Source organism: Ahaetulla prasina, chromosome 4 (assembly GCF_028640845.1).
Source record: "Ahaetulla prasina isolate Xishuangbanna chromosome 4, ASM2864084v1, whole genome shotgun sequence".
Taxonomy (NCBI): domain Eukaryota; kingdom Metazoa; phylum Chordata; class Lepidosauria; order Squamata; family Colubridae; genus Ahaetulla; species Ahaetulla prasina.
Window position 1 is genome coordinate 51587800 of NC_080542.1, and position 121896 is coordinate 51709695.

The 121896-nt window shown below is 36.9% G+C and overlaps 3 protein-coding genes across 11 annotated transcripts; 1 reads left to right on the plus strand and 2 right to left on the minus strand.

Moving 5' to 3' along the window:
* Positions 1-19500: 19500 nt before the first annotated feature.
* EIF2AK3 (eukaryotic translation initiation factor 2 alpha kinase 3) lies at positions 19501-82901 on the minus strand. 5 transcript variants are annotated; one of them, XR_009154928.1, is made up of 19 exons: positions 82339-82901; positions 76150-76279; positions 68544-68738; positions 67934-68064; positions 65795-66029; positions 65422-65584; positions 51145-51282; positions 50279-50401; positions 48169-48389; positions 47454-47527; positions 46098-46220; positions 45323-45472; positions 41266-42025; positions 36592-36759; positions 34757-34858; positions 34077-34139; positions 33110-33278; positions 23598-23708; positions 19501-19636 (listed from the first exon to the last, which is right to left on the minus strand). XR_009154928.1 is itself a non-coding variant. In XM_058181200.1 (18 exons), the coding sequence occupies exons 1-17, from the start codon at positions 82638-82640 to the stop codon at positions 33114-33116; spliced, it is 3243 nt and encodes a 1080-aa protein (XP_058037183.1). In that variant the 5' UTR covers positions 82641-82901; the 3' UTR covers positions 29608-29626; positions 33110-33113. The 5 variants fall into 5 exon arrangements, 4 of the variants coding, with proteins under 4 accessions (XP_058037183.1, XP_058037182.1, XP_058037185.1 ...); XM_058181200.1 differs by lacking the exons at positions 19501-19636; positions 23598-23708 and adding an exon at positions 29608-29626; XM_058181199.1 differs by lacking the exons at positions 19501-19636; positions 23598-23708 and having other exon boundaries at positions 32263-33278; positions 82339-82900.
* A 273-nt stretch (positions 82902-83174) lies between these two features.
* Positions 83175-102687, plus strand: RPIA (ribose 5-phosphate isomerase A). 3 transcript variants are annotated; one of them, XM_058181849.1, is made up of 11 exons: positions 83175-83298; positions 84161-84322; positions 84729-84882; positions 86196-86256; positions 89220-89275; positions 90082-90141; positions 93055-93119; positions 94182-94250; positions 97550-97691; positions 100210-100309; positions 101516-102687. In XM_058181849.1, exons 3-11 carry the CDS (start codon positions 84826-84828, stop codon positions 101611-101613), a joined length of 708 nt encoding a protein of 235 aa, XP_058037832.1. In that variant the 5' UTR covers positions 83175-83298; positions 84161-84322; positions 84729-84825; the 3' UTR covers positions 101614-102687. The 3 variants fall into 3 exon arrangements, with proteins under 3 accessions (XP_058037832.1, XP_058037833.1, XP_058037831.1); XM_058181850.1 differs by lacking the exons at positions 83175-83298; positions 84161-84322 and adding an exon at positions 84530-84635; XM_058181848.1 differs by lacking the exons at positions 83175-83298; positions 84161-84322 and having other exon boundaries at positions 84653-84882.
* A 2024-nt stretch (positions 102688-104711) lies between these two features.
* On the minus strand, positions 104712-117673 carry LOC131197593 (cytochrome c oxidase assembly protein COX18, mitochondrial). Of its 3 annotated transcripts, XM_058181846.1 has the most exons (7): positions 117202-117673; positions 116325-116425; positions 114689-114852; positions 113269-113390; positions 108545-108652; positions 108334-108406; positions 107347-107482 (listed from the first exon to the last, which is right to left on the minus strand). In XM_058181846.1, the coding sequence occupies exons 1-6, from the start codon at positions 117562-117564 to the stop codon at positions 108335-108337; spliced, it is 930 nt and encodes a 309-aa protein (XP_058037829.1). In that variant the 5' UTR covers positions 117565-117673; the 3' UTR covers positions 107347-107482; position 108334. The 3 variants fall into 3 exon arrangements, with proteins under 3 accessions (XP_058037827.1, XP_058037830.1, XP_058037829.1); XM_058181844.1 differs by lacking the exon at positions 108334-108406 and having other exon boundaries at positions 104712-107482; XM_058181847.1 differs by lacking the exons at positions 108334-108406; positions 116325-116425 and having other exon boundaries at positions 104712-107482; positions 117374-117673.
* Positions 117674-121896: the final 4223 nt, after the last annotated feature.

The window sequence follows — 121896 nt, forward strand, 5'->3', positions numbered from 1 at the left end:
TCCCTCAGGGCACCCCCCCACAACACAATACAACTCACAGTGAAGACCGAAAAATCCCTAACCCAATAAATCATATTAACAAAATACCCAGTCCTATTGCACCTGTGTGCACATGTTACACATTGTGCCGACCCTACAGTCCATCATATTACATAGTTATGATGTTATTTCTCATTCAGGAGTCTGACAGCCCACGGATAAAAACTGTTCTTCAGCTGTTTGTATGTCTGGCTATACTTCTATATCTCCTTCCCAATGGTAGGAGGGTAAAGAAGTGATGACCAGGGTGAGAGTCATCCCTGAGAATTTTCCTCACTTTTCTAAGGCAGCGAGCCCTAGTGATCTCATCTCATGGTAGCAGGGGACAGCCCACGATGTTTTGTGCTGTGCTCACCACCTTCTGTAATGTATGTCTATCTTTTAGAATAGAATAGAATAGAATTTTTTATTGGCCAAGTGTGATTGGACACACAAGGAATTTGTCTTGGTGCATATGCTCTCAGTGTACATAAAAGAAAAGATACGTTCATCAAGGTACAACATTTACAACACAATTGATGGTCAATATATCAATATAAATCATAAGGATTGCCAGCAACAAAGTTACAGTCATACAGTCATAAGTGGAAAGAGATTGGTGATGGGAATGATGAGAAGATTAATAGTAGTGCAGATTTAGGAAATAGTTTGACAGTGTTGAGGGAATTATTTGTTTAGCAGAGTGATGGCCTTCGGGAAAAAACTGTTCTTGTGTCTAGTTGTTCTGGTGTGATATCTGTGGCTGTCAGACCGGCATGCCATACCATGATGCAATAAGTGAGGACGCTTTCTATTGTGGACTGGTAAAAGGAGGTCATCAATTGTTGTTCCGGTTTCCGGCACTTCTATGCGCATGAAGACCAGCTGGCTGGCATGTATGTATGCTCCGGAACTCGGAAGAGGAACGGACGATGCCTAGCATGCCCAGAGAGATGGTTCTGCATGACACTTCCGGCACATGTGCCAAAAATTTGTCATCACAGGTCTAGGCCATCTAACCATTAAAGCCCAGCATCATTTATATTTTAAAAAATCAGATCCTGGACTGGTATATGCCCTCAGTTTATAGCTGGTCATGATGTGATCTACAGTTTGATGTGGGACCCCGTAGTTACACTGAAGGAAGGATACTATGCCCCATTTATACAAAGAGTCCTGGCAGATGCTGTGCAAGTGTCAATCCTATTCAGGATTGTCCATTGCTGACATTGTCGTTCAAAAGTCTGGCACCTTTTTTGGGGGTCATTTATATTATTATTATTATTATTATTATTTAAATTTTATAAAATACACAATGATACAATAAATACAATTAAAATACAGTTAAAAAACTTATTGAATTGGCCAATGTCTTCCTATGTCTTGGCGTTCAGCAACCCATTTGGCTTTCCATTGGTAATCAATGTTAAAGTTGTTGGGAGGATGTTATCCAAGTGCCAATGGGGGCTTCCTGGATTTGAGTATATAAAGTCACTACTATCTCATTCTTTTGGTATTTCATTTGAGAAGCTGCAAATGCTTCTGTTTTGTTTACTTTGTACTAGTTGACGAAAGCACTTAAGCCTCCAGCCACATAACACTAACATCCATTTCTTCTCCTCATCTATCCTTTTGGTCCCCCTTTGTGTTTTTTATATTAAGCTTTTCTAGAAATGACGGCCTAATATACAGATAATATTTCTTGCCTTAGAATTTTGGAATTTTCAGAATTTTTAAAAACTGAGCTCTCTTTATGTTTTTGCTCACATTTGTTGGCCAAAGTAGCTAACAAAATTAAAAACAAACATTTCAAGGTGCTCAGGGGATAAAAGAAGGGAAACAAAGGGAATTAAAGACCATAATTTAAAAGACAGTCTGACTTTTGTGTTTTATTTGAAAAACTTTTTAGGGTTAACAAGAGATCACGTCTCTAAACTTTTCTCAACCCAAAAGTTAACCGTTCTAGAATAGGTGTGTTTTTCTGAAAATTACAGCCAGGGACACTTGATACAAAGAAGCATTACTTCACAGAGCTATGTTTACTTTAGGCTGAGTGACAGGAAACCTTTTAAAAAGACTATCTTCCTTCTGTGACAGAATGATGGGAAAAGAGATTCTAATAATGGTAGTTTTGCACATTATACTTCATAAGGCATATATATTTGATTTAAGTATAAAGTTGCAAGCAATCATAAGTAGTACATTTAATGAAAGCCGCAAATGAAAGCATGATATACATGCTTATGCCTCTGATTAATATATTGGGCCACCTAGTGAAGTGATTTGACATTTATTGACATTTGATGAAAGAATCTGTTCTGTTTTGTAGGCATGTTTATTATTCAGCATGAATCCTCATGATGAAATGGGGATAAATAAATATATAATTTCTACATATTAGTATGAAATGAAAAGCTGCAAACATGATTCAGTTTAATTCATTAAAAAGCAATATGTTTGCCTACAATGTTCTTTCCATGGCATCGTTGTTTGATTGCCTTGTTGATCAACAATTCCTTTCCATTCCAAATTTATACATGGGAATGTGATTTTGCTTGGGCCAGTAGCCATTGGCCATCAGTATCTCATTACAAAGTACAGCTTAGCAATTGATACCATCAATAAAATACCAAGTTACAGAATGGCTTGGAGACAAATGTGGTATCTTATAACTTGGAATACTATCTATCTATATAACCCAGGAATGAGAGAAGGAAGGGGGTGGATGGATGGATGGACGGACAGATTGACTGACAAATCTTCCAGAGTTTCATTAGGATCAGAGTATAGGAGGAAGGAAGATATAAATCTAATTAAGGAACCTAATTTACATCCTGTTGGCCTCAAATCAGTATAAGGGGCATTCTATCTCTGAAATCCTTTTTCCTATCATAAGCAGTCTAAGAGTAGAAACATTAACTTAGATATCCTTACCAGATGCCATGTCTGTCCTTGGTTCAAGCATTTTTAAAGCACACTACAGTAAGTGTTCAGAGTCACTTATACAGTAAAACAAATGATATATAAATTTGATCAATAAATCAATATAATTTCTACATATTAGTATGAAATGAAAAGCTGCAAACATGATTCAGTTTAATTCATTAAAAAGCAATATGTTTGCCTACAATGTTCTTTCCATGGCATCGTTGTTTGATTGCCTTGTTGATCAACAATTCCTTTCCATTCCAAATTTATACATGGGAATGTGATTTTGCTTGGGCCAGTAGCCATTGGCCATCAGTATCTCATTACAAAGTACAGCTTAGCAATTGATACCATCAATAAAATACCAAGTTACAGAATGGCTTGGAGACAAATGTGGTATCTTATAACTTGGAATACTATCTATCTATATAACCCAGGAATGAGAGAAGGAAGGGGGTGGATGGATGGATGGACGGACAGATTGACTGACAAATCTTCCAGAGTTTCATTAGGATCAGAGTATAGGAGGAAGGAAGATATAAATCTAATTAAGGAACCTAATTTACATCCTGTTGGCCTCAAATCAGTATAAGGGGCATTCTATCTCTGAAATCCTTTTTCCTATCATAAGCAGTCTAAGAGTAGAAACATTAACTTAGATATCCTTACCAGATGCCATGTCTGTCCTTGGTTCAAGCATTTTTAAAGCACACTACAGTAAGTGTTCAGAGTCACTTATACAGTAAAACAAATGATATATAAATTTGATCAATAAATCAATATAATTTCTTTCCTATTATGACGATTAGCATTAGGAAAACACAATAATTCCTCACATTATGTTGATTTTTGTCAAGAATGTGACTAAGAAAAGGTACACTTCCCATACATAGAAATTGGAATAATAACTCAAGAACTGCACACAGACTTTCTAAAAACTGAAATATGAACTGCTAATATCAGGCTGAAGCCCAGAGACATGACATGTATTTTTCCAACGCTGCAATATCAGGATTTTTGTCCATAATAAAGGCATGGAAAATCCATTTATATTGTTCAGATCAAGTTCTACTAAGTATGTAGTTCAAAAGGACATTATTATCTGAAAACTTTAGCTTTTAGTACATAAAGTAATCACATTTATATAGTCCACTAGTTTCTTCCAGAACTATAGACAAAACATGTATAAGTTTTTACAATGCCATATATTTAAAAGGAAGCATTGTCCTTTTTACATCTCCAACAAAATATTGTCCTAGACAATCCTTTTCTGTGTAGATGTAATGGAGTCTAACAAATCATAGTTTAGTTAAAATTAAATTAATTAATTTAAGGTCTGCTGACACTGTTGATATTTTAGTTAAAACACTGTTCATTGCTTAGGCAATTAGGAATCTCTAATTCTTTATTCCACTCATTTCTTATTATCTGTATATCAGTCTGATTTTTTGATAATAAATATCTATAGAAATTAATAATGTGTGTTTTTTTTAGTTTTAAAGGATATAACAAGTTTCCAATATTTCAGAAGCTAAAAATGCTGCTGATCCAATGTTCTTTGTACATGTTGCCATTGAGTTACATCTAGTATATTATATTTGTCTTGTAACACAAAATATGGTAAACACCCTCATCATATATCACTTGATCTAAGGTAAAATATCCCTGCTTCCATCCAATATTTCCATATCATCATCTTTTTCCCAGTTTTAAAAGTTGGGCTTCCCTATAAAGTAAATTTAGCCTGGGAAAAGGATCACAGCTTTTGTTATTAGACATTATATCCCTTGATTTTCTAACTAATATAATTATTTCCAGAGATTTTAGAGTATAGTTAGATCCTGTACTATATCCATATTACAGATCCATGGTGCTTGCTTGGTTTAATTAATTAGTTAATTATCCAAATTGAAAAATTAACACCAATTGTTGACTACTAGAATTTAATATTTGACAATATGTAAACATGATATTATAGCTCCAGATTTGGTAAAGCAAATCCTTCCTCATTAATTGGTAATTGCATTTTCTATAAACATATTGTCAGTATAGAAGAACCCCATAGAAATATTCTAAAAAACAATTCATTTTCTGAAACTATTTGTCAGATATATAAACTGGAATTCCTCTCAGAATATAGGTTTTTGGATAATGTTCATTTTGAGATCATTCCTCTTTTCCCAAAGGGTAAAAAAGCTTATAGTGAGAAATCTCAATATATATTGCATTTATATTATATTTTGCTAATTATGAGTTGAGTTATGCCCTGTGGTATAAAGATACCTAGATGTTTAATGGAGTCAGTACAAATTGATATTTTTTAAATGGATAGGTAACCACATTTTCCTATTTGGAACAGTTAATAGACTAACCAGCTATTTTGTTAAACGCATCTATCATTTGCATCAGTGCTAGGATAGGTCCTCTCCATGATATTGATAAAATAAAAAGTACGGAAAGGGTATTTCAAGAAAAAAAAACATAATAAAAATAGTCCATAGAACAAAAGGCCAAGATTTAAATGAGAATGTGTGAATATTTTCAAACAAATCCACAGGATTTTTTTAATGTATTTTCTTTGGGGCCGTAAAAAAAATAGAACAGTATTTCTCAGCCTTAGCAACTTTGAAATTTGTGCTCTTCAGTTTCCAGCATGAAGTGAAGTCCATGCATCTGAATGTTGATATATTAGAGCTTAAAGTTGTTAAGGTCGAGAGTCCGCTATACAGTAACTGGTTGATGTATATCTATTACAGCAGTTTGATTATAAAATGGACAATCAAGTATAATCCATATTTATCATGCAAGGTATTCATATTATCAACATATTTGATATATGAATGCTACAGAGAATATATTCAGGGTAAGTTTCCACTAAGTCTAAACGAGGGGTGTCGCATCATCACAGCGATGGTCATATGATGTATTTTTTCCCTTTCTCTAAACCGGGCATGGTCATGGTCAGCATATGAGGCATCCAACCCAGGGAGTTTGACAGCCCTGGTCTAAACTGTAACATAATTACTTGGCTTGGGGTTTTATTTAATATAGTAGTTAAATGAGGACACAGTGGCACATAGACTTAATGACGCTGGAAATGGTGGCCAGAAATGATCTGCGTTCTGGCAGTTTGACCCCCAGCACTGTGAGACAGAGTAAGCTCCCATCACTCAGTCCCTAGCTCTTGCCTACCCAGCAGTTTGAAAGCATGCAATATTGTAGGTACATAAATGGGTACCAGTGGTGGGATTCAATTTTCTTTACTACCAGTTCTGTGGGCATGGCTTGGTGGGCGTGACTTGGTAGGCGTGGCAGGGGAAAGATACTGCAAAATCTCCATTTCCTCCTGATCAGCTGGGAGGCAGAGCATAGAAGGGGGTGGGGCCAGTCAGAAGTGGTATTTACCGGTTCTCTGAACTACTCAGAATTTCCACTACCGGTTCTCCGGAACTGGTAAGAACCTGCTGAATACCATCTCTGATGGGTACTGCTTTGGGGTGGGGGAGAAATCTAGCTGTCTTCATATGAAGCTGTCATAGATTTTCTCTTTGCAAATGATTCTGCTTATGTGTTGTCAGGAAGCAAATAGAGATATTCTATAGATTACGTACATTGTATGGTCTTATTGCTCAGAATAAGGGTATTGCTTACTTTTTTTTCCTGTTTTGAAATGTAAATTTACCTTTCTGATAACTGTTATATGGCAAAACACCTGTCAAAAACACGACAGTAAGATTTTTAAACCACTTTTAATAAATGTAATTGTATTCAATGAATGAAACTGAACTTTTAACTTTTTAATGATCACAGAAAAATCAAATAATTGTTTTCATTTTCTCCTGTGAAATAGAAACAGAAGTGTTATAACAAAAAAGAACAGAAATCTACATCTGTATCTCTGCAAAGACATAATCAGGGTATCTCTTCTTTTATGTACACTGAGAGCATATGCACCAAGACAAATTCTTTGTGTGTCCAATCACACTTGCCCAGTAAAAAATTCTATTCTATTCTATTTAAATGTAAAGGCTGAAATTAGTAACTTAATAAAATAAGAGAATAACAAAGTGTGAAGGAGGTCTTCTAATCTAACTCCCTGGTCAAGCAGGAGTCTCTTCATAAAGACCTTCCTACTAACTGAGGAAAATGAGACAGACAGAGAATAGGAAAATTGATCTTAAACAAATGTTTGTGCCTGAATGGAACACATTTTGCTCAGTATCACCACACACTTATTTCTGACAGCTTCTCTTTTGAAGACTGCTGTTTCAATACCCAGATCAAATCATAGTCTTAATTTTAACATGAGTTCAATTCATGGTTTTGTCTTCAGAATGATCTGGTGCTAAAACAAGGAATTAAAAAAAATCTGTTTTGTTAGCATTGGAATTTAGGCACTACTCTCAGGAAGAGAAGAAAAAGGAAATCGGCTTCCTTATTGGGTGTTTTTGGTTCAAGACTGGGGGTTGTTCTTAATTAATTGCATGAACACTTAAATCCCAAGCCTGAGGGTTTCCCCCATGAGTATTAGCTGGATTAAGGAGGAAGTAGATTGTAATCACTTCAGTGTCAGTAGAGTTTTATATTTAGGGAAGAAAGAAAAAATCAACTGTTGATTTGGCTTTCCTATACTATATGCTAGAAAGGATTTCACATTTAACTTATATTAGCATGGGTATGAGAGCTTGACTTTTGTATTTTGGTGATATATTAAATTTAATACTCCTATATCTATATGTATACCTATATAATCAATATATATTGATATATCTATATATTTTATTTGTAGATATATTGAAGGGAGGGTTGTGTTGAGATTTGTATCCTTTAATAGCATGTGAGTACGTAAATTGTGAAATCCCTGGAATTCTAGGAGGAGGAATTCATAAATAAATAAATTTTGAAATAAAATCTAGAGTGAGAAAATCATACATTATTCCTTAATGTAATGTTATTTTTCACTCAGAATCTTGGACTGCATTTTATAAGAAATGTTAAAAGTGATTATTTGAGTAGTATAATGATTTATCTCAAACTGCATTTATCCAGGAGCAGCTCAATTTCAACATTTTAAAACATACTGGACAACCTGTGTCCCATTAGATCATCATTTTCAGATATATTTCCATTCAGCTTCTTCATTGAATTTCCTTGTGGGAAGCTGGCAGGCAGCAGCTTTTGTCCACCCGCCCATTGCCTCCCTGGCACCTCTGTTGCTCACTGTCCCAAAAAAACAGTTATCTCCCGAAGAAGGAGTTCATAAATAAATGTCCACATCATTGCTTATGCTGGGTGAAATTCATGCTTGCCCAAGAAGAAGCTCTTATTACTAGCATGCTGATCAAAGGATTTGTCCTACAATTTTAAGAAAATAACAGGCATTGTGCAGTTTTCCCTCGAGGAGTGGAATTCAGACTTCAGAATTTGCAGAGGTTCCAATGTGTCATAAAGGTGAAAAGTTCTGCTTCCCTGGAGACAGTCCTGCTTCACTCTTGGGGCCTAATAAAACCTATTCAAACAGCACTGTAACGATGCCTGAACAGCCAGAGTCACAACCTCTGCTCAAAGGTATCCTAATAGCTTTTTATTTAGGGTGGCATAAATAAGTGGCTATGCAATGCATTATAATTCTGCTGGTTTCAGTTCCACATGATGTTGTGAGAGATCGACTTGTGTGAGGAATTCAAAAATTGCTTTCGTCTAACAATTTTACATTCCATTTTCGCTGTTTTAAGGGGTTATAGCTTGTCTAGTTAGGGAAATAGATCTATCACATCATCCTTGCAGATTGTAATCCTTAGTAATCTCCAAATATGTTCAACTCCTTTCCCCCCATTCATTGACATCAGTGATGATCCAGCTTCAGATCCACACCTATCACAGTGTTAGAGAAATCACATTTAAGTGAGATATTCAGTGTCTGGCAGCTTGAAAGCAGCACTGATCTTGTAGTGAGGGTGATATTCCACACATTGATGGCACCTACCTCCTGAGGTAAGAATTTCAGGTTTCTTAATAAGTAAATGTATTTAGAAATCTATTCAGAAACATCTTTTTTGCTTCTTTAAACCTTTCAAATTTAAAAAGTGACAGTTTGGGATTTTGCCAATTCTTGGGATGACAAGAACGGTGCTATGGGACGCACACCCAGCATCCTTTGCTTAAAGTGTGTTAAGCACTCCTACCCTCATAAATGAGACAAAAATTGCACAGTACTTTATGTAATTCTTTTGCTATATGTAGGGTTGGATACATTTCGACCTGAAAAATACTAAAGTTACAGAAGTAGATTTGGAGATGATGAGCTAACAAGAGCAAATTTATAAGAATGCCAAGCAATGGATGCTGGCTTTATTGAAAGAGAAATACTCATTTTTAATTAGGAACATAAATGTAACATGAACCAAGGAAACTATTAAAGAGGAAACTAAGCAAATTGAATTGGATGTTTTAGGAATAACTGGATGTGGGTGATTCTGAATTGGCTATGTTAAAAGATAATTACGAGATGTGATTATTCAGGATATGAAACCATAAAAAGGAATAGGGTGGCTAAAATTACACAGCAAGATATATGTTCAAAACCCAATAAATGACATACATACATACGTACATAATATACAGCTATATGTTTAAGTTGTTTGATTATGTATGTGTATGTGTGTGTGTGTGTGTGTGTATCTATATATCAGTGGTGGGTTGCCCCCGGTTCAGACCGGTTCGCAAGAACTGGTAGTAAAACCGGCGGGAGGCTCAACCCACTGATCCGGATGTCATCAGGAAGTTTCTGCGCATGTGCAGAAGATCACACACACACGCTCCCATTGTGAACCGGTAGTAAAGATAAGTAGAACCCACCCCTCACACACACACATACACACACAATCAAACAACTTAAACATATATTCTATAGCTGTATACTACCCAATGACAACACCAGATATTTAAATCATAGTGTACATTCTTCTCATTTCACGGACTGAATCTTCTTTGAATTAAGTTAATGTTCTGCTTTTATTTCTCTATTTTGTTTGTAAGTGATGCAAAGTAACATTTCATTGTTGACTTGTTTCTTTTTATAGAGGTTTATCTATCTGTCTGTGTGTCTATCTGCAATTTCAGATAGTGCTTTACATGACTGTTGGAAAGATTTTGCCTTAATACCTCTATCAATATTTAAAGTGTTATTTTTATAACAATGCCAATGTTCAAATATATCTCTTGTGCAAAGTTTATAAGATATTCTGGAACCATCTTGGATACAATCTGTTAATTTAGTTGACCTTTTTTTTGCCAGACAATCGATGCAAGATGACAGATATCCCACAGCGAATTTCCCTTTCCAGGGTGAGGCATGAATTTGTGTGAAATTTTTCCTTTCCTTTCCTTTCCTTTCCTTTCCTTTCCTTTCCTTTCCTTTCCTTTCCTTTCCTTTCCTTTCCTTTCCTTTCCTATCTCCTCTCCTCTCCTTTCTTCTCCTTTCCTCTCCTTTTGTTTTCCATTAATCTCCTACCCTACTCAAAGAATATTAAAGGTAAACTCTGTTTAAAATGCAGTAACTGCTCAGGTGGATTGAATGACTAGATGTTCTATTCAGCAGAAAGCTAGGAAGTTAGTTTAATTTAAAAAAAAAATCCCATCTCAAATTCAGTTCTACTATATTTCATCATCACAACATCCTTATTTGCATTGTATCCTATTGCTAGTTTGACAATGTCTCAGTTTTATATGTTATTCATTAGGATTTACTAAGAATCTGATATCTGATACCTGTGGTCTTTCGGGTGCACTTCAAGGTGTTGGTGACCACCTTTAAAGCGCTCCATGGCTTAGGGCCAGGGTACTTACGGGACCGCCTGCTGTTACCGAATACCTCCCACCGACCTGTACGCTCGCACAGAGAGGGACTCCTTAGGGTGCCGTCCGCCAAGCAATGTCGGCTGGCGGCCCCCAGGGGGAAGGCCTTCTCTGTGGGGCTCCCACCCTTTGGAACGAACTTCCCCCTGGTCTTCGACAATTGCCGGACCTTCGGACTTTCCGCCGAGAGTTGAAGACCTATTTGTTCGCGCAGGACTGGCATAGGATTTTAATAGGATTTTAATTAGTTTTAACGTTTTAATATTTTATAAATTGGGGTTTTATTTTTAATTGTTTTAATTCGGCCATTTGCATAATAAGTTTTTTAATCATGTTTTTATGTGTATTTTGCTGTTGTTTTTATTATGGCTGTAAACCACCCTGAGTCCTTCGGGAGAAGGGCGGTATAAAAATTTAATAAATAAAATAATAAATAATAAATAATATTTGATTTTGGTAAGTTCATAGCTAAAAAAGGACCTATTTTTGTTTATTTTATGCATCTCTCTCTCTCTCTCTCTCTCTCTCTCTCTCTCTCCCTCCCTCCCTCTCTTTAAAACTGTGGATTATGATGGTTTAAATCCAATATCTATAGGGCACTGTACCGAGGGGGGGGGACGTAGGTAACAAAAGACTGATCAAACTAAAAGTAATTAATAGAATGTATTAAAAGAAGAATAACTTGTTTCTAAAGAGTATTTGGGCAGAAGCAATTATAGCTTCCTTTGTTTTAATATTTAATAATACTAGATATTTTGGAATATTTTCTTATACTCTACCTCTACTTCAAATCATTACTGACCTTCATTCCATTAATCTGGTTTCTACATTGATCTTGCACTTAAATACTATAACACAGATAACTTGTTTAGGTTTAGATTGGTTTTTTTGTATATAATATACCACGTCCTACCACTTGCAAAGTCTGTAGAAAAACAATGTCATGTGTTAACAGAATTTCTCCATTCTTCTGTTTTATTAGGCAATCTAATTACACAAGCCTTAATACATTAAATATATTTTCCATATCTTTCCCACTTTAGCCACCAGTGAAAAAGAGCATGTACAAGACTTTGTATATGATGGACTATGAACCATATGATGAGTTCCAGAACCAGCTACCTATGATGGATCTCTCAAAAGTATGCAATTTTTTAATTAATTATTCCTTAATGTTCTTTGTGTCAGTTTTGGAAGCAATTTTCTTTTGCTTCTTAACTGCCACATATTTTAGCTGGGGAAGTTGGGAGGGGGTTGTTGTTGGAGCAGTGGAAAGTTAGTCATAACAACATTCCGTATTCAAGGACATCCTGCATCTGATGGAGACTACCTGAAGATTGTATCCAATTGCGTGTGAAGAATTGATGGGACAATGTGATGAACTTGTGGGTGTGGGGCAGGGCTGTGAACTGTCAACTGGGTGTGGAAAACATGGAAGCTTTCAGTTTCGGGTTTTCCCAGCTGTGCCAATATGACATCTCTAATAAATTGGAACTCTGAGGAACCTCAAGCCTCAGAGCTTTATTTTGTTGGAGGTGTTCCTTGGAACCCTGACACTTTGTCCTTAATTGATTTTTTGGAACTAACATTAATTATATAATTACCAATTATCTACATGGTTAGTGATGCTTGATTTTGGCTTTCAGATATCAAATATTATATCAATATAAATTTCTTATTTAAAAGTTGTCCAATTTTCTTCATTTCCCCTGCTTACCCTCAAAGATTTTGTCAATTTTAGAAAACTTTCATACATTTGGAAAAAAATAAACACATTTCCCAATGTGTTTCTGCTTGCAAATCTTCAGCTGATTGGGGTGAGCTTGCAAATCAGGTAATGAGGATGAGGGACAAAAGGAGAACATATGAAAGATGCATTATGACATTATGGTGCAAACTCCCCTCCTCTCTGTATTTGTGTCATAATATAATGTGAACCATTTTAGGGAGGGAACTTACATTATAGTATTACATACTTTCCATCATTTTGACAAAGCTCTGTTTGCTCCAGGTATGCCTGGCTCCATAGTACTATTAGTAACCAAATCCCTTATTTGAAGACATCTTCTTTCTTTCATTCTTTTTAATATCCAGATTTTACAGATATGCATTTTCTCTGGAAAAACCATTGTGTTAAAGATAATAAAAGATATTTTTCAGTGTGTTTGCCCATACTCCAGCTGACTATTATTTGCAATTTTTAATTGCCACTACACAAAATTTGGCTCAATTATATGCGTAGAAGAGTAGACAGAGCTGGAAGCTGAAGTTAAATGAATCATCAATTTAGAGCCCATGCATTGCCACAAGAGGTCCAAGTCCAGACCCCCTTGAATTCCATTGGTCCTTCAAGAACCAGTTTAGTGCTGACTGTTAGTTGACCAGATTCTTTTATATAAGCTTGAGCAACAAATTTTTCTGAACTGTAACTTATCCTATAAACCTGATCCTTTGCAATATGTGATGAATGATTTCATGTCGGATATGAGAAAATTCACAAACAAGCTTCCATTATGACTATAGGATGTGGTAGCAGGGAGGAAATATGCTGATCATAGTGATAAAAGAGCAGTATGTCTGTGGTAGTTTCAATGGCTCCTGTATATCAGGTGCAAGTTCTTTGATACATGGGGATTTTAGAAATCTCCCATTAAGGGGAGAACATCAAGCCTAGCTATGAAAAAGATTCTTTGTTGGGCAGGAGAATTTAGGGTTATTAGATATCTGCCTGATCTCCATGTATTATGTGATTTCTGATGTGCACTGAAATGTGGTTGAGCTCTTCTGGTGTTCCATATCTATACCCCATTAAAGAATAATGGGTCTTTTAGCTTAGGCATGATCATAATTCTATTTGTTCACGCTCTAAACAATAATACCGTGTACTCATCTGTTTTAGCAGTCCAATTTGGTCCTTCTAAGTTTACTTATTTTTGATACATAAAATTCAAGATACTTAAATTTCCTCTTTGATCTTTTCTGTTTCTGTTTCCTAAATTGGCCCACACGTCTTTTCTATTTCACATATCCTTGTAAAATAAGGAATTCCTGTTTCAGTATAGTGACAAGCTTTACTTGCAGTCAATGTTTATTTAGGAAAGTTTGGTGTCTATCTCATTGGAAAGTTTATCATTGGAAAGTCTATCTCATTGGAAAGTTCTCATCATTTTACCATTGCCTTCTTCTAAGTTTGATGTTAGAATTCCTCCTGCTAACTAGGTTTGTTTTCCTCCTGCCTATAGCACCTCACCAGGTCTTACTTGCTGTGAATATCTTTAGGTTTATCTGGCAAGAGCAACCAGCCTATTAGGAGCTCACATTCTGGCTGGCATTGCTCCCAGGGTTATTGGATCTCCTGAGCTTTCCCACCATTTCAAGATCATGATGTGGCAGGGAAGGGAAATGCGATAGAGGAAAGAAAAATGAAAGATATCATTACGTAATTAATGCCTCTTAAGTTTCCAGAATGCAGACATTAGAGCTGTTTAGTGCCATTTTGTGAGATGTTTACTATGCTGTGAACATTGGATTTTTTTCTCGATTTACATAAACATAATTTTTTCAATTATTAATTATGATATACTTTTTAAATGTCCTTTAAAACAAACATTTTAAAATAAACTAGAACTATATATCACATAATCTATAATTTAGAGGTATTACATTGCCTATTTGAAATATATCCAATGACTTTTAAATTATTTAATGAAAGAATTATATATTTAAAAAAATCACCTAGGCTTTCTTCTCTGTTGTCATCTTTTTAGTACAAATCTTTTTAATATAACTCTGATGAATTTAATTGATTTTGTCTCCATCTCTATAGCTGTGGAATATTGATGTTCTGTAATGGTTTTCTCCAACTATCCTTCACATATTAACAATAGCAATAGCACTTTGACTTATATATACTGTTTCATGGTGCTTTACAACCCTCTTTAAGCGGTTTACAGTGTCAGCATATTGCCCCCAACAATCTGGCTCCTCATTTTATCGACTTCAGAAGTATGGAAGGCTGAGTCAATCTTGAGCCAGTATATTTATATGTTGGATTGTTTATTGCTTTCATTAAATTTGTTATGACCATCCACTTTGTTAGGTTCTGGGCAGATTACAAAATCTAATCTATGCATAATCAGTTAGAAATATAAACAAAACAAGAAAGCTCAGAATAAAAATAATTACAATAATAAAAATGCAACAGCCCCTTAGGCCAATACACATTAACCTCAAGCCTGGAAACGAAGCAAGATTTTAAGGATCTTCCAGAACCCCAGGAAAAGGATACTATCGATATTTCTGAGGGGATATTTTTCCGATCATTGGGGGCTGCAATAAAGAAGGCACATTTCCTTGGTCCTCCAAAATTGCAACACTGAATAGCAGGGATTCGGAACTCACTCCACCACAATGCATCAGGTAGGCAGAAATCATTGGAGAGAGGAACTCTCATGTTAACATAGTTCAGTTAAGTTCAAAATTTATTTCCATCAAATGAGGACCCGGTTTGTTGGGGGCAATAAGTTGACTTTGTATATAATATACAAATGGATGAAAACTGTTGCTTAACATAGTGTAAGCCGCCCTGAGTCTTCGGAGAAGGGCGGGATATAAATGCAAATTAAAAAAAAAAATACAAGGAAAAAAACCCAAATAATGAACAAGCTGTTTAAAATTAAAAGAGGATAACCAAGTATAAAATATGTTAAAAAGATAAAACCTCTGAGTGGCTCAACAGACTAAAACAGTCTGTTATTAACACAGCTGCTTGCAATTACTGCAGGTTCAAGTCCCACCTGGCCCAAGGTTGACTCAGCCTTCCATCCTTTATAAGGTAGGTAAAATGAGGACCCAGGTTGTTGGGGGGCAATAAGTTGACTTTGTATATAATATACAAATGGATGAAGACTATTGCTTAACACAGTGTAAGCCGCCCTGAGTCTTCGGAGAAGGGCGGGATATAAATGCAAAAAACAAAAAACAAAAAAAACCCAGAATATTATTATCATCATATTGTTACCAGCATAAACTGTGTCTCTGTGTTTTTACCTTAAATGCTTTACAACAGTGATATAAAACTAGGCAAAAATAAAATAAAATATATACATAGGTTATAATTCAGTCTTATTCAAGGGTTAATTATGGTTTTATTATGTTGAGGAAAAAAGGGGTAAGTCAATTTGGATTTTATTTTGCTGGCAGCACAATAGAATTTCAATGTCCAGGGAGGTAGAATCCATTTGATCTGGGAGAAAAACTTGTATGTAAAAGGTTTCAGGATTATCTACAGAAATTGAGCAGATAAAGAGAGGAAAAATAAACCCTAGCATGTCTATAAAAAGATCAGTTCAATATTATATATCTGATAGTATAATTTGAAAGGTGGCAAATTAGGAAAGGCTGCCCTATCAGATTGTTACAAAAGCCACACTTCAATTTTTTAAGTGTTCCTTATTCCGCAGGTTAAAAACAAAAAACAAAATCTTCAACTGCGTCCATTGCTTTTGTAATTTGATTTTTCAGAAACTGCAACTGGAAACTCAGCTAAAAAAGAAGGAGTTTGAAAGGCTTGCTGAGAAGGAACCTATGAAATATGCTGAGGAACCCAGCAGTCAAGAGGTAGAACCACCTTATCCTGTAAAAATAGATGAGAGTTTGTCAAGCAGCCAAGAAGCTCCCCTAGCTTTCCAGCAAGTAGAGAGAGATCAAGAAAAGTATAGTCTTCCTTCAGAGCCAACTGCATTCCAGAAAAAGGAGGCAGAGTACATAGCTCCTCCGAGAGAAGCATTTGCCATGCCAGGTAAAAAAGGACCATCCTTCACCACAAGAGTAAAACTACTAGGGGTGGGATTCATATGTGGTTTGAGTCAATATTATGTGGTGTTATAAATACCAAATTAGATAATGTGGTTTTGATCTACTTAAATTCAAGTAAAGTTGAGAAGTTAAGTACTTCATTGATTGCTTAATTTAGCCTGCAGGCAGTGCAGGTAATCCTTGACTTACCAACCATTCATTTAGTTATGCTTCAAAGTTATTATGGCACTGAAAAAGTGACTTATGACTGTTTTTCACACTTATGACCATTGCAATATCCCCACAGGCATGTGATCAAAATTCAGACGCTTGGCAACTGGCATTTATTTATGACAATTGCAGTGTTCTGGAGTCATGTGATCACCTTTTGTGACCTTCTGACAAGCATAGCCAGGGGAAGGGGAGACAGATTCACTTAACCCTGTAACTTAAAAACAGTGGTATGAAAAATCATGAAATGGGGCAAAACTCACTAAACAACTGTCTTGCTCAGTTATGGTTGTAAGATGAGGACTACCTGTGTGCAAGTGAATATGTTAAACATTCATCCAGAGTTTTTGTACAAAATGTTAGAACGATAACCTTCCATGTGCCGTATTTTTTGGAGAATAAGATGCACCTTTTCCCCCCAAAAAAGTGGGTGAAAATCTGGATACGTCTTACACTCCCAATATAGCCCTGCCAGCCTCTCAAACGGAGGCTTCAGAGGCTGAAAAAGCCTCAGAAATGAAGCGAAGCTTCAGAAAAACAGCCTTCAAACAGAGCTTCAGAAAAAAAGCCTCTGAAACAAAGTTTTTTTCTGAAGCTCTGTTTTGGAGGCTTTCAGAGGCAGAAAAAAAAAGGCTCTGAAACTGAGGTTTCAGAGGCTGAAAAAAAGAGCAAGGCACAGAGCTGACAACCAACGAACCTGTTGCTAAAGTTCACCTCTGTGAACAGCTGATTGGCAGTATTCCGGGAGGCCGATCCATCTGCCAATCAGCTTTTTTCTTATTTTCCTCCCCAAAAACTAAGGTGCGTCTTATACTCTGAAAAATACAGTAATTGTTCATTTGGAATACTATTTTTCAGTGAACTGAAAAGCATTTTGTGAGACGACCATTACTTCTGGTGGCTGAGGCAACCTCTATTCCCTACAATGTAGGAATTAGGATTTTGCTGAAAGTTACTTATTCCTTTAAATATCTTTGGGCCTCTCGACTTTCAGTTCCTTCATCTTTTTGAAGGCTGGGTAACTTTCCTGAATTCTGCCTTCAAGAAAAGGGTTTTTGGAATATTCTCTATTTTTCTCGAATTTCATTTTTCTACAAAAGGTTTCTCTAATTGCTTTATCCATTAAATGAAGTATCTTTGGGAATATCTAATATATTGGCTTGATTGATTAGCTTCAGGATATTAATGTTTCTTATTAGTTTTCAGTCAAAGAATTTCAAAAAAAGATAGCCCTGTTATGCAATCTCTTAAATTCCATTAAATCTGAGCAATGTTTTTCCTAAACTTAAACTGGTTTAATTTAGCAACTAGTTTTCTAGCTTCAGAAAATCTTCAAGTTATTCCTTCTATGAAATATGTTAAAATACAAATCAACGCTGTATTGTAGAAAAAGCAAAACACTGTGTACGTAAAACCAAAATAATTATCACTAAGGATTTTCATGGGAAGAAATCCAAAAATGGAAGTCTTCATAAATACATAAGGCTGCAATAATGTATTTCTCCAAGTTATATTCATATCTTTAACTGGTACAACCTTTTTGTACTGTTAGCTTTTCCATAGAAATATAATTACTGCTTCTATTTTCACTAAAATGTATTCTATTGAATTTGTTATTTTTCTTAGTTAACTCTGATACCTGAATTTTCTCTCCGCATATGAATGTCATTCAGTACAATGAATGGCCTGGATCAAAGGTATTTCCAAGAATTAAGTACTACTCTGCTGAAGGCAGCTGGGAACTAAAGAAGCTCATGGACTCCAGGACTGGCTAAGTTGGCCTGGTTTTTTGTTCCTTATTCTCAAATGGCGGCATGTAGGTTGTTCCATCATCCTGCTCCAAAAAGCACAGAAAAAGTGATGAATTAAATGCAAGATATTAACAAGCAAGCAAAGGAGGGAACTCTCTAAAATTATGGGGGAAAGGGTGAAATGGAAAAGGCCATCTGCACTGTTTCTAAGGGATGCACACATTGTATTGTCTTAAGATGGAAACTAATGAAAAAGAAGACATCCTGCACATCAAAATCCACACCCACCCTTGTTTGTGAATAAATCTGCACACCACCTAAATCAATATCCAGGGATCCAATCTCAAATTGAAATTCACTGTTTGGAGACCATCACCTCAGCTCAGAATTAGCTATTCTGAAATTCACCCTATCCCTATAGCTTTCTTACAATAATTTATAAGTATTATATTTTAATAAGCTATTATACACAGTGTTCAAATATTATTATTAAAAATAATTAGTAAGCTATTCTCTGAATGTAGTTGGTTCCATAGTGTTCTTTTGGATATGATGGGAGGAAAATTACAATTTGGGATTTTCCTTTTTCTGGAAGCATAGGTACTCCTTGTATCAAGCAAGAATTGGGGCAGAACTGGATCAACTATCAACAATTTATGTTAGAAATGCATCGAGCTAATCAAACACAGCTTAAAGAAATTAAGAAATTACATTTGGGATCTTCTGTTTTTCAGGCAGGTTAGTTAAATTTGGTCAAATACATGTAATTGCTAAGATATCAATAATTATGAAAATATTCCAATAATTATGGTAATATCCATCTTTCCCAAAGAAACACAAAAACTCAATGACTGAAAACGTTAGTTTCATATCTGCTCTTTTAACAGATTTTGTCACCAGTACTGATGCAAGTACTTACCAAAGAGATTATAAACATTGGTCCCGTGTCCGTAGTGGCTTTTATCAAGCAAATCGGAATTTCTCCAACTTTATTTTCCATGATGGCTACTACAATGAGTGAGCATTTTTGTCTGGATTTTGATGGTAGGAAGAGGCTAAAGATAAAAGGGCAGTGCTTTGGATTAGAAACATTTACATTCCTGGCCACAGCATCTGTCTGATTCAAGGAATTCTCAACCCACATTTTTGATGTGAACCTGTTAAACAGTAACCAAAATTATCACTAAATACAGAGGTCACACCACACCTACGTTTCTTCTGAATGTATTACACCAAAAATCCTGTTTCTTTTTATTTATTGGATTTCTCTCTTTTTTGAAATACCATACGAGAGAGAAAAGAGCAATAATATCTTAAAATAGATGAAATAATAGGCCAAAGAATTATTATGTATGTTCACTACCTTAAATTACCTATAAAGCTATAAAAGTGACATTACATATTTATATCTAATAAGTAAATAAATGATACAGTCCTTCAACCATTATTAAAACTGCTCCTAGCCACCAAAAGACAACACAAATTATGCACATCAGTTCTAGCAGTAAATTGGATCTTTGACAGGTCTTCAGAGAAGGGAATTCACCCAAAACCACCAGCTGAAAAGAAGTATTAACAGTTCTTTGATGTGCCTGTATAGCTAGAAAAATAAGACTATATCCAAAAATTTATTTTTTTAATAATTCCAATTTGTCAACACCCATCCATATTCCTCCTTTCAGTAACCCCTGGACATCAGAATATATGGATAACTACAACATCTTCTTAAAGAAGTTAAACCGGAAAACTCAAAATCCGGTGTCAACTTTCTGCTCTACAGTCAGGCCCATATCCTCTCTTTCTCCTGAAATATCCGCACAGACTCCAATAGCGGTGAATACAGCACCTTAAAAAGGTGCACAGAATTCTTCTTGACAGCTGCAGTCATTATGGTATGAATTAAATTTAAACATATCATGTAAAATAATCCTTGTTCAAAATAATTATATCATACTCTTTGTGAAAGGGCTGATTTTTCAGCCGACTGTTACACCCTGGACTATGAGGTCCATAAATAAATTACAAAATAAGTGAAAATATTTGTTTCCTATATAGAACAGAACTTTTATTCTTTTCAAACAATTATATCAGAATCTGAACATGCTAAAATATCTCTCATATATTTCTGATTGCAGCTCCACAAGCAATGTAGGATACCTGCTACCAAAATTTTGGCATGGTTCAGGACAACCTGAAGAATGTTTGTAAACCAAAGGCAACTGTTTATATTTCAATTATTTATATATTTATTTTGTTGTTATAACTTGTTTTTGATAATATATTTATTTACAAGGAAAAAAAACACCAAAAAACCAAGGGCACTGATTTCTACTGTATATGGAAATTGACAGTGCTACTGTGCTGTAGACTTCCCTTAGGATCAGTAATCCACAGATAATTTTTCAGGTTATGCTTTTTAAATAAACAGACAAAACATAAATAAGCCACAGTGTGTTTATTTAGCATAAGAGAGCTGATCCCTTGTGGCTAGTTTTGTTTTAAATTGTGGTAATCGAGGTGTCTGTCATAAATATAAGCATAAGCGGCTACATCTTTGTACTTTCCTAACATTACACCTAAGCTGCAGGATGAGAGTTCCAGTTGGTTTGGGTTGTCCCAAAGGTGCTCTTCAAAAGGCAACTGGACTTTCCAAGCTTCTTCGGTTCTGACTGAATGGTGGGGAGTGGAAGGATTTATATACATAAATATTATATAAGGTAAAGGTAAAGGTTCCCCTCGCACATACGTGCTAGTCGTTGCCGACTCTAGGGGGCAGTGCTCATCCCCGTTTATTATCAATTCTTCCACTCCCACCATTCAGTCAGAACTGATGAAGCTTCTTGGATGAGAAGTGAAACGCCTTCAAAGAAAGTCTAGCTGTCTTTAGAAAAGCATCTTTGGGACCACCATGACCTATATGAGTGAGAGTCTTCATAGATAGTTTGTTCAGGAATCTAAGCTGCCACTTCCTATCCTTCAATAGGGAGATTCATTTCAGAATCTGAATAGTGAAGAATAGAAACTTCCCCTTTCTTTCTTTCTTTCTTTTTTTGATTAAACAGTCAAACAGCTCAGTTTTCTCTTTTATCCATAATTACCAGACTCAAATAGCTTTTGACTGGGTGGTGTCAGAAATCCTATGCTAGAATAACAAAGGATACTCTTAACTTTAATACATGCAAAAAAGAAAGGACTTTGATAATAAAGCAGCTGCAGCAAGACATTGGAGACTTAGATCTATGTGCCAAAGTTAGCATTCATTAACCAGCAGAGATAGAAAGTACGTTACTAAGCAAAGCAATCCTGCAAGTAACACAGACAATGCATCTGCCTTAATTTTCCATGTCAATCTTATTTTACCCATAGCATTTGGGAAAGGGTTATCTTTAACCGGGATTAACATACATACGTATCTCTCTGTCTGCCTGCCTGTGTAAAATATGCAATAAAATATTTTTCTTAGCATGTTGCTTTATCAATATCAATATAATAAATATATAAAAAATATATAATATACTATTTTTTCTTAGCATGTTGCTCTGATCAACAAAGCCTGTTGAATTGAGAGTGTAAATATCCCTGAGGCCTCATGGGTTATGTTGGGAAAAATAGAAAAGTTGTAAATTCAGTGCTTGTAATCAGAAAGTTTTCAAACATTCCTGAGGTCTACAAGAATAGAAGAAATAGATCAGAAGCGCACAATATTTCATAAAGCCCTTTTTCTTTTTAAGGAAAAAGAAAGGGAGTCCAATAGCAATGGAACAACACAGTCACTTGGGGTGAACAAAATACAAGTTGTACTATAAGTGTTCTATTCATATCTTCTGATCATGAAAATGATTTTGCAGAATTGAGTAAAATAATATGGCAGACACTTTGTTTGGATTTGTAAAAATGGTAGAATTTACACCATGTTGGTTTCCAACTGTCCTGGAAATATGTTGCTGTAAATGTTAAAGATGATTAGGCAGTTTTTTCTGGGATAGATGGCAATAATATTCTACTTTCAGAAGCAAAATCTCATTTTGAGATAGCCAAAAATTGAAAAAATAAGACCTCCTTGAAGCATGCCATGTAGTAGAGTTGATAATGCAATCTAAAGCAAGATTGTTTAATTTCACATTAATTCAATGTAAAAAAACAAAACAAACCCCACCCTCAGCAATTGAGGTAACTGTACAAAAGAGATGTTTGTGTGCTGGGATTTTTGGACCTCCAGCAGCATCTAGTGGTCATAGATGCTGTAGAACCAACTGGCATTTTCAAGCAATTTCTATGACAAATTAATGGAAAGCATATTGCAATAATTTACAATAATTGCATATTGCAATAATTTAAATACAATCTAATTTTTAAAATATTTTCTTAGAAAGTATTTGGAGCTGAGATCCCTGTGCCCATTTTCTTGTGAAAAAGAACAATCACATATTCCCTTATTAGTTCCAGAAATAAAAATATACAGATAGCTATGCATTTTACTATTACTATATTATTATTATTATTATTATTATTATTATTATTATTATTATTATTATTATTATTATTATTATTATTATTATTATTATTTTACTTTATTCATTAAACATGAAACTCAGTCACCTGAACATTCAAAAATGCATCACAAATACAATTGACTGGTGCTAATGGTTGATACGGATTGCTGCCAGCGTCCTAGGTATCAACCAAGTACCATCATCATCATCGTCATCATCATCATTTATTTATTTATTTCCAGCATAACTCAGTGTGGAGCTACTACTCTAGGCAGCTTACAATAATAAAAAGAAAAATGAAAAAAGTATAATTAGAAGAGAAATAAAATAATAAACGATGACAAACGATGACAAAGAGACATAATGAGAATAATACATCAGTATGATCAGCAAAAGATGGATGGATGGAGAGGTGGGGAGAGTTTGCCATTAATTTAGCGGTCCCATGTGGTCTTCAAGTTAATTGGTAGAGGGACGTCTTTAGGCTCCCATGGAAGAATAGGAGGTTGGGGGCAGATATTACCTTAAAAGGTGTGATGTTCAAAGGGCAGGTGCTGCAGCAGAAAAAGCTGTTCTTCTGAATCCTGAGAGTCAGAGTTCTTTCACTGAGAGGATCTGAAGTAGCCTCTCTCTGCTGGCACAAATAAGATGAGACATCTTATCAGGAAGAGATGCTAGGTATTAAGAACTTCAAAAGGTAATAACCAAAATCTGGGACTGCACTCGGAGGCAAACTAGTAGCCAGTGAAGTTTGCAGAGCAGAGGTGTAATAGGTGCCACCTTATCCCAAAAGTGCTTTTTCAGGAGGCAACTGGATTGTTCTTCTTTGAAGGCATTTCACTTCTCATCCAAGAAGTTCAGTTACTTCCTGATAAAGCACCTTTGGGACAACCATGATGCGGATGACTGACAATCTCCATAGAGAGGTGCCAGCTTAGGGGGTCCCAAAGATTGTTCTTGCTGCCACACTTTGCACCAGCTGAAATTTCCAAATTGACTTTAAGGATAGCCCCATGTAGAGTACATTGCAGTAATCCAGGTGAGAAATGAGCAGGGCCTATAGAGAATCATGATCCAGGAAAGGTCACAAACTGCATTTGTGCCAAACCTCTCCTGGTCATGCCTGCCACCTTATATCTGGTTCAATAGTAGTAACTGTGAGAGGGATCTTGGAGTCCTAATGGACAATTATTGGAATAAGAGCCAGCAGTGTGTGGAAGCAGCCAAAAAAGCCAATATAGTCCTAGGCTACATTAATACAGGGATAGAATCAAGATTATGTGAGGTGTTAATACCATTTTAAAAAGCCTTGGTACAACCATACTTGGAATGTTGCATCAGGTATTGGTTACCATGATATAAAAATGATGCTGAGACTACAGAAAGAATACAGAAAAGAGCAACAAAGACGGTTAGGGGCCTGGAGAATAAAACATACAAAGAATAGTTGTAGGAATTAGGTATGTCAAGTTTAATGAAAAGGACTAGGGGTGATATGACAATAGTGTTCCAATATCTAAGGGGCTGCCACAAAGAAGAGGGAGTTAAGCTATTCTCCAAAGCACCTGAGGGCAGGACAAACAGCAATGGATGGAAATTAATCAAGGAGAGGCAACCTAGATTTGGAGACCAGTTGGCATCGCGGTGGGAACGGCTGGAAAATAGCTTCCCCGAGCTCTGTGAAAAGTAGCCGGTATCTGCTTGCTGGGAGATTCTATGGGGTCAAAGCTGCCCTGGAGGAGTGGTGAAGGAAGAAGAGGAAACCACAATTTCCTCATTGATCCAAAGAAAGCTCTCCTAAATGGCGGCAGGGATAATGGCCATTTTGGCAAGTCACAAGCTGTGACAACAGAAAATAAAATTTGTGCTGGAGCAGTACATGGACAGAGTATTGAAACTGGGTGAGATAACTTCCAACTTTTATTCTAGAGATCTAACCCAAGTAAAAGAATTCTCCCCCCAAAATAAAAAATCTCCAAATGTTAAGAAAGTGGCAATTGGATACATGGAGAAAGATTAAAGACTCAGATGCAAAAGAAATATCTAATGGGAGCTTTAAAATATAGAAAGCCTGGAAAAGATTTAATAATATTTTGAAAAGTGATTATTGGGGAGAAACTGTTTTTCTTATTCTTATTTTTAACCTCTCCTGATCTGTTGACAATAAGCTGTTTGATTTTTGCACTCTGTTTAATGTTGGAATTTGGAGCAGGGGAACCACCTACTGGAGGAGGAAGATTACTGTAGCATGGGAAACCAGTGAAAGTTATAATTGTTTATTATAAATAAAGGAAAGGAGGGAAAGTAAATAACATCTGGAAAACCATTTGACCTGGATTCTATTTCAGTAGGCAATTTGGATGTTTGGAAATATCTAATCAGCTTCTTGAAGGTCTTTTAAGACAAACTGAATTGCAAATAACTAAAACACTATTGAAACTGTTCACTGGAAGGTGGATTTGAAAGATTTGAGGAAATTTGGTAGGCCAATTTGGATTTGATTACTATTGCTACTTGATAGAACATTCTATGAGGCAAAAGAAGGTGATAGAAGAAAAAAGAAGAAAAGATAAATAAGACTTTAAAATTTGGACAATTGGGAAGGTATAAACTAGAAAATTATAAAAACTGTAAATTATCAATTTATAGCCTTTAAGGACTATAAATTTAGGAGATTTGGAGGTATAATTCTGGGACTGATTAAATTTTAGTAATAATTGGCTTCTTTGGAGTTTTTAGATATTGGGACACTGGAATATTAGTGGTATATTGAGTAATTTTTAATATATTAAACTATTACAGAATTATTCAACAGAGACAATAAAGGTATATGAAGAAATGTTAGTGATGCTTAAAAGTATTTATGAAAATGTGACAAAGAATCATGTGAGTGTAGAAGATCTTCAACAAATGGGGGGAAAAGATGAAGATAATATTCAGAAAACAGATGAGAAATTAGAAGGAGTGGTGGAGACAAATCAACATAAGTTACAAGAAGACATAGTCACGAAGAGACAGTAACTATAAGTACTAAGAATCAAATAGATAATCCTTTAAGAGTTTACAATAGAACAGAGGGGGGGAAAAAATCTCCCCAAAACAATGAAAGGGTTATGGATGGGTATTCAAATGATGCAGCAGGAGACAAGGGGAAAGGCACAGGGAACATTTAGTTTGTATAAAAATGTTAGAAAAAGGTATTTCAATTCCAAGACAGAAATATAAAAGTTATCAAAAAGTCAATAAATGATGAAATTTTAAAAAGGCTAAGAGATGATAGGTAGTGATAAAATAGCATGCAATACGGTGACTGTATTAAAAACTAATAGAAAAATGTAGAAAGTACAAATTGGGAAAATAGTTTTATACATAGTGACATATAATAGAATTTATTATAACCACAAACATATTAAGGTTAGAAAGTGAGACTATGATAATGTATATTTAATTATATTATTATTATTAACAATGTGTAAAAAATATATTAAAACTTATAGATTTCAAGGACTATAAATTTAGGAGATTTGGAAGTATAGTTTTGGGATTGATCCAATTTTATTAACAATTGGCTTTGTTGGAGTTTTCAAATATCGGGATATTGGAACCTTAGAGGTATATTGAGTAATTTTTATATCAAATTATTACAGAATTATTCAACAGAGACAATAAAGGTATATGAAGAAATGTTAGTGATGCTTAAAAGTATTTATGAAAATGTGACAAAGAATCATGTGAGTGTAGAAGATCTTCAACAAATGGGGAGAAAAGATGAAGATAATATTCAGAAAACAGATGAGAAATTAGAAGGAGTGGTGGAGACAAATCAAAATAAGTTACAAGAAAACAAAAACACTGAAGAGACAGTAACAATAAGTACTAAGAATCAAATAGATAATCCTTTAAGGGTTTACAATAGAACTGAGAGAGAGAAAAAAGATCTCCCCCAAAAATGAAAGCGTTATGGATGGGTATTCAAATGATGCAGCAGAAAGAGACAGGGGGAAAGGCAGAGAGAACATTCAGTTTGTATAAAAATGTTAGAAAGATATATAAGATTCCAAGAGAGAAATATAAAAGAGTTATCAAAAAGTCAATAAATGATGAAATTTTAAAAAGGCTAAGAGATGATAGGTAGTGATAAAATAGCATGCAATACGGTGACTGTATTAAAAACTAATAGAAAAATGTAGAAAGTACAAATTGGGAAAATAGTTTTATACATAGTGACATATAATAGAATTTATTATAACCACAAACATATTAAGGTTAGAAAGTGAGACTATGATAATGTATATTTAATTATATTATTATTATTAACAATGTGTAAAAAATATATTAAAACTTATAGATTTCAAGGACTATAAATTCAGGGAATTTAGAGATATAATCCCAGGACTGATTAAATCTTATTAATAATTGGCCCTATTGGAGTTTCTAGAAAATTGAGATATTGAAATTATGGTGGAATTTTGAGTAATTTTTAAAATATTAAAATATTACTGATTCAGCAGGGAAAAACAAATACATTGTATGAAGAAATGGTATTGATGTTTAAATGTATTTATGGAGAAAGTGATAAAGAATCATAGAGAGAATGGTATTGTTTAAAGACAAAGATGTGAATGTTGAACCTCAACAAATGGGGGAAAAAGGATGAGTACAAATTGGGAAAATAGTATTAAACACACTGATATATAAAGGCATCTATTATAATTAAATGTGCATCTTAAGATTGGAAGCTAGAAGACAAGGATTATGTATATTTAATTGTATTATTATTGTAAGCATTGTGTAAAAAGTATATTGACCCAATCAATACATTGTCCACAAAATATGTATAGCTGTTAAAGGAAAATTACAAAAAAACATATATGTTTTACTAGATTAACTAATAAATTTATTTATTAGTTAATCTAATTTATTATTAGTATTAAATTAAATTAGCATTAAATTATTAACTAATAATGAAGAGCGCTGGCTCTTTGGCTTTGAAACTGAGATGAGCACCGCCCCCTAGAGTCGGTAACGACTAGCACGTATGTGTGAGGGGAACCTTTACCTATATTAAATATAAGACTGTCTTATATTTTTTTGAACCCCGAAATAAGCGCTTGGCCTTATTTTCAGGAAGGTCTTATTATTTTGGGGTGCATGGAGCAAGACAGGGCTCCTCTTGCCATCTTACCTGATTTCGAGCTCTGTCTCCCTAACCCTGACTAGAGAAAATGGCGGGACCGGCTGCACATGCATTTAAATATTTTTGGAGAGGGCTTATTTTTGCGCATGCGCTCAAAAGCCCGATTGGGCTTAATATCTGGGAAGGTCTTATTTTCAGGGAAACATGTATAGATATAGAGATCTATCTATCTATCTATCTATCTATCTATCTATCTATCTATCTATCTATCTATCTATCTATCTATCTATCTATCTATCTATCTATCTATCTATCTATCTATCTATCTATCTATCTATCTATCTATCTATCTATCTATCTATCTATCTATCTATCTATCTATCTATCTATCTATCTATCTATCTGGAGAGGCAACCTAGAACTAAGAAGAAATTTCCTGAGAGTTAGAAGTAACCAGTAGAATGACTTGCCTCAAAAAGTTGTGGGTGCTCCAGCACTGGAGATTTTTAAGAAGCGATTGCACAACCATTCATCTGAAATAGTATAGTTTCCTGCTTGAGCAGGGGTTGGAAGGAACTCCAAGTTTCCTATTCTGTTAGACCAAAAGAACCTATAGGTTGTGAACTATCTGAACAAAGTAGTACAACCCTGTCCAGAACTAAGGATGACAAACACTCAGTTCCTGAGGCTCCATGTACCCAAAGCCACTCAGTTTTGCCAGGCCATAGTTGAAGTCTGTTGTCTCTCATCCAGATTCCTATAGCTTCCAAACATCATGGAAGGGCAGAGACACCATCATTCGGGTTGCCATGTGTAGAGATGTAGAGGTGATTATAGCAATAGCATTTAAGACTTATATACCGCTTCACAAGCTTTACAGTTCTCTCTAAGCGGTTTAGAGTGTCAACGTTTTTCCCTCAACAATTTGGACCTTTACTGACTTTAGAAGGATGGAAGGCTGAATCAACCTTGAGCTGGTGAGAATCAAATTGTCAAACTGTTGGCAATAGGCAGTCACCAGAATTAGTCTGAAATACCGCATTCTAACTACTGCGCCACCATGGCTCTTTTCATCACCATATTGATGATATCTCATCCTATGGTGACAGAAGAGCTCACCCAGTGGCTTCATGTAGAGTACTGTGTACTGAGCCCTGTGGAATACTGCAAACAGGACGGAATTAAATTAAGGAAGTTATCCCAAGGAAGAGCCTCAAAACAATTCCTGCAATCTGGACAATTGTGGTTCAGTGTAAACAAAAGATAAAATGATGTCTCTTGGGACATCATTTTGGGAATGATTGGAAAAAAACCAACACATGTATATAAATGAAGTCTTGGCTAATAGAGACTAACCAGGAATTTTCTTGGATTGGATAAAAGGCTCAAGGAAAACAACCCATTGAAGAATTACTCTGAAAAACATAACCAGAAAACTGAGAATCTTATGAAATCAATAATAACAAAAATTGTAATTTTTATTCAAATCTTTGCTTCAAATACATTTACAAAACTGATGATACACAGTTCTGATATGTGTATCTCAAACAAGAATATTATGAAGTTGGGAAGATGGCAAATGTCAAAAAATTGGAACCTCTTGCTTTGGAAAAAATAAATAAAAGGCATGCACAAAATTATATAAAGTGTGGGGAAAGAAGATTTGTCCTAATATTCAGACCCCAGGTCATCCAATAAAACAGAATAAAAAACTATTTTAAGAGATTAAAGGAAAAGCTTCTCAACCCAGCACAAAGCTACACTTATACAAATATACAGCAGTTGCTAGTAGTAAGTTTTGCCCTATCATTTGACTGAATTTCAGAAGAGGGTTAATGTTATCAATGGCTTTAAGTCATAATGGGCGTATTTTATTGAAGTCAGGGATAATATGCTTTCAAATATCAAATATTTGGAAACAATGTTATGTTTACAGATGAATGACGATGACAGATACTAGTGTATCTTATTTTGGTATATTGGTAGGCCAATGATAATTTGAATGAATCTCTACAATCAATATCAAGATCACACTGTCTTGCGCTCTTAAATTAATGCTCCCATACCATACTGAATTACTTGGCAGTAGACTGCACAAACTTTCAGTCAGTGAGAGAGACCACAATCATGTCATTTTGATTTTTCAAAGCATAAGGAAGCATTCCTCAGAACAGGGATCAAAAACAAGCTTGGTTTTGGGAAAAAAAGCCACTAATGGTATAAAGCATTATTTCTCAACTGTGGCAACTTTAAAACATGTAGACTTCAAATTCCAGAAATTCTGGAAGTTAGTCTACATGTCCTAAAGTGGCTAATGTTGAAATACCAGTATAAAGGCTGCAATAGCTGTCTCAAGATGCTGAGGTTGGATATGTATTCTAGTTGGCTCGTTTTATGGGAGGGGCCTAACTTCCACATGGCATCCACATAAATGGTTAACAACTTTTCCTTCTTATATTAAGATAAGTTTAACTGGAATTTATTATTAATGGAATAACTTCAGTTGGTTCTGTCTAGATATATCATTTTTTTCAAAGTTATGACTTTCAGTATATCCACAACTGAGCTTTATTTTAATACCTTAATTTTACACTATTATTAGGTTGAGAATATAAGAACTTATAAAGTGAAGATAAAGCTGTTTATGGACAGGTATAATTTTCCATATTTACTTAGATATTTAAAAGGAATCTCTGATTTGACCCCTTTATCTTAAGTTGCCCATCAGAAATACTTCCTGGTTTAAATTAATAACCATTAAGAGCTAAAATGGTCTTGAAATTTATAATTTCTCCTATTATAGTCATTTTGTCATCTTCTATCTTGTGTTTTATTTACAAAGCTGCCAGCTTTTCCTCCACTTCTGATTGCATCTGTATGGAAAATTTCCCCTCAAATATTCAAGTATATTGTTCTACAGACAAGGCATACTGTGGTTCTGACAAAAAAAAAAATGGCAGCAAAAACCTACAGAAAATTCTTTGCTACCATTTTGTCATTTTCTGAATTTTTGCAGGTCAGAGAGAGTATCCCTATTTCAGACCTCCTAATTCTTTTACATCCTTGTTCAGAATGTTACTTTCTTAAGTTTGAACTCAGTAGATGTTGGCATTTTGGAGTAAAGGGGCAAAATAGGAAGGACTTAAGAGTTACATCCCAAGCCTTTGAGTATCCCCATATTAATTTGCAGAGGATAATCTTGAAAAAAGAGAATGTAAATACAACTTTCTTTTTAACACAAAAACAGGAAAATAGTTAACAACATACAAAGCCAAGCATTATATACCAATATATACATATAAAGCCTTTTGATTTTCCCTTGATCTACTTTCTTTTTCAAATCACACTGATGATTTGGTGGGAGCCATCTGATTTTGAGAAGTCAGGAAGATACTCTGGCACTGAATATGGATACAGTATAACTTGTTTTTATATAAACTACTGATCTGCATTTTAAGCAAACTCATATAGAAATAAACATTTAATAACTTTTCTTTCAACTTGGTAGAAATATTTCCTTCAAATTTAAAGATATGCAAAACATGATGGAATTCGAAGGAGAAATAAGTACCCATCCATTTCTTACATCACTTGATAAAAATAAACTAGCTCACTGGATAGCTTCTGTACCAAATCTCAGACCCTTGGAAAATATTTATAATTTATAATGGCAAAAATACAATTACTTATTTCCTGGGCATTAAGCCTGGAAAAGACAGTTTGCAAATATATTTGTACATGTATTATTTATTTATTGCATGTTTTTAAAATTTATTTTAAACAAGCACTTTTTGTTCTGGAGTTTCTCATCTGCTATGAAGGGCTTGAAAAAGAGTCCCAGAGAAGTGGGGAGGTGGGTGAAGGTGATGAATGCAATGGGGAACTGAGAGATTCCTATATATCTGGGAAGACAGGGTAGAAGAAGCAAGGATGCAGTAGGGGAGAGAGGTAGGAAAATTAGCAGGATGCTGGAAAGCTACCATATAAAAATGGGGATGAAATGATCAAATTAAGCTATTTTTATTCAATCTTGAAAGACAACACAGTTACATCCAAATGAAAGTAATTTTATTAAGTTAGACTTGAAAAAAGTCACAATAGTTTAATGCACTTAATAATTCTTAAGTGCATGCTGTACACTACCAACCCAAATGGATTGTTCTTCCAATTTTATAAATAAAAATTAACATATTTACATTGAAAAAGGCATTATTAAACAATAACATTTTAGTTGAGAAATGTGTAAGACTTGATTACTACAAAATTTTTATATCAAGATTATATTAGGCATATATTCCTGAAATTACAAAAAGAAAAAAAAATTACCTCATTTGGTTCTGGCACAATTCCAAAGTATTGAATGAAATACAAAACAGTGTTTGTTTTTAATCAGCATATTTTTCATTCAATCTAAATATTTTCTTCAATTAATTTCTCCGAAAAGAAGCCTATCACATTATTGCTCTAAACCTGGCAACTGACAGTAAAATAATTTTCACTTTGTAGGTTACCAGGACAAAACTGAATTTATTCTTCTAGGTCCTTTCAGATAATCTTCATTTTTTTAAATATAAAGGAATCAAGGCTTATATATTGGTATTAGAAGGCATTGTTTCTATAAAAATACAGGATTTAGTTTTATTTACATAATAAGCATCATTTGTACAAGATTCAAATGCAAAATAATGCTGTGTAATTAAATTAGCCCAGGTTTTGAAGTGAAAATCATTCACTTGAAAAAGACTGAAAGCATTCAGTTCTTAGTTTCATTTGGTAATAGTATTGTGCATGAATCAGATAACAAAAAATGAAGCTTAGAATATGAATATTGCAGGAATGTTTTAAATGGTCATTTAAACTCTTTTGCAAGGTTCCTGTAATTGTGCCAAATTATTTACTCAGCTATCTTGAATGCTTGACTCCAGATAAACTCATTGTCCGGGATCGTTGCCTGAGCACTGGTTTTACAAGGAATTCCAAATCTTCAAAGAGAGGATTTTCAATAATTTCTGCAGCCTCTGGTCTTTCTGTGGGACTTGGGGAGAGCATGTGCTTTACCATCTTATGCTAAAATATTAAAAACAATATTATTTCAGATGGTGAAACATTTTCATTTGATATCATTATCTAACTGCTGTTCCCTTATTACAAAGTAAATGCAAATACCCTTTCCCGGCAATGACAAAACAAATTTCTGCATAACAGCTATGAATAGATTTTGTCTCACTCTCACCCCAGTTTTATCTTGTACCTTAAAGTAAATACTCTCTGGCACTAAAATATATATTAAAATTAGAATATGCTAGCATTAGACAGTATACCTGCAAAGCACTATCTGTATCAGTTGAAATAGCAAGAAAACCAAAGAAGGACCGCCAACTGCAATATTTCAAGTATTTGTGTCTTAATAAATGATCAGTACAAAGACACAAGCACATATTGGAGAGGAAGTCACTGTGGCTTTATTCTAAAGTCTATATAGCTGGCTAATTGGCTTTAGATAGGAAAGTGTACAAAGATCATTTGTGCTGTTTAAACTAAGTTTAGAAACAAGTTCAAATTATAAACTTTTTGGAGGAACAGACTGAATTTCCCCTTCTCCAGAATGATAAAATGGGGATTTCAAATGAAGTCTCGCAATGACATCAAGGATGCATTCATTATCTCTTGGATCAAACAACCCAAATTTAATTTCCTCAGTTAATGATTTAAGTCATGAAGGAGAAGATCAAACATAGCAGATTAATAGTACAATTTACCAAGCAGGCTTATGATGTTTAATAACAAAATAAATTATTAGTTTGTCCTAATAAAATGCCAAAGCTAAAGCATACGTCTAAGCTGGAAATTTAAATTCTTATGTACCTCCTGTGTATATTCCTTAATGAACAGTGGTGGGAAAGTCAAGTTTCTTACTTCATATAAAATCTGTAAAAACATTTTAAAAGAAAAAGTTATTTGTGTTGAAATATATATTACTCATGTTTCAGCTCCAAGTCCTAAAGAGGACAATATTTTCTTTTTATGAAAGCAAATATACTGAAATTTCATAATCAGTGCGATTTACTTTCTTTCAGTTGTAACATCACATAATTATGTTAATGACACTTCCTTTGTAATTTAATTAATATCTGCTGCTTTTAAATTACAGAAACATTTTATTACGTTTTTATTCTTATGTAAGTGCCTATCCTAATACTGTTGAGTCCAATACATTATTTCCATTCACTCAGTAATTATATTTATACAAGCTTTTAGAAATCTTTATCTTGACATAAAAAAAACCTAAAAATCATACTTAAAAAACAATATAAAAATCATCCCCAATTTCTGATCAAGTATATATTTGACAAGGCATTCTTTTACAAATATATTCCTGAACTTTTTAAGCAAATAGTTTCTCCATAGGAATTATAGAATCATAGCTAATAATAATTATTCTTTGTTTATATGATTTTTGGCATCTAATGGTAAATTAATAATTTTCAGTTTCTTGCTAAAGTATAAATTTTCTTCCAAGAATGTTTTCAGAAGGGCATACCTACCCTGACTCTCTCCATCTGAGTGCTGAAAGGGTAAAGAAGCTCAAACAAGATCAATCCTAAGGAAAATATGTCGACTTTGTGTGAATAAGCATTTCCATAAATCTGTAAAATTTAAAGTAAGAAATAACCATCAAAAACTGAACCACCAGGTTGTATTTTTATTTCCCACTAATATTTCTGCCCAAAATCTTAATATTTAACCAAAGTAAGAGAGTAAGGTAAAGGTAAAGATTCCCCTCGCACATGCGTGCTAGTCGTTGCCAACTCTAAGGGGCAGTGCTCATCTCCGTTTCAAAGCCGAAGAGCCAGCGCTGTCCGAAGATGTCTCTGCGGTCATGTGGCCGGCATGACTCAACGCCAAAGGCGCACGGAACGCAGTTACCTTCCCACCAAAGGTGGTTTCTATTTTTTCTACTTGCATTTTTATGTGCTTTTACTGCTAGGTTGGCAGAAGCTGGGACTAGTAACGGGAGCTCACCCCATTACACGGCAGCACTAGGGATTCGAACCGCCAAACTGCCGACCTTTCGATCGACAAGCTCAGCTGTCTTAGTCCCTGAGCCACTGCGTCCCTTACTTAAGAGAGTACTTTGTATCAAATAAGGTCAAAGCAATTCATTTTAATAAATATTATTAACAGTTAAATAGTAAGATATTTGGAACATGGATATCAAAACTAAATATAATCTCATGAACAAGCTAACAATGTCCCAAATAAACAAGACTAGGCACTGTGTGCATTTGTAAAATAATACATTTAACTTATAATAGCAAATGTTCTAGAGAATTGTGGAATATTCATTTCACTTACTTATGTTCTCCTAAAATCCTTATTAATAAAACAATGATTTTTCTAGAATTTCAAAAATGTTTAGCTAACAGAAGTGTAAACAATATTAAGTTGCACAGAAACAACAGGGAACTGTTAACATATCTGGAAGAACTTCAAACTTGCTAGTTTTGACTAAAAATTCTTACCAGGGGAAGAAAAAACCCCAAAGACCAAAATTAAGAGAGCTGCATGCTTAACTGGTTATAAAATAGGGTAAGAAGTTGGCTGGTGAAGATGAAATTGAGTGTCTGGAAAGATTTAGCTGCCTGGCATGCTGAACAAGAACTCCCATACAGCAGCATTGATTTTTGTTATATTGCATGTTATACATTCAATGCCATCAAAAACACTTCTCAGTCTAAGTATCAAAATATTGATGTTATTTTTATAATGACTGGAGTAAAAATAAAACCCACCAAAACCAGGGGTGAAATGCTCCCAATTTGGACCGGATTGCGCAATCTGGTAGTGATTGTGGCTGCTGGTCCGGCGATCCGATGGTGAAGGCGGCTCACCCACCCAGGTGTCATTACTTCCTGGTTAAAACCAGGGTGTTTTTTACTTTCTTTGCATATGCAGGTTTTGCTCATGCGCAGGTCTGTGTGTGCATGTAACATGCACGCATGCGCTTCCGAACCAGTAAGGAAAGTAAGTAGATTTTACCCCTGACCAAAACTATAATAAGTGCCATTTAAATCCTAAATGGAGAAATAACATAATGCAAACACAAAGCTATTTAGCAATTAAAACTTATAATTCCTCTGAATAAGGTATTCCTTATACACTTTCTAGTAAGTCAGAAAATATTTTTCAATTAGAAAATATTATTTGTAGATGGGGCGACATTTAAAACAGGGAACTTTCTGACTCATATTACATATGTACTATTCAAAACAGGGAACTTTCTGACTCACATTTGATATGTACTCAATAATTATGCCAACATTTATTTTTTAGTTTATGAAATAGCATTATGAGAACCCTGTAAATTAGATAAGCATACCTGTTCTGGACTCATATAGAGTTTGGTCCCAACTTGCCCTGTGTGTCTGTCGTAAGCTGGAATTGGTGTTAAAACAGATTCTTCCTCCTCATCATGGTCCATTGCAGTTACTAGGCCAAAATCTCCAACTTTTACTACATTATCCATTGTAAAAAAAATGTTGGAAGGCTGTATAGAAACAAGTGAACACAAAGAAAATTACAATAAAGGCATTAACAATATACTCTATCGCATAAAATTGTATCATTACATTTTCCAATCTATCAGTTTTCACAATATTCATGGAAAAAATCTTTCTTTCCTTCCAAAGTATAAAACACACATGTACATTTGAAAACTAACCTGAGGAATCAATTTTATCATGTTGTAGAATGTTTCTCCAAAATAAAAAAGAGATATGCTGCCATCAAAGTAATAAACAGGCCACTTGCTAATAGCAGCAGTAAACAGCGTCTACATAAAACTATCCTTCTAGCCCTAATCTTCCTATGTGGTTGGTCTTTGTCTGAAATTGTAAAAAGTTTATTTCATCAATGAAGTACAGGTAGGTTTCAATTAGTGTCGTTAATGAATCTCATGAAGTGGATGAATTATATGAAATTGCACTATTCAAAGTCGTATTTCTATGGAAATATGATCAATAGAAATAGACAATGAAAATGTTTAGACATAAATTTTATATGCGTATTAATTAAATATTAAGTAAAGTATTAAGAGAATATAATTTAAATGTATGGTTATTGAAGTAATAAAGATATTATGTAAAGCAAAGTAAGAACAAAAAAAATCTACCATAGATTCAGATATTCCAAAATCACACTGAATGGTTAGGAATGTCTAAACCTCAAAAAGGAAAGTGTGCCTGCTAGCCTTAATTGTGCATGTGGTAAACTCATAACTGTATTTTGGGTTGCATTAAATGTGACTTTTCAATTTACAATTCATAGTATCACATTATTAGAACTCATATTAACTGTGATGTACAACATATAAATCACCAACAAAAATATATAAAGTAATTATTATGTAATTTAAAAAATACATATACTGTACATTATAATATCTTTCCACCTGTGTAAATTTATCCTTTTTGTTGAACTCCAGGCTTGACAGAGTCAAAGGTCTTGATAAAATTATGAATTCCATATTTCAGGAAAATAATTTAACTTCATATTTACATATTTATAATTATTTCTAAAACAGTATTAACGTATGACTTCAAACCAAATGAAACTATTTATGTTTTGACCAAACATGAATGAAAGAACTCTGAAATTTCTTACAAACACTAGCACATAGGAAAAAAATGATGGCTAGGGTTTTTCAAACATACCCTGAGAGGGGTCCAATAAAATAACATTTTTAGACTAACTTTGGTTCTTGAGTTACAAGAAAGATTTTTCTCCTATTACATAAAATCTAGATCACCAAATTTTCAGGAATGGATATTACAATTCTTTTGTTCCACAGTTCAGGCATGAAAATAATGTTAATCTTCAGTTTTGAATTTTATATAAAATTGAATTGTTGGTTTCACTTCAAGTGTTGTATCTTTTAAAGATTTTAATATTCCTGATAACTGAAAAGCTCCAAAAGCTTCTGGACGATAATCTTTTGTGGTACAGGTTTCAATTGTATATCTTATGAAGCAGAATCATACTTGAAATACAAAGTCTTTAAAACTTCCTTTAAAAATCAACTGATTTTTTTGGTCCACTTTTTCCCATAGAACATCCACCCTACCATCTACATATTTGGGTTATTCCACAATGTAAATTTCTCATGTGATTCTGGATCAAAATAAATGACTTACCTATTATTAACAACCAGATATGTGTAGCAGCATTCAGTTTGTGACCAGGTTTCAAAACTAGAAACAAGGATCCCTTAGATTCTAAGATTTATTTCTCTCTAAATGGGCCCAAAGAGGGCAATAAGGGCAATATTCAGAAAGGTTCCAATTACCAAAATTTTAGGGGTTAAAATAAAAGCCCAATATTAAAGTTTTAATTTTTGTCCTTTTCCCTAGATTCATCAGCTAGATCGTATCTGTTCCGAAGCTCATGAAAGCAGAATCAGGCCTTTTAGTCTATTTCCACATTTTGAAAAATGTATCACCTTTCAATCTGGATTTCCAAGGCAGTTCTTAGTGATGAGAACCTGCTATTACAAATGGGACAATAAGGAAAACAGAAAATCTGTGACCTAATTTCCAGGATGCAAGTCACTCCTGATTGCTTTGAAACTGTGTGAAATATCATCCTCTGAAAAAAAAATTGTCATCTTAACTGACAAAACATTAGAACCTAGGACGAAGAAGATGAAAAATAGCTTCAAAACACTAAAGGAAACTTGACACTAAATAAACTAAACTTATTTTAAATATGTCCTCAGTGACCTCAACTCTTAACTCTTCAACAAAATCTCAAATAGCATTGTTTAATGTAACTAAAATCACAATTCATTACTGACATTATTAAATGTACTGTGTACTCTTTGTACATGTTATGGTAGCCCCTGAAGTTAAAATATTTTAAGGAAAGATGATTGCCCATTTGTTGTACGGGACTGAGATCTGGGGGAGAGATGAGAAGGTTATTGCCCAATAAGAGGTAGTTCAAAACAACATCGTTAGAAAGATTGTGGGCTCCACATTCAGGGCACCTTCGTTATCTATTTTAGGATGGAGAAAGGCTACCTTCCATCACCATTAGAATACATCTTGCATTGTTAGGGCATTATAAGAAACTAGAAAGCATCTTGCCAAACTCTTTGTTTTCTGTGTTATATAGTTGGGATCCAATGGACCAAATGTCTGTCACCCATTTTATAAACAAATGTATTCCCATTTACCTTGGGGAGACTTCAGTTCTTGAAATAGATAAAATAACAAAAAAATGGCTTTTTGAGAGGGATGCCAGTGAGGTGCTATCACCCAAATGTTCATCTTGATATCATCATTATAAAACATAGAAACTTCTACAGGAACCTAGTTAACATAACCAGTGTTTTACTGGAAGGGCTTTAATGTATCTTTACCTGCAAACCATGTCTTTCAAAGATCTCAAAGGGAGATATTTCTTTTTGTAAACTCTCTGTCAAACAACATCTCTGTCCTTAAGGTGTTGGCCAAGCAAAGGACATTATCCATTACGTCCTCTGCTGCCTCGTGTTCAATGAGATTAGGCCCAAATTACTAATAGTGTGCTAACTCCAGGGCTCCAATCTTGAAAAATTGAATTATCTTCTTGAAAATATATTTTCAATTGTCAGTGACAAGTTACTACATTTTCTCTACTGTCATTTAAACTTAGAAGGGAATACCGTACTTAATTTGTTAGCTGTAGCTTGGGCTTTATTTTGCTGTAAGGTTTTTTTTTTAAAGTATCTAATACAGGTAGTCCTTGACTTACAATCACAACTGAGACCAGAATTTCCCTTGTTAAATGAGTCACATCAATTTTTATGACCTTTTTGTGTGATTACAATTAGTGCAGTTAAGTGAATCATGCCGTTTTTAAGAAAATCTGGTTTTCCCTATTAACTTTGCTTGCTAGAACTTGTCTAGGAAAGGTCATAAATCATGATGACATGATCCTAGGATGCCGCAACCATTGTAAATATTGGTAGTCTTCGACTTACAACAGTTCATTTATTGACCGTTCAGTTACAACAGCACTGAAAAAAAATGACTTATGACCATTTTTCACACTTACAACCACTGCAGCATCCCCATACTCACATGATCAAAATTCTGATGCTTGGCAACTGATTCACTTTTGTGACGTTGCATTGTTCTGGAGTCATGTGATCAGCTTTTGCAACCATCTGACAAGCAAAGTCAATGGGGAATCCAAATTCACTTAACAACCATATTACTAACTTAATGAATACACTGATTCATTTAACAACTGTGGCAAGAAAGGTCGTAAAATGGAGCAAACTCACTTAACAAATGTTTTACTTAGCAACATAAATTTTGGGCTCAATTGTGGTCGTAACACGAGGACTACCTGTATATGCTGCCGCCAAGAAACCACATTTTGATCACATGACTGTGGGAATACTGTTATCAGTTATAAGACACATTTTTCAGTGCCGTTCTAACTGTGAATGGTCAGAAAATAAATGGTTGTTATGTTGAGGGCTACCTGTACTCTTTTCATTACTTTATTTTACTTATTTTAAAGTTTTTCTACTTCACTATTATTTTATGGCACATTGTATGTTACAACCTATGGCTGCAATACTAAACTTATTTTTGGGGGATCATATTTCATCTGAATAATTTCTATTTTTATTTTGTGACAGTATTTATTCTTAAGTAATTTTTCCACAGTACATTTTGATACTGCATATAAAATTTATTTAATTTTAATGCTTTATTAAAATTGCTTTGATGGATCACCCAGAGTCATTGAGAGTTTGGCAGGATGCATATTTAATAAATTATTATTATATAATTTACTTTATGTTCACAAAACTGATGAAGATTACTAATAAATAATAAACTGTATAATGATAAATTGTATAGATTTTCCCTGACATCCTTCTTAACATACAACAATGAAGAAATAATTCTGTGGAATATGAAAATGCTTTTCAAATACATACATATAATTAAATAACTTGCTCTAAGGAGATAAATAATTATATTGTGTTCCCAATACGAACCTTGAGATCCCGATGCATTAATCCTTTACTGTGCAGGAACTGGACAGCTTCAGCTATTTGCAGGAATATCACAAGGCACTCGGTCCTTTCTCTCTCTTCTATTGTACATCTTCGGTTCATCCAATCTTTAAGATTTTCTTTCCTACAAAGTTGCATCTGGATATAAAGATACACTTTTGGAGTGGTAGGTAAAAGTTTTTGAACAGAGCTGTTAGAACAGTCCAAACTTAAAGTTGTTGGTCTTGGTGGAGAAATAGATAAAGAGCTTGTTGAAGATGAGTTTCTATTATTGGACTCTCTTGTGCTTGTTGCTTTATCTTCAAAATGGCTACCACGAAGCAAACTGGGAACATTGCCCCTTTTATTGGAAGAATTGTCACTCCCAGAGTCTTCAAAGACAATAGAAGAAGATGTTCGCTCCCTCAACCTTACTACTGATTTAGCAGGAAGATAAACTTCAAAGGAATGTACAGGTTCATTATCATCAACAGGACTGCCATCCGTATCGTAGCTATGACTGAAATTATCTTGTGCACTTGCCAATTGGATCAAATCTCTGTTCTTGATGGCAGAAAATGCCACAGGAGAAAACTTATTGTCTGATGAATCTGACTGGTCACAAGGTATTCCTATGGAAACCAGAGTCTTCTTTTCTACAGATGTAGCAATGACTTCAATGTTTTCCTCAGTAGAGAATGGCTTTTTAATTTTAAACGATGGCACCTCCATTGGACTGGGAGAACTGAGTGGCCAATCAATACTTTAAATATATTTAAAAAAAGCAAAAGAAAACATTAGAAACTTAAATTAAGTTTCTTACCATATGTTGCCCACAGAGCAAAAATACAAAGCTTTTCCCATGTCTATGAATTAGGGTATGCATGCTTCGAAAATGATTTGGAATGCTTTGGACCCTGCATGAGCCCAGAACTTCTCTGCTATTCATTCAAGCAGTCATGACGTTTTGTGTTCTTCCTTTACAACTCGAAAAAAGATGCTAATGCTTTAAAAATTGCTTAACAAGATGACTCCATAAAATACCAGGACCTTTTTAGACTTAAACAGAAATCTAAACAAGGGTATGGTTGTTTAATTAGCAGTACAGGATGAGTTATATTTGCATAAGGTTTGGTAATTTTTTTCCAAATTATTTTCAAATTGGGCATACCCTACTAAATAGTTTAAATTAAAATAATTAGATTCATCATCAAGTTACTTTTTACAACATTCAGAATATAAAGGCCCTTACAAAAGAATGTTCTGAACATTTTAACAGGAACATTTCAAGATTTTCTTTTAAGATAGTTATTTATTCTCAAATCTTCCTGCAGTCCTACTTACCTGAGCAGAAGGGAGCAGATGATGTGGATTCCTTTCTCCCTCTAAGGCTTCTAAGCATCTTTTTCATTAATGGGAATTTATTAATTTATTACGGTAAAGGTAAAGGTTCCCCTCGCACATACGTGCTAGTCGTTGCCGACTCTAGGGGGCGGTGCTCATCTCCATTTCAAAGCCGAAGAGCCAGCGCTGTCCAAAGACGTCCCTGTGGTCATGTGGCTGGCATGACTCAACGCCAAAGGCGCACAGAATGCTGTTATACCTTCCCACCAAGGTGGTCTCTATTTTTTCTACTTGCATTTTTACGTGCTTTCAAAACTTGCTAGGTTGGCAGAAGCTGGGACAAGTAATGGGAGCTCACGGCAGCTGGGACAAGTAATGGGAGCTCACGGCAGCACTAGGGATTCAAACTGCTGAGCTGCCGACCTTTCAATCAACAAGCTCAACATCCTAGCCCCTGAGCCACTGCGTAATTTATTACAGTAGGAAATGCTATTTAAAACTCTTAACAATCTCATAAATTTTTTAACTTATCATTTCTCAAACTAATTTGACATCTTGAAACTGCCAAATGAAAGAAAGAATATAGTATGGAACAATCCATTTCAGATGCTTCCAAGCAATATTCTTTCAGCCTCTACCCTGTTTCCCCCAAAATAATACATCTCCTGATAATAAGCCCAATTGGGTTTTTGAGCGCATGGCAATAAGGCCAAGTGCTTATTTCAGAGTTCAAAAAAAATATAAGACACGGTCTTATTTTTGGGGAAACACGGTACCTTATGAAAGTGTAAAGGGTTGATAATGCAAGTGTTGGAGTTTTTTAGTTTAAATAAATCTGTACAATTGTAGTTATTTCTTTCCACCTTTGGAGAGAGACATTCAACTGACCCCATATGACCCTAGAAAGGCCTAGAAATCACATGCTTAAGCAATATTATTAAGCAAAAATCAAGAAGGCAGGGCATAACCTCACACTGACAGGAGAGAACTTCAAAAGTAAAAGTGTTACTTCACAAAAAGAGTAGGGAAAGCTTGGAATCAATGTCCAGTAGAGGTAGTGGGTCAGTCATTAGTAACTGAGTTTAAACATGTTTGGGATAAACGCATGTCTATCATCTTATTTAAAAAAATAACAGTAACAATAATAAATAAAACAAAGAAAAGAAAAACAAACTCCTCATAGGGCAGACTTGATGGACCACTAGATGTTTTTTTTGTCAGAGTTTTCTATATTGTTATGTATAAATACAGTCTTACTTACTGTGAATCATTTTTAAAATAGGCAATACAGGTAGCCCTCAACTTATGACCATAATGGAGTTTGCCTGTGAGGTGCTGACAGACTGCCTTGCTCAATCACCATCTCAGTCTTCCTGACTGCTAAGTGACTGCATGGGTCGCTAAATGAACAGAGTGAAAGAGCTTCCTGATGAAAGAGGGTGGACAGCTTCCCTCTGTGTGCAGAACTGGTGTGCTGGGCCAAAGAAAGGAAGCTTGGATTCTGATGATCTGAGTTTCCTTTCTCTAGCAGTGTGCCATTTCCCCTCCACATCAGGAGGATAGGGTGACTGTGTGCTTTGTTGGAGAAAGGAAATGGCTTGCCACCTTCCCTGCTGATCTTCTGAGGAAGCCGGGAGAGTAGACTGCAAATCATGATCACATGATCGCGAAGGGACCTGTTTTATATGTATATATGAACAGTTGGCAAGAGCCCAGTTTGCAATCATGTGACTGTGGAGGCAGAATAAGCACTGGTTGTTCCTTCAGCACCATCATAATTTTGAACAGTTGCTGAACAAACTGTTGTTAAGTCAAGAAGCAAATCCTGATTTGAACTACACTGAAAAAATAGCATTAAAGAGAAAAGCAATGCTTAATGATGAGGAATTGATGAGAAGATGAAATTGATGAAAAAATGAGAAATTTGTCCCACTTAAATTCTTATAAATTACCACGCTTGCATCTCTGCACAAAAGACACATTCCTGACAAAATCTGCATTCTGTGAATTTTGGGTTAGTTTGCTGCTCTAAAACCTGTGCCAGAAATTTTATGCAACAGAATAGCATTTCTGAAAATGCATGTAATTTTTTAACACTTTTGAAAACATAGAAAGACTAAGCAAAAATGAGTGTATATTTAATCTCACTGCCAAACTATATTAGACCTATAAAGGCACAAATAGACAGACCATCTGAGTTCACTAATACATTGCGACATTGATCAGAAACCCAATTTTTAACACACAATCTCAGTTGATCAAGAGATTATAAAGTAGCTACTGGAATCTTCATACTAAGAAATAAAAACAGATTAATAATCTAAGACTCACGCTCATAACAATATTATCTACAATGCAGTTCTGTAGGAATCATGTTATACAGCACAACTATCAAGGAATTTACACTGTTTCTCTTTTAGTTTCTGACTTATTTGGTACATGTAAATCCTGACTTTTATCCCTTACTGAATTCATGAAGCAATAATGGAATAATAAAGTGAATTCCATCTAATCTCCAATCCAGGCATTACACCAGAACCACATTTCTCAGTTCTATTGAACTGGCTACATTATATTCTTCTGACTATCACTCTGTCTTGATTCCTCTACAGATACTACTCTGCAAAATTTTGATTTAACAAGATTTGTGAACACAACCATTATTTCCAGAGCACTTTAATGAATGTATATTTTTTCTAAAAACTACAGTAATTACCTCTCATCTTTCAACCACAGCTCATCCATTCTTTCTTGCCAGTTCTCAGGTGGTGTTTCTAACCAAGCATTGAAATATCGAACAATAGAAGGGTGTTCAAGTTTTGCTAATGCTTTAACTTCACGCATAACCTTTTCACGTGCCAGCTCCCTAAAATTTGAGGTAACACAACAACAACAACAAAGACCAGAGTTTTATACAGGGTAAATTGGTCAAATATTACTTTCTATAGTCAGGTGACAAAATAGATTTTAATTTCCTTGCATGCAAATTATACGTCCTACTCAGTAATTAATAGAAATAGTCTATTTTCTTATTCAACCCATTTTATTAGAAGAACTTCTTTTATGCATATGATTATAATTTCAGGACTAAACCCTTTTGTGTGAGAAGTTTGGAGAACTCAAGCTTCTTTTTCCAATAGTCCTCTCATTAGATGGATTAAGAAATAATTACTCCAATATAAAATGTTTCAAACCACAACAAAAATATTCTTGGCTATAGTTCACTTTGTAATTTTTTTTTTAAAAAATACACTTTAGGAACTCACATTTATAGAAGGCTCCAAGTGAATGTTCAGAAATTTACTGAAATTATTTATACTATAATTACTAAAACTAATAACACTGATTTCTTATAATATCTAATGTTTTTAAATTTTGAAAACTTTCCCAAGCCATTAAATAAAATGGTTCTAAAACAATGCCAACCAGTAGGTGAACCTTGGTGCCATCTAGAGTAGAATATGAAGACAACCAGAAAAGGATGTAATTACCTATTTGGAAGATGAATTCTTTTAATAGCATAGTTACAATCATCAACTTTGTTTCTGGCTTCAAATACTACTCCAAAACCTCCATGACCGAGACATTGAACTGGTTCAAAATCTGTCAGGTACCTGCAAGAAAACACAGAAGTAAATTGATTTTTCCTGTACTAACACACTACTATTTTAACATAGGCTTTTATTTGATGATCCACATATTTGAGTTGTTAGTTGTCTGGTCATTGTATGTCAACAGACATTCAGCATAATGACTTGCCAATAATTGGGTAACTGCTTAACTTCTACATTTGCTACTGAAGAAAGAAAGCCACTCCTTGATCAACATGGCAGATTAAAGAAGCCTGAATTGTATTGTTTCTAACACTTTCAGTTCAACAGTATATATATTTAAACTGGTCTACTAAGAGACCAATGATCTCTTAATGTATGCCTGACATAAAGTTTGTATTGTGGATTGACAGATGAGTCAGTATAGAGGCTTTGGCTACCAATAATAAGCATGAAAGCACAAGCCTTTTATAAAGCTGCTAATGTATTTTTTATTGTTGTTTTTTAGTAATCTTTATGAGTATTTTTAAAACTGTTCCATATTTTATTTGAAATTTCATCAATAAATGTAAGGAAATATAAAATCATTTGCACGTAAAACCCTGAAATATAATATTTCCAATATTAATTTAATACTTTCTTCCATTTGAAGTTACTTTTGAAGGGTAAGAAAATGCATCAAAGAAAACCATAGAATAACCAATATTAATAATACAGTATTGAAATAGCAGTTATTATTATTATTATTATTTATTATATTTGTATACCGCCCATCTCCCGAAGGACTCAGGGCGGTTCACAGACAAAAAACACAGAAAACATATAATAGATAAAAAACAGCTAAAGAATAGATAGTTAAATTCAATTGATGCTCTAACTTTTAAATACAAATTTAAAACCTCATTTAAACCCCTTTTTTAAAAAATCCCAATTTAAAACTACATTCAGGCTAGTCCTGCTCTTAGTTGTTTCTAAAGATTTTATAATCCCACACCAAATAATTTATCTGACATTAACAAGCATACCCAAACTTTTCACCTCTTCTCCTTGCAACAAAAGCTTATTTTATTACTCTTCTTAAAAAGCAGCAATTAAGAGACAACTTATTGAAAGGAGGTGAAGATACTATACATTCAAGAAAAATGAATTTGGAAATAATGCTAGTACAATTACTCTTCCAACATAAAACGTACCCACTACTTTTAACAGCAACTAAAGCAAATTAACTATCAATGTTTATTTTTCAAAGGCTATTGCAATGAATGCATTTTGTCAAAGAGTAATGACTACTTTTACCTTGACACATATCCAGAATTCTTAAGTTCATTTTTATTATTTGTCTGACACTGAGTTTCAGATTCCTTCCGCTGCTGATAAACAAAACAAATAAAAGTCAATGAAACTGAAATGTTAATTGGAAAAATTATCTAATTTCAGCTGTGTATTCTGGATTTCTAAAGGATGCAGGTAAATAAGATATCACAAAAAACATTACAGATTCTACCACCCACTCAATCTGAGTAGAGAGAATGGCTGCTGAAGATTTCCTCCCAAAGAAAGGAAGAAGTCTCAAAATGGGCATTTGCTGTGACAGTTCTCTTTATTAGAAAATTTGTCACGATATATTTCTATAGAATGTAAAAACTGGCTGTTTCAGAAGTATTCTCAGCTACTCTGATATGAATTTAAAAAGTGACAGTTGCAGAACTATTTAAGATAATTTTTTCAATGTCTGGCATTGGATGTGCAGTGATATCACATAGTATCCTTTTGGCCATATGGTGTGATTGTGTGAAAACATGGTATAAAAATATAGAACATGATTTAAAGATATTAATAATTTAGAAATCTTATTTATAATTCTAAATGTTACTTTTATTGCACTAAAAGATGAAGCAGACAATCATAGCTGATCTGAAATACCATTTAATTATTTTAATACTGATGATTAGATGCAAAGTTCTCCAAAAAGGAAATATGTGTACTTTCACTTCTAGAATCCTATACTTACCTTGTTATGAGCATCAGGATGGAAAAGTCTGCGCACAATGAAAGTTGTGGCCATAATACAGAATAAGATAGTACTAACAATTTCTTTCCACCAGTGCAGAAGTAAAACTGGATCTTTTTTTCGGATGATCTTTGAATTCATATTATCAGAAAATCTTACAGTTATCTGTGTACTTCGTTTATTCCTCTCTCGTGTGTAGTATGGTAAAAAATAGCCATTATCTATAATTAAAATAGTGAATATTATTAAATGTTTTCTAAAACCCACTTAAATCATGTTCTTTATTTGTCACACTGAGATATCCCAACATAGCCACACTCTGGGGTACCCCAACATAGTACTCAGGCTTGAATGTGGGATGTCCAAAACTGAACACAGAGCATAGACATTATTGGAGATATAGGAAAGATGAGATATTTTTTCGTCCAGGGTTGCTATAGCTAGTCCTGCATAATGACACTTACCATCCATTATGAACAAAATGGTTGAGCAGAAATGAAGAACAGTTGGGATGCCAATCAATTCCTTTCTAACTGTGGAATGCTGCTACAAAAATAAAACAACATCAACTATCAGGGCGAGGGGGGCGGGGCTTCTGACTCAGTGTTCTACTAACGACATGAGAATAGCAACAGTTCGGCAGTTCTAAATCTGAGACTACAAGCTTCATGATGGAATGAGCACCTGTAAATTTGTCCAAGTTCATGCCAATGTAAGTTCTAATGCATTGTACAAATGCAGAAAGGTACCATTTTGGTGGGAAAATACTGGGAACATGAAAGGGGCTCCTTTGGGTGTCCCATAGGCAACAGTAATCCTTTCAACTCAGATGCCTTGGTGGGTGCTTCTGACAGTGATATCAAATATCAGCATGAAGTCAGTTCATTCTCCCAGACCTCTAGAAGTATGCTAGAAATAAGTTCAAGAGAAACTTCAAGACATCTGTAGACCCTCATTTTCTCTAAATTGAAGAAAGGGCTTTCTGCCTCCTATCCACACTAACATTCCTCTATTTCAGCATATTTGTATCTTGTCTTCTCTATAAGGATCTTTGAAAAGATAACATAACCCACCTGGGAGAATGGATAATTTTACCTCAGCTTTGCATGGACTACATGGAAATACTTTTGTGGCAGTTAAAACGGGACAATATTTTACATGAAATATAACCTGACAATTTTTTCTCTCTCCTTTTTATTTAGCTATTTAGTTTTAGTGGGTTTAAATTGTACTGCTAATATCTGATTGTACATAAAGAAAAATACTTTTCTTACATTCACAAATCATCTTGTTAAAAAATAAACCAATTTCTTCAAAATTACCCTGCTTTAGGAATACTGTGTAAGGTTTTAAGACTACTTATTTTACCTATCTATCTTCCCTCTATGTCATGTAAAAAACAGAGTTTGAGAATCCAGCTGGGAAAGTGATAGCCAAATATAAATCCGCACTATTTATCAAGTATAATACTACAAAATCCATGTTGTGTGCCCCTCAGAGGGGTTCTCTTTGATAAAAAATTGCTGTTATAAACAACGAGTAGAAGGTGCAAATGTAGTAAACATCATTGCTATAAATCTGGATCTTTTGAAGATTACCTCAGAAAGGTTGTTTCTTGGAGAATTAAACTTTTTTTAAAAAAAAATCTTTACTATTTTTTTCTGTGCCTAATGATTTCTTCTTCTTGTTTCACATCCATCTAGGTTTTTTAATTCTTTTCTCTATTTCTCATTAAAACTATCCATTTTGCTTTACCTTTTTTTAGTGTAATTTTGAGAAGCATGTATGACCAAATATACATATATTGTATATCACTGTATTTTGTTTTGGTCTACTTTTCCTTTTTTTTTCTTTGCTAAAATCATGTCTTTCTTTTGGACATTATGCTAAAAGCAGTGTTCTTTTGGAACAAGTCTCCCTAGTCTAAGTTATTTAGTGAATAAAACATTATCATTAATTTATCTGGAAACATAATTTACCAAAAAGGACAACAATTCTACAGAAGTATCAATATTGTGATTTTTGTTTAAATTAGTGAAAGCCATAAGTCTTAATATAAATGCAATAATCTTTTGAAGCAAAAGTTGAAAATAAAGCACAATTCACATACCATATGGATACTGCAGAACTGACAGAGCACCATTACTATATTCTTCATGAGAAAACTTGTCATTGCTGAGACATTTATCAAATTCATCAGATCCTACCAGCACAGGTGTTCTTGATGGAGAGTCTAAAAAGAAAGCACATTTTTTATAATTACTCTTAGCACATTTTTAAGTTTTATCAATATTAATTCAATAATGATTAAGACTAAAATTACCTAATTTTTTATGTTCTTACCTTTTTTGCCCTTTTATAGGAATGGAAATTATCTTTTAGAAAACATTTTTATCTGTTATAAAGGACCACAAAGAGTTGGTAAAGGAAACCACACAAGTTCAGTTCATATTTTAATTATCCAAAGAATGTACACAGCTATGCCACAGTATCTGTTTTTAATGTGTTAATAAACCCATAATTCTATTTTAATATTAATATTAAATGAATTATTGGATTATTAATGGACTGTGATATGGAATTCTTATATTAGTGATGGCAATCTCATGTATAGGCTTCTAAATGCAAATTCCAACACATTTATCAGTGCAATATGTTCAGAAAAAAAATCGAACCATATACTTATTACTGAAAGAATATAAAAATTCCTTATTATAGTTTTTATCAACAGAAAACAGCATTGCTTTTTTCCCTGATAATACTATCGCACAGGGATGTCCAAATGTTATTTTTATAAACTATGAAATTAGTTATTTTCATAAACTATGAAATACTTAAATGTTTCAGTATATAATGTGTTATCTTAGAAAATATACAGAAAAGTTTCCAATAGCTAAAAGTCATTCATAATTTTTATCAAAAATTATACTCCATCCTTCATTTTTAAAAAAGTAATAAATCTAATAAATTACTTACGAATTAAAGGCTTCCACTTGATTGTAGGCAATTGCATAACGGCATTGTCATTTCTGGATTTCAAAGCTTTCGGGTTAGTAGGGAATTTTTCAGAAATTCTAACGGATGACTGAAGATACAGCTGACCTCTATACATTCCTGCATATAAAATCAGCAATAATAGTTTTACAGGACTGGTAAGCTTCATTCTTTAAATTTCAAAACAGACTTTGAATATTCCCCAGACAGAATTAAAAAAAAAAAATCCAGTAGTGAACTAATACCCTGTTTTCCCCAAAATAAGACATCTCCTGATAATAAGCCCAATCGGGCTTTTGAGCGCATAACAATAAGGCCAAGCACTAATTTCAGGGTTAAAAAAAATATAAGATAAGGGTCTTATTTTCGGGGAAATACGGTAATTGTATATTTTCAATAGCTGAGACCACCTCATTAAAAATTAATATACATACAGATGCTACCAAATGTATGTAGATGCTGCCCTTCCAGTTTCCTCCAAAGAATCCCAATTTGTTGCAAAATTGATAGATCATATTCATCACGACTAATTCCATAGGCCATGCAGCAGATATTTGGCTTTCAATGTATGACTTAATATAAAATGAAAATGGACATAATTATTGGTATTTCTAATCTAGTATTTCATTGCATATCCTTTTCAGGCAATAACTGCAATCAGGCACTTTCTGTAGTATGAATAAGCCTTCTATACTTCTCTACAGGCAAAACTCTACTTGAGCAAACTGTTCCAATGTCTTACGTTTCATGAGTTCCTTTTCCTAACTGAAAGCTTCAGCTTTTTCCATGTTCTATTTGATTCAGATCTGGACTCTTAGCAGGCTGAGTCAGAACAGTCCAAAGTTTGCTTTTCAATCACTCTTGGGTACTCTTAGATATATTGTATGTTTTAGATGATTATCCATGACTTGAGACAGATAGTTTTCTAACTTTGGCCATTATATTTCATTCCAGGAGGTCTTCATTATCTTATGACTTCCTTGGGTCCTGCACAGATTTAAGATACCCGGTGCCAAAGGCATTTAAGTAACCCCATAACATTATGAAACCTTCTTTAGTTTTCACAATAGATGCACTCTTTACTTTAAAAGCATGACTTTTTTTCCCTGTGAACATAGAACTGCTGTGACTTACCCAAAAGCTCTGATTTTGTTTCATTTGTCCAAAGGGTATTTTCCCAGTTATATTGTGGCTTGTCAACATGCATTTTAGCCAACTCTATTGTGGCTTCTTTTGTACCTATCTGAAAGAGTGTGGTCTCCCTGAGTCTTCTATCATAGAGGCAGCTTTCAGTCAGGCAACAATACATGGTCCAATGATATTGTTGTACCTTGATCTTGGAGATCACCTAGGATCTGTTTTGAAATTTTCCATGGTTCTTTCTCCACCATTCAAATTTCTGGGAAATCTGGGAGCAATATTCTTCTTGCAGCTATGTTCAGGGAGGTTGGTCCTAGACCCTTTCTTAATTATAAACTTGTTGAAAACATTAGCAGTGGTGGTAACAGAAACATGAAGCTCTTTATAGAGATTTTTATTTAACCATTACCATGCTTAGCTATTACCTTCTTTGTTTCTTCCGCAGAGAAAACTCCTTTGCTTTACTTTTTACATATTTACTGTACTGCATAAAAATGCTTGAGTATTTTTTTCCATTCAAATAGGAGAAATGACTGATTATGACACCTGTAGTATTAATTAAAGTAAATAGTCTGCTTGAGATCACTAAAATCCAATGTCTTTTAACTTCTAAGGGGTATCAATAATTATAATTATGCCATTTTCATTTGTTTTATTATTTATAAAAATATTTTAAGCCATACATCAAAAGCAAAGTGCCTGTTCTATGCACTATGGAATAAAGCATGGTAAATATCATTTACTTGTGTCAGTTTCAACCTATAATACTTCATGGAAAATTAGGAGTCTGGGAAATACGTGGCAGGACACCAATACTTTTGACCACATCTATGTATCTAAGATCTGTCTATATAGAAAATTCTAAAAATGTACAATATAAAATTCCACCTGCAAATAAGTTAAGATCTTCCATTTAAGCTTTCTACAAAAAGATAATCTCTACTCAGCATTTAATTATGCAAATAAGTATATAAAACATATTTAACTGGATGATCATATCATCCAGTTTCACACCAGCAACAATGAATCCAACTCAATCTGCTATCCAGGAAGTTGCATATAGAAGCTTCAGAAACTTTATATAGTTAGAGAAGCTACACAGACTATATAACTAGAGATGTCGTTTTAGCTTTAGACATTACATATTTTAGGACTGAAATTTGAATGACCAGCATGTCATATACCTGGCAAATTATTTGGGAATAAGGAATATGAAATGGCCAAGTATAAACTTTGCACATAGATGTTATCCATAATTCCGAGTGACTGCGGAAATAACTTCTGAGAGTGGCTTAATGGTGATTAAACTTAGACTGTGTTTACATAATCCAAGCACAGCTTGTTGGATTCCTTCCCAAGATGGCTGCCAAATGGTAAAGTTCTTTTCCCCCTTGCCAGCGATCTGCTGATTTTGCTACCAAAGCTGGTTCTCTAGCAGTGCTGCTCCCTGGATTTGAATGGGAGACTTAGGAATGACCCAAGATGGCTTTTGGAGGACAATGGACCCAGACATCGCTCATGCAAATATGTTAACCTCACTACTAACATGGGCTATCTCTTGCCCATATCCTCTCATCTTTCTGGGAGACCTAAATCTACCTTCTATAAACTGGATAACAAATGAATGTACAACTGAACCAATCCATACTACACTATTCAATGCAGTTACAAACCTAGGCCTTGAACAACTAGTAACTAACAATACTAGACTCATGAACTGCCTCGACCTCATCTTTTGTAATAACGCTAACTCAATTTATGGACTACAAGTAAAAGAACCCTTTTCCAACAGTGACCACTGCATGATAGATTTTTATCTAAATATACGCCCTCGCATAAATCGTCTCAACAATAGTACTCCAAACTACAATTTTAAAAAAGCTAACTATGACCTTATAAACAATGATCTCTCATTTCTTGACTGGCAAAATCTATTCTCAACCTGTATCACTACAGAAGACCACTATAAAGTATTCCTATTTGAAATCAATAAAATCATCAAACTATATGTACCACAAATCATCACCAAAATCAAAAGGAAAAGCAAATTTCCCATATCAATAAAAAAGCTGCAATCCAAAAAAAAATCCCTCTGGAAAAAAAACAAAAAGGGTTATGTAGCAAACTTCAAAAACCGCTACAAAAATATTTGCAACCAAATAAAAACAAAATGTAACACTTACCACACTAAACAAGAAGAGGACCTTCTACGCACCAATTCCAGTCGTGCTTTTTATAATTTTGTGAACAATAAACTTAAAGAAACAAGATCCATTCCACCACTAAAAGAACCTAATGGCAAAGAATGTACTGACGAAACAGTTAAAGCAAACCTCTTTAACACATTCTTCGGCTCAGTCTTTGTAAACAGTGATGGCTCATATCCAACATTCCTCAATCGTACCAAAAATGTTAACAACGACTTAACACATATAGATTCCACAGAAGATAACAACGACCTAACACATATAGACTTCACAGAAGATAATGTTGAAAAAACCATCATTATCTATTGGACCAGATGGACTATGTGCATACTTTCTAAAAAAACTTTCAATTAATATAGTTGAACCCCTAAGCATAATCTTTAATAAAGCCTTCAAAACTTGTTCCCTTCCAAAACTCTGGTCTCTAGCCACAGTCATCCCTATCTTCAAAAAAGGAGATCCAAGCCTTGTTGAAAATTACAGACCTATCTCTCTATGTCGTGTCTCATGCAAAGTAATGGAATCCATCATAAACCAATCCATTACACTCTATCTCGAAACAAACAACCTTCTCTCTAATAAACAATTTGGTTTCAGAAAAAAATTGTCTTGTAACCTACAACTTCTCCACTGCAAAAACATATGGACTACCAACCTTGATCAAGGAAAAGCAATAGATGCAATCTACATAGATTTCTGCAAAGCTTTTGATTCAATAGTACATGATAAACTACTCCTCAAACTAAAATCCTAAGGCATTTCGGGACCTCTTCACAATTGGATAAATGCCTTCCTGTCAAACAGACAACAAGTGGTCAAAATTGGCAACGCTATATCATGGGCTCTGCGCATGCGCGAGAATGGCGTTCTGCTGGAGGGAGTAGAGCTGGCGACGAACGATTTCTGCAGGATGGCAGCTTTCGGGTGATTTACTGAGCTGCTCTGATCCCCCGGCCTTAGACCACCCTCCTGGCGACTGCAGGAGAGGTTTTTCTGACCTCTCGGGTTTGCGGCCGCCGAGAGTGAGGGCCGTGGGGAGAGCGGCGGACAGATAATGGCGGCCATTTTCGGGGCGCAGAGGAGGCCTGCCGCTCGTCGTTGGTGTTTGGCTTCAGTTTCAGCCTCAGCCTGCCTTGTCCATCGGCGTTTTACTGCACGGTGAGACTTAGGCAGGCTGTGAGGCGAAGCTTTTATTTCCGTCGGCGTGAATCGAGACGAGGCCGCGGCGAGAGGTGAGGCCCGAGATGAGGCCTCGAGGTGAGGCCCGAGATGAGGCCTCGAGGTGAGGCCGCGGTTTATCCTCCTCTATCAATGGCGCTTCCATCTGGCGCTTGTCACCTACATCCTATTTTAATGGTCTGCCCCCCCACCTGACTTTTGGAGATCGAAGGGGCAAAGGATTATTCCTCTGCTTATAGCTGTCTGCCCTCCCCCTGATTTTCGAATGCTGAAGGGGTGAAGGATTATCCCCGGCCTACGGTTGCCTTCTCTGCTTGGTTTTTCCACCTTTATGGTCCGTGCTGGCCCCTTGCCATTTTGGGATCTATGGCCGTTTGGAGTCAGCAGCTGGCTGTGGACAGGCCTTGGCCTGGAGCAGCCTGCTTTCGGAGCAGTTGGCAGAGGGGCGATACGGCAGGCTTCAGAGGTGGATTTAATATGGGGGGGACGGTAATGCCACCCGTTTTGCCAATGGACTGCTGGACTGGTTTATGGACAGACTGGCTGTATTTCCTTGACTTATTCGATCTGTTACAGGGATTCTATCTATGGATTATTACCATGGACACTATCTGTCTATTTCCTTTTGGGTTTATCATCTCTGTTATCATGCTCCAGCCGTTATTATTTGTCATCATGTTCCAGTCATTATTCATTCCATCTGATAACTGGACATCCATTGGAGGTTCCATCATGTATGACTGTTCTGCCAACTTGGGACTTTATCATCCTAACGTCTTTCGCCGATTCTTATTTCTTCTATGCATTACTCTGTACGTGAACTCTTGCGCCTGCGAGGTACCCCCGCCTCGCAGGAATGGCCCACTTTGTTGCCAAGGGCCGGCCTCAATGATGGGTTTTGGGACCCACAGAGGTGGCATGCGTCGAAAAAGAGCCTTTGGGGGTTTTTAAATAGGGAATTTTTAAGGGGAGGGAGGGGAAACCCGTCGGGGGGGCGGCGAGGGTATGTCCAGTCCCAGCGCGCGCTCACGACAGTACTTTAGTTGGTCCAAAGACAGGGGGGAGGGGATTGTGCAGAGCAGAGAATGTCTTTCCATCTGTACGGTAAGTGGGAGAGGCAGATATGGCGGAGGCAGGGGGCCCTATTGTTCTTCGGGAGCACGTGTTCGATGTTTAAAAGCGATCACGTGCTCCAGCCCCCCAGTCCTTACTCATTCCCCGGATGGTCAAGACTCTCAGAGTTTGGGTCTTCGGCTGATGCTTTGCAATGCCCGGTCCATGGTCAACAAGGCTCCCCTGATTTGTGACCTTATTCAGAGGGAGTCCGCGGACTTTATGGGCATTACGGAGACCTGGTTGGGCACAGAAGGGGGTGTACCCCTGGTTGAACTGTGCTCTCCGGGTTTCCGGGCATTCCATCAGCCGAGGGCCCAAGGTAGGGGTGGGGGGGTGGCGGTTGTGATTAACGAAAGTTTGGAGCCGAGGGAGTCCACTGTTCCTCAGATAGCTGATTGTGAATCCCTCCTTGTGGAGTGGGGCCACCAGAATCAGATGGGGTTGTTGATCACGTACCTGGCTCCTTGCTGCGTGACTACAGCCCTACCTGAGCTACTAGAGGTGCTTGCTGGCATGGCGGTTGAGATTCCCAGACTTTTGGTCTTGGGGGATTTCAACTTGCCATCGGCCAGCTTGTCATCAACGGTGGTTCAGGAGTTCCAGGCCTCCATGACGGCCTTGGACCTGATTCAAGTAACTGATGGCCCGGAGACGACTTCCGGTATCCAGTGGCAACGGACGTCTGGAAGGTTTCTCCTGCCTCCAGCGCCCGAATCCGGCCGCCGCCGAGGCCCTCAGGGGCCAGGTGTTCCGAAAAGGACACCTGCCGTACGGACGGCTCGCCAGGGGTCTCCCAGCCGACATACAGGACTGTGGGGACCGATGCTGGCGCGTCCTAGGCTTGGCGGGTTCGAGGCCACAGGCCGCGCCATTATTTTGGTCGCCGCTTGCCGCTGTGCCCGTGACACCGGGCATTGGATTTATAACTGCAGCAGCCTGGTGGTGAACAGGGCACGGAGAAGAATTGAGGAGGAGAAGGAAGGAATATCGGTAAACGTGAGTGGAGTGCTCCGAGTGCGGGGGTTTTCTCTCCCCTGCGGTTGGAAGGAGCACGAGTTATTTTGGAGAGAGGAGAACTTAAAATAAGAAGATTACGGTTTTGTGGAGCTCTGGAGAGAAGAGGTGATGGAGAAATTTAGGAGGGAAGGTTTGAGGCCCCTCCTTCTGGGGAACAGTGGTGGCGCCCAGCTTCCGCCTTCACTATGAGAATTTTGATGACATCACTTCCTTCGGTTTCCTGGTTGACTAACTGTACTCTGGACTCGTTGCTCCTGTGAGTGCCCCTGGTGGATCCGGAGGAAATTACAAGGATACTGTGCTTGCCTGAGGATTTTGATTCTTTTTTCAAATGGCAAAAGGTCAGAGACCAACTGCTGGAGAGATGGAGAGAATTCTGGAAAAGTTATCCAATATGGACAAGAAACTGGATGATTTGCAAAGAGGCCAAACGGAAATAAGAGAAGAAATTGTGACTATCCAAAAGGATTTAAAGGATACTCAACAAGTCTCAGCAGAAAACAAGCAGAAAGTGGAAGGTCTGAGGGTGAAATGCGGCAGTCCAGAAAAGGGAGGAGACGACAGGCAATGCTGTGCTTGGACTACAGATGGATAAAATGTCTTATTTCCTTAGGTTTCAAAATTTGGAAGAAGTGGACCAAGAAGACTTGAGAGATGTTGTGACTAAATTGTTGGGAGAATTTCTTGGGAGAAGTGTTGATTTCATGAATTGGGATGTGGATCGAGTTTATAGAGTTAATTCGCAATATGCACGCACGCATGCAGTTCCCAGAGAGGTTCATGTCAAATTTGTGAGAAGAGAGACGAGATGAAATTTTAGAAAACATAGGAGTGGGGCACTGATTTACAGGGGCAGGGAGATAGCCATTCTGAGGCAGATTCCCAGACAGGTACGTGAAAAAGAAAGAAATATTATTTTTGTCAAGCAAATTGTACCAGAAGGAGTGGGCTTCAGATGGCTGATGCCAGAGGGATTGATGATTTTCCGGGAGGGCATTACGAAAAAATCAGTACAATTATGGAGGCTACGGCCTATGTGGAGGAACACAAAGCCTTCCTGGAATCAGATGACCCAGGAATTGAAGAAGGGAGGTTATAGATCATGGGGCTGAGCGGCTGCCGCTGTTGCGGCCCTGGAGTTGGGTCAGGCTGAACCCAGAGTTCTGAGATCCAAAACTAGGAAGTGATAAAGATATTTGGGATTGTGTTGGTTTTCCTTATTCTCTTTTGTACGATATTCTGTTTATTCTTGACTCTTCTTTATTACGTATTTAAAATTTGCAAACTTTGCTACTTCGTGTCACCTGCTTGCCTTATGGCTGTTGTATGTGTTAAAAAATTTGAGTAAAATTCTTATTTTAGATAAGAAAAATGAAAATTTACCATACCTGATATGTATTTGTATAAACCTTTTTTGACTAATAAAAACTTTTTGAACAAAAAAAAGTAACTGATGGCCCTACACACATTGGGGGAGGCGCGCTAGACCTGATTTTTATCTCTGGTCAGTGGGTTAATGATCTGGTTTTAGGAGATATAGTGAAGGTACCGGTGTCATGGTCAGATCATTTTCTTCTTTGCCTAGACTTTCAGACCGCCGCTCACCACTGCAGGGAGACGGAACCAATGCGTTGGTTCCGTCCCAGGCGCCTGATGGACCCGGAGAGGTTCCTGACGGAGCTTGGGCCGTTTCCTGAGGATCTTACCCATGGCACTACTGAAGAACTGGTTGCGGCCTGGGAACGAGCCGCGGCTGGGGCTTTGGACCGTGTCGTGCCTTTGCGGCCTCTGACCCGGCGTAGATCTCAATTGGCTCCCTGGTTCCCCGAGGAGCTGAGAGAGATGAAACGCCAGAGAAGATGCCTAGAGAGTACTTGGAGGTCTAGCCGTTCCGAGGCTGATCGGACACTAGTGAGGTCTTTTACTAAGACCTACCTAGCGGCAATGAGGGAGGCGAAATGTTCCTACGTTTCCACCCTCATTGCATCGGCAGATAACCGCCCAGCCGCCTTGTTTCGGGTGACCCGTTCCCCTCTTCATCAAGGGGGACGGAATGACCCCTTACAGGGACGAGCTGAGGAATTTAACGGTTATCTATACGATAAAATTGTTCAACTTCGGGATAGTTTGGACCAAGATTGCGATGATCCAACCGAGATGACAGAGTCGCGTCTTGTTGAGGTTATTTGGGATGAGTTTGATTCTGTGGCTCTCGAGGACGTGGACAGGTTGCTAGGGAGGTTACATGCAACTACATGTTTACTGGACCCGTGTCCTTCCTGGTTAGTGCTGGCTGCTCAGGAAGTGACACAAGGCTGGCTCCAGGGGATTATAAATGCTTCTTTGGTGGAGGGGTTTTTCTTCTCCTCAAGAAGCCTTCCCTGGACCCAGATATTTTGGGAAATTATCGTCCAGTCTCCAACCTTCGCTTTGTGGCGAAGGTTGTAGAGAGTGTGGTTGCATGGCAGCTCCCCCGGCACCTGGAGGAAGCTGTCTATCTAGACCCATTCCAGTCCAACTTCCGACCCGGTTATAGCACGGAGACGGCTTTGGTCGCGTTGGTGGATGACCTCTGGAGGGCCAGGGACAGGGGTTGTTCCTCTGCCTTGGTCCTATTAGATCTCTCAGTGGCTTTTGATACCATCGACCATGGTATCCTGCTGCGCCGGTTGGAGGGATTGGGAGTAGGGGGCACCGTTTATCAGTGGTTCTCCTCCTATCTCTCTGACCGGTCGCAGACGGTGTTGACAGGGGGGCAGAGGTCGTCCTCGAGGCGCCTCACTTGTGGGGTGCCTCAGGGGTCGATTCTCTCGCCTACCCTGTTCAACATCTATATGAAGCCGCTGGGCGAGGTCATCAGTGGTTTCGGGGTGAGTTATCATCTGTACGCTGATGATACTCAGCTGTACTTCTCCACCCCGGACCACCCCAATGAAGCGGTCAAAGTGTTGTCCCGGTGTTTGGAGGCTGTACGGGTCTGGATGGGGAGAAACAGACTCAAGCTCAATCCCTCCAAGACGGAGTGGCTGTGGATGCCGGCACCCCGGTACAGTCAGCTGCATCCGCAGCTGACTGTCAGGGGCGAGTTAGTAGCCCCAAAGGAGGTGGTTCGCAACTTGGGCGTCCTCCTGGATGGACGGCTGTCCTTTGATGAACATCTGGCGGCCGTCTCCAGGAGGGCCTTTTACCAAGTCCGCTTGGTCCGCCAGCTGCGTCCCTTCCTTGACCGGGATGCCTTATGCACGGTCACTCACGCTCTGGTTACGTCTAGGTTTGATTACTGCAATGCTCTTTACATGGGGCTGCCCTTGAGGTGCACCCGGAGGCTACAGTTAGTCCAGAATGCGGCTGCGCAAGTAGTAATGGGAGCCGCTCGTGGCTCCCACGTAACATCACTACTCCGTAGTCTGCACTGGCTTCCTGTGGTTTTTCGGGTGCGCTTCAATATTTTGGTTACCACCTTTAAAGCGCTCCATGGCTTAGGACCCGGGTACTTATGGGACCGCCTGCTGTTACCTTTTGCCTCCCAGCAACCCGTACGCTCTCACAGAGAGGGTCTCCTCAGGGTGCCGTCCGCCCAACAGTGTCGGCTGGTGGCCCCCAGGAGTAGGGCCTTCTCTGTGGGGGCAGCGACGCTCTGGAATGAATTTCCCCCTGGCCTACGTCAAGTGCCTGATCTTTGGACCTTCCGTCGTGAGCTCAAAACACACCTATTTATTCAAGCGGGACTGGCATAATAGTGTTGAATTTTAAATTTGGGGTTTTGCTAATATTTTAAAATTTTAAAATCTAAAAATTAAAATCTAATTTTTAATTTATCAGCCTTTATAATCTGCTATGTTTTAATTGTATATATTTTGTGTTTTATCGTTGGCTGTATACCACCCTGAGTCCTTCGGGAGAAGGGCGGTATAAAAATTTAATAAATAATAATAATAAAATAAAATCCTGTTCCTGTCAAAAGTGGCGTTCCCCAAGGTAGTGTTCTTGGACCAACACTCTTCATACTATACATAAATGATCTCTGTGACCTCATCTCAAGTTATTGTGTTCTCTTTGCTGACAATGTCAAACTATTTAATACCACTAGTAATACTTCTACCCTTTAAGAAGACGTCGACTTAATTTCCGATTGGTCTAAAACAGCTACCCTTCAAAAAGACCTTGACTTTCTGTCAGAATGGTCTAAAACTTGGCAACTCCAAATCTCAACCAGCAAATGCTCAGTCTTACATATTGGAAAAAAGAACCCTAACATCAAGTACAAACTTGACGGACATTACCTAACTGACGACCCCGACCCTGTCAAAGATCTTGGAGTTCTCATATCAAATGATCTTAATGCCAAAGCCCACTGCAACTACATAGCAAAAAAGGCCCTAAGAGTTGTAAACCTAATTTTACGCAGCTTCTTTTCTAAAAACTGTACACTACTAACTAGAGCATACAAAACATTTGCCAGACCTATTCTTGAATACAGCTCATCCGTCTGGAACCCATACCACATCTCTGACATAAATACAATAGAACGAGTCCAGAAATATTTTACTAGAAGAGTTCTTCACTCCTCCGAAAACAACAAAATACCTTATACCAACAGACTTGAAATCCTGGGATTAGAAAACTTACAACTCCGTCGACTTCGACATGACCTGTGTTTAACACACACAATCATCTATTGCAATATCCTTCCTGTGAAAGACTACTTCAGCTTCAATCGCAATATTATAAGAGCAAAAAATAGATTCAAGCTAAATGTCAACCGCTTTAAACTTGATTGCAGAAAATATGACTTCTGTAACAGAGTTGTTAATGCTTGGAACTCATTACCTGACTCCATAGTCTCTACTCAAAATCCCAAAATCTTCAACCAAAAACTGTCTACTATTGACCTCACCCCATTCCTAAGAAGACTATAAGGGGCGTGCATAAGAGCACAAAAGTGCCTACCGTTCCTGTCCTATTGTTCTCTTCATTATATCAAATTAATATAGTTGATGCATATTTTTAAATTATATATATATATATATATATGTCTTCGGTTGTTCGGGTTTTCTCCCGTGTAAAATTGGAAGTGTCTTGGCGACGTTTCGTGCTCCCAGAAGCACGAAGCTGAAGCCTGAAGATGACGAATGAGACTTCGTCGAAACGTCGCCAAGACACTTCCAATTTTACACGGGAGAAAACCCGAACAACCAAAGACCTATATACAAACACCCGTGAAAACCTCAGAAAACAAATATATATATATATATATATTCTTCAAGATATGTTGTTTTATCTATGAAAATTGTTTATGTATACTGTTGTGACAAAAAGAAATAAAAAAAAAAGATTGGAAGTGGAGTCTTGAAGATTCCAGTTCCCCATGGAGCAGTAGGAAAGTCACTGGTAATCTATCTTCTTAGCAGTTTGTTTTCTTAAGCATGCCTGGGTATTAACTTCACTTTTTGAACTCTCTGGTTTACTTTGCTTTTTATCTTTAAAGGCTGACTGGTCAGTTGATTACTGATTTATTTTAACCACCTGCTGGACTCTAGCTGTTTCACCTCCACCCCCACACACATTGAATAACTTTTCAGTTCTCTCTAAGGAAACAAAGCATGTTTTTGGATGGTGAAAGTGATTTCATTTAGTTTATATTAATATTGGACTCACCATTACAGGGTTTTGCATTTTATAAATTTGTAAAAAAAAATTTTTAATCTTAGATCAAAATATTCAGAAAATATCTACCCTGTTTTATTATTTATTATTTATTTATTATTTATTTCTTCACTTTGCTTCAGTATTCTTTGTTTTCTGGCTAAGGTACACAGATCAACAATGCAACAGATTATGAACAAATAAGGGGGGGCTGATATCTAAAAAAAACAATTGGTAATATGCAATTTTTAGTTGAAAGCTTTTTTTAGAAGTCTGATGAAATGATAATTGCTATGGAAAATATTAAGATACATGTAGCTCTGGATAAATTAAGACTCACAAAAAGGAATGTGATTTGGAAATTGTTCTTTCCTGTTGGAAAGAACAATGGACTATGCCGACCTAGAAGTAACTGAACTGAAATTCAAGGCTGCATTCTTTTAAAACAGCAGAAGCCTGATTAAATAGAGAAGTGATAAATTAGTTTTCCTTAGGAAGATTTAAGGAGATTTGGGAATGGATTTATCACACCTAAAAGAGTTTAGAGAGTTTAGAAACTAACCCTGGAATGATTTGGGACAGATAGGATGCTGTGGTAAATTTGCTACGAATTGATTACAATAACAGTTTGTTAAAACAGGGTTTTAAAACTTTAACCTTGTATTTTTTTTAAATTATTTTTTTCGTTATGTTAACTATTTTGCCATTAATATAGTATATAAATGATAGTATATAAATGACAGGTCAATAATTTACAAATAATTTAGTAGTTTAAAAAATTTGGAGGCTTGTTTAGCAGGGGGTGGAAAAAATATTGTAGTAATATATTAATCAATATACAACTAGGGGGTATAATATGTGTATAGATATTAGAGTTTTTAAATGCATTTTTTTCAATGTTTTGTTTTTTTCTTTTCTCCCCCGCCCCCCAAATTTTTGGAGCTTTGTATTTAACTTTCTTTGAATAAAATCAAGATAGAAAGAAACAGCATAACTTATTGACTAAATCACAACTGACTAGTTTCACACTACATACTACATACATACTAGTTTCACACTACATACACACTACATACTACATATAGCAACTAAACCAAATCCAAACAAATCACATTATGAATTAATGTGATATCTGAACCTAGATATATGTTTACTGTATAGTCAATAGTAAAACATTTATGGAAATACAGAACAGCAGAAAGCATAAAATAATAATTCAAACATAGAAATAACTATCTTTCCAAATCCAAGTAGTCAAATAGTCAAACTTAAGGGGAAAAGGTTAATTTTACCAAAGCAAAGTGCACAGTGGAAGCATAATCAGATTAGAGAATGAAGGATATACAATCAACAATCCCCAGTGTCTATACCTAGAGTTTTTTTATGATTAAACCTGGCACAGTTAATAGGAGAGTGCTTTTGAAAATATGTCAGAATACTTAAAGTAACATTAAACTAACTTTTAAATTTTAAACAGTTCAAACATTGTTTCTTTTGGAAGGCTCATATGATTGTTTTAGAGAGCATGCCTGAATTCATCATTGCTTTAAAAGTTTAAGGAGTAGGCCATAAAATGAAGACTGTTAAATTACATGTATTATACTTTGGCCAACAACTACAATCTATATTTATAATTTTAAAACTGCAGCCTGCTCCTTCAATGCAACCACATTGTAGGCAATGGAATTTATTTCTGGATAAATATGCAAAAATATATTTCAAAATATATCAATCTTGTCTCAACGCACAAAGTACTAGTCATATTGTATATATGAAGTAGCAACTGCTAATGCAAAATAGATTAAGAGCACAGTTCAGATTCTAATTACTTTTTTTCTCTTGAAAAAATCATAATTGATATAAACAAACAACAGAAAAATATAAACAAAATACAGAAGTCATCTATAGAGATTGGAACAAAAAATGATGCCAAATGTTTAAGGAGGCAATATACCTAAATAAACACTGGATTCAGTAGCTCCTCGAGCAGCTTCCACAAGATCTTCTTCATCCTCTAAGAAATTATTATTAGAGGTATAGCTTGTGTCATCAAAGAGACTGATTGGAATTACTTTGCCATCTTTCACCAACCAAGCAGAAGCAACTGGAGTGCAAAACTGAAAGTAAAATAAATCATTATTTAAAAAATACATCCAATAAATGTGACACTCAGTTTTTAATGCATAAGTTTGTACAAATACAAGGAACACTTTATACATAAGATAATTGTTTAAAAAAGTTTAAATTCCATAATATTAAAAGGAAAAATGTTTTGGTAACATTATGATATTTCTAAACAGCATTAACATATTTCCCATCTTTAGTACCTGATATTCCCATTCCAGATGTCCTTCCTTCTTATTAAATGCCATAACCTTCCAGTCAGCTACTGAAACCTTTAGCACTGTATCCTTCATTGTAGCTTCCTGTTCTTCTACTTCCGAAATAATTTTAGAATCTTCTTTGTTAATATTTGATTTCATATTCCCTTCAAGAAATCCTACCCTTGTTTCAGTCTCCGGGAGATAACGTAGTTCAAAATGACCAACGCTAAAATTCCACCTTTAAAAAAAGGGTAAGACTGTGATTCCATATCAGTTCTATCTTTATAAATGTCATACTGTTTCTGAAATAATCTATCCTAACATTCAGAAACGTAGTAAAACTAGTTTGGTATAATTAATCTCCAATGTACTAATATTAACTAAGAACTGAATTAAGGGAGGAAATCTATAAATCTGATAAAAGAGAAAAGTGCCAACTTCTGTCTTATCTCCGCATGATTTTTTTTGCAGGAGCAAGCAATTACTTATTAAATTATGTCAACTGTTAATTATAAAACAAGAAAATTATATCTTGATATATAAATTAATATTCCCTTCTTACATTTTATCTTTACAGTAATTTCCAACTTTTTGTCCTTTTGTATTTACATAAGACAATCTAGATACATTTTAAATAAACATTTTATTAAATGCTGTTGTTGTGGTGGAAATCAAAAGAAAATTGAGGGGAAAGTGATTATGCTTTCTGCTAAATAATCTTCTCTAGCCTTAGAAACAGGGGTGTCAAATTCAATTTCATTGACAGCTGCATCAGGGTTAAGTTTGATCTGGGTGGGTGGGGGGGCATGGCCAGCTCGACGTCACTCGTGCTGGGGGAACCTGTGTTGGCCTGGGCAGGGCTGGAGGGATCCATTGTCTCCAGCAGAGGAAGACAAGACCAGGGAGTGCCAAACCCTTGTCCTCCAGAAGAGCCTCACCGTCCCTTTCAGGCCACATGGACCCCTGGATGGCGGCACAGGCTGTCCAGAGCCCCAGGCAGTGGAGGGCAGGTCCAGCCTTGCCTTCAAGCTCCCAGGACACTGGGACCCCAGAGCCCAGCCCAGTCAACTTCCCTGAGGGAGTGTCCAGCTGCGCTTACCTCCTCCTCGAGGCTGCTGCTGCTGTTCTCGCTCTCCTTGGCCAGGTTGCTCATAGTGTATGCAGAAGGGCAAAGTATGTGGCCCACTCCCTCTTCTTACAGGCAGACCCGGCTTTGTAACCAAAGCATTCTCAGCGATAGGATGGGAGAGGTCAGGAGAAGAAAAGGGGATGGCGAAAGGGCAGCAGGTGGCTAACTGCTAACGCAGAATTTCCCTCAGACCCTACCTCCCTCTCATTATAATCTTCCTTCCTTCCCCTCTTTCCTTCTTTTTCCTTCCTTGTTTTCCTTCCATCTTTCCATCTTTTTTTGTCTTTTCCTTTCTCCTTTCCTGTCCCTTCTTGGATGCTCAAATTGACAAGGGGAAACATTTCTCGATGCCTCCTGCCTTGTGATCAAATGCCACTTTTGCTAGTAGTTTTGCTAGCACTCTACCAATAAAAACTGAGCTCGGGAAGGCTGTGTGTGGCCCTCCCGAACCTCTGTTTTCACTGGCAGAGGCACCACAGGCCGGTCCTTCACTGTTTCCAGGGTGGCTCTGTGGGCCAGATATAAACATCTATTAGATAATCACAGATTATCTATATCCAATATAGATAATCCACAATTTTCAACCATTCATTTAGTGATCATTTCAAGTTACAATGGTGCTGACTTATGACTATTTTTCACACTTACAACCATTCCAGCATCTTTACAGTGATGTGATCAAAATTCAGACATTTGGCAACTGATATGCCTTTTATGATGGTTGTGGTGTCATGTAATCACCTTTTTCAATTTTCTAACAAGCAAAGTCAACGTGGAAGTCAGATTCATTTAACAGCCATGTTACTAATTTAACAACTTCAGCAAGAAAGGTTGTAAAATGGGCAAAATTCATTTAACAATTGTCTTGCTTAGCAAGAGAAATGTTGGCCCCAATTGTGGTCATATGTCAAGGACTACCAGTACTAACCTTGGGATGCAGGTATATCACGTGCAGAAACCACAGAGAAGAATTATTAATTCATTAAGACATAATGCTACTATGTTATACATACTTTTCATTGCCGCTGCGGGGCCCAACAGCACGAACAGTTTTCTGAGTTCTATGTAGGAGAAGAATATCTTCCTGCTCTAGCTCTTCATCATCCCAGCGACGACAGCCCATTGCTGAACATATATATTTTACCTGGGGCCAGAAGGAAATATTTAATTCAATAGCTCTCCCTTAGTTGCTGATATTTTTATTAATAAAGTAGAAGTTCTTATAATTCATGTTGTATTCCATTTTTATAATTCAATTCAAAAAGTAAAAATGTATTCCAAGTCATACATATATGGTGCTTCATTTGAAGCAAATCCTAAAATTAAAGCACTCACTCACTCACACACACACACACACACACACACACACACCAGTACATTTGAGAGAAAATACTTTGTGTTTTTAATCCAAATCATGTTGGTAGTTATTGAATTACATTAGAAGTGAAATAAATTAAACATACAATTTGTAATATGACTGAAACTGGCAAAAGGCAACCCAGCTTTTACAAAGTTTTATAAAACCTTACTAGATAGGTTGGCTATAAACTATTTCAAAACAAGTTTAAAAACCCATAAACATTAAGGGTCAAAACTCTGTTGCCAAAGTTGTTATTATTTTACCTTTCCTGAATATGAACTCAGCCCATATGTTGTTCGGGACTTTCCTCCAACCAGAACTACATCATCTCCAAATCTGTAGGATGATTCAAGTAGTGACTCAACAGTGAATGGAACAGCTTCAATGCTCTCTCTATCACGATCCCACTGGAAAAGATCTCCATCCAAGGAGGGAATTATCATTTTATTTCCAAACACCTACAAAATATTAAAACAGAAGTATACATTTTAATAAGGAAAGAAAGAATATGATGATCAGAATACAGATTTAAAATCAAATGAGATTCAGATCAATAGAAAAATGCCACAATGATTCATAAAGTTATTTAACCAATGTATATCCACAATTGTACCTTTCACATCCACAATCCATGTTCCTTTTCAGACTGACTACATTCTATGACATAAATCATCATTTACTTCACTTATAGAGTCAAATAAGCTAGATAAACTGAATTCTAAGTTAACTTGTTTATTTGTGCTTATCTCAGCAGATTATTTCACTATTTTTACCTGCTCTTTTCTCAGTAAACCATCCAAGGATTGAAAATTCAATTTTGATGTAAATCAATGTTTTAAGGCAGGGGTTACCAATCTTTTGCACCTCAGGGACCACTAAATTCATAATTTTAAATCCTGTGGACCACTAATATGAATCCAGCATGCCGCTTGCTGAAGCACCTGGACTCCAAGTGAGGAGTGGGAGGGGGTCCTTCAGGCACTTAGCTTGGCCGCCTGTTTCTGCAACCTTAAACACTCAAAGAGCCATTTGGACCTGTTTCCCACAGAAAACAAAAAGCAGAATCTCTCATTTCTCTCTCTCTCCCCACCCCCCAGTCTCTCATCTCTTTCCTCCCTCTTTTTCTGTCTCTTTCATCTCTCTCCACCCTGTCTGTCTGATCACTGTCCCCCCACCCTTTTTCTGTCTCTTATCATTCTTTCTCTCTCATCTCTGTCTGTCTGACTGATCTCTCTTATTCTAATTCTCCAGCAGTCTCTGGGTCTCACAGGCGCTTCTTTGGCCTTTGTTGGTGCTGGACGCACCTTGGTCGCTCGAGGAGATGCATGACCTGCTCTCCGCCCCAAGACACTCACACGACTCAGCTACAGCTAATGCTCCGTAATGGGCTCCAGGAGGAAAAGGGGATGCTTTCTTCCCCATTGTGAAGCGCTTTAAATTTAACTGTGTGCCAAGAGCAGCAGGTAGGCCATGGAGGTGCCAAGAGCAGTGGTGGAAAGGCCAGGCCAGTGTGTCAGGGCGGAGAGGAAGTTGTGGATATCCCCGAGAGATCAAGGTGTGCAGAGCACCAACAAGGCCCGGAAGAAATGCCTGTTGTGACCCAGGCCCAAGTAGGTAGTAGAAAACTCAGTCCGTGAAACAAACAAACTTTATTTGAACAGCTGAGAATTACTTCATTCCCAGCGTAGTTCAACTAAATTAGAACAAATTCCTCCTAACATAAATTCCTCAGTCCTATCGCAAACCTTGGTCCAATTAGGCAAACTACCAAAGGCCTTTCTTGGCAAACATTCAGAAGTCACAAAAATAAATGCAAGACGTAGATGAAACAGAAGACCAAGCTACCAACATTGTTTTCCGGCAAAGCCCAAACGCCGTTGCTGGTTTGTTTTAAGCCTTATGGGAGGGGCCAATCATCTCTTGGTCCTACTTCTAAGTTGTCCTTTTTGCTTGAGCTGCTCTTGATCTTCTGGCAGCTTTTGTTGAGCCCAGCTCCGACTTGACACATGACGCTACAGGGATCTGGATCATGGGAGCAGCCTCTAATCAAAGATCTAAAAAGACGAATTATTGAGGACTCGTTTGAGTGGTGCAGGGATCTGTGTCTGGGAAGCATGGGAAGGGGATCATCACACTGGCAGCCAGGATAGTGGAAGATGAGGCTTGGGTGTCATAAAGATCTGTCTCAGTTCCGGGATCTGGCAGATGACGTGGCAGCTGAGGCCATCGGACGAGGAGGGAGAGAGCGGCCGGGCATCCGATCAACTGAGCAGTTCAGCCATGGGGCAGGGCGTGAGCAGCGCGGGATGTTTAAAAAGGGTTGCCAGGCAGAAGCTCTCAGCGCCGACTTTGTACAGAGAGACCTCAACTATTACAGAGACCTGGTTTGTAGCAGACCCAATAAACGAAGTCACGGGTGGAAAAGAAAACCAAGTTGGCTTGTTTCTTCTCACGGCGTCTGGCACAACTGTGGCTGAGCTAGCTGAGAGCTCTTCTCATGCGTGCATTAGGAACAGGCTCCACCTGTTCCTCTGCCTCACTACTATCAGTCTCTGGAGGCTCTGGAGTCCACACCTCACTCCCCGATGACCCTGGCCTGACTTCAGCCTCATCGCTGTCCAACTCTGTTGCCAGCTCTGCAGGCTGCTGGCGGACCACAACAATGCCTGTAAGACCCAGCAAGAAATGAACCTCTGGAATATGGAGCGAATCTCCATCCCTCCCCATTTCCTTCTCAGCCAGATGACGAGTGACTGGGAGGAAGGATGAGGGATGTGGCCAGCCACTGGTGGGTTCAGTCGACAGGAAGCCACAGCAGGGGAAAGAAAGAGCCACGGGTTGCCGCCACACATTGCTTCGGCCCGCCTACGTTTTCATCCCCCCTTGTGGCAACAGCATCATTGCCTCATTCTGGCCGGCGAGGGCTGCGCTACTCCTTACATGTTGCATCACCTGCAAAGCTGCAAGTTGCACGTACCTCCCTCTATGGTGGAGATTTCCAGCCCCACCATGAGTGCCTGGCCGGTCCCATATTCCACAGCTCTAGTCACAGGACTGGCTATTGGTCATCCCGGAGCAGCTCCTCCACCCAGGTGCGCTGCGGACCACCAAAATTTTCTCATGGATCACCAGTGGTCTGCGGACCACCGGTTGGTGATCTCTGTTTTAAAGCATGTTAAATTTATAACAATAGATTATAAATGTGCCTCAACACTTCTTTAAAAAGAAATTTAAATAATTTTTGATTTGGTGGAAAATCATAACCAGTAATTTCCTGAGAATGGAAGTTATTGTGAACTCTAATGATATACACAATGTTGGCTATGAGAAAAAAATGGAACAGGAAGACTTTCTTCTTGTGGAAAGAAAGATGACTTGAGATTGAAACTGTGTTAATTTTTCAACAGGTTGATTACAGTAATAGTTTGTTAGCAAGAGTTTTGGAATTTCAATCTTGTCTTTTATTATTGTTCACATTTTTTACTACTTTCATATTTTTATATATTTCATTATTGTTGTTTTTTGTTAACTATTTTATTACAATATGGTTTATAAATTATAGGCTAATAATTTGTAAATAGATTTAGTAGATTTAGCCAAAAGAATTTAAAATTCTTTTGGCCTGTTATACAAGTGATGGGAAACCAACAGTGCTGTATTATATTTTTGTTTTCTTTTTAATGTCTTCTTGTTGTTTTTTAGAATTATTTTGTCCTAAAATATTTGTCCCAAAATATTTTGGTATTTAGTATTTTAATCTTCTTTGAATAAACTAAAATCCCCCCTCCCCAAAAGAAGTGTTTCTTATACAAAACTGAAATGTGTATACACTTGGGATTTTCTTTTTGTATTTTCAAAATAGCAGACCCCATGTCTTTCTACAAATCCCATTCAAGGCTAAAATATATAATTTGAAATACACTTTCAAGGCCAAAATATGTAATTTGTGCGCTTGTTATTCAAAAATAAAATTTATAAGCCCCTTCAAGATACAGAATAGTTTGTCAGAGTTCTTTGATTTCAGCCATTGACTTTTTCAGAAAAAAGAAAAAGAACTAATTTGCTGCTCTTAGATAAAGAGATCCACTGCATTTTGGATTAAAGACAAGGAAAGGCCTTGCTCTAAAAGATAAAAAAGCTACATGTAATTTCAGTAATACATGGAACAAAATCTGGCATAAGTATGAGCGTGAATCATAAGAGATAGAGGAACTGGAAGATATATTATTAACATGCAACAAATTATAGATACTAAATTTCATCCTAGACAGGAGCAGGAATAATGGAAAAAGCATCAGAATTCCAAGGATAATTATATAACTATTTGTTATTAACATATGTGTATGAGATCACCTCATTTACCTAATGAAAAAATTCTAACATGGAACAGAAGCAACAGTTTGAATGAAATATGAAACATCTAAATAATTCAAACTTGAGAAAGGAATGTTTTAAGTTAAATAATTAATTTAATTAATTGTTAGGTAAAGCAAGTTAAAAAGGTCAGAAGTGTGTGAAAGGGTAGATGAAAAAAATAATTATCCACTTTAATACATGCAAGCAATATTCACAATGGTTCCATTGTATGTGTATATATCTCTTCACTAAAACTACTGATGTCTTAAGAAATGAACATGCTACAAAATAAGTATCTCTACAGGTAAACTTTAAATTACAATCACTCATCCAGCAGCTGTTCAAGGTTACAGCACTGTATGAAGGGGATTTATGAGTGGTCTATAAATCCCAATACCTGGCTCTCATATATTATGAAGAACTTCAGTCAAGTGATTGTAAGTGTTGTGATGTTCTTTGCTGGCTTTCCACAAGCATAGTCAATGGGAAAGCTGGTGTGAAGTTACAAACAGTCAAGCAACTGCCACTTTTTCACCCACTTGCCTGGGACTCTGCCTCTTCCTGCTTAATAATCTAAGTGATTTTGGGATTATGATGGCAACCGAGACTGCATTGTTAAGTGATGCATTCACATGACATCATATTTTACCACTCTGCAGATTAGCAACAAAAATTCTGATACCAATTAACTAAACACAAACAAACCAGATCACCCTATCAATTTAAAAATAAGCAAGGTTAGAACCATTGAGGAAGCAAAATGGCAGGTCAAGAAAGAAATTTGAAGAGTTTTAGTTCAAGACAAAATAACTTAATACTGCATAAATGTTACGAGTTTATTTTGAAAACTAAGTACAGATTATCATTAAATATGTTAATTAAGGTTAAGATTATCATTAAAGATTAGGATATCTAAGCATATTCTGCTTGTATTTTTAATCCTTTCAAATATTTCTTAACAAAAACAAGCAGATTAGATATCATGGCATTCACACCTTGATGTCCAACACACACGCAAACGGTAACATTATGTTTCCACAATCACTCCAATAAAGTTTCAAAAGAACTCCCAATCTAACTGGTTTCTGAGAATGTTGTAAAAAAAATGTTACAATTGGTCATACACTGAAAGTGAATTTTGAATTCTTGAAAATCTAGATTAAAAATTGAAGGGATTAGAGTTACTCCTGATTAATACAAATTAGTTATAGATCTAATGTATAGTTCTAAAAGAAAGTGATTACTTAACAGACAAGAATTCATTTGCATGATCATTTGTAATTTTTCTCCTTATTCATTGTAGCAAGTGTATATAAGGTGATGAAATAATTGTAAGTCCAAAAAGACTAAAAATATGGAAATATTCTCATTGAAAGAATAAGGAGATTCAAATTAAAACTACACTAAGGAATCAGCAAGGACATGTTATGGAAATGACATTATCCTCTTTCCATTTGTCCTTAAACATTATCTCATATTGCAAGAATGAATCATTTGCTGTTATCCTAATCCATGGAATTTAAGTTATGTTAAAGTTCTTACATATATTAGCTTGTTCAATGTCAATAGGAAAACTCATAATTAATATTAGTATCAAATTATGCATTATCTTCAAGTTTGCCAGGTGATTTCCACAAAAAAGTAATACTTATATTTCATATAAAAACGGGCTTATAATTTAAAAGTTTGTTAAAACATATTTATTTATTTATTTATTTATTCATTCATTCGATTTGTATACCGCCCTTCTCCCGAAGGACTCAGGGCAGTTCACAGCCAATAAAAATACAAAAAATACATATAACACAAGTTAAAAACAGTATAAAAAACTAATTCAATATATGGCCTAAAAATTGGAATAAGATTAAAAACCCCATTTAAAAACTACATTTAAGCTAGCCCTGCGCGCTGGAACAAAAGGGTCTTCAGCTCGCGGCGGAAGGTCCGGAGGTCGGGGAGTTGATGAAGCCCCGGAGGCAGCTCATTCCAGAGGGCAGGAGCCTCCACAGAGAAGGCCCTCCCCCTGGGGGTCGCCAGCCGACATTGTTTGGCCGATGGTACCCGGAGGAGGCCCTCTCTGTGGGAGCGCACAGGTCGATGGGAGGCTACTGGTGGCAGTAGACGGTCCCGTAAGTAACCCGGTCCTATGCCATGGAGCGCTTTAAAGGTGGTGACCAGCACCTTGAATTGGACCCGAAAGACCACTGGAAGCCAGTGCAGACTTTGCAGGGCAGGTGTCAAATGGGAGCCACGAGGTGCTCCCTCTATCACCCACGCAGCTGCATTCTGGACCAGTTGGTGCCCTTCAAGGGGAGCTCCATGTAGAGAGCATTGCAGTAGTCCAGGCGGGATGTAACAAGGGCATGAGTGACCGTGCAAAGGAAAACCCGGTCTAGAAAGGGACGCAACTGGTGTATCAGGCGAACCTGATAAAAAGCTCCCCTGGCGACGGCCGTCATTTGTTCTTCTAAAGACAGCCGTGCATCCAAGACGACGCCCAGATTGCGAACCCTCTCCGTGGGGGCAAACGACTCACCCCCAACAGTCAGCGATGGAATCAGCTGACTGTACCAGGCTGCCAGCATCCACAGCCACTTGGTCAGATAGATATACCTATCTAACAAGTATTTGTAAACTATCAAGAAAGTTGGAGCATATTAGAAAGATTTACAGCAATTAGAACTTGCTTAAGCAGTTTAATTCACTGTTAATTTTCATTTTTTTTCTTATATACTATGAATTCACGAACCTGCAGATTTAGATTCAACAAAGTTTGTAAAGGAAAACTGAAGTCTACTTAAAGATAGTCGGAGGGCAGAAAATGGAAAGAGGTTTTAGCAATTCAATTAATAGAATACGATGGAGAAAAGCATTAGACATTTTTGGTGAAAGTGCATTACAGATATTCCTTGCTTAACTACTACTTTTCAGTGATCATTCAAAGTTATGAATAATCTGAAAAAATAACTTTACAGTCAATTTACAACATTCCCAGCATCCCTCAGTGATGCAATCACCATTATAATCAATACATGTTGTCATGCATCTGATCTGTTTTCTTTCTTCCACTTGAAGACAGAAAGATTGGAGAGAAAGGGATTGTCAGGGAATAAACTGTTGTTCTGTCGCACATTGAAAATAATGGGATTTTTGGAAGAGCAGGATTAGGAGCTGCAGGCACATTACAGAAACAACTTATAGTACTCCCTTGACATCTTTTCCACTCCAATCTCTTTGTTCTGTGAGAGGGGGAAGCAAGCAATTTTTGTAGGTAATCTCTCCTAAACCTGATCCTGATCAAAGGATTGCTTACAGAAATTGTTTGCTCCCCTTGCATCTCTCATGTAACCCTGCACACTTTATCAGATTTCCAATCAAGAATCTTTAGGAATGAGATCTATGTTCCCAGCATTCCTGGTACTTCCAACTAGCACAGAGATGAAGAAATATCACAGTGTAATTAACCCCTCCCTATAAATTCTAAAAACCAGTGATTAAACACACTAATCTTACCTCTGGTTTACTAAGACTAGATGAAACAAGAGAACCTGATCCCACGTCCAGATCCCACTGTTTTCTACCACTGTTTTCTGGATCTAAAGCAGCAATCCGTCCATCCAAAGTACTTATAATTATTAATGATCTGCAAATAAAAAATATGTTCATAAAAACCAAAAATCCAAGATATACCTAATAAAAATCTGTAACCAATTTTTCAATTTATTGGAATTTATTTACTGTTTTTTTCCTAGTTTTATTGACATTTTCTTCTTAACAACTTTTTCTTTCCCTTAAAAAATAATTAAAAAGAAGGAATAGTATCAGTGATATTGCCTATTAAAATCAGAGTGTTGCCTAAAAAATGTTGATAATTATATAAATCTGAAATCATTTTGTAACTTCAAATGCCTACCTGCAATTATGTAAAGCTACAAACTGGATATGTGCCAATTTTCTTAATAGTCATTTTTTTCTTCCTAGTGCCTTAATCATATAAAAATATTTAATTATGCAAAGTAAATGCTAACGTTATTCTGTGCTTTCTATTCGTTTGCACTAATCAAGGTTTATTTTCTAGAAAACTTCCAATTGTTTATAATTAATGGTAGTTTATTTAGCATTTCATTAATCATACCATAAGAAAATAATTTATTTGAACAATTATAAGACAATCCTAATCATATTCCAAGGATAAAATATTCGGAGCAAGAATCAAGATTTGTGCATTATTCATAAAATATACCACAGTATATGGTACAGTGGAGCATTCATAGTTTAATTTCAAATAAATCTGCTAGACTTTATGTGTAATATGTTAAATAAAATGAAGGAAACATTCTTTGCCTTGCTGAAAGAAACATTCTTTGCCTTGCTGAATTTAAACCAGGACTAATAATTGGCCCTGGAATCATTTGTTGCTTCAGATTCAATAGGGAAGAATGTTTTAGAACAAGCAGGAATGAGAATAAATTTAATGAGTCTGTCTGAGATCATCATACAGGTACAGATAATTCTTGACTCATTATTGGTCAGTTAGTTAACTTTTGTCTGAAATTACAATAGGTCAGAACAGACTCATAAAGCACTTCTGGCCATTGTAAAATGTCATGCAACATTTCAGATGGTTCGCAACTGACTTGCCTTTATGACCAGTTGTGGTGGTCACGTGATTTTGATTTGCAATGTTTTTGTCAGTTTTTGATATTTTTCTGGCAAAAAAGTCCAATCAGAGGAATGGGTTTGAACTTACGACCTTGTTCATTTAATGATCATGATGATTCATTTAAAGACCACTGCAAAAGAAGTAAAATTAGGTTTGTTCATGTGGGTGCATTGACGTAAGATGATAATGGTTTACGATCCCAAATCCAGTCCCAATTGTGGTAACAAGTCAATCACTACTTGTAGAGCTTTCCAGTTACAACAGTGCAGAAAAAAAAGGACTTATGATAGGTCCTCACACTTATGACCACTTCAGCATTTCCAGTCACATGATCAAAATTTGGGCATTTGATGAGTTACCTGCAGCTATGATAGTTGCAGTATCTCAGTCATGTTCTCCTTCCCTGCGTGAACTGTCTCCTCTTCAACTGTCACCCCAACCTAATTCCTCTCCCTACCTCTGTCTTTTTTGTCACTTGTACAGTTTGACCAAGATGAAGCCACTGCTGCATTCCGCCACTACCCAGCTATTAGCCGCAGCAGACCTTGCCCCCCCCCTTTACTCCTTAGCACATCTTTCTCTCCTTTGCATCTGCTTCCTCTTCTCTCCGCTGGGCCCATTGTCAGTGATGGACTCACCTCTGACTTTCATCCACTTCCCCAGCAGCTGGGCTCCTGATAAGCCCGACCCACATTAGCAGTCTCATCCTGCTGCTCCTAGGATCATGAAAAGTACTCCCTGGAGTGTGGACACCAAGGAGAGGAGACAGTAGCAAGCTCAGTGTAGATCAGACATGATAAGATACTGAGGACAAGGAAGAAGACAATGACGGCTGCACATAGGAAGTCAAAGAGGAAGCTATGTTGGGACAGTGGTGTTAGCAGATTGATTACAGCAAAATATAGTGGCATCTTCATCTCACCTGTGCTGTGCAGGATGGCCAAAAGAGCAGAAATGCGGGGAGATAGGAGAGTGTAGGAAGTTGAAGCAGAGGCAGTTTGCAAAGGGCAAGAGAAGGAGGTCAACCTCTTTTGGCTCAGTGATCTCCCAAAAACGTTCCCTGTCTTGGAAGAACTGAGGCTCAGGGCTTGGAAAGACCAAACTGGAAATGGCTTGAATTGGGGTGGAAAGGTCAAGTGTTTGCAACCTTCTAGCCAACTTCCCATTAGCAAAGTCAATGGGAAAGATGGCAGGAAGTCACAAATCACAGTTGGTCCTCACCTAATGACAGAATTGGCCCTGTTTAATAACTATAACTGGGATTGCCATTGGTAAGTCATGTGCTACATGATGCTTTACTTAATTACTGCTTCACTGATGGAAACTCCAGTTCCAATTAGGGTGTCTAGTCAAGGACTAATTGTAGCAGTTTCTTTCAGAATCACACAACTGCTTTAGAAAAATTTTCACCATAGCTATACAATCCTTTAAACTAACATGACTGCTTTAGTAGGGCTGCATTCCTGTTTGCATTCATGTGTTCCAAATCATTACCCTACCAATAAAATTTGAAGCACTGCACAGTCCTAATTGGCAATTTAAGGCCTCAGGCAAACAAACAGACTAGGGATCAGTTTCCAGAACAGAGCGGATCAGATTGAATAATACACTATATATACAATCTTTTTCTGTAAGTCAGTGAACATGTTACAGATAGTCCTTGACTTCATAGCGAAGACCAGAAAGTTGGTTGTAAGTCATTGCAACCTTAAGTCAAGGCCTCATTTTACAATCTTTTTGCCATGTAATTAAGTAAATTGCTGCAATTGTAACTGCAATTAGTAACAGCTGTTAAATGAATCTGGCTTCCTCATTGACCATGCTTGTCAGGTTGCAAAAGGTAGTTTACATGACGCTGGGACAAAGTAATCATCATAAATATAAATCAGTTGCCAAGCGTCTGGATTTTGATCACATGACCATGGATGCTGCAACTGTTGTAAGTGTGAAAAATGATCATAAGACACTTTTTTCAGTGCTACTGTAACTTTGAATGGTCACTAAATAAACTAAAGTCAAGGACTACCTGTACTTCCCAAGGATCTGCGATAGGCAGATGTGAATGTTTGATAATTTTAAAGGTATCATCACATGATATACGCTATTCCAAGTAAAGCTTTTATAACTGATTGATGGTGATTTTATCAATGCCAGCTGTGTTCAAGTTGTGCTCCAATTGTGTTGGGATTGCACCAGTGGTGGGATTCAAATAATTTAACAACCGGTTCTCTGCCCTAATGATTTCTTCCAACAAGCAGTTTGCCAAACTGCTCAGAAAGTTAACAACCGGTTCTCCAGAAGTGGTGCGAACTGGCTGAATCCCACCACTGGATTGCACACAATGCACCTATTGCTATGGTACTGGTATTTCCTTTGCTTTTTTTTGCCATGATTTTATTTCTATTTGAAAGTCTTTATATTTTGTTATCTTCTCTAATTCATTCTTATTAGGAGATATTGTGAGCTGCTTTGTCGTTGGGCAGCATACAAGTTTAATAAATTATTATGGGTCACAGAATATGTCAAAAAGTGAAGAATTGGAAGAAGAAAACTAGGGAACCGGATTAAACAAAACAAAACAGGAAAGGTTCTGAAAATATATTGTAGATAGGAAGTTAGGACAAGAGAGGAAGCAATGTAAGTATTTATACAGGTAGTTACTACCATAACCATAACTGAGCCTGGAATTACAATTTTTGTGGCATTTGTTATGTGAATATCATGATTACTGACTGTAGCAATTGTTAAGCAAATCCATTTTACCCAATGGGCAAATTGCAGTACATGACCATGGGATGCTGCAAATGGCTGTGGGCATCTTAAATGTGACCATGTGCAAATATATACGTGTGTGGCTGTTAAAACTTTGGAACTTGGTTATATGTATTTTGGATCTGTCTTTTGTTTGAATAGTCACTAAGGGACCCCTTAAGACTATCAGTATGAACATTTTTTTTTTATTGAAAGAGTTTAAAAAAAAAAAAAAACATTTTTCCCCCTTTTTTCCCCCTCCCTCCCAAAAAAAGATATTTAATTGAATGGAAAAAATGGATTGATTATCTACAAAATAGATATCAGATTAAGAAATATCAGATTGCCTTTGAATAATTAGAAAGTTATTTTATGTAATGGGGAGGGGGTTGGGAGACGAAAAGCTTTGGATGGGGTTATTTGGATTGGAAGGGAAAATTTTATTCTATGTTTGGTTTATGTATAACTTTACCTTGTGATTGACCCGGGAAGCCGGGGGGGGGTGGGGGAGGGAGGGGGGTGTTTTGAACATTTTTTAAATAGTGATGAATGCACACACATGTTCACAACATTTTTTTGAATATACAGTATTGCAAATATCAATGTGAGTCAGAAGATCAAGACCAGAGTAAATGTAGTAGTTGAAAAGAGAGAACCATTTAGTTTTCTGCAACTCTATCGAAGTGAATTTTTCTAATACTGTTAACAGAAAGAGGGAATTCTGTACTGAAATCCATGAGGTATGGTGCTCTACATGCAAACTCTAAATACATGAAAACCATAAACAACAAAATGTAACTAAACTGAGAAATTACCAATCTCTGTTAAGAACTGCAATCAACATAATTGTAGTGTCAACTTAAATACACTTCACCTCCAGAAAGAATATTGTATTCTTACATTATTAGTTCACATTATTTTAAATATTTTGTTTTTCCCCAAAGGCAGCAGTTTTGAAAAATACAGAAATCAATTAATAGGTTATCTCTAATCAGAAAATATTAGGAGGCGATACATTTAGTGTAATTATATCAAAATATTTCTTAGCCTTTGAATTTTGTTAAAAATTTTATTTAGGAAAGCCATTTAACAAAACTATTGTTCCATGGAATTATACTTTTAAATGTTCCCATAAATAAGCTTTTGGCAACTTAGAAATGTCTACATTTTAGCTTCACAGTCCCAGTCAACATGGCTAATAACAACAGATTTTGAAGCTAGCAGACAGAGCTTTGAATTTTAAAAAATTCTGATACCTTCAAAGAGATTTGATAAATTACTACCAGTTGACTTTTCTGAGCTCAGTGAAACAATATTCTGTTTCAGTAAGATGGTTTACTAAAGACTGTTTCAGTTCTTGCAGATAGCAGCACAAATAAGCATAAAACCCATTTTTAATGTTATTAAACTATCCTTTTACTAGTTCTTGCTCCAAAATAATTTTTTACAGGATAGTAAGAATAGATTCCTGTTTGGATCCAGAGTCTTGTATAACAGATGCATTTCATTTAAATTGCACTTTAGGGAAGGAGGGAAGGAAGGAAATTATAAAATCCCAGGAAACAGGAAAATTCATTCACTGCAAACCACATCCTTGTAAATATTACCCATAGCACTTTCCTACCTGCTAGCCTGCATATCCAAAAAGCTGACCAATAGTAAGAAAAACACTCAGTTTGACATATAGGAAAGCAGTTGTTATGAGTAAAAAGTGAATGAAGAGTAAAACACCAAATAAAAATGCATTCCATTCCAATTTTCTCTATGTATAGACAACATACTATGGAAGAAATAGGTATATTAGTGATACTATATGAGTGTTAAATGGTTTAAGGAGCAACTCACAGGGCAATTTCCTTACTGCAAATCCTTACTGGGATCCTAGGGTTTGGCGTCAAGCAAAGCATTTGTGTATTCTAGAGAAAGACCCTGGTTCTCCGAAAGTATTGATTGTTGGCAACACCTCCCACACCTCTGAGCCCACACGACAGCTTCCCAAATTTGAGATTTTGAGAATTAATAGATTCCGCATTAGAAAGCAACTGGTTGGGAAAGGTGGGCTAGAGGGAGCCGCAGAACAAGATATAGCTATCTATAAAACAAGGGTCTCCAACCTTGCCAACTTTAAGACTTCTGGACTTCAACTCCCAGAATTCCTCAGCCAGCTTAGCTGGCTGAGGAATTCTGGGAGTTGAAGTCCAGAAGTCTTAAAAGTTGCCAAGGTTGGAGACCCCTGCTATAAAAGACATACATACCCTCCCCCAGCCCCCCAATCTTTCCCACCTCACCTGAAACTACCGCTTTGGGTGGGAGCGTCCATTGCTTCTTCCTCCTGTTCACCGGAGGATGTGGCCTGGGCCACACCACTGGCCTCATCGTCTTCTACAATCCCATCACCTACTACAGGAAGCGCCGCGGCTGCAGCGCCACCGAGTCCTAATCCGGTCCGGCCATCACCCTCCGAAAACGCCGCCGCCTCCCTCAGAGGGACGCAGAGCGGCAAAAAAAACCAGAAAAGCACCAGGGCGGCGACGTTAGAAAGGGTGGCAGCGGAAGCAGGCCGAACGCTTGGGCCTCGCGGCCCTGGCATGGAGGGTGTCTCCCTCTACTCGCCACAAAGACTTCGCTAGGGAATAAACTCCGACCTGGCTCCGGTCAGCTCCTTCCAATGGCCACCAAGAAAGATTCAATCCCGTTCCTTCAGCAGAGAGTTTAAGTACGCACGCGCAAACCGCAACCTAACCTGTTTATAGTTTACCAATCCCACCCCTTGTTAGCCACGTAACGGCGCGCTTGTACGCAACCTAGTTTGCTTGATTTTAGCAGCGGGCTTTTGCTGTTTTATCTATCCAGACTTAGGAGGGGTTGCTTTCTCTTTGAAAGAAAAGCGGTGAACACATGTTAGTTGCCTGCACGTAAACGGAACCAATGAAAACGACGCTTTCTGGCTTTAGCCCGCCAATAAAAAGGCTCATGTCTCTAAGGTTTCCATGATTGGATTAAACAATAACACTACTTTTGCCATTAACTTCCGCTCTTGATTGGAGAACGTGGAGGTAGCTGGTGGAATGCAGGGATTGGTTCTTGCTCTTTTCCTTCCCTTCTTGATTGGACAAGGCCGATGTTTTCTACGTGGCCGATTTTGAGTGTTGACGGTATTCTCCAGAGTTGAGCTCTGGGAGCTGGGGTGGGAAGGAATACCTTAAAGAAGCAGCGGCTGTCAAACCGACATATGGGGGTTAAAGAAGGTAAAAATGTCCTCGTCATAACATTTAACCAGTCTTTTATTTTTGGCCCGGACGAAATAAGGAATATTCATATATTTCTGTTTATTCTAATTCTAATTCTACGTAAGAAAGAAACCTGATCTTGACGCAAAACAGAACGAGTTGGGGAATTCCCAGAGGATACATTTAAATGCTGCATCGGTTGTTTCCTGCAGTTTCACTGATATTTTTTTTTACACATGCCTAATTTTATTTTTTGAGCTTATTTGCAAGGTGGTCTTCTTGTGGGGAACCCAGACCCCCCCCCTCAATTGCTGCCTGCAGTGGTTCCACCCAGTGTTAGGACTATGACGCCGTTCCAGATGCCGAGTCTATAGTTTTTTTATAGAGGTGACTGTGGGTTGAATTTGCAACTCTGAAGCACCGGAGGTTTAAAACAACCTTGCTGACTACAATTTGAATCATAGCAACAGTGTTGGCCTTTGTATCCAGTGGTGCATTCCGCTCCCATGGTTAAAAACATTTTACACCCATATTTTTGAGGAATAAACACGAGAGAATTGTGCCGCTCTCAAAAAAGATAAATAGCACCTCGTAATTTGGCCGTATGAAATATACATTCGTTTGCAAAAAAAAAAAAAAGTTATGTGTTAAAAAGTGAAAAATGCAATACATTACTCCAGAACTAATGTGAGTAGGGAATACAAATTATGTGCCATCAAATCGCTTTCCACTCCTAGAGACTACATGAGTTTATATTGTGTATTTAAAGGACATTTCATTCCATTCCATTTCTTTACTGGAAATTCAGTCTCCTCTCCCAATTTGAAAGAAAGTTCTTTCCATATGGACCACATATGTACAGCAGTTTTTCTCCTTATAGAAATCATTTCCGATCACAGAAATCGCAGCCGAAGAGATAAGGATTTTAGAGGTCAGAGTTGCACGGGATGCAGAGATCTACTCGAACCTCAGTTATTGACGACATTTAATCGTAGAGGTATCTGACATGAAGCGACCTTTGATATTAATGTCTGGCAAAAAGGTATTTAAAAAGTGCATCAATACATTATTGTTTGCATGAATTATTAACCATGTAGCAACTGTGACTAAAATATATCTCCTCTTTTTGCGTTCAAAACAGCTGAATGCCGGGATGCAGTCTTTCTGAGCGGGCGGTGTGTATGTGTGTGTGTGTGTGTGGGGAGGGGTGTCTCATGCAGTTCGCACTACGTGCGCTCAATTGTGTAAGTGGTAGTCTAAATCCCACGTTGCGCCTAGAGGAAGTAAGCGTTTGTCAGGCAGCCTTAATCGCGAATTGTCCCGGGGTGGTGGTTCGGGCAATCGCAAGAGCCAAGGTGAAGCCCAAAGGGGAGAGAGAGGCGGCGCCGGCGGCCGGGTGGGGTCAGCGTCATGCGGCACAGTACGGAGCCTCTCACTTTTCTTTATAGGACGCTGACAGCGGAAGGAAGGGTCGAGTTGAGAGTTCTGCAGAAAGAGCGCTTGCTAAACCCGAGGCTGTTGAGCAGCAGCCACGGGAGGGAGAATATGACCGAAGAAGCCAAAAAGCTGGCCGCCTGGGCTGCGGTAAACAATCACGTGCAGGTAGGGAGCTGATTTTGCAAGGAAGTACGTTTCTTCACTATTGTTTTTGGAACTTTCGCCTTTACCAAATATTTTTAGGTGTTATAAAATTTGTATTCTTACGTTTATAGACGAACGTAATTAGTTTTCTCCTTGACAAAAATGCGTGCGGTTTTTGTTTTTTTTTTGTTTTTTTACAGATGTTATGGGTATCGAAACTGCCACTTGTTCTGAAGTTGGTTGAAGACTTCTGAACAGATAAATGGCAAAGATCTCCTACGCTGAGATTCTCAGCAGTACTTTCACCATTGGGATTGGATTTTATTTTTTTTGTCACAACAGTATACACAAACAATTGTCATAGATAAAACAACATATCTTGAAGAAAATATATATGTATATGTAAAAAAATATGCATCAACTATATCAATTTGATATAATGAAGGGAACAATAGGACAGGAACGGTAGGCACCTTTGTGCTCTTATGCACACCCCTTATAGTCCTTTTAGGAATGGGTCAATAGTAACTGTCAATAGTAGACAGTTTTTGGTTGAAGATTTTGGGATCTTGAGTAGACACTATGGAGTCAGGTAATGAGTTCCAAGCATTAACAACTCTATTACAGAAGTCATATTTTCTGCAATCAAGTTTAAAGCGGTTGACATTTAGCTTGAATCTATTTTTTGCTCTTGTAATATTGCGATTGAAGCTGAAGTAGTCTTTTATTTTGTAGTTCTTACTCTCTGATGGACTTTGATATATATTATTAGTTAGATGGTTCCATTTCCTTTAAAAATGATCCATAGATCTTTCTGGAGTTGTAATTTGGGTTACTATCCTTGCAAATTAAATATTTTACTGTATTCTTATTTCATTCTGTGGATACTTACTGAGTAATAAGTTACTGATCAAACTCTTCACATGTTGGTTTTTTCAGACAACTTGTAATTTTTAACGTACAAAGCACAATTATGAAAAACCATTGTTTGAAAATGTTATGGTACACACAGTTATCTGACAAACTACTATACGTATTAGGTTAACTAGTAGCCAATTACATTAATCAACTGTACTGATATTATTTTACTTTAGAGAAATTTGGGTTTGATGTTTATTCTTTTTTTGGCCTCCTGAATGTTCACAGAAGAAGAATTAGGTTTTTATACCAAACCATTCTTGTTTTATATGCCTGTATGAAATATGTTTTTGTCTCCTTTAGAAGCCGGACTAGAACTGCTTAAAAGAAAAGAGTATCTCATTATGCTGTTTAGTAATCGGATAGTACAATTTCTGTGTTGATTTACAAAAGCAAATATTTACGCTTCTTTGTAGACTAATCATGTCCTTGGAATTGGAAGTGGATCTACAATTGTTCATGCTGTACATAAATTGGGTATGTATTACTGTTACTCTTTTTTTGCCTTAAGTATTTACAGGTGGTCCTCAACTTAAAACCACAGTGAACCCAAAATTTCTGTTGTTAAGTGAGTTTTCCTCCATTTTATGACTTTTCCACAATTGTTAAGTGAATTGCTGCAATTGATAAGCTAGCAACCCAATTGTTATGTGAATCTGGTTTCCCCATTGACCTTGTCAGAAGGTTGTAAAAGCTGATCACATGACCTTGGGAAACAGCAATGGTCATGAGTCAGTTTCCAGGCATCTGACTGATCACATGACCATGGGGATGCTGTATAGGTCACAACTATGAAAAATGGCCATAAGTCACATTTTTCAGGGCCATTGTAACTTTAAATGGTCACTAAATGAACTGTTGTAAGTCAAGCCTACCTGTATTGTTCTGCTTACTCAAGCAGTTGGGCTACCTGCTTTGAAGAAATTCTTGAGGATGATCCCAGAATAGTAAACTTTTCTGTTTATATTTTATTAAATTGACTTCTATCCTGCCTTTCATTCAAGGCAATATACATAGTGCTCCTTCCTTCAGGTGTTTTTCTCCACAGCAATAACCCTGTGAAGTTGTTATGCTGAGAATGAGTAGCTCAGAGGTAAGCATACTTGGTGGAGGGTAGATGGATCCAATCCACAACTACTGCACCACACTGCTGTTTAAATCATACAGTGTTCTTCATACTTGACTGCATGTAAGTAGTGAACGTTTGCAGTCTTCAACTGTTATTCCTTGGACCTTTATTGGATTATTACTGCATGGGATAGTTATTGCTCTTAATACAAAATCCAGATTGAATTCTAGAATCATTCCAGTTTAAAAATTGTTTTAAGTAATATATCAATCCATTCCTACTCATGATACAAACTGAAATGAAAAAATCTGGGCCCCACTTTCCATTAATTCTTTATAATTGGTATGTATACAAAAAGAAGCCTCCAAATTGTTACAAGTTTTAGACTAATTGTTAATTACTCTTCAGTTGTATAATGCTGTACTTTATATGTACAGGTAGTCCTTGACTTAAAACTGGTTGCTTAGTGACTGTTTGAAGTTAACAACTGACCTGATTTATGATCAAATTTAGAGTTCTGATGTATGGGTGGATTCATTGCAGTCTTGTGATCAGATTTTGGACACTCATCAAATCATAGTGCCATTTACAGTCGTTTGCAGTTTCCTGCAGTCATGTTGACTATTTTACAATAATTTTGCTGAAATCCAACACTTCCTGTTTTCAGCAAAACTGCATCTAGACTGTGTGGCCGTTTAGTCACCCCAAAAAGAAAATGATAAATTGAATCAATGACATTGCCAACCCATTTTATGAACCTTATGGCATACAATGGTAACGGTCAGGCTGCCATTAACGTATATCATGTGTTGAGAACTACCTATTCACTCACATTTATGTAAACTTCGAGGCAGTATAATGTGATGACTGTCACTGTAGTAACTTACAGGATTGTTGGAGTTTTTTTTTTCATTTCAAAAATTTTAAGTAAGAATATTAGATCAGATACATTAAAAGTTCAGGCCATTGTAGTATCTCTGCCGCCACAAGTGCTCAGATGCTCAGGTTCTGATTACAATGCTGCAGGGAACTATTGGTCACATGACCATCATTTGCATCCTTCTGTACTGGTTTCCCACAACTAAGTGGGGAAGCTACAGTAAAGGTTGCAAGTTGTTCCTGATTGCAGCACCTTCCTCCCCTGCCTGCATACAGCCTGTGCCAGTCTTCCCAGGCTCTCCCCCAGTCTCCCATGACTTATTCATGATCTGCTCCAGCCTTCTCAGATCCTCCCCTGGCCTCCCATGATTATGCAGCCTGCACAGGCTCTTCTCTGGCCTCCCCCCCACCCATGGCACCAAGACACTCCTTACCTCGGATTCCCAATGATGTGAACATATGACATCACATTTTACGACTGCATGCTAACATTGGCAACCCTAAGCCTAACTGCTATCATATCCCAAGCACTATCTGTAGTATGCATTTACAGGAATAGAAGGCCCAAGTAGTCAACCTACTGATAAAATATTTGATTCTATTAATTTTGACAAAAGGTTGCATTGATAATTGAAAAAAAAAATTCTAAGAAAAAAAATTATTTCAGCTATTTTCAGTAGTTTCTGAAATTAAATAATAATTTCCACTTACGTTGTCTTTATGATTACATTAGATAAGTTTTCCCCATTGTCATTGTTTTATTTATTTAACAATGGATCCCATATAACACTCAGCAATAAGAATAAAATTAACAGAAACAGGAAAAAGGAAACCAGATATGTGCACAGACCACCCCAGAGCTCAAAGACCTACCAATATAGAGCTATTTTGAGGTTCTTCCTAATGATAAGACATATGGGGCCAATTACAATGTGAGATAAGGTCATCAGAGGACAAACACTAGGAATCTTGACTAAAAGTTCTCTTTGGAGAGGTAGATAAGAAATGGCTCCTTAAAGAATCAAAGGAGAAAAATCACCTGAAGGAGGCTGGTCCTGAGCACAAAAAAATCCTCAATTTCATCTACAGTTACCAGGCATGGTGGATTCCACCTAGTGCCTGGCAGTTCAAGGACACGTGTGTGTTTGTATGTGTGTATGAGAGAAGAGGGGGGGGGAGAGGGAGAGAGAGATAATGAGAAAATGTACATTATAACCCTTGCTGCTATTTTAAATTCAGCAGGTTTCTTTGTATCTCAGAAAACCTGATATTGCCTCGGTATTTGTTTGAACGTACTTTATGTATGCTCCTCATTATTCTATCTGTTGACCAGGGCATCTTGTCTGATGTAGCCAATATAGCAGGATATATATAAATAATAAAGTTTGGTACTGAGCATTTTTAAATGGAGACCTTTGTGCAGAGATCTGTTAGTATGGATTGTCATTAATGGTTTAAATCTTTAGTAAATCTAGTAATTTTTCTCCTACAGCTGAGAGAGTCAAAAAAGAGAATCTCAACATAGTTTGTATACCTACCTCTTTTCAGGTAAATTCTTCCTTTTAACAATTTATTGATCATTAGTAGATCACTTGCAGTTCTCATCTTGGAAATTCCAGTTCAGATTTGTAAGTTGCACTGAATTCATGGGGACTGAGTTTTGAGCAGACCTAAGATCTAAGTCTTGCCCAGCCACCCCAGCCACTTTCTTTCTTTGTCCTTAGCTCTCTCTGTGTTGCTTACCCACTCTTAGTACATTCCCATTCTCCTTAACTTTATTGCCTCTGCATTGGGTCAGGAAGGAAAATTTCTAGAGTACTGAAAAGAAAGAGAAATCCCAAAGTTGGAGGTCCTAGTCAAACTTAATTGAAAATATTAAGAGTGGCTACTGGACTCTTGGATCAGTATTTACCATCTCTGTCTCCCAAACTCAAACCTCAGATAGATCACACAGAGATCAATCTATATCAACAGTGTCAAACTTGATTTCACCATGTGACTTTTGCCTTTGCGGAGCCAGGGTGGGTGAGGCCTGCACATGATGCATCTGGCCCATGGGCCGCCAGTTTGACACTCTTGATCTATATGGATGGGTCTTTGAAGGACTTAAAATTTAAGAGAAGTCAGAGATTATTGAATGTAACTGCTCTAGCAATCTATTTCTCTATGGAAACTAGTGCATATGTGTGTTCCCATGCCTTTTTATGCAGTTTTATTGTCTTTGATTCTATGAGTGAATTTCTTTATTGGCTGTAGACTATGACAAGATACACAAACAAAAATAGGAATAAAAATAAGACATTTGAAACATGTATCAATATGGAGAAATAATATTGCCTTCTATTTTCCTGTAGGCACGTCAGTTGATTCTGCAGAATGGCTTAACCTTAAGCGACTTAGACAGACATCCTGAGGTAAGTTGGTTGGGTATTTGTAGATTCTTTATCCCAGTGTCCAATTCTCAGTTAATGCTTTTTGGTGATTTTAGTGTGGATTTAATCATCAACACGAAGGAAAGAAAATAGCAGAATATTTAAAACCTTGACTCTGTGTCAGAACAAAACTAATTCAAAGGTTACTTGTTTTCCCTCACCCCAACCAACTCAACCAACATTTACAACTTTGTACATAAATAAATATCTTTTGGGAGTACATTATCACCCTAATGGCTTTAATTCAGCCACAATTTATTCAAAGATTTTCATAAATGAATAATTCCAAACATTCAGAATATAATTTAACAACATGATATATTTGATGCCTATTTTTTTTTTCAAAGAATCTGGTTCATCGTAATAGTCATCTTCAACCAATAAGGAACTACCAATAAATAGAAGTGATAATTGGCATTGTGCATGTGTGTATATATCAGCCTTGATATCATGTTTTTTTTACATCAATTCTATGCCACAGATTTAGAGATATTATAGTCCTAATGTCTCCTTTGATCTGCTTAATTATTATCACCAATCCTCTGGAATTATTATTTTCACCAATCCTCTGGAATTACACCACTTTGCCAATATTTATTAAACAATGTTGCCAGTTCTTTCACCATAGCCCAGCCACCATGATTTAAGATCTTTGAGGTTATCTCATCTAAGCCAGCTCTCTAATTGTTTTTAAAGCTTCTAATCACCATTTTTATTTCTTCAATTGTAATTTCACCAGTATTTACTTGAATATACATTATACATTAAAATTGTATATAGAGAGTGGGTTTGGCTGATTAAGAGTTTCCTGGAAGTGCCCAACCCATCTTCTGTTTTGCACATCTTGGATGACCAGAAGCTGACCAAAGATCGAACAGTAAATAAATTCTAAATCTTCCTATCTTCAGAAACTTCATTTCCAATAGATGATTTGATATAAGAATGTATTAGAAGCATGGATGGTTTGCTAGTTAAAGTTATAATGAATGCTATTGGTGTAAACTAAACAAATTGTTAAAAAAACCTCTAATATTTGATTTACTTTGTATATTACTACCAACTCTTTTTTATGCTTTGCTAATGTTATTTCAAAAGGGAATAGTGTGATGGGAATATCTGTTTCTATGTTAATGACTTAAAGTACTTGGAGGATAGCCTTTCCTTAGGTTGTGTATTAGAGGGGTCATCTTAATTGGGATAATCTCCAGACATATATTCCCCAAAATTGCCCCTTGGTTCTGTCAGCTGGATATTATAGGAGTTCTGGTCACAGCATATAATAGGATGAATAAAGTCATCATTGGAAGCTTTTCAACTCTTTCCAACCAGATATGTACCAATGAACGTACCAGATATATACCAATGAAACACTTTCACAATGTACCTTTGTAAAAAAAAACAAACACTTCCTGGGGAGATTCCCTGGAACCTATTATTTTCATTTTAGAACCATATAAAGAGGTCTTCCTAACTGCCTGCTCTTTAAATATCAAATATTTTAATCTAGCTTCTTTCTCATATTGTTGCCTGCTATAATACCTCTGCTTTTACCATTCCTCTTAGATGTTCTTGTGCCTAGTTCTAGACTATTATCTAGACAGAGTCTAGTTCTAGACTCTGTGGCTCAGACTGCTAATGCAGTCTGTTATTAACAGCAGCTGCCTGCAATTACTGCAGGTTCTAGTCCCACCAGGCCCAAGGTTGACTCAGCCTTCCATCCTTTATAAGGTAGGTAAAATGAGGACCCAGATTGTTGGGGGCAATAAGTTGACTTTGTATATAAATATACAAATAGAACGAAGACTATTGCTAATATAGTGTAAGCCGCCCTGAGTCTTCGGAGAAGGGCAGGATATAAATGCAAAAAAAAAAAAAAATTAGCTGGTACAGCTAATACTCTAGAACTACTTTCTTTTAGGCCTGGCAAATCATTCAACTAGGTTATGCCTGGCTACTATGTGTTTTTAATTTTTTTTTAATATTGTCTACTTTATGTTTTTTAGAGTTCTTTTTATGTAAGCCACCCAGAGTCATTTGAAAGTGAGATGGGCAGCTATATAGAATTAATAAACTTATTGATCGGCGGATTGAGTGATTGACATCTGCAGCCAGAAGACTTTTTTTTTTAATAAAAAAAGTTTTATTTCCATTTTCCAACAACATATTCAATGTACAGTCTCTTATTCAACATTAATCATTAATTTTCATTTGTTACTTATTCGGGCTTGCTCAGCTACCACTTCCTTCCTTAACACAACCTTTCTTCTTCCCTTCTCTACCTTCTTCTACTTTCTCCATCCTTCCTCTCTTTCACTTTTCTACTTCTTCTCCTCCTTCCCCACTCCTCTCTTTCCCCCTTTCTAACCCTCTCTTTTTCCCCTTTCTTCTTCCTCTCCTTTCCCCCTCTTCTACCTGTCTCTTTTCCTACCTACTTTCTTCCTTCACTCTCTCTACTCCTCTCTCCCTTTCCATTCCCTTTTGAAATGGCAGCTGAGCAGCCCCAATTTCATTTCAAATTGTTCAAATTATTTCTATTTTTTAATTACATATCTTCAAACATTCCTGTACATTAATAATCCTTTATCTTCCCCCCCCTTCCCCTGCCCCCTGAGACTTCCCAGAACCAAGTACAGGGTATAAAGTTAACAATCATAAATTAAGATACAACATAAATCATAATCCATAGTCACTCCTCACCCTTTGTATCATCAACTCCTCTCCCAATTAAACATATAAACTAGTACAATACAATTCCTAAATTCACTTTAAAGTAGCCACTTGCTTTCTTTAATCTTTGACAAGCAGATCTAAAGGGCTGTCTTATTGAAAGATCTGCAAAGATCTTATAGTAGAAGTGTTTTGTGGATGTATGAAAAATTGTTCTTTTTTGTGTAGTTAAATGTTGCTATTGATGGAGCTGATGAAGTTGACTCGGATCTCAGTCTTATCAAAGGAGGAGGGTAAGAATAATTTATATTTCTGTATTCATTGATAAAAGTATAAGATAGGTAAGTAGATATTATCAACCGATAAAATCTTAGTAGATCTCCAGGAGTATATATTGGTTTTGAGGATAAAATTTGTAGCTTTATAAATTAAATGTCTCATTATTAAATTGCTGAAGGTAATTGCTTGAGGAATATATAGAGTATATAATTAAAGTTGGAAAATATTAATGTAAGTGCTGAATGTTCTACTGCTGAGCTGTAGCTCTTACTGGATTATTGAAAGAATGAGAAAAATGATGCAAGGAAATTGTCTTAACCCAGGGCACACCCTGATCTATGTGATCAAATCTTTCCTGAAACAAGGCAGACATAAAAACCAATGGATTCCACTGTGTGTTGAAATTGCGTGATTACAACCCTTTCCTGCAGATTTAGAAATAAGACAAATAGTTGGAAAATGCAATCTAGTTTTGCCACCTCCGAATAAAACCTCTGCAAATATCAGCAAAAAAGTTCTGATGTTTACAAAGATCTAAAATGACATCTATAAAATAGCAGCAATTTGAAGCATTTCTTTCAACTGTTATGGGATGGAAAGTGGTATTAAAGGTTATTTTGCTTTAAAATGAGAAAAGATTTACAGAAATATTTGCATGGATTTTATTTTATGAAGATAACTATCTTACACAATTTTCAGTATTCATCTTTAAAAATTAAGCATTAGAGTAAATGTAGGAAAAAAGTCACATATTACAGAAATATGTGTCACATTTGCACAGCTCAGTAACTCCTATTGACTTCAGCAGAATTTAGGTGGAAACATGTTTATGTTTTTAAGTATTATCTTTTCTTTTACTGAGGTCATCTATTTGGATGAGGAATGTTTGTGTACTAATCCTGTTATACATACAATCTATTTTTATTTGGTTACAGCGATTTCTTTTTTTGTGAATGCTATGATGAATTAATATGACTTGTGGATAAAGGAAAATAAAATATGCTTGGATTTAAATTTAGTTTTAACCTACTGATTAGTTTGTATGGGCTTGCAAGCTATTTTTTTTTATTCTTCAGGGGTTGCCTGACGCAGGAGAAGATAGTGGCTGGCTGCGCAAAAAGCTTCATAGTTATTGCTGATTACAGGTAAAATGATTTAGCACTCCTTGTGGTTTCCCCTTTAAGAAGCTGCAGAAGGGGCTGTATTATTCATAACAGTTTTCATATTAATTTATATCAGAATGATAATCTAGTCTAGTTTTACTTAAGCTATTGTGGGTTGAAATGTTGCATTATGTCATGTCCCTATGTGGTATTTTTACTTTCTATAACCACCCTGAAAATATTCCTAAGAATAATTCACACAAAAATATACAACAAAATTGAAGAGCATCTAAGTAACACACAATTTGGTTTCAGAAACAATCTTGGTACACGAGATGCCCTATTTAGCATTCAAGTTCTTGTACAGCGTTGTAGAGATGTCAGTCACAGTGTTTACATGTGCTTCATTGATTTTGAAAAAGCATTTGATAAAATAAGACCCAGAAAACTATTACAAGTCCTGAAACAAGTGGGACTAGATGACAAAGACATCCAAATCATAAAGAATCTATATTGGCATCAGGTAGCAAATGTCAGATTAGTCCAAAAATACTCAGATGATGCCGAAGTACGAAGAGGGCTCAGACAGGGCTGTATTCTGTCTCTGCTGTTGTTTAATATCTACTCTGAGTCAATTTTCAATGAAACACTGGAAAACATCAATTCCGGCCTCAAAGTAAAAGGTGTTTGGATCAACAATTTAAGATATGCTAATGATACAGTTCTGCTCGCCAGTAAGAATGAAGATCGTCAGCTCCTTATCAACAGTCACAGAAATATCTGAAAAATATGGCTTGAAGCTTAACACCTCAAAAACCAAGATCATGGTCGTCAGCAAACAACCCATTAACTTACCATCGATAAATTTGGAAGGAATACCACTAGAAAAAGTTGAAAGGATCACGTACCTCAGTTCTAATTTACATGAACCGCCCTGATTCCCTTGGAAGATAGGGCGGTATAAAAATACGATTAAATAAATAAAATAAATAAATGAAAGCTGGGACATGATCACTGAAGTAAAGACAAGGATAGAGAAAGCTCGAACAGCATTCATCAAAATTAAAAAGAACTTCTGCAGTCACAACATAAGCCTAAGACTGAAAATGAGGCTTGTCAGATGTTGCATCTTTTCTATCCTGCTCTATGGAGTAGAGAGTTGATCTGTAACAGAAAGCCACTTGAAGAGTGGATTTACAGATGGCTGTTATGTATAAGCTGGGTTGACAAAATCAGAAATGAGGAGGTGATAAGCCGTCTGAAAAAGCCAAGGGAAATCATCAAAACCATTAAAAAGTTAAAATTAGATTATTTCAGACATGTGATGTGACACCTGGAAAAATTCGGCATACTTCACCTAATCCTCCAAGTAAAGCTTGAAGGCAAATAAGGTCCAGGCAGAAGAAGAACATCATGGCTTCAAAATATAAGCTTTGGACAAAACTGTCGTGTCCCACTCCTCTGCTGACGGCCGGGTCGGGGAAGTCCGTATCAGGCGTGCCTCTGCAGCTCTGCCAAAGTCCTAGCAAAGTTCTCAAGGCAGGCAGGAGACCAGGAAGTGACTTCAGCAATCCAAGGTAGACTTTGCCTGACTCAGAGAATGCCAGAAAGCAGATCCTTTATATAGGCCATGGGGTGTGGCTCCATGACTCAGCACTTATCCAGGCCTGCCTCTCCCTTCTTTTTGCTGACGCTGCCTATCAATTCTCCTGAAGCGAGGATCTCTCCAGGCTCCAGCTGTTGGCAATTCACATTCCTCAGGCTCACATGCTGTGGGGGAGGGGGAGGGGTCTAGTTGCTCCGTTTGCCTGGGCATGGAGCCAGGGCTGGGGGCTGGAGGCACGTCAGGCCCTTCGTCTTGTTCGGCCTGTCTGGGCATGGTGCCAGGGCTGGGGCCTGGAGGCATGCCAGGACATTCCTCAGCGTTCGGCAGGAGATAAGAGGGACCTGGCTGCGGGGAAAGCGAGCGAGACACAACAAAAACTCAGCAGCACTTTTTCGTGTGGCTGCAGATAAAAATAGGATCGCAAACATGATCGCCGACGTCCAATGATGGATATGGCACAAGAAGAAGAAGAATAACCATCAGGTGGCAATACTCCACTGGTTTTCTTCTCAATTAGGCCATATCAGACTTGTCTGGATACATATATCTGAATTGGTCCCTATATAGGATGAAGCCAGTCATATCCTCTTTCCTGGTGGTCTCTAAAAGTACCAGAGATTACATGTAACTCCACACATATAAGTATATATTATATCTCATTTACAGGTAGTTACTCAACTTATAATCACAATCGACTGGAAAATTGGTAGGCAGTGCAGTTATTAAGTATAAGGCATCACATAACTGGACCCAATTTTAAAACCCTTTTTTGTCATCATTAAGTGAGTCATCAAGTGACCATGACTTGCAACTTTCCCTTTCGGCTTCCTCATTGAGTTTGCTTGTTGGAAGATGTCTGGAAGCATCACAGATAGCAGTCAGCTGATTGCAGGATGTTACAATTGTAAGTGAGAGATAGTTGCCAAGTGCTCAGATTGTAATCCTGCAGAGGTTATAAGTGCAAGGATTGGTTATATATTGGAAGTACCATCGGAACGTCAGATGGTCGCTAAATAAGTGGTTGTAAGTGAAGGATTATATTAACATAGTCAATATAAAAGCATGCATATTTATTATGTATGTAAAATGTTCTCCTGCTGACATAATGTTTTTTTGTTTACTTCTCTGTGTTTCTTCAACACACTGCTATATAATTTATTTATTTATTTTATTTATTTATTTGCATTTATATCCCTCCCTTCTCTGAAGACTCAGGGCGGCTTACACTGTGTTAAGCAATAGTCTTCATCCATCTGTATATTATATACAAAGTCAACTTTTATTGCCCCCAACAATCTGGATCCTCATTTTACCTACCTTATAAAGGATGGAAGGCTGAGTCAACCTTGGGCCTGGTGGGACTTGAACCTGCAGTAATTGCAAGCAGCTGTGTTAATAACAGACTGTCTTAGCAGTCTGAGCCACCAGAGGCCAATTTCTATAATTCATAATTCTATAATTTCTATAATTTTAATAATGAATTGCTCGTCCTTTCAAAACAACTCAGATGTTGGTTATAATCAGCATTGTCCTATAATCAAATGCACAAATCTGAAATTGTCTATCACCTGTTGAGCATTTGTCTTTCTGTTTATTGGTACTGTTTAAAGGCAATGTGTTCTGGCTTTCAGAAGTAGTCAGGATATCTCAGCAAGTTGAAGCTTGTTTGCAGATTCCTGCTGTTATTACTATCATAATATTAATGTATATCTTCCCTTAACCCATATTCTTGTAGAAAAAAATCTAAAAATCTTGGAGAACAATGGAAGAAGGGGATTCCTATTGAAGTCATCCCGATGGCTTATGTGCCAATCACTAAGCTTCTGACCAATAAATTTGGAGGTGTTACAGAGTTGAGGATGGCTGTCAATAAAGCTGTATGTATACATTTAAGAAGTTGATAATCTGTATGGTGTTGGTGTATAGAAACATTTATTTTTTCCTTTTCAGAGCGGGTGGACAGTTAAACCTTTGCTCTTAATAGATTACTAGCTTTGCAGAGGTTCCAGATGGGCCAAAGGGAAAAGTTTGAAGCTATCTATACTTGCATAAATCTTCCTTTATTGAGTTTTGCCACATATCCACTGGACTAATATATTTGTTCTTCCAGTTTTTTCACTTACTGTAAACCTTGAGATTGCTTTTAAAATACTGTACTTGTTCTAGCTGGTTTCCCTAGCACATTTCAAAGAGCTCAGACCAAGATAATCTTTTCCCACCTCCTTTCCATTTGCAGGAAGAAATATTATAGCATCTTGACTCTTGAAAATGAAGACAGAGAACTGGGCAACAATAGTATTCCTAGCAAGTGGTATATTCTCTTCAAAATATCTCATGCAGGAACACCATTACTATAAAAAGTTGATTCTCTTGAGGGATCAAAAGCCTATTGTAACTTCCCCAAGTTCAAGAATTTTAGTTTAGAAATAATTTTAACCAGCCTATGCCAGCTCAGTGCCCTTCCGATATTTTATTTTTGAAATATTTAATTTGTGTAATAGCCAAATTCTTTAGGAAGCTAAAGGTAAGACACTGCAAAATATAATCTAAATAAAACCATACATAATTTAAAAATAAAAATATAAAATCAAACTCTAATGTAAATAGGCAGTAATAGAATATTACTGCCATTTAAAAACATAAGAACTAAAACTGTTGAAAGGCCTGGAAAAATAGATAAACAATTTCTCTGGTGCCGAAAGGACATATAAAGAATAGTTGCGGAATTGGGTATTTCTAATCTAGTGAAAGAAAGGACTAGTGGTGTCATGATAGCAGTGTTCCAACATTTGAGGGGCTACCACAAGAAAACAGAGTTTCCAAAGCACCGGAAGATAGGACAGGAAACAATGGGTGGAAACTAATCAAGGAGAGAAGCAACCTAGAACCAAGGAGAAATTTCCTGTCAGTGAGAACAATTAACCAATGGAACACCTCGTTTCCAGAAATTGTGGATGCTCCATCACCGGTGGTTTTAAGAAGGAATTGGGCAGCCAAATATCCAGAATGGTATTGGGTCTCCTGCTTGATTGGGGGTTGGAGTAGAAGACCTCCAGAGCCCCTTCCTACTCTGTTACTCTGATAAGCAAAGAGGATGGGTATTCTTGTTCTGTGTTTGTTTTTCAATCTGTTATTTTTTGCCTAGGAGTTACATTACATCAGGGCTGTCAAACTCGCGGCTGGATAAATCACACGCTTTGCCACACCCATGCCTGGTTTAGCGAAGGGGGGAAAAGTTCTGATACGTCACGTGATGATGCGAGTTTGACATCCCTGCACTACATTTACAAATCTGCATATACTTTTGCAGGTTAGCCCTCTAGATAAATATTCACATGCAGGTCACTTTATTTATTTATTTATTTATTTTATTAAATTTTTATACCGCCCTTCTCCCGAAGGACTCAGGGCGGTGTACAGCCAAAATAAAATACAGAATATATACAATTAAAAGAATTTAAAATGAACTATTACTAAACGGCCGATAATTTAAAAAATTTAAAAATTTAAAATTTTACTAAAACCCCAATTTAAAATCAACTATTTATGCCAGTCCTGCCTGAATGAATAAATATGTTTTTAGCTCACGACGAAAGGTCCGAAGATCAGGCACTTGACATAAGCCAGGGGGGAGTTCGTTCCAGAGCGTCGGTGCTCCCACAGAGAAGGCCCTACTCCTGGGGGCCGCCAGCCGACATTGTTTGGCGGACGGCACCCTGAGAAGGCCCTCTCTGTGAGAGCGTACGGGTCGATGGGAGGCATAAGGTAACAGCAGGCGGTCTCGTAAGTACCCGGGTCCTAAGCCATGGAGCGCTTTAAAGGTGGTAACCAGGATCTTGAAGCGCACCCGAAAGACTACAGGAAGCCAGTGCAGACTACGGAGCAGTGGTGTTACGTGGGAGCCACGAGCGGCTCCCATTACCACTCGCAGCCTCCGGGTGCACCTCAAGGGCAGCCCCATGTAGAGAGCATTGCAATAATCCAGCCGAGACGTAACCAGAGCGTGAGTGACCGTGCATAAGGCATCCCGGTCAAGGAAGGACGCAACTGGCGAACCAAGCGAACTTGGTAAAAGGCCCTCCTGGTGACGGCCGCCAGATGTTCATCAAAGGACAGCTGACCATCCAGGAGGACGCCCAAGTTGCGAACCACCTCCTTTGGGGCCACTAACTCGCCCCCAACAGTCAGCTGCGGATGCAGCTGACTGTACCGGGGTGCCGGCATCCACAGCCACTCCGTCTTGAAGGGATTGAGCTTGAGTCTGTTTCTCCCCATTCAGACCCGTACGGCTTCCAGGCACCGGGACAGCACTTCGACCGCTTCGTTGTGTCTGATAGGATTTATAACTCAAAATAAAATCTCTTATGCATAATATTTTTAATTTTTGCTTATTAGGGTCCTGTGGTGACAGACAATGGGAATTTTTTATTGGACTGGAAATTTGATAAAATTCATAATTGGAATGAAGTGAATGTAGCAATCAAGATGATACCAGGTAGTCTTCATACACCATTTGATTTTAATAGTGTAAAGGATTAATTTTTAGGTCTCTGAATTATTGTAGTACTTTCAAAAGCAAACTCCTTATGTGTTCAATGTGTTAAGATTGGAACAAAATAGAAACTTTCAAAGATTAAATTTTCATTCTTTTGGTTTAGTTCTGTAAAACCTATACTAAGCTGATGGATAGAAAAAAAGTGATTTTTTTTCAAATTATAACCAAAAATGGGAGGCACGTTAAGGATTCATGAACATTGCTGCAGTATTATTTCACCAAAATAACATAAAGTGATTTTCAAATAGACGTCAGAAATCTTCGCAACTGCCTTGTCTGGCTTCTCTTGCTCATAGTTTTCGGCTACAGTTCTTGTTTCTTTTGCTTCTTTTTCCCTGTCAGAAAATTAGTGAGATACAGATAGAGAAAAAAGGGATGGTGGGCAAATGTCAGCTTTGTTTTTGCTCCTAAATGATCTCATGATGCACCCTATTGAAACAGAGAAAATGTATTGTCTTGACTCCTCTTCCTCCTTCTCACTGTTGAACACCCAAGTCAGTAGAAAAGAAGTTCCCCTGGTACAGTACTTCTCAAACTTAGCAACTTCAAAGTGCAAAGGCCTGGAATCCTTGGAATTGAAGTCTACACAACTTAATTGTTGAGGTTGAGAAATATTGCCCTGGTATACCGTATTTTTCAGACTATAAGACGCACCGGTGTATAAGACGCACCAAGATTTTGAAGAGGTAAGCAAGGAAAAAAAGTTTTTGCCCTCCCTGGCCCAGGTGCATTCTGCAGACCTCCCAAAGCCTCTGCACGCCCTGTTTTTGCAAAAAACTGACCCATTTTTCGTAAAAACAATGTTTTTGTCCTCCCCAGCCTACAGGAGCACTATGCAGGCCTCCCAAAGCCTCTGTGCGGTCTGTTTTTTTGCAAAAATGGGACACATGGGGTGGGGCTTCGGGAAGCCCAAAATGGCTGTATTCAGTGTATAAGACGCACCAACATTTCCACTCTCTTTTGGGGGGTGGGGAAGTGTGTCTTATACTCCAAAAAGTACGGTATGTAGTGTTTTAATATAGGATTTTCATTTTTGAAGCTTTCAATATATTTCATCACAGTTGAATTTATATCATTCTTAAGATATATTAGTTAATGTGTAGTATTTTAGTAATAATTAAAAGTAATTGAGCTTTTCTATTTTAGGAGTGGTGGAAACAGGTCTGTTCATCAATATGGCAGAGCGGGTTTACTTTGGCATGGAAGATGGTTCTGTGAGTGTACATGAGAAGCCAATTCACTGACGTCTCACAGTTACGCAGCTCTACTCTGCTATCTTACTCTTCTGAAAAATTATCATCCTGATGCCAGCCTGACAACTTGCCTTAAAGCATTCAGTCTGGATCTCAGTGAATGGAATAAAAAGGTCCAGGGAATGTCATTTTAAAATCTATTTTTAAATGTAATTTTTTAAAAGTGATCATCATTTTGAATGTTTCAAACTTTTTATTTTTTTATATAAATAATTTACAAAAAAGTTACGTTGTGCAGTATTGGAATATTTTGACTGCAGTGCATTATTAGGGGAAGAAAGTAAATAAAATATGCGACATGGTTCAATCAAAAAAGCCCAAGATGTATTTATGTGAAAGGACTGTATCCAGCTAGAAATCTTTTTGGTTCTATATTTTATGCCTTTAAAATGATTTTAATCATTATTTTTAATTAGATAATGTTTGTTATATTCTTTGCAATGCGACTAATATTTCAACAGTTGACTTTTGTAATTAAATTAAATTTTAATTTCTGCTTAGAACTGACTTACTATATTTTGCATCTCCTTAATTGTTCACATGTTGCCATGAGAATTAATGTGTGAAAAACAGACTGTGTCCGGACTGTTCTAGCCAGTGTCACTGACGCCAGTCCATAATGACTTGAATTTATTTATATCAACACTGTGGGGAAGCTACATTTTCAAATGTTTCCAAAACAGCTTAGAAGAAGTCTAGCCACAAAGATTGCTAAGCCAATATGAGCAATGTATTTATTAGTCACAATTATAATGTGTAAATTCAGTACTCCATTATTTATTCCTAGTAGCAAAAGATTCCAGTCTATTTTAACAATTATTTATGGGCATGATTTGGGTTCAGTTCTTATTAAGAGCTGAGAATTGTTAATCCTTGCATGGTGATGTAGATGCTGTAACTAAACACAGATAAAATTAGAATCTTGAATGAACTATAAATGTAGCAAGAATAAGTCGCGTAATTGAATCATACTTTATTCCTTAATGCATTGCCTGATCAAAAATATTACTTGATACTTCATCTGTTGTAGCATTTAAATAAAGTACTGCAGTGCCAGCCCTGTGATTGGATGTTTGAATAGTTTTCTGGTTGATTTTCTAAAAATATGTCTTGCAGGATAACTCAAGTGATAGTCCTTTCTCCATCATCCTACTCTAATAGCTAGGTTGATATTGTTAGAAAATCAAATAAGATATGGAAGTAGTAGATCATCCTGAGTTCTTCATTCTTTTAATGCACCCAATGCAAAAAGGTCATTTTTCTGTATTTTTAATACATTTTAACCCTACAATTGTTTTTCATTTCATTTTTATTTAACAGATAAAAATAAATTAATAAAAACATCATGTGGCTTTTATTCCCAAGTAAGTGGGCAGAATGTTCAGGATTGTTAATTCCTGAATTCATACCCCTTGTGGCTTATTAATGGAATTCGTGCCCTTCCCAGGAGATGGTGGATAACTGTAATGTCAAGGGAGGGGATGACTTGACCCATCCTCAAGAAGCCATCACTGCACCCACTGGACAGCTTTTCCTCTGTCTCCTCTTATTGAGAAAGTTGTTCGGTTACAGATTTGAAGATTCTGGATTCTGATAAGCCCTTTCAAACAGGTGTCAGGCCAAGACATAGGACTAAGATGGCATTGGTCATGGTTTTGGATGAACCATGGAGGAGCCAGGATTTTGCTGGCTATTGATCTTAGTGGTTTTAGATAAGTATCAGCATGGTATCCTATTGCCTGCCTGTAAGGATTAGATTTGGGAGACCCTGTACTTGGGTGTCTTTCTCCAGTATCAGTTTCAATTGATGTTGGAGAGATGAGAGATTGGATCTGGCACCCCCAATATGTGGGGTGCCACAAGGCTCTAGAGCAGGGGTGTCAAACTCAAGGCCTGGGGCCCGGATCCAGCCCATAGTGTGCTTAGATCTGGCCCGCAGGGCCACCCTGGAAACAGTGAAGGACTGGTCCACAGTGCCTCTACGTATGGCCCTCCCAAGCTCCATTTTCACTGGCAGAGGGTTGGAGGCCATCACAGGCAATAACAGGCTCCCAAGCTCCATTTTTGCTTGTAGAGAGTTGCAGGAGGCTGTCACAGCTGAAATGGAGCTTGGGAGCCTGTTTTCGTTGGCAGAGCGCTCGGGCTACCACAGGCGCTCTGACACAAGTGATGTTGAGCTTGCCATGTCCACCCCAGCCACGCCCATCCTGGCCCATCAAGGTCAACACAACCCTGATGCATCCCTCAATGAAATAGCATTTGACACTCCTGCTCTAGACTCTTGCCTGTTCCGTTTAACATCTATATGAAGCCATTGAGTGAAGTCATCCATCACTTCCTGAATTAGGTATCACCAGAACTCTGACTATATCCACTTGGATATTTCAGCTATGGGCTGATCAAGTAATACTGTCAATAAACAGTATCTAGAAGGTTAAGGGTCAAGCAGGGGAGAAAGACACTCAGTTCAAAGCTTTTTCATAGGCTTTCTGGATCCAAGGCCATGCATAACATTCACTTCAATTAATCACTGAGTATTGTGGAAAGAATGGCTCTAGCACTGATATTCCAAGAAATCAAAGCTTTCCTTCCTGTTGTACTAACTGCTGAGGAACAAATTTCATGGTCCTCCAATATTGTAGCAAGGCAGTGAATTTGAATGAATTATTTTTGTGTAATTCATTGGATATGAATTCACTTAATACTTTTTAAAGAGAGTAGCATGTCATAAGATACACATAAAACTCGGCATAAAATTAAAATTTGTAATGTTAATTTCAGAGAACGTATTAAGGGTAAACATAAAGGTAAGCATTTGTTTACCCTGAAAAGCACCATGCTCCACATCCCAACTCCCAATATAAAAATGGTTGAAGTTGCTCCTCTCTTATGGTGTGAAATGCTGAAGACACTACCCATCTATAATCAGTAACTTTGATGAAAAATATAAAAGGAAGTTTTGTGAAGAAACTTCAACTTAACAGACTTTCTAGATTAGTTTTTGAGCTGCATTGTATCAAAGTGAGAACTGCACAAATGAGTCAATCTGTAGCAGCCAACTAAAATTCACAGGCATATAACCAAAGCAATACAATATTAATTTTATTAACATTTAATATTTAAGTTTTCAAATAACTAGCTCTGTTGCCCTCATTCTTGCAAAAATCAAGGAACAGACCAATCCATAATGAAATTCACTGGTTGCAGTTGTGATATACAAGGACAGCTAATTCAAGTTTCTGTTGATTTTAGTGGGCAGTGTTTTATTCAGTTGTTTGCGATAGTAGTGACTAATAATTCAGTAGTGAATAGTGGCAAATATTCGCCAAAGACATCTTTCAGGCCTCAGTGAGGATTAGCAGAGAGTTTGTGAGGTCTTGGGAAAAGGTCTGCTGGAGTGGTTGGAAACAAGTATACGTTACTCTTTGAGAGCCAGTTAGTTTAATGGTTAAGGCACCAAATAAGAAACTAGGAAAAATTAGTCTCTCCTTAGTTATGAAAGCTGGCTGGGTAATATTGGGCAAGCTACTCTCAGCCCAACCCATCTCATAGGGTTGTAAGAAAAATAGGAGGAAGGAGTAGTATGTTCACTTCATGGTGAAATGGGTAACAAACAATTTTAATAAATAACACCATTGTTATTTATAAAAACAATATAAGGCGGGATATAAATACATATATAAATAAAATAAATATGGTTCCAAATAAATGGAGATATTATAAGCAAAGATAGAAGTTAATATCCATTGCAATGGGTAATAGCCAGGAGACTACTACTGTAGACAGCAAAACTTTTACTATGGAAAGTTTTATAATCTGGCTAATAAGATATGTTGAACAATTGTTGAACAGTTGTAAGCTTTTAGCTTTCTATATTAAAATTAGAAGACATGCGAATGACATTTTGGCGTTTTATACTATGATAAGCTATATACATAAAATAATAATCAAACCAAAAGCTGCAATAAAAAAGTAGTGAACAACAAAAATATTTAGTTTTAGGACTTGAATGTAGAATAAGTTATGTTTCAGGTCATATTTATGCAGAAATATTGAACATTCAAAAAGATTCACGAACTTTTAAACACCACTGTATAAATCGGCTTTCTCAAACTTAGCCACAGCAGTATTTTCATCCATCTCCAGAAGTTAGATTACTTATGGTAGTGAAAGCTTGGTTGATGCTATATCTGTGATGCTGAATAGTTTGGATCCTAGCTGGTTTGTTTGAGTGGGGAAACCTTTTTATTGTGAAGCATCACAATATGCCTCACTATGCCATAATCATTAATTCACTGTGCTGAATTGATCATGAGTCTGATCAAGTCACTGCAAAGTGCTTAATACTATATCAGTTAAATTTGTCTATTTCAATATATGTGTGAAAGTAGGTTTATCAGGAAAATTAGAAACACATCCAAAATGCAATAAATTTCACACATGCCAAAAAAGGATGGAAAACCTGTCCACCACAACAGGAGGTATTCGGGTACTACATTTTGTGAATTAAATATATCTAATGCCAGTTTCAAAGTTCCAGTTCAACAATTGAGTTTTTAAAATATTGGGCTAGTTATTTTCCCTTTTTTATACAGAGCTATGAAGTCAAATGATGACTTTAGTTTTTCTGTTCAATGCAGATTGGAGAATGGTTACTGGTTGTTGAACATTTCTTTTCCTTAAAATTTAAAAATATATCCCACATATTAGAAATATGCTCTCATTGTTAATATTATGAAAGTTCCATTAGATTCTTCTACATAAATGATGATTGGTATATGAACAGTTAAAGCAATATAACTATACTTAAAAAGCTGCTTCTAAAACTGCAGATCCAGTAGAGACACTGGGCAATTGTCACAAGTCATTTATTGGCATTGCTAGAAAACAAAAAGGTTGTTCAAGAAAGGTTTGTCTTCTTTAAACTTAGATACTATCCATTACGTAATTCTCAGATTTCTAATTGTATATTTATAACCCACTTCTAAAACATTTCAATAAATGTTTTTAAATACAATTATGTAAACCATCATAGGTGTTATAAAACTAAAATTAATATATATTTAACCACTTAATCTAGACTAATATGAGTGCAAGAAACTTACTATTTTCTAGAGGAGGTCTGGACAGAAATGTGGTCAATTTCAATGAAATCCTCTGAATGGGAGCTACTTGGAGCTTTACTCTTAACTTCCACCCCTAAAATTCTTTTCTGTTTGGCAATCGGATATCTCCGTATGCGTGAATGTACATGTCAGCAACTCACATGGATTAGGATGTGTCACAGAAGATAGGATGTGAATTTTTCTCTCTCCTGTCACTTCTTAAATATCTGAAAACCAGTTTATGATTTTATGAACATGTTACATGCATACTGAAAAATATGTTTGTATTTTAAGCTGCCAAAATGATTAAGAAACAAACATTAATACATAATACTAAAACAATTACATCACCTAGAATGAAAAGAAATGATTTTTCAGAAAAAGCTGCAAGATTTCAGAAATTCCATATAAATTAAAAACATACATTGAATTGAAAGCTAGTATTTTTTAAGGCTGTTGTCTCCTACTTGCTAACAAAAATTATTTGAAAGGGACATATAAAGTTTCTCTACTCTAACAAAGTTAGCTTCCTAATACAATATAATATAGTAAAAAATAATTTGTTTCAATTACAGAGTCGTATCTTACTTAAAGAAATATTTCATGTACAAAGCAGCAACAATGTCTTTGTATGGAGTATCTGAATCAGACTTGGTCCGAGGGAGATGGCATAATTTACAGAAAGCAGGAGAGCGCAGCAGGAGGTTATGTGAAAGGCCTATGAAGCTGGAAGATACCCAGTACAAAGCTAGTATCTGAAATAAAAGAAGAAAAGGAAAAAGGATATACTAATTTTAACAAAGTGAATAAAAGTAGTACAATTGCCAACTAGTCACATCACCTCTAATTAAAAATATCCACAAATGAAAAAAAAAAGCTTGAATAACATGTTAACCCATTTTCTTCCTAGGAATTCTGAATGATAAACAAGGTGTTATAGTCCTCTAATATTATCTTTATAAAGTATTATATATTAGGACGAAGAATAGTGATTAACCATGGTTCTATGAGATCCTATTTAGAATATCTGACTGAAATATCCAGCAATTTCCACATAGGAAGCCATCTTCAAAACTGAGCTACATAAATCATTGTTTATACACAGCATTTGAAATTACTGATTTTAATGTCAAGATTGTTTTTGCAGTTGCCATGTAACATTATAATTCACAACTGTTTATCACCAATCAGCTTATATGAACATTAGATCCTACCTTGACTGACTCAAAAAGACATTCTTCCAAGTAGATCATTTATATGGCAAAAAATATGTATTAATAATGTGCAGCAAGATTTAATGTCTTATTTTATGATCTGTAGATTATTTCCTAATTCTGTTTGTGGCACATATAACACTAGTTGGACACAATGGGTTTAGTAAATAGAAAATGTGATTTGGTGAGAGGAAGATTTGAATTCAAATCCCCACTAGCTATCACACAATGTAAGAAACAGTTAGCACTGTAAGTATTTATAAGCTAGCAATACCAATCTAAAATAGCAATAGCACTTAGACTTATATACCACTTCATAGTGCTTTACAGCCCTCTCTAAGCAATTTACAAAATCAGTATATTAGTTGCAAGAATCTGAGTCCTCATTTTACCTCAGAAATACATCCTCAGAAGGATGGAAGGTTGAGTCAACCTTGAGCCAATGGGAATCGAACTGCCAAACTGCTGGTTTTGCAAAGGAAAAACAATATTCTTAATGCGATTTTCCAATGTTTCCAACATTGAACATCCAGATCAAGTTGTTCAATGTTGAAAGCAAATACCTTTTGCAGTTAATATAATATACTGTACTAACAAACTTACTGATGGAACATTTGAAGCAATAGGGATCATTAGCACAGCAACTGCTCGAAAAAAGTTGGTAGCATACTTCCAAAACTTGGATGTTTCAGTTTTTCTTAAACTAAAAATCTGGAAAGACAAATTAGAAACAGTAAGAAGAAATATCAGTTAGAATTATATTTACTGAATGATGTTCTGGACAAATTAGCTGATTGTTTCTATATTTACATGTATCACCTGATACACTTTTGAGTTTTTACAGCCATAGTATTCCACAGTATGATGGACGGCCTTATGACAGGGAATTTACAAGTCAAGAATGAGAGATTTTGATAATCAAACACAAAAACAGAAATACAGAAATCACTACATGTAGAGTTGCACAATTGAGAAGATTAGGAGAAGAGGTACTGACGTCAAGTAAGTTAAAGTACAATTGACAGAACCCATTCTATTAAGATTTTGGATATATTTTTATGTCCATGTTTTTTCATTAAACCAAACCTTAACAGCATAAAATATGTTTAACAAGTATTTTTTAAAGTTCTTATACAAAATTAACATTTTAGAATTCCCAATATGCTTAGTAACATTTTTTATATCAAACTATTCATCACATGTAAAACACATGCTGCCAACTTAAACAATTTTCTTTCTTTTGGTGAAATTACTGTGTACTTTGTGAATGAACTTTTTATCACTTTTTCTGAAGTCTCACAATAGGCTGACTTGTTTATGCCAATTATTATTATGATCTGGAGTGTCTCAGCAATTTCAGACTAAGGACTCAAGGTTAGTCTCTACATTATGGAGAAATATATAACCATTGGCAATGATATCCACACATACTAAATCAGTTTGTTCCTTAATGCAGCCACATGAGAAATGGACTGCAGGTCACAAATTAAACCTACGTAGGCAACCATCTGGCTATTTAGATCAACTATCTACATACAATCTGCTCTGGAAATTAAGATAAATTCTGTCTATGAGATCTAGAAATAGACAACTTGTTTATACTAAACTTTTCACTACTGAGCTAAGTGAGAAGGACAAGTGGAACAACTTGCCTGCAGAAGTTATGAATGCTCCAACACTGGAAATTTTTAAGAAAATGTTGGATAACCATCTGTCTGAGATGGTGTAGGATTTCCTGCCTGGGCAGGGGGTTGGACTAGAAGGTCTCCAAGGTCCCTTCCAACTCTGTGGTTGTTATTTGTTATTTGTAAATATGAATCTACCTTCTGCAGGTAAATTATTACCTCAGTATTGCAATAAAAAAAAAGAAATTAAGAGTCTTTCATTAAAGATTGCTCCCTTAGGCACCACTTAGGTATTTTTTGATAGGAATTATAATTATGCTTTCATAGGGTACAGAATTTTTGGGTGCCTTATTTTTTAGAATTAAAATTTGAACCCTGGTTTAAAAAAAATAGGTTGACATGGTTGAGATCATGTCAATAAGTACAGGTGTTGCCTAAGGTTTTTAATGTAACTTCTTCTATAAAGACAGAAAAAGTGTTTTCTTTCAAAGTGAAGAAGTTTCATTAACTGCATTGTCAGACTACTATTGTCTTTGGAAAAAACCTCGTTTATGAGAATCAACTTTTTAAAAAGAAGTTGCTTCTTCTATTCCTAACATGGTAGCATCATATATCTAAAAGAAAAACATAAAAGAAAATCTAGCATAATTAGGTATGGGTGTAGAATATTCAGATTCTTCATTAAAAAAACCACTCCCTCTTTTACTGGTAGTATTAGGTGAATTAGCTGAATGCTTTGCTATTAAAAATAAAGCAATCACTGTCTTTTGCTGACTTGATCATTTTTTTATCTGTTTTTATTCTTGTGCACCACTCATAGTCAAGTGGCCTGTTACATTAAATACATTAAATAAAAATAAATGCCCTGAATTCCATCAGATCAAACTATCTGAGGTTCATGTACATTTGAAACAAATTCTCTGCCATTACGCCATATATTTGTGGGAGTTCTAGAAAGCTGGACATTTGTTTGAATCCAAACGATCTCTTTTGCTAACTTTGCAATACTTACGAACTATTCTTCTTTGCATTATATCACCCAGATCCTTAAATTTTATCAATTGTGACAGTTCAATTTTAAAATGATTGACGCCCATACCTAGTGAACAAAAGCCAAGTGAAGGGCACTATGAATCATTACAGTAGGTAAAATAATAAAACTAGAACTTGCTCTGATCCAATTATGGTTACTATTAAGTATCCCTCTCCCAGCTTCAGTACACTTGCCATTGTCTATCTTTATTTTGTTAACATTTTATTAATTTTATTGTAACTTATTTGATATTTATGAGCAGCCCAGAGTTGTTGAGAGTCATGCAGCATACAAATTTAATAAATTATGTCTGTCTAAGGTGCTTTCTGAATCTTAAATCTACAATATAGTCAGCAGAAGTAGCAATCACTGCACTTGTTATAACATTCATATTGTCAGGAATTATTGAGATCAAGCATACAATTTCCAAATGAAAATTAAATATAAAAGTGCTCCTGAGATAGAATCTTGACATTTCAGGTCTGAAAGATAGGAGTGCAAACACCAGCCCTAAATTTATTTAGTGTTATCCTCTCTGTAATTTGTAACTTAATAATTGGCTGTTTCCAATTCTATATGTACTAACTGTGGACATTGTGCCTCCTTCTCAATATTTCTTGTTTAGTGTTTTGAAAATTGTGGGGAGACTGTATTAAATGAGAATTATATAGTGTTTTACTGCAGGTTTGAGAGAAAACTACTGTCACCCATCTCAACAATCCCCATCTCAGACACACCAACAATAGCTAAGCCTCCTATAACTTATCCTATCCCATTGGTCCACCACCTCCGGTGATTACAGAGAATGAAGTGCAAAGCCTGTTTCACAGACAAAAGCACCAGGTCCAGACAAGATAACTCCTTTAGCTTAAAAAGTTGTACTGGCCCCCATCTTCACCCGCATCTTTAATAAATCACTAGAGATGTGCTATGTGCTGTGTTCTTTCTTGCTTCAAATGCTCTACTATCATCCCAGTGCCGAAGAAACCCTCCATCAAGGAACTGAATGACTTCAGACTGGATGCTTTAACACCCGTAGTTATGAAGACTTTTGAAAGACTAGTGCTCGGCCACCTGAGAACAATCACAGATCCAGTTAGATCCCTTGCAATTTGCCTACTGAGCAAATAGATCGACTGATGATGCTTTTAACATGACTCTGCACTACATCCTACAACTTTTTGAATTTCAAAAGACCTATGCAAGGGTCCTCTTTGTAGACTTCAGCTCAGCATTCAATACCATCATTCCAGTTATTCTTCTAACTAAACTAAATCAGCTAGCTGTACCTGACCATACTTGTAAATGGATCATAAGCTTCCTAACAGACAGGAAGCAGCAGGTGAAACTAGGCAAAATCACATCCGATACCTGCACAATTAGCACAGGAGCCCCCCCAGGGCTGTGTGCTCTCTCCACTACTCTTCTCTCTATACACCAATGACTGTATCTCAAAAAACCCCTCTGTTAAAATACTGAAGTTTGCAAATACACCAGTGATTGGTCTTATTCAAGACAACGATGAATCTGCATACAGACGGGAGGTTGAACAACTAGCCTTGTGGTGCAACCAGAACAATCTTTAAATATACTCAAAACCATAGAAATGATGGTGGGTTTTAGAAGAAAATCTCCTATACTACCACCTCTTAGAATAATAGACAACACAGTATCAATAGTAGAGTCCTTCAAGTTTCTAGGTTCTATCATATCTCAAGACTTAAAATGGACACCTAACATCAAAAACATCATCAAAAAGCTCAACAAAGAATGTTCTTTCTGTGCCAACTCAGAAAACTCAAAACTTCCCAAAGAGCTGCTGATCCAGTTCTACAGAGGAATTATTTAGTCTCTCATCTGCACCTCCATAACTGTTTGGTTTGGCTCTGAAACCAAACAAGACAAACAAAGACTTCAACGGATAATTAGAACTGCAGAAAAAACAATTGCTACCAGCCTGCCTTCCATTGAAGATCTGTATATTGCATGAGTCAAAAAGAGGGCTGTGAAAACATCTACAGACTCCTCACATCCTGGACATAAATTGTTTCAACTTTTACCCTCAAGACACTAGAGCACTGCACTGCACACCAGAGCAACCAGACACAAGGACAATTTTTCCACGAATACCATCACTCTGCTTAACAATTAATTCCCACAACATTGTCAAATAATTTATTAAGACTGTATTACTTTTATTCTTCTCTTCCTTACTAGTATCTATCTCTTTCCACTTATTACTATAACCATGTTTCTTGTATCTTTCAATTTTTATAGTTTTTATTTGTTTCCTAGTACGATTTGATAGCTTATTAGTAACTATCGCTAAGTGATATATCTTTTTATTCTTGATGAATGTATTTTATTCTCCTTATGTACACTGAGAGTATATACCCCAAAGACAAATTCCTTGTGTGTCCAATCACGCTTAGCCAATAAAGAATTCTGTTCTGTTCTGTTCTGTTCTGTTCTGTTCTGTTCTGTTCTGTTCTGTTCTATTCTATTCTATTCTATTCTATTCTATTCTATTCTATTCTATTCTATTCTATTCTATTCTATTCTATTCTATTCTATTCTATACTGACAGACTAAATAAATTACAAGCTGTTATACTACTTGGGGTAGAACACCTTCTAATCCACCCAATGATTTTATAATACACCTAATACCTCTACTATCAGTAGATTGAGAAGTCCAAGAGTGATTGGCAAAATCCAAGTTGAGTCAGGTAAAGTGAGATCCTTAAACCAGAGTATGCCTCCTGTGGAAAACTGCTCCTGAATTAAAAGTCCTGTTGAAAACACACAAATAATTGGCATATTATTTATTGTAAATATGGCAAATTTAGTACTGAATAGATAAGTGAATTTAAACTAGGAATGATTGCTAGTACAGTAAAAGGACTAGTCACAGCGACTTCTGGATGTTGGCTTTCTCTTACTGAATTAAATCTATAAACACTAGAGCTAGATCTACCAATGGGTTAGACTAAAGTAATAGCTGAGAAGTCACTGCATTTTTTCTCTTAAATTCAGATTTTTAAATTACACAACTTCACTGATAATTATGCTTACATGTTTTGCATATTAAATATTATTCAGCAGCTTCAAGGGTAAATAGGTCATCTGACACAGACCTTTACTATTATTGGATCTCTGTTTGTCTGTCTGTCTCGCTCCCTCTTTCTGACACACACAGAGTAATACTCTCGCCTCCTACTTCCTCACAATGACACCCCTTTAAGGTGGTTTGAGCTGAGAGAGTCAGTCAGTTTTCATGCCCATATAGGCAGCGTTTTTGAATCAGTGTTTATCCTTATCCCTGCCTGGACAAGTTCCTGCAGTTTTCTTGACAAGGTTTCTGAAGCGGTTTGCCATTGCCTGCTTCCCAGGACTAGTTCAAGGTCACAGTGCTAGCTTTGCAAGCACAATGAGAAGATTAGAACTCACAGTCCCCCTAGTTTTTAGCCTGAGGCTTTAACCACTACACCAAATTGGCTCACTATGAAAAGCTTTCTGCTGCACCAGATTAAAAAAATGTCAATAATATTCAATGAATAGCTTTTGCTGATTAATTCTTATTGCTCTTACTATAATACACTAACACTTGAATAATTACGTTGGATATTATTTATACTTCTCTCCTCATGCACTGTACAACCTGAAAGTCTGCCTGAACTCCCAGCTCCTGCATGAAGAACAGATGTTATTGCCTGTACTCTGGAAAGATTTAGATGGCCCCTCTCTGATGTTCATCAGAAGGCTGATGAAAATTTGGGTCTTCACCAATCTTTGGTGAGAGTGAAGAAGAGTGAGATTCCTTGCTTCATTCCATCTGTCATATTTGCAATTTCATTATAATGTTTTTGTTTGACTATTGTAAACTACCCAGTCATTGGGAATCTGACAGTATACAAGTTTAATTAATTATACTTACTTGCTGTAATAAACTTCAGAATAAAAATTATTTAATGGCAAAGCTAAAAAAAATCTTAAGTCTGAAAAGAAATGTTTATTTTAAGAATGTAAATCACTGAGAAAAGAATTTCAGAAAACAAAATAATTTAAAGCAGTACTACAAAACTATTACCTTCAGAATCTCCTCTGCCAATACTTAAATTACGTAAAGCTATGGAAACAAAGACCCATACTGGAATCTGTACCCATATGAGCAGGGTTGCCTTGAAAGGGTGACAATTATCTCGAATATATAACTCTGAAACTATTCTTTTTATATTTCTCCTGTAGCATGCCCTGGATGGAAAAACAAATAAAAGATCATTTTATAGATTAATAGAACAGTCCATGAACTAAAGTGGTTACTTCTACTGAATTTAGTAGAATTTCAGTACATAGCAAGTCAAGTCTACCTTGACGGCACAGAGATAACACAAACAGCTGGCAGTTCAAACTACCCCTTTATTGCTCCAAATCTCCCCCAAAGGCTCCCATGTTTCTGGCAAGTCCCTGAGCAGTGTGATAATAACACCCCCCACCTCAAAACTCAAGCAGCCTCTGGCTGCAATTAGTCCAGCCCAGCGCTGTCTGCATCAAGGCTGCATGGCAATAAATGTATTTGGCAAAACAAAAGCAAAGGAAGGAGTTCAGGGAGCAAAAGATCCAGATAAGTAGTCCAGAATGCCAAGAAGAAATGCAAGGACTCTTGGCAAGTTCTAACGTCGGCATACAACACATCTGGAACTCAGCATTTGTTCCTGACAAATGCCCCTCCCCACGACATCTCCTTAAGTCTCATTCCCCAGGTGTGCCTGGTGAAGATGAGTGGGGCAATCTCCTCACTAGTGGCCTGCTCCGTCTGCACTGATCACGCCTTCTCTGCATTCTCTGAGCCCTTGCATCAGGAGGGGGTGGTTCTTGCTGCTCGTCTGAGCTCTGTCTCTCCTGTTTATCCTGCCTCTGTTTCTCCCTGCCTACTAATTCTGAACAGCCCTGCCTGGACTAAATCTGCCCTTCCCCAGTTTCTGACTCTGCCCTTCTCCAAGGCCAACTGAGCTTTCATCTTCCGCTGCAGATTCAGACTCCAAAGGGGGTATAACAAAATGTGGCAATAAGGGAATTGATTAGAATTAGAATTTAGCAGTATTTCTAAGGTAAGAAAGAATAGCACATTATATTAAAGTTATTCCTTATGGAACTATTACTCATAATTTTGGACTATTTTTTAAAAATGTAACTACTTGTGGAAAACATTTTGACTTCCAGGAACAGCTATTCAGTGTTTTTATGTTGTAGGAGATCATTCAATAACATTATGAACACCTGCTTTTTAAAATTTGTATACCTGAAAACAGGAGTTGCATTCTTTAATTGCAATTGATATGAGAGTGATTCTGAGAACCCTTTGGCAGAAAAACTGGGCAAATAAATGCTTCAAATAGATTTTGTTCATTATATGTCATATCTGGGAACAGTTAATGGGAGAGTAAAGAACATATTTTGAATAAAAGAGAAAAGATCAGAAGAAACAGTTTACTTAGATCTCTATGAAATGCTAATCAGAAAATATACAAATAGCTGAAAGAAAAATATAGAAAAGGAGGCCAAATCCCAGAGGAAGACCTACAGTAGGAATACTGTACAAATACCATGGTAAGATATGGTACAAGCATCTTACAAATATGTTTGTCTCTTATATAACCAATCCAAATATGAAATACTGAAGGACATATATTGGTATTTTATTGTGATTATTAGAGACATCTTACCTAGCCTTCTTTTCAGACCAACCATACTGCTTTGCAGAAACTGAAACTTCATAACGGAGCTGTTTGGCTAAATATTCAATTTCAGGCTGCAATTTTTCTAACTAGCTGAAAAGACACAGAAGTCTTAATTATATAAAGTACACAATTTCTCAGATATTATCCTCTAAAAATATATGCTTCACCCAGTCTCCTGGTTTCTAGATCAGCACCTTATTACTACACAATTTGTGTTAAGAATATCTTCTCTTCTAATGGAAGTTTAGTGTATATCATAACATATAATCAATGAACAGGCAAAATGAGAAATGTCAGAGGGCCTTCTGGAAGAGGACAAATAGGATGATACACTAAGAAAAAAGAGTCTGCACAATAAAAAATAAAAGGAGAAGGAAAGGAAGAAACACAGATATTTATCCAGGAAGAAACACAGATATTAATGAGACCTTGCTTACATTAATTAAACTAAATATATTCCACAAATCTCAACGCATCTCTATATGGGTATGACTTCATGTATTCTGGTACTATTTCTAGATGAGGCAAAGCGAATGCTACTCGCTAGAAGTTCAGGAGCTGAAGATGTGCCCCAATGGATGCAAATCCCAAAAAACCCGGATTAATGGTCATGCAGGTACCACCGTCTTTGCGCTGCCCACACACACGCAAAGTACACCAAGGTCTTAGCAGAATTTGGACCGCTTATCTAAATTTTACTGTTTACAAGCTGTCATAATTCAACATCACTGTGTAAAAAACTTTCTTCGGAGCGTCACCTCTTCCTTTAATTTCCACCTTTCGTACATAAGAGCACATTCCATTAAGGAGAAGAACCCCTCTCTGCCAAAGCTGAGTGGCGACCCCTCCTTTCAGAACTCACGCGGGCGACGACGCGCTTCTGCAGGACGCTGAGTGGAAGGGTTAAGCCAGTGCGCAGGATGGCGGTAGCTGCCAACACCGTGGACCACCAGGGCAGCCCGGACGCGACCTGAAGAGCTATCAACCCCGATTCTACCGTCGCGACAGGTACCGACGAAGACAGCGTCTCGTACCAGGTCCCAACCCAGGGAGGGTCTCTGTGGCTTTTTTCGACACCCCCGGCGGGTGCAGGTGTACAAAGGAATCGAGCTCCGCCACAACGGCAAAGGACGTCGAGGCAGGAGCGCGAGCGCAGCCCGCAGGCGACCCTAACCGCCATTCTAGCTCCAGCGAAGGACGCCATCTTGCTGGCCAGAATGCGCATGCCCTCAGACGAAAAGTCGCTTTATCGCCAAGGCCTAGGCTAATATTTGGCTGGGTAATTCTAGGAATTGAAGCCCGCACATCTTAAAAGTCGCTAAAGCTTGAGAAATACCGACTTGAAAGTTCCGGTTCCGGTTTTGACGCTTTGCTTGAGCGGAAGTGGAGGACCATACACAGTTGACGGTTAGCTTTCAGCGGTGCGCACCTGTGCGTTCCTTCTTCCACCCCCCCTTTTTTTGCACATGGAATCTCTTTGGATGAAGAATGAGCTATTTTACTGTATTTGGGCTGAAGAATTAGGTTAAAAAATAGAGATTGGCTTTCTCTTAAAAGGACAAGAATAAGGCAATACATTTTTTCAACGAGAAATGTAAAGCGATGCTTTTGGCCTCAGGCATAAATGTTGCTTACTGATAGCCTTGATCTGAAAAAAACCCGAGGCTTCTTCCAACGAGGCCCAAATAAGGCTGACATTGCAGGGAAGGTCATCCAAGAAAGAAAATTTTTGATTCTCTCTGCGGTATATTATCTAGTATACCCTCTTTCTACATTAGCCCCAAACTACAGAAAGTTATCCTCAAGAAAAATCGCATGAAATGAGCGAAAAGGAAGAGTTGGATCCCTTCATAAAGTCACATTTGATGATTACTATTTATAATAAGTAACCTCGCTTATTTTCCATGCCGATGTGCACTTTTGATTACAAAAATAAGCAGAAAAGAAAAAGAGATGCATCTTATCATGCCACTTTAACCATAATAATTTCCAGAGGGATAGCAATTTTAGTCACTGCTGTTTTAAAACTTTTATAGGCCTAGGTACATTTTTCTTTATAAACCTTTGTTGCAGTGATAATCTGGATGCTTGAGGTTATAAAGGTATTCCCTCGATCTCTGCTTTTCAAGTAAGCTGCAGGGGATTTTTTCTTGTCCAAGAGCACCAATAAAGTTTTCTGTTCAAGCATCCACATTTATCTGCAAATGTGATTGTAATGTGAAAGGTTATTTCACTCCCTAACTTCCCACTAGGTATCTGTACAGTTCATGGTGTAGGAATTTAGCACCCACCCCCCTCCTAGAAGAATGAAATATTCTAGGAAATATTTTAAAAAGCAGAATATTATACCTTCCTGGATGAGAAATGGAGAAACATATTTTAAAGACAAAGGAGCTCCCTGCAACTTCCTGACTCCCCCCCACCTTTGTCAATGGGCCATTAAAAGCCTCAGCTAAACTCACTCATTCCCCCCACCTTTGTCAATGGGCAATTAAGGCTTCAACCAAGCTCACTCAATCCCCCCATGATTTGCAACACAATACAACTGAAACTCACCACATGGCAAGGCTCAAGCAAGCTTGAGAGACAGCCAGCAAGGCTAGCTAAGACCCCACCCCCTGGGAGTCTGACAACCAATCAGGATACTCTTCCTGTGCCCCAGAAAGGTCAAAGCTCAGAAAAAGCATAAAGCCAGGGAGCACACAGGATCTCGGCCCCTTTTCTGTTCAGGATCTCAAGCCATGTGATCCTGGCCACCATTAAACCATCTTTCCAAGCAGTCTCCATGTTTCCAGTGTCTTTGTCCCCACTTGGAACTGAACCCAGATGGATTTTTCTTCCAACAATTGGCACCCCAGATGGGACTCCAAGCTAACCTAACCAATGGACCTGGCCCAGGTAAGCCTCCCTTGCTAGCAACAGACCCATTGAGTCTGTGGGTAAGTTTTCCTGGACCTTGGCCATTTGGAACTAGGTTTTAAAGGGGTTTTGAGTGTTGAGCTCAAAGACTGCTTGGAAAGAAGGTGAGTACCTCTAAATTTTAATTTTAAGCATGGAAAAGCATGGGAAATATGTGTATGCCTGCATGTGTGTGAATGAGAGAGCCCTTCTCCCAATCATAGCTGGATCTTGCATCCTCTGTGCATTTCCTAACCGCAGAAAGACCAAAAGTCTGGAGAGCATGGGGTTTTGCCAGAGCACAGGACCTTCTGTTAGGGAAGGAAGAAGTGTGTGTGGGATTCCACCTGAGGAAACAGTCTGATTCCACCTCTTTGAGCAACCTCTAGCCGCACCTCTGCCTACTGCTAGCTCCACCGAGCCGTGACCGGTAGGATAGAGAAAGCAAGGGGGGGAAGCCAAACGTGGAACTTTGTGTTTATTAGGAACGGAAGCCGAGCGAGAGGAAAGTAAGTGTGAATGAAGCAATTAAGAGAGTAAAAAAGAGAAAAAGGAGAAAAAAAAGGAAGCAGGAAATCTGCTTGGGGCCCTGGATGCCCGGAGGCTGCCAGTACTGCCTGGTATGCTAAAAGGAAGCAGGAAGCAGTGTTGAAGAGGTGCTCGTACCTACTGGCAGGGCAGTAGGTCCTCTGGGATCACCTTTTGATCCAAAACGGAAGCTCCCTTAACAGGAAGGTGCTCATACTTGACAGAAGGAGTCAAGTCCTTCCCAGAACCTTTTTTCTGAAAACTGTAGGAGGATCCACCGGCTAAGCCAAAGTGAAAATAAAACCTCACATCAGAGAGGGAAACATGGGAAGCAGTAGCTCGAGGGTGGAGGGAAATCCCTGAAAACCTGCTTGGGGCCTGAGTGCCCGGAGGCTGCCAGTTTTACCTGGTATGCGGAAAAAGAAATTGAGGAAATTGTGTAATAAAGATGAGACTAGGAAACAAATTTGGCTAAATAAAGGTACTTAAAAGAAAAGGGAAATATATAAATAGGAATGTTTGGGTTTTTGTTTGTTTTGTTTGTTTGTCTCTTTCTCTGTCTTCTATGGAACCACGTGGTCTGTCTGTTAAGATTTGTGCCTTCCCTAATTTAACTGAGATTTATGGCGGGAATGATCAGTGTGTGTGTAAATCTCAGAGTTTTGTTTTCCTCTCTTTGTCCTCCTTGTTTTTTATGTGTGTATGTCTGTCTTTGTGGGCCCTTGAGGTAATTGTAACTGTAAAATGTATCTGATCTCTAGAGACAAGAATTTTAAATTGTTAGGGAAAAAGAAAAACAAAAGGTTGAAACAATGAAAATGGGGAAGAGAGAGAGAGAAAAAAGGAAAGAGCCTTTTTCCTGTCTTTGTCCGGCCAACAAAATAGTAAAAAGGACTTTTCATCCTATTTCTGTTTTTTTTTCTCCTCTCTATCTTAAAGTAACAACTCAAGTTTATAAGGAAACATTTTAAGTTCACTTACAAGATAAGTTTATGAGGAAACGTTTTAAGTTCACTTACAAGAGAAAAAAAAATTCAGTCTTGCATTTACTGTGTATTTAAATGATTTTACCTGTTCATCCTCTTCCTGAAGTATGTGAAGTTTTTTCTTTCTCATCAGTTGTGTCTCCATTTTGTTTAAACTGCATTACCTTTTAGTAACTGCAATATTGATGTGTTGTTTCTTTTCAAACTCTGCCTGCAAGATATCTACCCCCCCTTTTAATCCTGTTACAATGCCTTTCCTGAGAAGATTACCCACAAAAGTGGGGAGGAGATCCTGTTCTAATGTCTTTCAGCCCTGAAAAGATGACTCTGCAACTGTGGAAGCAGAGCACATGGTTCCAGATGCTGCCCCCAGAGGAGACCTTCCATTTGTTGGAGCCAGGAATTGAGTTTGAATCCAGCCCCCACTGAAAGCCATCACAGCAACCAGATTTGGAGCAGACCTTTCCAAACCTGACTAACCAGCCTTATTACCAAGCATGCCACCTAGCAGACATGAAAGAAAGGACCCTGAGATGTACAAGTAAAGACTAAAAGACTCTTTTCAATTCCCAGAAGACAACTGGAAAGACTATGGGGGAGGGTGGAAATTCATTGTAAGGTTTTCTTTCTTGTCTCATTTACATTGTAATCAGTCTAAAGTACTCATGTAAGGATTGTATTTGAGTGGCTACCACAGCAAGTTCTGAACACCTGAGATTTCTGTCTAATGGTAGGGAAATTTGTCCAGCATGTTTGTATTGTTTGTATTGCCTGAATTGTAAAGGTAGCTGCATACAAAGGCACACACAGAGAGACACACCATTCAGAATTAGTCTATTCCCTTCACTTACCTCCACACAAGACTTTTAGGTTGATTTTTGCTCTGTGGCACTAAAAGCCCAAGGAGTCAGATCTCCCTGCTAATTCCATAGGGGAGGGCATCCCCCTCAGGCAATTCCTCTCTTGAAGAGATAGCAGAAAAAGTGATATCCAAAACCCAAGCCCTGACTATGACTCACAAATGATGCTGCCCAGTTGCCCAGTAAAGCAAGATATGTTGCACTGGTGGTCTCATGAGTAGAAGTCCCAGGGCTCAGTGTGTAATTTTTTAAAAAGAAGAAAGGAAAAAGCCTGGATTGCACACT

Coding starts and splice junctions, on each gene's coding strand:
- LOC131197593 (XM_058181844.1), bottom strand. CDS start 117,564: ATGCGCATTCTGGCCAGCAAGATGGCGTCCTTCGCTGGAGCTAGAATG. Junction 116,426..117,201: donor AGAAGCGCGTCGTCGCCCGC/GTGAGTTCTGAA, acceptor CTTTTCAGCTAG/TTAGAAAAATTGCAGCCTGA. Junction 107,483..108,544: donor TTGCTTCAAATGTTCCATCA/GTAAGTTTGTTA, acceptor CTTTTATTTCAG/ATACTAGCTTTGTACTGGGT.
- EIF2AK3 (XM_058181200.1), bottom strand. CDS start 82,640: ATGCCAGGGCCGCGAGGCCCAAGCGTTCGGCCTGCTTCCGCTGCCACC. Junction 68,739..76,149: donor CTAGTCTTAGTAAACCAGAG/GTAAGATTAGTG, acceptor AATATTTTGTAG/GTGTTTGGAAATAAAATGAT. Junction 36,760..41,265: donor TAATGCATCGGGATCTCAAG/GTTCGTATTGGG, acceptor GTTTCTATACAG/CCTTCCAACATTTTTTTTAC.
- RPIA (XM_058181848.1), top strand. CDS start 84,691: ATGCGGCACAGTACGGAGCCTCTCACTTTTCTTTATAGGACGCTGACA. Junction 84,883..86,195: donor CGGTAAACAATCACGTGCAG/GTAGGGAGCTGA, acceptor GCTTCTTTGTAG/ACTAATCATGTCCTTGGAAT. Junction 90,142..93,054: donor ACTTAGACAGACATCCTGAG/GTAAGTTGGTTG, acceptor TTTTTTGTGTAG/TTAAATGTTGCTATTGATGG.